A 141867-nucleotide genomic window follows, 5' to 3' on the forward strand; every position below is an offset into this window, starting at 1 on the left:
TCAGACTTGCGCACAGGCCAGATGGGGCTGTTGAAGGGTGAGTGGGTTTTGCTGACCACCCCTTGGTTCTCCAGCTCTCTGATCATCTTGTGGATGGGGATCACAGCATCTTGATTTGTCCTATACTGCCGGCGGTGCACTGTCGAGGTGGCAATTGGTACTCGCTGTTCTTCCACTTTCAGTCCTACTGCAGATGGGTTCTCTGATAGTCCAGGCAAGCTGTTCAATTGCTTAATGTCCTCTGCCTCCACAGCAGCTATTCCAAAAGCCCACCTGAGTCCCTTTGGGTCTTTGTAATAGCCATTTCGAAGGAAGTCTATGCCCAGAATACACGGGGCCTCTGGGCCAGTCACAATGGGATGTTTCTGCCACTCCTTCCCAGTCAGGCTCACCTCGGCTTCCAACAGAGTCAACTGCTGCGATCCCCCCGTCACCCCAGCAATGGAAACAGGTTCTGCCCCCACATGTCCTGAAGGGATCAAGGTGCACTGCATGCCAGTGTCAACTAAAACTTCACATTTTTGTGGCTCTGATGTGCCAGACCATTGGATCCACACCATCCAAAAGACCCGATTCTCCCATGCCTCTTCCTGCTAGAGGCAGGGCCCCTCTAGCCTTGGATATAATTCGAAACTGGAGCTACTTCCCTTCTGGTTTAACTCCCTCTCTCTGTTTGAGTTTCCCATGAGATTATAGTTTTTCAGCATCCACACACTCCAGTGCGAGCACCTCTTTCTCATGGGCTGCAGGTGAATTCTACATCCCCCCATGCCCTTCATGAATTACAGGGAAACAGTTTGTTATATTATTGTCCTCACCATGGCTTGCAGAAGAATCTCAGCGCTGATGCCCGGATCACCTCCTCCTCTCCCTCCCTTCATTTCATCGACCTCAGAGTCGCCATCTTGTTCTCCTCACGTGTCTTCACCTTCCCCTTTTCCCTGATCCGGGAGAGAATCAGTGTCTGTGGGATTGTCTGTTCTCAAGTTCTGCCAGCTGAAAAGTTCTTACAGGGTTCCGCAGTGCTGAAAGGGTGATCCCATCCGGGCTCCGCACTGGGGAATTGCTCGTCCTGCCCCTCGGCTGGGCCGCGTTGTCTCCCCACAGCCGCGCGGGCGGTGCCACCGCGACATCGGCCCCAGCCAGCGCCTCTCCTCACGCGGGGCACCGAGAAGGAGAAGCTGCTGCAGCCGCCCCTGTTCGCAGCACGGCCGGCGGAAAGCGGCCAAGCAGGCACAGCTCACTGCGAGCCCTGCTGCATGGGTGCTCGCAGCTCTGGCCCTGGCTGCAGGGTGCCGGCTGCGTGGCCACTGTGGCACCAGGATGGCCCTGGTGGCACGGTCCTGGCACGCAGGTATGGGCCCCGCCGGCCGCCTCCCCACCCCTCGGAACAAGAAGAAGAAGAACGCGAGGGTGCACGCGAAGTTTTCCCTTCTTAAATATGTTATCACAGAAGCATTATCAACTTCTGTAGCTGGGCTAGTACTATGACCATTTTCTGAGCCCTCGGGGTTTGGCTGTGCTAAACATAGGAAGCTTTGAGCATTTGTTTGTTGTTTTTTTTTTCCCTCAGAAGCTGCCTCTGCAGCTTCCCCCACCAAAAATCAGGCTGTGTTAAACTAAACACAAGGACATATTCACTTCATGCTTAATGAAAAGTTTAGAATGTTAATTAAATTTGTTATGGCTCAGAGACTGACATTTTGAGGCGAGTACCTTCCTTCCAAGTCAAGGTCAGAACTTGAGACTACTCTTTTAACACAGGAAAAGAACTACAGGCCATAGCATCTGACACCAGGCTATCATCTCACCCAAGTATGCTGTTTCCCTCTGATCATTTTCCAAGGCACAGAGTAATAAAAGAAGGCAAGGCACAGAATTACCTGGGAAAATAGAAATTCTGTTGTAAAGTGTGTTTGACATTTTGAATCTTGCTTGCACTATAAATTGCAATAAAGAAAAAAGTGTGACCTCTTTGCCCCCTCCATGACAAAAGAATTCTGAAAAAACCCCGATTTACTCTGCTATGATTTTGTTTATTTTTCATATAGATATCTATTGCTTGAAGCAAAGAGTCAAGGCAAAGTGATTTGGTCATGGAAAAGGTGCAGCACTTTCAGTACATCAAAGTAGAATGTTTCAACTGCATCAAATATAGAACAGTAAATTTTTTTTTTACCTTCTTTGCTTCTAAACTCCTGTATAAGATAACACATCACAGCATGCTCTGGTTTGGATGACTTATTCACTGGTGGAAAAATTTCTGCCAAAAGTACTTGAAATAATAATCTCATGACAGGAACTTGATATGCTTTGGATAGAGTCATCTTTACTTAATCACTGCAGAGATAAAGATGGATTCTTGGCTTTATGGACAACTTCTGTCTGCCAAAGAAGCCTTGTAATGTAGAGCTGTAAATCCTGGAGGTAAAAGCTACAGGATATTTACCTGATCATGCCTATCCACAGGAATCAGAGTCCTGCTGAGAAGGGACTTGCAATCAGTCTGGTAAGGCAAGAGCTTATCCAGAGAATAGGAAACAAGAAAAGGAATGGAGATAGAGGGACTAGGGGAGTAGAAAAGGTAGAATACAACATGTAGATGACAACAAGAAGTTGTCAGCTTACAAGATAGAACCTGTAAATGGCAGCCTACCAAGGGGCTCATTCATAAAATAGGCCGTGGCATCCATGTTCATTAAAAAAAAAAAAAAAAAAAAAAAGCCAAATGATATATTTAAAAAATATACACTCTGCATTCTTGTGTTAACATATCATTGAGACAGAACAAACAATATGTTTATTTCAGTTTTTCTGAGGGTGGGCAGCTAAAATTCGGTCTTGTGATAGCTGAAGCAAATGCTCAACTAGAAAGTTCATCTTCAAGAAATCTCAAGGGACCAGAGTTTCAGAGCTATCAGAAATGTCTGAAAAATCCTTTGGCTCAAGGGAAATACACACTTCTTAAAAAGAATATTATGATTTTTGTTTTGTTTTGTTTTTTTTCTATTTGGTTGGAGAATAAAAACGTTAAAGCCTGCTGTAAGTGGAATGGAACAACAAGAAACAAAGCAATACTTTGGAAGAGGCAAAAAATGCTTGAATTCTGAAATGTTTTGACAGTCAGAATTGACAGTTGAAGAGAAAATGAAACATACAGTAGATTTGTGTTTAGTGAACTCAACCACTGAAGGGATTGCAACTGATGTACACAAACTACCCTTAGCAAGTACCTGACTCCTCTGTCTCAGTAGCTGTGTTGATAAAAAGCTAATAATCTTGCTCCTGTGCAGGTCTTGCCAGCAGTGCACTGAACAGTGCAGCAGTTACAATGGTAAGAGCTCATAATAGGATAGGGAGGAAAAAAGAAAGGGAAAAAGAAACAAAGTGTGTTCATTTTGGGCAGCTGTTTATGTATTTTCTATAACCTTTACACTTTATTTGTGAGCTTTTTTATTAGTATAATTTTCACATGGCATTGGTTTCCGTTTAGTAGTCAAACACCATATGGAATTGAATAATCAAACATTGCCGTTTAAGATGTTGAAATGAAACATCCTGACTAATTTATTTTTTTTCTTCTGAAAACAGACCTTTCCTTCTTTTTGGAGATACAAATGCAGATTTTTTTTTCCTATGGAAAATGTCACCAAACCAAATTATTGGCTTATCCCACTTCTTACATGGATATCAATAAACACAGATTCCCAGATGTTGGCCAAGGAAGGAATTGGAGCTCCATGCACAAAACTCCTTGGAGGATATCTTTGCTCAGTTTTCTGTACTCTTCAACTGCACCAAGCAAGATCACCAAATGGATTCCTACTGTTCTGGTTCTGCAAGGAAGAACAAGACTATTCCACAATCAGGAGCAGGTATATGTCAGCTGCACAGTGCAAACAAGACTAAGAACTCGCTTTGGTCTTTGGGGAAGTTTTGGAGGTAGCCAAGGGGTAGCCTCGGCATGTGCAGCTGTTCTCTGTCCATGGTGCTGGGATAGATCCTATTCACAGGTAACAGTTTCAATCCCTCACTCTGATGAGAAAACACTGCTGTTCCTGAGATTTGTTTCTGTCCAGTAAATGTTATAAAATTGCATTACTGCCGGATACATACTCATAAATTATTATTAACCAAGTATATTGTTATATGCCATCAGAAAGAAAATGCATGTGGCACTGCTCATATCATTACCGTGGCTGCAGGAGCTGTTATTTCTCTTGTAGCAGACATCACGAATAGCAGGTAAATCACCTAACAGATCCCCATGAGTCCATCTTTCCAGCTGGGTTTCTCAGCAAATTGAGTAAAGGCTCTGCCTTCGAGGTAAAAGCCTTCTCCAGAAGCCCTTCTGAGACTATGAATAGACACAGATCTATAGACTGCATCAACCCTTTCAACTGTGTCCTTTCTTGCCTCTGTCCCTGGTCCACTTGTGGTGAGGAGTGTACTGGTGGGAACTTTCCTGACTGAATAGTCAGAGTATCACCTGGACAGGAGGTACCCAAGTCAGGCTCCCAAGTGATTAGATTTTCATCTGGAAGGTACATCCTGTGTGGAAGCTGGTTCTTGAGGCAGGGTAGAGATGTTGAAGCTGGGACTAGGAGTATCTCAGTGGAGTTTGTGATTTGATGATGATGTGCATTGTTCTCCTGAAGAGGAGGGAACTGTGAGGTAGTTGGTGCTAAGAGCTGTTTCACTGTCTCATGTGTCATGATTTTCTCTGTCAGCTGTGTAATCTGGAAAAAGTGGGTACAGTTTGGAAGCAGAACCACAGGTACATGACCCTTGGAGAGTCAGCTGGCTCTGGAAACAGACCAGCAGTTATGAACAGGTCAACAAGAAGTACAAGGATCTGTCAGGGACTTTCTGGATGTCCCCATTGTTTTGTCTAGCTTCAGAAGTCCCTGTGGATGACATCACTCTTCTCTGCACAAAAGGGAGGACACTCACTATTGCAAAGCTTGCAAGGAGCCTATTAATGGGAACAATGGCATTTCTCAGCCACCCCACTTGGCTATGCTGACCCTCAGGTGCTACAGGAGTTCCTTGATATAGCATTGTCCAGGATTGCCAAAATAACAAGAAGAAAGCTGATTTTTGGCAATTGGATGTTCTGACTATTAGCTCACACTTTTCTGATCCTTCTGCTTGAGGGTATTGTTCCTTCCCAGACTCCAGGATATAAGAGCAAAGTATGCACATGGACATTTAGTGGTTCCTTCTCTCTAAGAGCAATCATATGATGGAGAAGGAATGTGAGGTGTGATATGACAGACCAAAACTATAAACCCTGCTCAAAGTCATAAAAGCACTTGTGGAGGCAACATAGATCTGGAAATACTGTGTTAATAGCACAGATACTTGAGCACACATGTCCAGCAGGCTCCTAGGTTCATTTCTCGAGCACGGTATTCTGCTGACACATGCTTACATTATGTATAAAAAAACATCAAAAAATACTGCATCCTGCCTTTTAAATGGTAATTTCTTGGGGGTGAGTTAAGGTTTAAAACAAGAGGGTTCCCCCCCCCCCCCCCCCCATCTTGGTATTATTTTTTCCTTTCTGAAACTTATTAGTGAAAGTGCAGCACATGCTCACCCAGGTGAGTTTCTTAGACTAATGTCGGTGGCAAAAGTGTTTTTCTGGGAGCCTACAGAAAGGAAGGAAGAGTTCAGGAGAAGGGACCCAAAAAGACAATCTAGTCCAATTGTCTGATCACTTCAGGATGACAGAAAATGAAAATATGTTATAAAGGGCATTATCCAAATGCCTTTGAAACACTAGACAGGCATGGGGCATCGAGGCAGACCCAAGTGGTAGACACTGCCCTGAGTGTGGAAACATGCACTCCGGCATCTGCAGCTGGCATCTGAAATCTTTGCAGAGTGCGGGGCCCCGATGGCCGGCATCGCTGCCCCGGGAGGGATTGACTTGCCTGTCATGCCTGCTGGATCTGCATGCCTTTCCGCGCCGTGCCAGGTGCGGCCCCGGCGTCCTCCCTGACCTTCAGACGACGTCGCCCACGGACCGTGCCAGCGTCTTCCCGGGAGGCGCCGCTCCTCCCCATCCCCAGGCTCCCACTACTGCCGGCAGCATTCCAACCTAGCCCTGTCCTTCCCTTAAGACACATATAGGTTACTTTGGAGATTGCTGTCCCACCTCTCCCGTTGGCGACAAAAAGGCGGATCAGCAGGAGAACTCGTCTCCTCCCCACTCAGCTCCAAGCCGGCTGTCGGCATCCCTAAAGGTGGGCGCCAGTGCTCTGGAGTGGATACTGCTCTGCTTTGCCACGTAGCGCTCGCACCGTACACAGCTCCTTCCTTCTCACCTTCAGATGCCGTCCCGAATCCGGGCTGGACAGCGGATAGCTGCGCTCGCGTCCTTCAGCGGCAATCGCAGGGAGACGACTTTTCTCTTTTCCCCCATCCCGCCCCCACCCCCGCCCTGGCCCCCCCCACCTGGATAGCGAGAGTACAGAGACGAGCAGCCGGCGATTCTTCTCCGGCCACAGTTAATCCGAGGCGAAGCAAGGGGGAGGAGAAGAGTCTACTCCCTCCCTATCTTCTTCCTTGCCTCTCCAACTCGTTCCAGGACATAGGGAATGAGAGGGGATCTCCGGGAAGGACCTCAGAACAGAGGATGCAGAACGCTCTCCCACACCCTCCCCCTTTTGCAGGAAGCCGTGGTTGCAGAGATTTCCCCTGGCACACACAGACTCTCGAGGAGAGGCAAGGAAGCAATTGCAAAATGCCACAGCGGGCTGACAGCCACCCCTCCCTCCACGGCAAAGCACAAGGACACCTGGTTGCTGGAGACAGCCGGGGATGGGGTGGGGGACACGCATGCAGACACACGCACCCCTCCGCGGGGCTTGGGAAGCGCTGGCGCCCTGCTCGGCGGCGAGCACCGAGGGGCGAGGGCGGCGCAGGGAAGGGGCGGGGGAGCCGGAGGCAGGGGGAGGGAGAGAGTCCAGCTCCCGCAACGAGGGGAGGAGGAAGGAGGGACCGTGTCGGTGGGATGGTCCGGAAATGCTGTGATAAAAAGAGGGGCGCGGGGGAAAAGTAAGGAGAAGCTCTGGACTCATTCCTTCTCCCCCACTCCGCACCCGCAACTTCCCCGGCAACCCTCGGGCACACGGGCGCCGGCCGGAGCCCGTGGGAGAGGAGAGGAGCCGCAGCCGCCTGCCCCGGCCCGGCCCGCCCCACCCCAGCGCCTGTCGCCGAGCGAGGTATCGGCGCCGGGGCGGGCGGGCCGTGCCGAGCCGGGAAGGGCAGAGAGGAGAGGCGGGGTGCGGGCACACAGAGACGGGGACAGCTCTTGTCCCTCCAGGTGCTGGCACGGCTGTGACCCGGTGCCGAAGCCGGGCTGGGGGTGGGACGCAGCAGCCGGAGCGGCGGGGCTGCTGTGCTGCATCTGGGGCCGGCCGGTGTCAACCTTGAGCCGTCCCGGCTCACCCTGAGGAGGTGCAGCCCTCGCTGGCATTGCGCTGGGGGCTTTCCGAGGGGTTCTGGTGGGGGACTTTCCATCCCGTCACCCGGACTGCATGCGCATCCTGATCGCCCAGCATCCCCTGCTTGCTCTCCCGGGCACTTGCAGGGCGCTTCACCTTCAAATGCCCCCTCGGCGGTCCCGGGCGGAGCTGCCACCTCGGAGCAAACCCTCTGAAAACCGAGAGGCGAGAAGCAGGCGGGGAAACGAGAAAGTTCAAAGGTTTAACCCCTTCCTGCCCGTCTGTAAGAGACAAGCCATGAAAGGGCACCGCATTGCTCCTCCGCACTTGCTCCCGGGCACTTGCCCAGTCTGGGGGAGCCACCGTGTACCCCTGACTCCTCCCAGCCTCTGACCGCTCTCCAGCATGCAGCTCTGCTCCTCGGGTGCCTTGTCGTGCAAAGCAGGGTCTGGAGGGGTGGAGGGCTGGAAACTTGTCTGCACTCAGACAAAGGGAGGGAGGAAGGCTGTGGGGAGAGAGCTGAAGAAGACCAGGCATTAGCCTTTTCTTCTCCTAGAGACACTATTCCTCTTTTGATTGTGCCTCTTTGCAGACTGCCTTCCAAGGATTGCCCGTCTTTGTGCATGTGAGGTGTGAAGTGGGCAGGACCACAAACAACAAACCATGGATTTTGTTATGAAACAAGCTCTAGGAGGTAAGTGTGATTGGCACACAAAGGCCCTTGAATTCCTCCTACCCCTCCCCTTTACACCTGGAAAGAGGGATGATTGTCTACTGTGGTAGGGTCTGCACCTCTAATAGCTTATTGAGAACTTGGAAGAGCATGCCTGTCACTGATTCATGATCCCAGAGTGGAGTGTTTGAAGAATCTGAGCAGGAGAGGGCAGCAACAAGCAGAGACCAAAGCCCCATGTCAGAGAAGAGACTTCCCATACAAGATGTGCTGGCCCTGGGTCATGCCTAATTGGCACCCTACCAACTGGATGCATATCCTGCTGTGCAGTGTGCAGGTCTTGATTTGCTTCATGCCATTCCATGGAGACAGATATTATAAAGGACGAAGACAGGTTTAGGCAGAGTAAGCCCAAAGAAAGAGTGACATTTTGTCTATGTGTGTAAGCCTTCTTTCATCTTTGTCCCAAAGATTGGCCAAATCCTGAACAAAAAAAAAGGCCAGAGCAGAAATTTTTGTCCCTTATATTTTGAGTTATTTTCAGTAAGAACACTGCCACACTAAGGATGAAAATGTTAATAAAGTATTCCTAAAAGTCCAGGTAAAGTGTATACTTCACCTGGATTTGAGGCCAATCTTCTATGTGTTTCTGTATATTAGCTTATGGGTGTAAAGAATTCTTTTAACCTAATGGTGTGAAATAGAAGGAGTAGGGATTTGTGTAGGACAAATTGAAAGCACACTGAACTAATATTTGGGAATGAGGTTCCTTTTTCCCACCTCAGTTACTTTCTAGGCTGCTTGACCTGGACGTTCAGTCTGAGCAACAGTCTAAGCATCACTGAGGTGATGCTGGATGCTGTTGGGAACTGAAATATTGGCCTCAGAGGAAGGTGATCATTCTCTCTTGTACTCTTATCTCCTGTGTGCATTTTTCATTCTTTGAAGAAACTGTAGTATCATGGGGCTGTGTAAATGTTTAATGTGTGGTGATATTGATGTCATATACAACTTCAACATTTACTGCAGGACTCTAGCCCATGGCATGGGAACAATGTTTTCATCTCTGAAAGTGGTGTGTTTTTCACTAGAGGAGCAAAATTGTAGTGTTAAGAACAGTACAAGCAACCCAAGTTTTAGTTGGGGTATTTTAAACAGGGAGATCAAACTGGAGAAGAAAGGGACTAATTTGGTTGCACAAAATAGCAAGGTATGAAGACATCTTGTGAGAAGGTAACAGTTTGTGTGGTAGCAGTGCTGTTTCATTTTACTCTTCAGTGCCTGTTTTGAGGGAGAATTAGGGTTGAGATGTGCAGGCTTTGCACTGTTTGCTGTAGTGCAAGGTCGCTTGCACAGAAATGAACCAATGTACCTGAAAACTGGAGATCCAGCCACTGCAGCTGGAGATCCATGAATCCAGTACAGGGAAATAACTGCTTAGAGACTGCAGTTAAATGTGGGGGGAGGAGGGCTGCAGCAAAGGAATAACATCAACGATGCCTGCTTTTTTTCTGCAGCTTGGTGGCTTAATGTGAGTTGGAAGCAGTGTCTGCCTGTGCTTACAACATTCACCCTGGGCAGACCTTCATTCTAACATGATGTTGCATGCCAAGGTCAGGATTTGTATGATAATAGGACACTCTGAGAAGGTAAATTCAAAAAGCATCTTTTTGTGAAGTCTGAGCTCCTGATGTCTGTCAAGATGCTGTCCAGGGCACCAGCTCATCTTCCAAATGACTTAATGTGTCTGGAACTTACCCACTTACTCAGTAAAGGAGAAGTCTCTGCAGAGTGGTAAAATCCAGTAAATGCTAATTCATTAAGCAGAGTCCTATTTTTAAATTACAAGTGGTTTCAACAAGATAAAACAAGATCTCCCAGTGCAAACATAATATGGAAAATAAAGGTAGTTTTGGACACTGTTTTCTCTCTGGAGTTAAAACCCAAGCTGATGCAAATCATCCAAGCCAGGCAGACTGGCACAGGAGACCAAGGACTAAAGGTTATAGTTTGCTTCCTTAGCTTTGGGGCCAGAATTGTGTCTGTCTGCCAGTTCTGACATCCAAAGGGAGATTTACTTAAGGGTTGGACTCAATGATCCTTCTGGGTCCCTTCCAACTCAGAATAATCTGTAAATTGTATCCACAAGGATGGTCAAAGTAAGCAAAGCACCAAACCTCTAGTGACTGATAGGCTTTCTTTGGGTAGGGTATATGGTCTGATCTGCTAGTTACCATTTTTATTACCCTCACTTTCTGGGAGGTCTTTGGGTGGATTTCATGGCTCTTTGATTTTAGTTTAATATGGCTTTTCCCAGAACACCTCTGAATTAATTTTCTGTTTGATTGGATTTTTTGAATGGTGCAGAAGTTCTTATCCCATTACCATAATCTCTTATGGCACTCTTGGAAGAAAGAAAAAAAAAAAAAAATACTTCAATTTTGTCATTAAGGTCCTCTCTAATTCACACAGAATCAGACCTGCTAGAGATTCTGCTTGCAGAGCATCTACAGCTAAGGTAGCTTAACTCTTTAGCTATCTTGGATGGTGAAAATCCACAAAGGCTGAGGGCCAGTTGGGTGTCCTTGACAGACCATAATGGGTATGTCATTTTTATAATGGGTATGTCATTTTCTCTTCCCAGTATACAGCCCCAAAATGGAGCTTAGACCATCTTAACTATCTTATGATAGTTAAGAGCCTGGATTTGAAAACTGTTCACAGGTGGTTGCTTTTGACCTTTCCCTACTGGAGTTTGCAGGTCTCTGAAGCATGTGAGGAGTTTGGAACCAGGTTTTGTCATGGGGAGTGGTCAATGAAAACATCATTCTCCTACCTCCTCACTCACCTTATTGAGGAAGACAGAGTCTCACTCTCTGCTAATTAGCAGTAACACCAACCTTAGCAGAAAACTTCTGTGGGAGTTTTGCCATTGCCTTTGATGCAAACTTTGAAAATATTAGCCTTGTCTCTAGTGGCACAGAATGATCAGATTTTACTTTTCCTTGGAGTTTTGCCCATAGGGGAAGAAGGCACCGAGGTGTTCAGAAAGTTAGGTGAGCTAAGTAGCAGGTGAGCAGCCAAGGAAAGGCAGTTATGTGGTGTCAAGTTGCTTTCTTTGGAAGTCTGTGTGGCGAGGGTATTTAGGTTTTGTGAAGTCATTTTGACAGGTTATGTATTGTTGAAGTAGAATGTGTCCTTTCCCTGGCTTGTGGTTGAAGAGAATGTGCAGAAGTCTACTGTTTCTGTGCAGTGGAAGGTCATCCTCTGCTGTCCTGCCAGCACTGGGATTTTGCTGCTGTGTTGGCAGCAGAATTTCTGCCTGGAGGTTGACCAGCTTGAAATGTGTCTTTTTAAATTCCTGGTCTCTTCATGGCAAAATTCTTGACCCTTTCATTAGCAGTGGGGACTGTGGTCCAGGAAAAACAGTACAAAATAGTAGGTTTTTTGGCTGATTTCCTTCAGTAGCTTTTTGTTTGGTTGGTTGTTTTTTTGTTTTGTTTGGGTTTTTTTTGTGCTTCTCAGACCTTTCAACACCCTATATGGAAGTCACACTATTTATTGTCTGACAGCGACAGAAGCCATGGAGAAGTCATGATGCTTATTAGCTGTGTAAAACAAGAAGTAGCCAGAGGACATCTAAAGGCACAAAATTGCTGCTTCTTCTCCCACAGGAGTAACAGGAAGGGGATATTTTGTACCTCTGATCCTGCTACATCACAGACATTGACAGAGGTGTGTAGCCAGGGTGATTGGTAACTTTGCTGTTCCTGTGACTGCTCTTTAAATGAGGGCAACGTGAGTCATTTCATGGCTGTATTTTACATTAGATGTGCTCTTTGCCAAGCCAGGTCAAAGCTGGGCTACTGTTATCATGACCAATGTTATGATTTCCCAGGAGAGAGCAGGAACTGGAGGATCCAGAATGGGTCCTGAAGGAGTTTAGTTGTAATGCTTTTCACTGTGCATTGCTTATTTCTTCCTAAGTTTGCATGAAAGCAAATTGTGCATGAACACCTGACTCCCATGTAGTACTACGCTGTATCACTTCCTCTGTCACTGCTGGCTTGGACAAATAGGGAAACTGGTTTGAAATAGAAGACAGTGAAATTCATGGAGCTCTTCTGGGTGTCATTCTGTTACTAGGTGATTTGAGGGCCAAAGTCTGAGACATTTTCTTAACGAAAAAGAAAAGAGGAAACCTATGGCAAGTGAGACAAATTTACTGGAATGTTGGATTGTGATGTGTTTGAAGAGGGAGATTTCCTACTGCAGAAAGCAATATTCTGCAGACCAGAAGAATACTGTGAAATTGTGGTATGCAGAACATGGAGCAGCTCTAAATATGAAGCTGCACAGAACCCTTTTAAAGTGCTACTTTTATTGCCATGAATGGGAAAAATGGCAAGAACTGAATGGTAAACGGTTGGGATGTCTGCCTTATATATTGACCTTTTTTAAATGTCAGCCTGTGGATAAATTATGCAAATCCTTTCACATGTAACAGTGCATATGAGTGGCACTGTCTAAATTTCTTCATGGTTCCAGCACCCCTTGAATTCATACAGCAGTGTAACCCCACTAGGAGGAAGAGTACATCTGGATAGATATTCACTATGATAACTAATACAGGCATGATTTGCTGATTTATTGACAGTGGTTTAGAGTGGGGACTGCTGCTTCACATCTGCTTCAGGCTGTCAAGAATCATTGGACACTTGTTTTGGTTCAGAAGGATTCTTCAAGTGCTACAGGGACAAGACAAATGCAACCTGATTGTCATCTGGAACATGCCAGCAGGGGGGCACTTCACGTCCCTTACCAGCAACTTTGATTCAGCTGTGTGTATCACAAAACACAGTCCAGAGGGAGTCCCCTTGTTCTTGAAGGCAGACAGAGATCCAAACCCTCATGAAGATAATGGGATTTAAGTCACTGTGAGACTTAAGCTCTGAAAGAGCAGCTCCTGTGCTAAGCTTACTTTAGAGAAGATGTGAGGGTGTGTGAATGTCAGATAAGCCTGAATGAAAATCACACTAGTGTTTAACATATTAGCAGTGACCTTCTGTATATTCTGCTGCTGCATTTGCTTCACTTTAGTAGCGTGTGAAGTAAGGATTAAGTCCGTAATTTTTCCTGCAGAATTTAACAAGATTGAGTGGCAATGCAGACCTGTTCACGGTGGAACACACTGTGAAATAAACACAGGGGTTTCTGTTTTCTCCTTCTCCAACTCGCTCTCTTGTTTCTCACATTTCCAGTTCTCTGCTGAGCCTCTGTGATGCTCTGGGACCTCATGCATCAACTAGGCTGTGCTCCACTGCTTCTATTAATGTATGAAGTTCTGTAGCAGGACAGAAGCTGTTATGCAAAAGTGCAAGTCGTAATGCCAACAAATAGCACTGAAATTGACTTCTGAGGTCTCTTTTCTTTGTGATCCTTGAAACATTTAACGCATTAGGTCTTTCATTTTGCAGTCAGGTGCATCCAAGTCACAAAGACTGGAGAGTCTGGCAAGAGACGTGAGATTTCAAGCCCACTGTAGCGTGTGACAGGTGTTGGGGGGCCACTTACTTGAATTCTCAGATAACTTCCACCGTGTTGTGTGTAATTCTGGGCCCCACAAATTCAAAATGTTTTTAAGGGTGTTGAATGCATCCAGAGGAGGGCAACAAAGCTAGTGAAAGGGCTCGAAGGAATGTCTTCTGAGGGGGGGCTAAGGACTTGTTTCTTCTGTATTGGAGAAAAGGAGGGAGAGGGGTCACCTCATTGCTCCCTACAGCTTTTTGAGCAGAGGAAGTGGAGAAGGAGGTGCTGATCCCTTCTTCCTGGGATCCAGTGGCAGGAGGCAGGAACCTGGGGTAGGTGGCGTATCTGTTGCATACATTTTTCACAATGAATGATATTGAAGGCTTTTTTTTTTTTTTTTTCCTTATGTATCCTGGTGGCAAAGAGGTTTTCTTCCAGAAATTTTATTAAGTAGCAAGATGTCTTCCAAGGCAGCAAATGGTTGCTGTAGAGGTGATACCAGTGAAACAGCTATAGTGATAGTCACTTATTTAATGCATCCATGATCCAAACCAGGACATGAAAAACTGACCAGGTCCTTTTTTCCTTTGCCTTTCTTGAGAAAACTTCCATTTATATTTGCTTTCCTCTGTTTGGCTTGTTGCTGTTAGAATCATACAAAGCTCTCCCTTGTGTCTGCTGGGATCTTATTTATGTTTGTCTTACTTGCAAGCATGCACTGTGAGCAGTGTGCTTATTGGAGTATCCTTGGAGGAAATGTGCAGCCTTCAGCTGATTGTAGAGGAAGGCCACAAGGAGCTTAACTAAGATTTATGCTACAGGCAATCTGCTTGCCAAAAGCCTGCTTGGAGTGGAGTAACATGGATAAGCAGGAAGTTTTCTCTCCCAGAGAGGGAGAAATAACGAAATTTCACATATATTAAGTAGTCTGTCTAGGATTGATTCATGGCAGAAAAAAATATTCTTCTTGGTTTTTCTGTCCACTTTGAAGGAAGTGCTGCATGCTCTTGATTTTAATATCTGTTGTTGTATACCTGAATCTTTCTGACTTTTTTTTTTTTTTTTTCCCTTTCATAATTGCAGCAAAGTGGTGGTTTCTTGCCAGATGCATGGTTTTGGCACAAATAGGATTTGTCAGTGCTGAAATTTTAGACTGCATTGCATAGGAAATGCTATCTGCAGCAGTGGATTTGGAACTGGGCAGGAGCCTAATGGATGAAGTATTATAGTTATTGAGATCTTCCTGGTGAAATGGGATGCTCTAAATAATAAGCTGCTGGCTTGCCTTTGTGTTGGCTCTTAAGGAGAGGGAAGTTGAGGATGTAGTTCAACTGTTAGCTGTGGAGACCTACTCACTTGCTAGTGTTCTGGCAAAAGCACAGACATTAGAGAAGACTGATGTATATGAAGTCTGATGTATGTGGGACGGCTTTCTTCTCTGACTAGAAGGGTAAAGTTTGAATTCATAAAGGTATATGAAATCAAATCTATGAAGGCTAGCTTGGTTTAGAAGTCTTGCTGAGTTAAATCGAGACTGTATGGTATTTGTCAGCACTGCAGTAAGTATAGGGCTCCAAAAGCTCTAAGTAACCTCTGCAAATGCTTCCCACTAAGGGAAGACAGGAATCCTGCCCTTACAGGAATGGACATGTCTCTTTCATCCTGGGGCATTCCCCCAAAGGCAACAGCACAAAAATCCTGCTAGCAACAAGATGGCATCACAGGAAATTTCATGTGGCAGTTGCATGGAAATGGGAAGTCCTCCAGCAGTGTTTGAAGCCTGCTAAATTGTTGAGGAGGCCTGGGAGAAGAATGGCAGTAAGCAGGGAAGGCTGGCAGAAAGAAAGGGACAGATATGTAGTGTGTTGCTATTGGCTTGTCTCATGCCAGAGGGCTACATGCAAAAGCCATGTTCTTCTGTTTGAAGACCAAGGTCCCTTCTCTGAGCTTTGTGATATGTTCAGACAAGAGAGGGAATAGACATCTGTGACTATCTAGACATAGGTGCTGAGACTCCGCTAGTGTTACTTAGGGTGAGAATTCATAGTTTTTCAGGCCATTGGAGAGAGGATATAGTTCATGAAGTGGTAGCTGGGATGTTAGTCCCTCAAAGCTGCAGGGTTCTATGCGCACTTCCAACAACTGTAAAGACCCTCAACAGCATGCTGAGGGCTCTTCCAAATTCTCTGTCTCTCCTCTTTCAGTGGTGGGGCAGAAAGTACTCTGTCTTAGCCTTGGATGCTCTTCTTTGAGGTGAGGCTGTACCTCTGCACTGCCTTTGTATATGCATTCCATGTGCTGAAATAAGCACTTGATCAAGTCAACACAGAACGTCAAACTTCCGTTATTTTGCAATTTGCTAACTTACTGCTTTGAGCACTTTGTTGGTTGCCATCATACTTTCTCACACAGAGTCTGATTGTGAGAGCTTGGATATAGTCAGTTATGTTTCTCTCAGGTTAGTTTTTGGGTCTGGAGTACATGTCTCAGGATGTAGAACATTGCTGAGAAAGCTGAAAGTTTCAAACTATTGCTGAGCAGATGCTTATGTGGTTTGCTAAAGCGTAACAGCTGCAATTACAAACACGGCAGAGGCTACTAGTGATCTGTCACTGGTACAAATCACAGTGCATATTAGAAACAAAATAATTCAAACCAATTGTGTCTTTCTGCTATGGACAAATTGACTACCACACTGTGCTGTTTGAGAATTGTTTCTTTTCCCCCTCTCTCCTGTATTTTTAAATGAGCTGCTTTTGAGTTGGGTGGATGCTGTCACTGCAGAAGTGCATTAATACAAACAACAAATTTAATCTGCTGACTTTGTGCATCTTTTTGCAATTTGAATTTGTGATTACCTACAAGAATGAATTTGCTTAGTAGCTACTTGCATTTTTGCATCATGATTTGAGTCTCGTGGCTTATTTGCAGTGATACTGACCTTGAAGGAATGTCAAACATACAACAACATCAACATAAATTTGGGATTCAAATGGCTGTGAATTACCTTCTGTGGAAAATAAAGGAAGAAATAAAAAAACGTCATCCAAGTGGGGAATAGTGGAGTTGTTTTGATAACTTCAGTCTCCTGAGAAAATTAGAGCAATGAAGGGGAAGGCAGACAACAATTAAAGGAAAAATGATGGGAAATAAATGTGTGTCAATGCCTATGTTGACAAATAGTTGAGCTGCCATGTCTCTGTGTCCCTGGATCTATCTCATTTTTTTGTTTTTGCTGGCGAGCTCAGGCAAATTTGGCCAGCAGAAAAGAAGTCTGTACCTTCTGTTGAAGGTAACTGAATGTAAGATGGTTGTCTCAATTGCTGGCCTTGTCTGTGGGAGAATCCTGGGTATGCTTGGGAAGGTCACTTGATCTCTGTGTTAAATGGTGTCTTTCCCAGTCTCCTTGCATAGAAAGCATTACAGGACACCATCATCCCAGGACAACAACAGACTCAACTGCCCTTCCTTTCATGGGAAATGAACACCATTTTTCTGTCCTTCTATCACTCCTTCTGCTTCTTAGTGCTGGACAGAGCTGAACTACCTGACATAATGGACTTGAAAATTTGTCATTGACTTGCTATTGGCAATGAAACTTTCTTGATGTTTCTACTTCACTACCATGGTGTTAGTGCTTGTAGTGTGAAGCTTTCTGCACACCCCCTGAAGGGGCAGAAACTGTGTGGGACTGCCTGGCCTCTGTTCTAGTGTCTGTCCTAAGTGTGTCTGTCTCTTGAATTCTTTGAAAATGCATATACTAATTAAAATCTTAAATTGCAAGAGGACTTTGGGAAAGTTTTACTAAGGCTGTGTTGTTTTTTGTTTTTAACGAAAAACTTTTAAACACCTAAGTTTTTTTTTCCTCAGCAATCAAGAAAAGAAGACATATTGTGAACACGAAGGACTACATGAGATTAAGGCATCATGTCCAAACCAATGTATTTTTAATCTCTGGCAGTTATTTACTTTATGCTGAAGATAAGTTTATGCATGCTACTCTTCCTTGAGTCTGAGTTAAATGTTTTGCTCTTTCTGAATTAGATTTCTCTTTGCAGTTTCCTTCAGATTTATTTTTGCTCTAAATTAAAAAAAAACAAACCAACCCAAACATAATACAAGAGCAAAGAATACAAGTAAGTAAAAATATTGAGGAAAAGAGAAAGTGATTTCAGAGATTTTTCCAATATATGTATATAGTTCCTTCTTGACACAGGAATAAAAGTGCCTGGAAGAGTATTTAGAAAAAAGCTTGACTTCATTAGAAACAGATGAGTATTTTTTGATTTGTGTTTTTTTTTTTGTCTGTTTGTTTGTTAATTCTTAAAACACTGTTCCTGATGATTGCAACTTTCTCCTCTATGTTTTCTTTAAACATCAGAAGTTTCTGTTCCATGTCACCCGGGCTGAAAAATGACAAGATTAAGAGGTGCATGAAAGGAAATTTATAATTACATGGAACTAGATTAAAATGCTGAGGAAAAAGGTTAAGCAGGGACACAACTACTCTCTAAATACATGAAAGAGGTGAACACTGCAGTGAAGGACGAGCTACTTAAAGTGAAGTACAGTATTGGTACAAGAATGATGTGAATAAGTTGGCCATGAGCATCCTTGAGTCAGAAATTATTGTCGTTTGACTTGTGGGAGAGAAGAGAGGTGCTCTCTCTGGGGAATCCTGCTGCTGCAGCAAGCAGAAAGAAATGGAAACTGAGTCTTGGGTGCATTTGAAATAATTGTACATGCTCAGAGAGGTAGGGCCAGTGAGGCAGGAAATAATTATTTGTCCTGAGTATCTCAATAGAGAGTTCATGTCTATGAGTCTTCACTTGTCCATAATAACAGAATTTCCCTAAAGAGTGGTTTAGTTTTTGCACTAAATTTCTACCATTTTTTTTTCCAATATGGGATAACATCTTGTGGTGTCCAGAACAGACACTAAACCTAGCTTAGTGGGAGCCAACACTGTGTTCCTCTGGGTGAGTTAGTTACAGAGCTGTGGTAAATTTTCCCTTTTCTGAAAACATTTTAGCCCCTTTGTATTTGTTTGACAGAAGAGGTTTGCCAGCTTTATTATGTCAATGCCCATGCCTGATTTGATATCAACTTTTGGATTCAGATTGAAAATTATTTTATTTCAAAGGTCTTGGTGGATTTACAAGTAATTTCTAGAACAGATGGCTATACTGGGTATCTTTCCAGCTGTGGTGTTTCAGCCCAGGTGAGGATTTTTTTGAGTTTCATGTAACAAGCATAACTTGAAATTCCTTCCATGGTGACTTCTACCTGCAGTTTACAAAGAAACAGCTGTTTTCAATGAATTTGGTAATATTTTGGTTTTATGCTTTGGTTGAAATAAAAGTAATTTAAGAATTAAGTGTTTCTCTGGAACTTCTTCCTGGTTTTGAAAAAAGCAGTTGTTGGAAAATAAGGTGTTATAAGAAAATAAGATGTTTCATCTTCCTCAGTACCAATATTAACTATTTTCCTGATTTTTAGACTCAGATACACTCCATAGTTTATGCACTTGCTGTCTGCCATCTCAATATTCGGGATTCAGGCTCACATTACAGTGTGACTTAGATCATAAGTCATTCTTATCTAGACAGCGATTTCAGAAGGTGCCTTGAGCTGGCCCAGAAAAGGGTCATATAAAGCATAAAATATAAATAAAATATAAAATTAATATATATATATATAAAAATAAAAAAATATAAATAAAATATAAAGCACTTGGTGAAAGACTCGTACTTTATAGACAAGACTGAATCTTCTGGGATCAAATGTCTCTTGTAGCCTTGCGAGGTTCCTTCCCCATGGCTGATAACTTTGCAACCAAGCCTCCTTAAAGCTGCCTGACTAATTCAGGAGTGCCTACCCAAACAAAACCTTCAAGGGCACACAGGTGGGGGGTAGAACACCAGATCACTGCCATTGCAAGATGGTGGCTTCTGGAAAAGGGTGAGTGTGCCATCACTTTCTTCTGACTGTGCATCTTATTATATTGCCAATGAACACTGGGCCAAGCAGTTCACTGCAATTCACATCCCTTTGAATACCATGTCAAGGTGTTTAACAACTTCTTTGATCATGTGGTCTGAGATCCCCTGCTGAGGACACAATGACTTGCCTCATGGTGGAGGTGCTTGATGGGGACTTTTGGTTTTGGGCTTTGAATGTCATCTGGTAGAACTTTTTAGGTGGTTCTCCTTCCACCTGGTACTCAGCACCTCTCATCCAAAACAGTCACATGTGCTCCTGCTGTGCTGGCAGATGCAATAACAGTTTCATAAAATAAGTGGGTAAAATGCATCCTCTTGACCACTACCACAAACAAGTGTTCTGTTTCCACACAGGAAAGTGAAGTCAAAGTGCAGAGTTTTGACTTTGCTTCATATAGTGAATCCTCTCCCTGGGTTAAATGTAGCATGTCAGTTTCAATGCTGTTTTTATTCCAATTGACTATTGTGAACTGGCTGCCCTGAGTTAACAACACCCATTAATTTTTTCTCTCTATTACAGGCATCCTGTCTTATTGGTAGTTCATATGTAGTTGTCTACTTTTTATTTAGGGATCACTTTAGTGTACATTTTGTTTTGTACTATACAAGATCCTTCTATATTAGGTCTTTTTTATGTGCTCAAAAAATTAATTCTAACTAAAAGACAGTAGAACTAATCTAGCCCAACAGGGATGATCTCTGGCTGAAAGTGAAACTCAGCACTCGAATCTTCACAAGAAGGTCCTGAGCACACACAGGCACTTCTTTGATACAGCATAATGTAACTTAGAAATTTCAGCTGTCTTTCTTGACAGAGAGCTGTCAATCTACTGCAGCTGAAGACCAGCATTTTTTTAAATTTATTGCATATGCAAATAAAATAATCAAAGGGGTTTTCTTCCCCTTTGTAAAAACTCACAAAAATCCCCTCCAAATCTCATGGCTTGGAATAGTCCTTGTTTTCACGCAGGCTGAAAAGGATAAGTCAGATCTATCACCTTTATGTGCATGGAAGTGGTATTTATGGCATATTATTAGGGATGGTCTGGCTATCCTAGGGATGGTATTAGTTACATAAGATCTCAAACATACCTCAAGTGCAGCATGGATGCTGTGGAGTGAAGCAATTATCTATTTTGCTGTCTTCAGAACAGAGCGACCTAGATTCTCTCTTCCTTTTTTTTTTCTCTTTTTCTTTTTTTTTCCCTCCGTTTTTCCTCACAGGGTGGCCCACTTAGTTGATTAAACTGCAACTCAATTATAACTGGTTATGTTACAGTTGGGAATAAAGCAGATGTAAAGAGAGTGGAGCTGATAAAGTAATTTATTTTTTGCTTTACTGGTTAGCTGGAAATTATGATTAGGATTAAGTGATAAACATTTTGTTTAGTAGCTTTTGGGTGACAGATATTTCACAGTAGCCTTGGCTGTCAGTATGGAATGCAAAAGTGATTAATTGAAAAAGTGTGCATTTCATGGCAAGAAAAGAAAGGTAATAGTCTAGTTTATAAAAGATTTGAAATAAGCTTTAAATCCAAAAGAGGCACAAAATGCAAATGCAAGGGCAGCAAGGTTTATATTTTGTTTGAAGTGAATACATAAAACACATTGAAACTTTGCATTATTTATAACTTCTATGCAGTGCAAATTCTCTGATAAATCATTAGAGGCATTAGGAAGGCAAGTAAGTAATCCAGGTAGTAGGAGGTGACCAAGCTCCCATCTAGCAATCTTTGGTAACAAAATTACCCTTTAGGTTAATGACAGCAGGTAGCATGTGGTCTATGCTAAAAACACTGTAGTTAATAAAAACTGACATTCTCTCCCCTCACTTATGGCCCAGGGAGCAAACCAAAAGTAAGCCTGTTCAGTGCAGGACAACTGGGAAAGTAAAATTCTTCTTCTCATAAAGTTTAAAGAGTGAATGGATCCTATAAGAACTCATAAGCCCTGAAGACTTGTAGGATCTGTTACATTTCTAGGCAGGTGTCTCTGGGGAGGTATCTGCAGCAGGGATGAAGGTGTGCTTGGAACGCAGCACCAGATTTATTCCGGGACTCCCAGGTGCCAGGAGGAGTACCTTCTGTCTCTTTGGGCTGCATGCTCAGCGTGGCTTGTTACTGTGTTATGGAATCACTGTTGCCACCTGCACATTCAAGCATGATGACTTAACAGGTGAAAAAGAGCAATGGGAATTCTGCTTTACTTCTGTCTCTGACTGTGGGGAAAGATGATTCTGTAAATACATTTCTTGATGACAGGGCAGGGGAAACTAACTCGTTCCTCTTCTGAAAATCCCATTATCCATTTTCAGCTGCAGTGTCTTGCTGCTCACTTACCACTTCAGTTTTTGAAAGCTGTCTCAGAACTGGAAAGTCTGTTCTCTGCAGCATGAGGTGGCTGTTCCCCTTACCTGCCTGGATTCCCATTCGGCTTCAGCAAAACAGGAGTGTCCATCTATGCCCATCTTCCTTTCATATCTTGGACGATACTTTGTCAGGGATCAGAGAAGAGCTGATGGACAAAAGCCTTTGGAAATCCCCCTTCTTGCATTTGTGCTGAACTTCCCTATCAGGAAGGAATGGGCTGGTAAGGAAGCAGTATGCAGATATTCTGGGAGACAGTGTACAAAGCTGATGACTGAGTTCATTGGTTATGACTAGGGCCAGATCTGCTCCAAGTACAGCTCACTTAGAGCAAAAGAGAAAGATCACACTACTACATCTTCGAATGTTTTATGAGAATGAAATGCTGTTCATCTTCCTAGGAAAATTTTTTGTCTGTTGAGGATTAATCAGAGATATACACAGAATATAATACAGTAATAGAATATAATAGTCATGCAGTTTGAAGACCCTGAAGGTTCAGAAGACCTTGACTTAAAGATGACTGACATCATGGGGAAGGCCACATTTAATTTCAAATAGTCTGAAGTTTCAGATAGTTTCAAGTGTCAATTGAAATTTGAAAGTATCTGAGAAACACACATGATTTCAGATTTTTTTCTCTCCTTACTTGTTTTTTTTTTTTAATAATGATTTTAATGGTTAATTTTCTTTTAATAGCTGACAGGCACAGACATGGACCTTGGCTTGTCTTTCAGTCTCCTGTTTCTCCCTCAAGCCAAGAACCCTCATGTCAGAATGTTATCTCTCTGATTTACTTCTGTGCTAGGATAGCACTATAACCACTTAACGGGAGAGTTTAGGAACTGTCTCTTGGGATGTATCCACCAGGATTGGACTATCCTCATCTAAAATGCAGTGCCTAACAGGAGGAGGATCTAATTAGCATCACTTGTCTCAGCTACTTTGGGACTGCTGCAATGTCCTGAGAAGGCACAGTGGGGATTTGTTTAGTCATGCCCAGGATCAAAAATGCTTTACATATTCCATATAAGAAAGATGGACAAGCCTGATAATGCTTTCTTTCCAGTTTCCCTCACCACACAACCTCCAATCTAGTTTCTCTCTGAAAGCACTGGGTGATTCATGCCCACGTTATCGCCCTGCACAGGGCTGTAAATCACTCCTGTCTACCTCCATGGCACTGCTGGGCATCCCTTTCTCATGCACCCTTTAAGGTGCAGCTGGTGGATGGTAACAGCATGAATCTACTGACATTTTGCTAATGCTATTTGTTACAGCTAGAGCTGTCTGTGCTTCATGGAAATTCTAGGGATTGTTCCTACCGGTTATCTATCAGGACCATCACAATGATGGAAGGAGGGAAGTGAAACAATAATTCTTTGTAGAGGGCTCTGCTCTCCACTTATCCACCAATAAACCTGTTACCCTTTTTTGGACAGCTGCAAAATTTTTCCTGCAACCATGTGTCTAGATTCTGATGCTTGCTGCTATTTAGAGACAGGTGTTTGCTGAACCCAGCAGTGGGGACAAAGAAGGAGAAATGATAGCCATGAATTAGCAAAGCTCACCAGTCTGGATTACAGGGCTAATATGCAAATGGTGCTTCTGAAAGAACTGTTGCAACTGCCAGTGGAGCACATGTGTAGGGGTTAATGCACCATGATTATATCACTGACAGTCTCTGAGTAGTTAAATTCAGTTCAGGGCTCAAGCGGAGAGACCTAAGGTTCCCTATGTTCTGTAAAATGCTCCCTGTTCATGTTTGCTAAGCTTTTAATTAGAGAACCAAATAGAAGAAGTCATAAGAGGTAACTGTGTTGAAATGCAAAATGCTCAGCAGAGCTTTATTTTAACAAGGTGTCTATTCTCAGTCTCTTTAACTACAAAGCCCTTATAAGGGGAGTCAGCTCATGAATCAGTCTTCATTAAGACATGTATTAAAACTGGCAGTAATTGCTCTCCAAAAAATAAGAAATTAGTTGTGTTGGGCAGGATTTGTTGGGATTTTTTCTTATTTAAATCCTGTTCCATGCCCTCAAAAACAAAACAAGCAGTGCACCTGGGATAGTGAGAGAAGAGTACTGTCACAGTTTGTCTGCTCCTTGGAGAATGTCCTGACCTTGCAGCCTTGTTGTTTAAAGATAGAGAGCAAAATGCATGTAATCAGCTACTCAGAAACCTGTCTGACTTTAGCTGACTCTGGTCATGAGCACATGCCAGTATGGTAAATGAGACAGACTGTCCACCTACAGATTTTTCTCTAATTTTATGGCCCATGGGATAATTTTTTCACAGGTGATATGGGAAGTCTTGTCTGTTTTCCAGAATATTCTGGGCCTCTGAAAGATATTGGGGAACAGAAGGTGTGAGCCAAGGGCTTTATTCTCTCTGCCCACCATCACCTCAGCCCACTATCTGAAGCAGAGCTACTTCTTTAGCTCTCCTTCCTGACATGTTGTTGACCTCTGGTCTTGGATGGCAGTCAATTGTTAGACATTTTTTCTTCGCTGCCAGTGCATTGTCAGCAGGCCTCCAGGTTATGAGAAGCTCAGACTGGTTTATACCAGAGGGCAGAATGTGTGCATGAACCCAACATTACTTTCTTCTGAAATTGTGCCTATAGCAACAAATGTGTGAGAGGAAACCAGCTGGTCTGACAGTGGTGCTGTCACTACTTTTTGGGGTAAGGCCTTTAGTATTCCAGTTCAGTGTTATGGCACAGGTAGGCTGGACTTCAGCTGTCATGGTCTGTCTGAAAAAATGGTTCCACTGCTGTGTGATTATGCAGGTAAGCATAAGCACAAATACATGGCTGTGCTACAAACCAGTTAGCCACGCGGTATCAAAGGATGCAGAGACTTGGACTCATTTTGGTGATAGGATGTATTTGTCATGAAAAGCTATTTGTTATCTCAACTTCAGTTTGATTAACTTGTCTGTGTAACATTCCAGCTGAAGATCTTGATCAAGTTATTACAGAACTCAAATGGGTATTGCAAGGTAACACATACCATTTTAACTAAAGACTAGTGTTTCATTATTTAACATCTAAAAAACATGTTTCCCCAAGCAGATCTCTGAGGAACATTTACAGCTGCAGTAAGCATGTGTTCCTTCTCTGGCCCAAAAGGTGATAATGGAGTAATTAAAAGGACCTGTGATAGTTCTTTGCTAGAGAAGGATGAAATACAGCATTGGCCAGAATATTCTGGCCACTAATAAAAAGAACAGGGTAGGGGTTATAAGGTCATTTAAACATTTCCAGCAGAACACAATGGCTTGGAAGAATGGGAGGATTTTCTGCCTGATATACTCATACTATGTCAGGATGAGGAAGAGCAGTATTTTGTAGCTCTTCTCTTTAAACTCCAATATAAGCTATTTTCAAATCAAAGCTATTGCATTGATTTTCCTCTCATCATGATCTTGTAGTAATTGTAGGGGCAGAGAAAAATGTCATGTTGTCTATTCTATGCCTTAGCTGTGACAGTAATTTAGATATCTGTCCTCATCTTTTCAACAAAACTGCCAGTGAGGTCCTTGCAGGAAGTGTTCATGTACTTGTGCACTTGAATATCCAGATACAGAACTGTGGAAATGCCATTGTGCTTCAAAGCTGCTCTGTTTTTTTCCCTGGTAATGCAAAGTATTCTGTCTCCTAACAAGCCTTGCATCTATTGCTTTCTTATATCACCTTGTTTGCACTTTACAATGGGGTAAGTGTCCATGTTGTCATTCAAACCATTAATTAAAATAAAGGATAGACCTTGCAGAATATTCTACCAGGAGCACATTCTTCCAACCTGACAGCGAATCAATTGTACATCAGCTTCCATACTTGACAAAGCAATAGAAGTATTTTCCAGAAGCCTTTTTGTGCTAGCTTCTACAAACATACTGATAGCTACAGCTACCACTGTTAACTAGGAAATTTTGAGGTTCCCTCAAAGAAGCAACATTTACTGACCTTTTAAGGAACCTGTGAGAGGCGATGTTTCCCTTAAGGTAATAGGAGAGGACATCAGCAATATTTCTTTACCATACCTGCTGGTTGCCCATATTAGCTGAGATTGCTCCTATCAGGATTGTCTTCCTGGCAGAAGGTCACAACTGCCAATCCAATTTACTTTGGTGTGGAATGTTTTCAAAAAGAAGGGGAAGGTCTGTAGTTGCTTTCAAATTTGCTAAACAGCAGTCAGCTTTATGGGTTCATTGCAATGGTTTACTCTTTTTATTCCTTGGCTTGCTCCTGTGAAAGTTTGGTAGGGCAGTGGAATTGGCAGAGGTACAATGGAGCTAAGGAAGGTTTTGAGTGGAGTGAGGAAATATCCTGACAACAGAATATGGTGTCTGACAGGTCTTGTGTTATTACCTGCCTCAGAGTTGTTGATATCCTTGAATGGAGACATGCCCCTAATCTAGAATTTAGATAAAAATGCTGGCAAAGCATCTATGAGTTTGGTGATTGGCGTTACACTCTAACCAATAAACCAAGATGTTATTGGTGTTATATCTTCTAAAGTATTGGATTCTTTATAAGTGCATTATATATTGCTATATATTATTGTGCAATGTGTATTGCTTATTAGCAGTGTCCTGTTACCTCTCTCCATGTGCTCTTCAGTCTGCTTTGTGGTTTGACGGATACTGGTCTTTTTTGGAACAAACTAAAACCTTCTATGAGTATGGGAGTCCTCTTGAAGGAGTACTCTGTTCATATCAGAGCAGGAAGAATCTGAGCCTTAATTCAGTATTCAAGAGGCAATTTGCATGGTGGTATGTATATCAGGGATGTTGCTTTTTATTCTAATTGAAAGGAAGACATAACTAGCATGAGCCATTTTTATGTGTTGTGGCTCCCTTGTCAGAATCAACAAGAGGCTGGTCTTAAAACAAGGCCAATACAATGAGGATGAGAGGTGGGGATATGGGGGAAAATAGCTGAGATTGCCATGTTCCCAAGAAGAGAAGTAGGATTTACAGGAGCTGAAAAGAAGAGTACGGTAGCATGTGTTGGGAGTAGGTCCCTTGAGTAATTGCCTGAAGCTGCTGTAAATAAGATCTGCTGTCCTTCTTTCTGACTATCCGTGACAGTTGCACTTCTCTTGAACTGAGTAACTGGCATAAACTTACAAGTGACACATGAATTTTGAATATACCTACCAGTCAAACAACACTTCAAGTTTCCAACCTGAAGAGGCAAAAAGTGCTTCTTAATTCTGTCTTCCATTCTGTTAGTAAAAAAGTCTAAACCCATGGTGGTCTTCAGGTGTGCTAATTTAGGACTATGTTAGAGACTTCTAGCAGCACTGACATTTAATCATTTTTTCATGCCATCTATTAGGAGGAGGTGTGATTTCCCGGTGATTGTGGCCAATGTAGTGGCCCCTTGTGTGTAGGTTGCCTGTATGGTGGTGGGAAGACTTCTTTCTGCACTGGAAAACAGTGTACTGAATTCACAAAAAGAGATAACCTGGTCTGTTCTTTTTAAATTTTGTAACTGGAAATTCCTTGGTAGTGTTTGCGAAAGGAAGAAACAGAATGGAAGTGACTCAAGGATTAATCCAATTATTCTGTTTGCAGTTGAGGCATGACACTCAGCGAAAAAGTTTACCTCAAGAGCATACAAATGTTTCTCTATTAGTGGTTCTCTCTTTTATATTATGTTTGAAACTGGGACTTTGGTTTACGGTCTAAGCAAAAACTGTGTTTTAAAAAAGTGCTTAAAAACATATTCCCCATCTCTCCCCATCTCTTGATCTCTCTTTAAGTCACTATCTGTTAACCTTGCCAGACTTAAAAGGGGTAAAAAAATCATCAGCTTTTAACAGTTGTATTGATTTTTGCCTTAACAGTATAACATTTTACCCAATGTTAAAATATGACTTTGTCTACAGCTGAAAAATTGGGATGTGTAGCATAGGATGTAGATCAATGGGATTGCTCTGATCCCAGCTAATGATTTGTGTCTTTAATCTTGAAAAGCTATAAATGATGGTCAGTAAAGTAAAAAGCATGAGCTAATATTAAGCATATGTGTTGCTGCTTTACTAGGTTGGGACTCCTTTGTTTTCTGTACATTTTGAGGAAACTAAAACTTATTGAGCCTTTATACTTGCTCCTTTGTTGTCTTGGCCTAGACTGTGATCTCTGCATGACAGAGAGCTGAAAATGTGTGCAGAACTATTGACAGCTAGCCAGAGCATCAGTGAGAGCCATGACATGTTGAGACTTGTAGGGAGATGCAGGCTGCTGTCATCAGTTGCTAACTCTCTTTATAAGACAGTCCTTAGGCCTTGTTTCGTGCAGCCACTGGCATTTATTCTCGGCAGCAGAAAACTTTGTTCACCCCTCATTTTAAACATTTGGTGTTTGGCCCATTTGAAGAGTGTGAAGTCACACATTTTTCCAGCTACGCTTCTAGGTCATGTCCCATCTTTCTTTGCATCAGTTCTCTGTCTCCAGTATTGCTTCAGATGCAGCTGTGAGTCTGAGTTCTTTTGCATAGCAGATTTTAAATTGTGATAAGCAGCTGCTAGTTGGAATTGAGGCTTAGGGGCTCATTAGCTCACAGAGACACTTGGATTTTCATTTTCATTTTGGGGGAGCTCATGATACCCTGTAATTACAATGTCTGAAGGCTGTCTGTCCTCCTGGGGCTAAGTAGCCACTGTTTTTCTGCTCTTTTGATAAGTAGCAGCAAAATGAACCATTTCTTTGGAAAGCAGCTTTTGTTGTCAGCCATAGAGGTAGTAGCCTCCTAATTCCTCCTGCATGCACTGGAACACCTTTTTGGTATTAACAATGGATCCTGCTTCTTTAGAGCTGCTAGACAGTAAGGCATTTTCCAAAGCGTGGAAAGGTATTTACTGTTTTTCACAGAAGAGTGAATTAAAGCTTAAGGGTAAAGCTGAATCATATGTGAACCGGGTGACTTTGCCATCCTGACCAGAGTAACTCTCTTTATTAATTAAATTGGGACAGGTTAAGGTTTGAGAATTGCGGATGATATATGACTATGAAAGTATATTCAAAGTAATATACTAGTTCAAAGCAATACACTAACAAGCTCTAAACCCCTTTGAGATAATAATTCAGCAGGCACAGAGTACTTTTCTAACCCAATAGGTGGTCCTGTATGGGGAGAAGACAGGTCCAACCTATCGACAGATCCCAGAAGTCTTCCCCTCAACATTTCTGTATTTTAAACTAATTTTTATACTTCTTCTTTATGTTTAGATGGAGCTTGAGTGACTTTAGTCATACATTGTACTCAGTGAGTGGGGGTTGTACCTTGGGGGTGGGTATCTGAGATAACCTTGGGATGGGGACGCTCATTCTAGTATCTGTTTTCCTATTTGTGATGTTTGATTTTCACTGTGCCTTGATGTTCTGAGGAAGATAGCTTCGATCTGATTTGGGCCAAGGGGGGGCTTGAATCATCAGTATTGGCAATCCTTTGGCAATCCTTTGTCAAGTTGTTATGGAATGTTTTGGATTTGAAGGGAATTTCACAGGTCATCTAGTTTCAGTGTTTCTGCCTTCTTCTAGATCAAGTTGCTTCAAGCCTCTTCCAGCATGACTTTGAACACTTCTAATGATGGAACACCCACAGCTTCTCTTGGCAACCTGTTGTTTTTACAAGAGTACCAAAAGGAAGTATATGTGTATGATCACTTTTACCTTTACACTCATGTATATACCATATGAGAGGTCTTACCTGTACAACACTGACCAAATTGATCCCAGGAATGTGGCTAAGCAGTCATGGAAAAGGCTCTTTGCACAGGTGATCCACATCATGGAGTTTGGGGTCAACCAGGCATCCTCAGTGAGGGAGATGTCACATAGAGAAGCTCCCACAGAGAAACTCATCTTGGGCTGTTGTTCATTTTGGTATGGTTTTAGTGTAGTCATGCAGGTGAGCATAGGATATTGTTCCCAGCTGTGAATTTGAGAGAAGGCCCAACTCTCATGTGGAAATTTAGAGTGCTGAGGAGGAGAATGCATGCAAGCAGCATACACAGTCTAGTTGGAAAGGATTAAAAATAATAAAGCAGAGGGTATTAAAAAAGATACCAATATTTTTACTGATAACAAATGATCAGGAAGGCTATCCCAGGAAGGATGTATATTTGATCAGACACTGATTATTACAGCCTAAACCAGTCTAAAGTTTTATACAACAAGGACACATCTGAAAACAGTTTTTTTTTCCTGAGGATGAGCTACAATTTTGACTTTCACTGTGCATGTAGGTTACCCATCCTGCACTTCTCCTGACATGTACCAAAATAGATTGCAGGTCTCTAATCACCAGGGCATATTCTCCGTTGATATGACTTCACAGAGATGCAGGCTAGTTCACAAAATGTAAGAACTCAGCTTTTACATATGTCTTTCAAAAGCAGAAGCTTCTGTGTCCCCCTTACACGCACTTACTTATTGGTGATGTGAGCTGACTAATCTATGTGGGAGAAGTCTGCTGCAGTATACACATAACTGAAAATGATGAAAGGCTGCAAATGGTTTGAATCTGCACAGTACTCTAGGTTAGAACTGTAAAGACAAAATAAATTACACAGGAATAGAATTTCTGCCTTGCAGTGAGTGGGAGCAATTTTTGGTATTTGGCATAGCAGGCCTATAGGAAAGCATTTGTTATAAATAGATCCAGGATGAACACAGAGGGGATCCTGATAGGAAGTGAAAAAGTGCTGAGCAAGAAAGATACCACCTTGTGGCACTCAGTGCTGCTCAGTATGCAGCGGGATTGGGCTGGCTCGCTGGAAACAACACAGTTCCAATCATGTAAGCTGAAGTTCTTCACTTCAAATCCAGCTAGAATAAGCACTGGGCAGACAAATCTTAACAAAGAAAATTCTGTTTCTGTTCCCTAGCTCCTGCTAGTTCCTAGGAGTTGCTTTGCACTTACAATCCCTGAAACTCCCTCAAGATTTAATTCCTATTGTACTCCCTCATGCTGTAAATTTAATCTTTCCTTTTGAAAAGTGGGCACACCAGAAGAGCTGTGTGCAATCTGTTTCAATACAGTCAGTTCAAAGGCACATTAAAAGGCAGGACTGTCAGATTAAACGTAGGGACCATCCAGATCAGTGTTGCCTCCAACAGTGGATGTGTTGGAAAGGCAGCAACTGCATGAGTGTAGTGGGGATCTGCCCATAACACTGTTCAGCCTGCAATAGCTATGGTTTTCAAATCCATGCACGTTACCTCTGTACAGACCTGATAGTCATAAGTGTTCTTTGTTTGGGTGCAAGGGAGTGTTTATGTAAAAAAAAATTAATTAGATATGATATTTAAAGAAGGACAAAAATTTGATATTCATAAGTTTTCTAAGACCGGATGTCCACCCCCAAACCTGCAGCTTGTATTGAACTGTATTTGTCATTCAAAACAATGTTCTGCCATTTTATAAGCTGTCCAAAGTAAGAGGAGAGCTTAAAAGGCTGTGGAAGTCATTGTGTGCAGCACACTGTGCCTTCTGCTTCTGTAGGTCCCAATCAGACACTTTGAATGGGAAGCCTGGCTGATGTGTGATTTAGGGTGAATAAAGAATTTTGACATATATTCTCTCTTGTGATAATGATGGGTGAGAGCTATTAGCATAAAATTGTTATAAATCATGCTCATTGTAAAGATAAGGGTCTTGATTGCAGTCAGCACTGAATCTCTAGCTCATTTCCTGTAAATCACTCACTTCAAAGGTAGAATTAAAAGATCTTGTGCTAGGCAGGCTTTACTGGGGAATTTGCAACTCATTGGCTGTCCATTTGTGTAATTAGGATACATAATATTTAGAAAATCTCACCAAAAAGCTGTTGCCTACCGTCATTTAGATGCTGGCTTTGGCTGTCCTTTTCTGCAAAGAGGTAGGCAGTTTTCTGCCTACGTCCTATACCACTGAGGTTAATGTGTAGGTTTTTTAAAGTTCTGAAAAGGCTGAGCAGAGAAACACAGACCTTTATGATCCTATGTGTGGTGTGGGCAGCTCACACTGTTTGTTTCACCAGAGTCTCACATCATCTGCTTGCTGTAGGGCCTTTTCACTGTTCTGGGATCCAATACTCCAGAAGAGTGTGTAGGAGGGCAGGTCTACACTATATTAAACCAGTGGTCTGTTATATTTCAGCGTCCTGTCTCCTGTACTGGCCAAAGCAATGCTTTTTATGAAAATAGAAGTACAAGACAAAATAATAATTTCCCCTAATATTTTCCTGTCCCTCTCATTCATTCTCTACTTTTAGTCCAGTGGCTTTCTGAATATAGGTAGGTTTTCTGTATTTAATGATTCTCAGTGGAATTACCTGCTGTGAGCTTGTCCATCCTATCCTTGAACGTCCTTTGGAACATTCTAGTGTCCACAGCATTACATGCAGGTGTTCCACCAGCCTGCTGGATGTTGCCTGAAGATCCACTACTGCCTGAGGGCTTTGTATCTTGTGCGTCATCCCTTCACTTGATCTTTCAGCTGATTTTGTGGAATTTAAATTGGAATGGGGAAATGCAAAGACATCTGTTATGACTGCACACCTAAAGGAATTCTTATGAGGTGCGTGATTCCCAGGGCACATTTCAAGTATTCAAGAAGTTGTTATTGAAGATGGTTGCATAATCAAAAGTGGAAATCACATTCTCAGTGGCAAAATCCACATTGTCTCCTGGTACTCTAAGAGGACTTGTGAAAGACATAGTATACACTGCTGTGCAGTTGAAGCAGACTCACCAAGGCTCTTGAAAAGCACTTGTAGGAAATAGGACTCTTGAAAGCAATAGCTCTGATCCTGGGCAGTAATTGAATCTGATCAATCAAGAGCACAGACTCTGTATAGTTTTCTTGCTATACAACCCTTGCTTAGTCTTCATAAATGAGTGGAATTTGTCTACTTGACATAAACCTTTCTCTTTCTGCAAAGCTGTCTCTAAATATTCACTAAATCAGTTAAGGAGATGTAGAAAATGCTGTCTCACCTAAATAAATGGTTATTTTTCTGATGTAAGAAAGAAGAAGCAGGATGAGTTCTGAAAGCTCCATCACTTGCCAGTCATCTGCCTATGATCTGCTGGCAATGTGAAGAATGAACAACAGCAACCCAGGTATTAAAGAAGATAGAGGGATATTACTAAATTTGCAGCAAAATAACAATGCATTTGGAATAAGATTGTGGCTCACTTGCTTGTTCTTTCACCAGTTTACTCAGGTATGATGGCTTGATTTTATAAAAGTTGATGTGTGTGGCTAGAGATGGGAACCCAGGTCACTGCCAGGTCACACATATTTGATCTTAAAGAAGGTTCTTAAAGAAAAGCGTCAAAGAAAACAGATTTGCTTTCTCTATCGTTTTTGCTTTCAGATGAAAGGGACAGCCCCCTCTTGGTAATTCCAAAATATAATTGCTATTGTTATTATTATTGTTGTCTTTAGTTTTTAAGCTAAACTGAAAAAATAGCATTAATTTGAAAAAATGGAGAAAAATGCTCTAATGCTGACAAGAGATGGTTAAATCAAATGGTTGAAGCTGAAGTGGGAAGGTCTTTATGGAAGAGCAGAAACTGGGCAATTGAACCTTTCCTCTGTCGTTTGGTAAAATGAAACACATGACTATGTACAAATACCATGTTGATGTCCATGAAACTCCAAGAAACTTTCCAGTTGGTTAAATCATGACTTAAGCCATTAAAAATTTTCATGGGCTGGGAATTTAGATTTCCTCTATTATCAAACTCAGTATAACAGTTTTAGCACAAGGTATCTGTAAAACTGTCAGAATCAAGATAGGCCTTGGAATAAGTAAAGTCTTGGCTCTTTAGTTGCCTGAGATGGCAATAAGAATTCTTCTGACATGAAATTGAAAATTCTGTCAACAGGTATAATGCAAAAGTGCTTTTGAAACACTGCTGTGTTTCATTTTTGTTTTGTTGGGCGGGGGTGTTTGTTTCTTTGTTTTGTTTTATTTTTTTCTTTTCCCAGGGGCTGTGTATTTTGTGCAGGTTATAAGACTGGCTTGTTTCTCTTGCCTTCCTCTAGAAAAAGTAATTCTGCCTTGCAACAATTTGCCTTGCAACTGTAGCCAAGGTATATTAGACAGGGTTTACCACTATGGTAATCATTCTGATAGTGAAAACACAAATATTTCAGTGTAAATTGATTTCAAGGAGTTAGACTTGCCAGCTGATTCCATGGAATTGAATTTGCCATTTCCTTGTGTTCCTTGGAGAAGTTGCACAAAAACTTAGTTGAAGATGCTAGCATGCTTCTGTGGTGTAAGCATTGATAGTTTTTGCCTAAAACAGCCACAGTTTGTCATCCACAATTGTCATCAATCTGTTGGAGGGTCTCAGGTAAACTGTGTTGGCTGTGCCTTTCAATTTCGTATTCTCCTCGAAAGAAAATCCCATTAATGACACACTGTTCTGCAGGCCACAATGTCCTGTGTCACAGTGAAAAATTAATTTCTGTGGGGAACAAATACACATGTGGCTTCTGATTGTTTTGAAGCAGAGAAGTCCCAGATTTTTCCTTAATATTTTGTGGATATGAGTTCTAGCAGATGAAGTTACTGGCAGCGTTCTTTTACCTATTGCCCTTGTCTGAATAGTTTCAGAGGAGAATGATGAGTTTCTTTTTCTTAGCATGTGCTAACCACATTTGATAGGATGCCTTGATTGGATAAAGAGTCAGTTCAATAACCGAAGTGCAAGAGAAAAAAAACAGCATTTAGATTTGCTGCTCAGGGGGAGTGAATGGGATCATGAAGAGGATAGGAGATTTGAGGAAACATAAGTATCCACCTTTTAATGGCTTCCTTGTATACCAGTTATTCTGATTTCTGATCCACAGCTTTTTATGTGTCATCCCGAATAATATTTTGCACATGCAGAAAATTAAAATCCCTTTTTGATATTTAGACAACCATCTTGCTCATAATTCATTGTGGTGAGAGAAAAATACACTACAGGGAATATTGCTGTTGTGCTTTTTACTTTTTCATAGTAACTGATCTAAGTCCTAAAGTGTGCCTGAAGCTGGGAAAACAGCTTAAAGAATGGATACCTTGGAAGCTTTTGTTGTTATTGCGAGCACACAGCAAACGGCAAACTGTTATTTGTGATTCAACCAACAGCCCAGAATTTCCTTAGCACTCAGGAAAAAACTTTATGAATCTTTCTTTGTCCTTCAGTTGGTCTTGCCTTTTCAACTGTGAGTACAGTTGTCATCGGGCCATGTGCTGTGCTCGTTTTGTGAGGTGAGGTGTCACAGCAGTGACAGCAGAGTCCCTTGCTGCACCAAGTGGACACGGAGATGATGGTTGCATTTTAGAGCTCAGTTTTTGCTCCATATCATCACAATATCTTGCATTGAGGCAGATTCCTGAATGAGCTGTCTATAATACATAGAGACAGATCTGTTTGACAAAATTTGTCATGACTGCCAGAGAATGTGAACTAATGAGGTCTTCAAGTAGCTTCTTTCCATCCCAGAAAAGCAGGCTGGTCTGTCTTGGACCAAACCCTTACCTGACAGATAGTGCCTGCTGGTTTGGGTCCTTCCTATTCTTTTATTGAAGCACAGAATGTCAGGAACTGAAGAGACCTCTTGAGATCTTCAACTTCCCTGCTTAAGCAGGGTCAGGTTAAAATACCTACGATGGCACACAGTCAGGCTTGAAACATCTCCATATTTACTGCTGAAGGAATAAGGAAGTTCTCCATACTGATGTGGGGAGGGGAAAGGTGGACAGAATTCAGATACCTGGTAGAGAAAAATCTGTGTTCCTTCTTGGGGGTGGGCTGGGGTAGAATTTCTTCCTCTGAAGAAACAACAGTTAAAAAAAAAATAAAAATCCATCTGATAAAATGATGCAGAAACAGCTTTCTAGTCATGGTAGGAGAATTGGTTTCTTTGGGGTTTTTCCAGCCCTATTTCCCATGGTTGTTTTTTCCTGATAAAATTCTACTGAGTTATTGCTTTAATGAGGAGCAAAGATTTCTCATTTTACGTTGTGGTAAATTATTACAGTATAATTAGAACTTGCATAGCCAATTTCATTTTTTCAGAGGTTTTAAAAAAAAGTGTTAATTACTTCATTAGTAATAATTAACTTGTTCTTTGGGAACTGCCAAATTCCTTTTTTTTCCCCTGTTGTTTGTTTGTCATTGATTTTTTTTCCCTTCAGATACATTTATTTTTTCTCACTGTGCAGTTTGGATGATGCATTTTCACCTGGTCTGTTCAAGTTATGCTAAATTTCCTCCTCCTGGCCCCTTTGTTTATGATAAGATGGATTATGGGGCAAACAGAAGCATGAATCTATGATGAGATCACTGCTAAAATGAGGAATGACTTCCAAATATCTCATTAAGGGCCCTGTTAGTGGGAATTCTCTCACTCTGATTGTAGAGCTAGCCTGAGTTCTGCCATATGATGCATCTAGTATTGCATGTTTTTGCAAAACATGTTTAAGAAGTGTTTTAGGGCTTTGGGGGAGGGTGGAGGTGGTGTTTTGTTTTTTTCTCTGGTAGATAGCTATTCTTCCGGAATGATTTCAGTGTTCTGTGATTTAATTTGGCATGTCATCCCCAAGACTTTTGAGTGTCCAGTATACAGGTCCAGGGTTAATCAGTGAAGTTTGGTAAGTCATCATGATGTGAAATCAAGGACCCAGCTTGGCTCCTACCACAGCTGCTTCTGTGAGTGAAGTCAGCACCAGGTGCATGGCTAGCTGATTATGAGGAGAGTGGAAATATTTCCTGGCTCCATGGCTGGAATACTCCTACTCCTAGACAAGAAGGTAATAGCTAGCATAATTCCTTAATGTTCTTAGTAAGTACTTGCTGGTGGAAGTAAAACTGTTCAGAACAAGGCCTCTGTGGATCATAAAATTGTCAGAATTTTATGTGTCATGGTGTCATGGTAAGTTTATAAGATACTTGTTATGTAAAAAGCAGAATAGGAAAGAATAAAGAAACAATAAGGAAAGAATAAGGAAAGACTGATGAACTGAAATGAGCACCCACAGGCACAGAGGTGATGACCTTTACTATCCCAAGAGGCATTGATCAGAAGACCAGTCTGCATTTCTTTAGCCACCAACGCTGACCATACAGATGGGCGGTATAGGAAAGAACAAAGAAAATGAGGAGTGGGAACAAACAGGATATGAAAAGTAGCTGGGATACTGTTAGAAAGCTAGTGCTCATGGCCTGCTCCATTTTACCTGTGCATGACTGGAAAACAGGGCTGAAATCATCTCTACCCCTCTGTCAGTGGGAGAGCAGAAAGAAGAATGGTGTGGCATAGTTTATACCACAGGGTGATGTCATATTAGTAATCTTCCAAAGAGGCAAGCTAAGAGTCAGAGAATATCCAAACCTAGCCAAACAAATCAAAACACCAAACCGAAAGATGGAGAAGTTAATATAGTTGCAATTTTTTTCTGAGGAGATAAAAATGTCCTATCCAGCCCTGCCAAGAGAGGTCTTTCAGAGAAAGACAGTGCTCCAAACTATTCCAGATACTTTTAACTGAATATAAACTGGGATTTGACTGCTTCTCAGGATTCTCCTGGACAATAATGCTTTTGTAGTAAGTAATCACTTAAAAAGATGTAGAAAATAAGCCTGTAGATGAATAAACCATCTGGTTTATGAATATCTTGCTATGAACACTGATTGAAATATTATTATTTTTGCAGGGATTTGCTGTATTTTGGTAGTTAGGACCCTTGCTGCAGGGGTGTTCTTTGAACATCTTGATATACAGAAATCTTATTATTAGATTGCAAAGTTTTCCTTACTAGTCTTACCACTTTCTTTCTCATTTAAAGTGGAAAAAGAGAAAATCTGCTAGTTTGAATTAAGTCAGGTTTTTCCATAGTGGGAGAGACTGAAATCAAAGTAGGAGGATAATGAGAAAAGCACTTCAAGGGCTCACAGCCTAACCAGGGAATTAACTGATCTTGCTCAACTCTTCAAGCTTGGTCATTAGGTTCACTGAAACACTGCCTTCATGCCACAGAGAAATATAAGGAGTATGCCAGACTATAATTTCTTTTTTCCAAACTTGAAAGAGAAACTAGGTTTCTCTTTCAAAACTCAGGTTCCCAGCCTACGTGATCAGGGAAATAATGAATAATTTTTACCAGTTGTAAAACTTGCAGAGTTCATCTTCTCTGTGGTTGGTTAAGAGACAATTTTGACTGGCAAAATAAGCTCCCAACGCAGGACTGGATTTGTCATTGTGCCTAATGCTGTGCTCCTCTCTTCCTGGTCACTTTCAGAGGCACAGAATAGAGCTTTGGAGGGTAAATTTTTCCACTGCTACAAAATATGTTTTACTCCCAAATCCTTCAAAGATCTGGGCTGACCTTGTCAGTTGGTGGGAAAGAGAAGATCTGACTAGTAAGTACCTGTTTGCTGGTGAAGATCAACATTAACAAGCCATTAGAAAGATGGCCACTTGAGCACACTGTTGTGCTTGAGCATAGGAGACGCTGGGGAAGAGAAATGCCCCCTTTGAGAGGGTCGTGTGACCTCTGTTGCTTGGAGGCAGATAAAGTGTCACATATTTTTCCCTGATAATAAGATGGGGAGAGGACCGGCAGCCACCTGCACTTTAAAACGGTGTTGAAGTTTATTCTTGTCTGTGCTAATGAACAAATGAGTTCCTACAAAACTATTAGCCTGCCTCCCACTTGTGTTTCTTTATATATATAGAGCAGCAAGTTACTTTACAAGTCCCTATTAATCTCTTGTGCTGGGAAAACTTGCAGAAAGTGCTGATTGCAACCTCCAGTGACAGCACTGGTTCACCTCTTGGTTTCTGCAATAAGCTGTAAGAGCATAAAGTCAAATAGAGTATATGTCATACCTGGGTCACTTTATCCTGTTTTGAATGGTTTTTAGAGTGGTGGAAGTATACCTGCATTCATTTATGCTCACAGTGGTATGGGCACTGCTCTGCTCAACTCCTTGTCCAGTCTAGCTGCAATCTAGAGTCCAGATGGCCTCTGTCCATGCTGGGGGCTGAAATGAGTAACACCTCCCACCATTTTCTACCCTTTTGAAAAATACAGGGAATCTTCTTTCTGATTTTGAAAGGAGGTGTAATGAGTGAGAACAGAACCTTTATGGATCTGCTTGTTTGGCATCTGAGGGAACACCTATAATCTTGCTGCAAAACTCTAGTACATAATCAGCTCTTAACCATCTTTTCAATGAGCGCATCCCAAAGGCAGGCATTTTCTGGAAAGATTTTTTTTTCTCTGGATCAAACCTCCCATCTACTGTTGATAAACAGTAACTTCTCCATTCTGGCCTACATCTCTTTAGGATTTCAAAGCTAGGATGTAAATCCCAAGTGTTTAGAAGACTAAGTGGTGCAGGAATGGGTTAAGCCATTTTGCTGACTCCCTAAGCCTTGTACAGGCTTGAGTGATCCACTCAGCTTACTTGGTGTATAAGTGTATGAGAAACAGGCCCAGCTGGAAGACTGGATGCTGAAACTTGGACCTCAGACATTCTCATCTTTGTTTTAACCTTTGTGTTTTCTCCCTGGTTGTTGTGGGCAGAATGGGAGTTTAGGAGAAAGTTGGTTAGAGAAGCTCTCCCACACAAGGTGAGAAGTCACAAGGTGAAGAAAGGACTGTCTTGCTTTTCAAACTCCTTCTCAGGGAGGAGTCTACATGTGGCTGGATAATCTCTTAGCCACAGACTTTGTCAGTGTTTTATGTCTAAAGGATTTTATAGGTGTAATTGAATCTATACAACTTATAAAAATTGAATTTATGTATTGCACATTTAATCATGGTAAACCAGATATATTTATATAAATAGAAGTGATTTGATACTCATTAAACTAAGACATCTTAATCAGAATTACTTACTACACAGCTCAGGTAGCTATAACTACTAATATAGTATAGTGCACTATTTTTGAAACATATTGAAGCAATTATATTAAAGCAATTATATTGAAGCAAATATATTAAAGTTAGCAACATTTTCCATACACACTCCTAGAAGAGGTATAAGAAAATACTCTGCCATTAGAAAGTGGGACTGGGATGATTGACTGTCTGTCAGATGTCTCCAGGCCAGCTGTGTCAGCTCAGCATCTTCAGGTAAGTCATCAGTAGTATCCCTTGTTTGTTCCTTTATCAGGTCCTTTACCCACTCTGACACATCTTCACCTCACTATCAGGATGTTTAACTTTGGGATTGATGAGTCACACTGGCTTCAGCACTATTCAACACCAAAAGCAGCATGACACCCCCTTCTCCATTCAGAGGGGCTGAAGACTGTTCTGTCATTACTTATGTAGCAAAGTCTGCACAGCCTTCTGTCATGCCCTTGGAAGGTGCAATAAAGGAGAAATGAGAGTAGTAGAAGGAAAATACATGGACGTGAACGACTTGAGGTAGAAAACTCTTCTGCTTTGACAGAGCTCTCTCTCCATTTTGTGAGCTCTGATTGCTGGCGACCAGATTCAAGAAGACAGTTTTGCTTTGGCCACATCCCTTATCAGCAGGCCTTCTGTACTGTGAGACCTGAGGTCAACCTGTGCATGGGTTACACCTGGTTGCAAAGCAGTCTTTGCAGAGGACTGAATGCCATAAGGATGGAAGGAGTGGTTGGCCATAATCAACTCTTCCCACATCCATTGCAAGGTTTCTGGATGGCCCCTCATACAAAGCCCATATCCTTATATGGAGTTTGACTGTATCTGTGTTGGAAATTGTTTGCTTAGCTCTAGTAGCTGGGCCTTTGCAGCAGAAAGAAGACATACGTGACGGGTGGAAGGTAGGAAGGTATCTGCCTGCTACTGCCTCTCTAGAACTTCTAAAGTTTAGTCCTTTCTTAGACTCCCACCTAAGCAGTGGGAAGAAATAGCATCAATATGATGGAAGACCTGAAGTGAGTTGTAAGAGTTTCCTTCTTCATGATCAGCATGGAGCAAAGTGGGGTCGACTTTTTGTTCAGACATTCCTCTTGGAAACCACAGAAAAAAATGTAGTATTTCTACTCAGGAAAGTTCCAGGGAATGGGACTTCGGTAATGCACAAAAGCATTATTTTGTGGACCATGAAATGATGAGAACTTTTGGAAACCCACAGAGACACAGAATTTATTTTCATGAAGTAAGCCTTCAGCAAATTTCAGATAGAGACATGTATAAGAGTTGTCTGGATTTTTTAGGGTTAGTTTTTCAGTGTTTGGTATGATATTTGGTTTTGAGTTCATGCCTAATAGGTCTGTGCTATAATGGAAAAAACCCAAAAAGCAATCCCAAGCCATGGTGCTATTTGCTAAGAATTTCTTCTTTCTATTTAAACAGAATGAAGTAAAATAAATAAATTTTCTTTATCTTTCTAGTGTACAGTGAATCTTAAAATGGGAAGAAAATCTGACCCTTCTGCTAATATTTAAAAATAAAATTGAAGTCAGGTAGATTTTATTTGACTGTGTTATTTGACTAAAAGTACCTAATGCAAAGATGAAAGAAAAAGGCTGCAAAGAAACCAGGAGCCTAGAGAACATGTGAGAAGTTCTCTCGCAGGGCTGAGCCGTTTTGTCAGTTCCCAAATAAGCGCTGCCTTTGAGGCATTAAGTAGTTAAGTAGTTAACTGAATCTATGAGCCGCATGATGCAGTTCATTGTGTGCTGCTATTTATTATATTTCAGGGATGGCAGAATGTCTATGTCACCATCAAACCAGGTCTGGCAGAAATAGGAGAGAAAGCTGAAAAGAAAGACTCTCCCCTAGATCTTCTCTTTGAAGTCCTTAATTTATCTACAAAGCATAAAGTGATAAAATTACAGTGGCAGAGCTGAGGAGTGCACTGGATGATAGCAGTTTCTTGAGTATGAGAGACAGCTGTTTGTCTAGGATAAAAACAAGTAATGTCACTGAATTAGAGGGGGGAAACAAAGGGTGGGGCATGATAGTAGCAACACAAGATGTCCTGCAACAGAAGGGTGAAGACCTTTGGAAATAGACTAAGATGAAGAGTTAACCAGTCTGTTGTAATTTCAAAACAGAACTTCACTGTGCTTTTCCAAAGGGAGTCAAGGATGTGCAAGTACAAATGCACATGATTGAAAGTGGGTGGATATAAACATCTCAAGGCATTATTGAGCATCTTGCTATGATTCTATGTTTTGGTCAGGGATGTAAGGGTTGGGGATGCTGGAGAATACCAGACATCTGGATGAGGAAGAGGCTTTGTCCTCCAGTTATTTTCGGTGAGCAAGCACCCTCTGTAAGCTTTTATGTTTCTTGTGCTTTCACTTAAAAAATAATTCTAAAAGGAAAGGTTGTGGTATTCCTATGCTTGGAGATTTCCAAAACATGAGTGGGCAAGACTCTAGACAGCCTGACTTAACTTTGTAGCTAGCCTTGCTTAGAGAAGGCTTTTGTTAAAGGTCCCCAGAGATCCCTTTCATCTTGAAGTGTTCAGTGATTTAGCCATTGCCAGAGTTGTAGGAGGGTATTCTGGACTTATTACTGTGTGTTTTGCTCTAGATGCCACACTGGCAAGGCCCAGGTTTTCCCCAGGAATATCTTCCTCAATTTAAAAGAAAAAAAACCAAAAAAACTAAAAAAAAAAACCAAAAAAGAATGAATTGCTGGGACTACAGAGATTGTGAATCTACCAGAGTGCAGTAGGGCAACACCCAAAGGCATCTTGTCTCACATCGCCACTGAACAGAAATATTTAACACAGAAAAAAGAGTTCACTGTACAAACTGTACCTCTGTCCTTGGTGGAAAGCTGATCTTAGCAGGTAAGGCAGGCAGAGAAAAAGAATATAGATGTGGATTTATATTTTCAGAAACATTCATTTCTCAAAAGACAGCAGAAAGCCAAGGGACTGCAGAGGTTTATCAGTATCAAATTGAAAAATCTTGATGGTCTGATCTATCAGAGCTGGATGCTTGAACTTAGAAACTGGAGGTATCAATCACTGAGTTTTTTCCAAAAGCCCCAATGTCATTAAAAAGTTCTGGACATGATGAGATTTTCTGCTAATGTCTTCTGTACTGAGTGTGAAATCTGAGGCTCTGCCCTTGAGCTGTGAAGTAAAAAAAGTGAGCTGGGACATAAATGAGAAATAGTGCAATTAAAATCAGTTTTGCAAGCTCATCAAGACCTCATTGCAGCCTGTGTGACTCTGGCTGTGCATGCAGCATAATCTCCTCTAGAGCTCCTAAATGTTCAGCTTGATGGTCTGTACCCACAGCCAAAAGATGGTACACTAATGCCTGAAGTGCTTCAGACTTTATTCTTTCAGCTAGCGATCCAGACCTGAGTTTCCCAGCCCATCCTGTGTACAATGGGGATAAGAGTTGAAGGACAGATCAGAAATGATCAGATGGTGTGCATGGGAGGGCATTTTTGTGTATATGTTTTGTTTTCTTTTAATAAAAGCATTTCTTCTTAGAAATGGAAGTGAGATAATACGTATGCATTTCAGAGTGCCAAACTATCTACATACTGGTAGAACTGTAAAAGCAATAATTAAAAGCAAGTTCAATTAAAAGTTCAGCAAATATTTTATCTCAGGAAAGATAAAATACTTCTCTTAGTGTGAGATTCACCTTTCTTGCCTGATCACCATTCACCCTTATTTTTTAAAATGATATGTGTGTTCTTTAAGTATTGAGAAAAAACTTCCAATCAAGCAATATTTTTCCAACAATAAATTAGAGTGAATTATGTGGATATATGAGCAAAATGGAGAAAGCTAGCATAGAAAGGAAAACTCAACTCAGACACAAAGGGAGACATGAAGAATTACCAAGTAGGCAAATAGTTACACCTAGTTGCTTCAATGACATGTGAGCTTGGAGTGTTCTGCACAGGAAAGAATACATTTGGTAGGTACTTTTACTAGAATAAATGGTACAGTCATAATGCATAAGACTGGTGAAATATTTCCATTCTAAGATGGAGCTCTAAGGAGAGCTTTTGCAAGATCTCAAAATTGCTTCCCAAGGAAATCTGAAAAAGTAAGATTGTGTTTTCATGGTATGTTATTTGAATAGTATGGGAAGTCCAGAAGAAAACTGGTATTACTTCCACAGTTAAATGTTGAAAAGGAAAAAAGGATGACCCGACTTCATCTGTATGTTGGAAAGATCAAGAAAATGTCTGACACAGGGAAGGTAAGTGCATACTTCAACATGCGTGATTTAATCAATGCCAGTTAGCATGCATTTTCTTAAAATTGCGTCATGTCATACTAAACCAAGTCCATTTGGAAATGGGATGACATGCAAGAAAGAGTTGCAGTGTTGTTGCAACCTGATTACCTCAGGTTCTGGAACACAGGAAGGTAGGCACTGCATGCTATTACTGACTATATAAGGATATAAAGTGTTATTGAATACGTTAGAATATATTCTGAAGGACTAAAGCTGAATCTTTAGCAGGTCTGTCTCAGAATGTCCTTTTAAATAGAAGGCGTGAGTTTGTGTACTGTTAATTGACTGGCAAGGGAAGGGCTGGTGAGCCTGTGCTGAATAGACAAAAGTAGAGTTAAATCACCATGCTGCTGTTTGTTCAGCTGGTCTCATGAGCCTGTGAAGTGCCACAAAAATCTGCATTATTTGGATGGCACACTGGTGCCAGGTACTAAGTAATGGCTTAATGGCTTTCAGTGAGAATTAGGGCTGCTTGTACACAGATTTGCCAAGACTGCCCATATTATCTGCAATGTTCTTTCCAGGTGTGTGATGCCCAATCGCTTTTCAGCTAGTGTTTTCAATAAGTGAATTAACTGCAAGAAAGGCTTTGCAGCTTTTCTAGGATGCTGCAAGCGCAGACAGATGATTCGGGAGAGGTGCATAGTGAGGTCCGTAACAGAGGGTTTAGATTCCATGTTCTGTATTGATGTGTTCATCTTACTGTTAATGAAGAGAACTAATTGCCCAGGCTGTGAAAGAAGGGGAACCTGGGCTCTGCTTCCCAGTGGCTCCTTGGATATTTGGGACAAGCAGCAGAATGATCACTTTCTAGTGATGGGATAGGATTGCCTATGTACTCTATAATGACAGCTTAAACAGGCCTAGCATTCTTCCCAAGGGTAGAACTGTATTCTAGGGCCTGCCTGTGCTTTGTGGTGGAAACAACTGAATTCTGTATTCATATTTAAGCTGTGAAAGCATAAGCCTCATTTAAAATGAAACTGTACTTCCAGCATGGTCAGAATAGGACAGCAGATAAGCGTTCCCCATCCTCTTACCTTCTTATTCACCTCTGTACAACATTAGAATGGAAGTATGTTCTTGACCAGTATGACAGTAAATATTACCAGCTGTCTATGCTTTGGGCTAGCAGTAAGATGGGAAAGTCCATGCAAGTGTGTAAGAAGAGGTCTTCTTTCCTTGCTTGTTCTTTATCCTACATGGCAATCTACATTAGACTCAGACCAGACATTTTTCAAGGTACCTGAAGAAGTACTCAAGAAAGGCTAGAAATATTGATGGAAGCTCTGTCAAAAAAGGTGTGCTTTACTTATTGTGAGCTACAGCCCAGCTAGTGGTAGATCAGGCTGCACCAGGCTACTGCAGTTTGTTGACTGATGTCTTGAATGCTGCCTGAAACCCAGAAACAGGATTGATTGTGTTTATAGTTATTATGGCAGTTAATTTAGAGTTATAAATGTTGACAAGATCATTGCATGGATTTTTGAGGTTAATATGTAAGCTGCTGTACCAATATATTGTTTTTTAGCAATATCAGATTAATATTCAGAGTACATTTCTCTGATGGCTGCATACCAATCTTACATTACCTACGCTGTAAATAAAGATCTTGTCAAGTCTCTCTTAGACTTTGTTCATGTTTTATATTACAGACAAGAAAAATGAGAGGGAGAAAAAGCAAGCTGACATTGCATGTAGATCAGCAGAAAGCCTGATAGAGCTTGTCAGCTAAATGTAATGTTTTAGGACTGATGGATAGTTAAAGGAAAAAAAAGAAAAAACAAAACCACAACTTGGGCAAATCAGGGAAAATCCCTTCATTTCACAATTTGGATGAGAAGGAAGGGTGTGATTTTTCCTGCATTTGTTGCGAACAACTACATTTTGAGATGTGTCATTAATGACAAATGGAGTCAGTATGTTAAGCCCAGAAGATGTTCAAGGCTTTGTGTATTTTGCCAGCAGCAAATGCGATGGAAAATAAGAATAGTGCTGATCTGCTTGAGAGTAGAACTCTGCAGAGAGTTTGGGCAGTGCTGAGGCCATTTGTGTGAGGATCCTGCTCTTGGGTGACAACAACCCCAGGCAGTGGCACAGGCTGGGGGATGAAAAGGACGTGGGGGTGCTGATTGACAGCTGGCTAAACATGAGCCATCAAATGCCCAAATGGCCAAGAAGGCCAGTGGCACCTGGCCTGTATCAGCAATAGTGTGGCCAGCAGGACCAGGGCAGGGATTGTCCCCCTGTACTGGGCCACACCTCAAGTGCTGTGCCCAGTTCTGGGCCCCTCAGTTTAGGGAGGATGTTGAGGGGCTGGAGCATATGCAGAGAATGGCAAGGGAGCTGGAGAAGGGTCTGGAGCACAAGTGTGATGAGGAGTGGCTGAGGGAACTGGGAGTGTTTAGCCTGGAGAAAAGGAAGCTCAGAGGTGACCTTATCTGTCTACAATTGCCCGAGAGGAGGCTTTAGCCAGGTGGGTGTTGGTCTCTTCTCCCAGGTGACAAGGGACAGGGTGAGAGGAAATGGCCTCAAGTTGTACCAGTGGAGGTTTAGCTTGGATATCATGAAAAATTTTTCCAGCAGAAGGGTTCTCAAACATTGGAACAGACTGTAAGAATGAAGTGGTAGAGTCAGCATCTCTGGAGGCATTTGAAATATGTGTAGACATGGCACTGAGGGACATGGTTGGTTATGGACTTCACAGTGTTAGGTAGTCGTTGGAATTGATGATCTTAAAGGTCTTTTCCAACCTACATGATCCTGTGATTCTAAGAAGAAAATTATGAGTGGACTGGAGAGGGTCTGGAGAAGCACAACAAATGAGGTTCAAAGGAAAGAGGAACCCGTTACATGAGGAGCAGCTGAGAGGGCCGGGTTTGTTCATCCTTGAGGAAAGAAGGCTTAGGGTAGACATACTCCAGTATTTAAAGTGTGACTACAAAGAAGATGAAGACTCCCCTTCTACAATGAATCACATGGAAAAGATGAAGAAGGGTACGAAGTACTCCTGGTGAGATTCCAATTGGCCATAGGAGGAAAAGTTTTCACAATGAGAAAAATCAGCAACTGCAGTAATTTCCGCAGGACAGTGGTGGATACTTCAGCACTGGTGACTTCTAGGAGTCATCTGAATGGGCTGCTGGCCCATGTTTCCTAGCCTGTGTTTTTGTCGAGAAAGTTTTGGACCAAAAGATATTTGGGGATACTTTCAACTTGGTGTTCTATATTCTATGAAAAGCAAAAAGCAGAAGAGAACAGAGCATGTATGCTGTGGTAACCTAGAAACTAGTTGAAATAAATTATTTCTGTATGTTATGTGCTAGTTTGAAGGTTATCTTGTCCTCTGATGAGTAATTAATGGTCAGGGGGACCTGTGAAGGGATAATTTTTCCCAAGGCAGGAGTCACTGAGGTCTCCAAAGGATTAGAGGAGAAGTTCAGTACTGGCAATTTTTGTCTAACCGAAAAATAGTGTCAGAAGTTAGCACTTTTGTTTCCTCTCAGAATCCTATTCAGCTAATAAGACATTGTAAGCACTAGGCTTCCTGTTATTAGGAAATCTGTGGTTTTATTAGTGCTCACAGATGCAATATGTTCCACAATGTGCTGAAGTTGGTAAGTGTCTCTTCACTGTTTTTGTTACAACTTTTGCTTCAGCATGAGTCAGACTTTCTCTAGCCTGAATACTCACTCTGGCCTGAATATGTGAGCAAGCTGCACTGCTTCTTCTAAAGACTGTCCCAGTACATTACAAGAATCTTGGTCCTTCTGGTGTCTGTTTTCCCAGTTTCCATAAACAAAGGCCCTCTGTGAGAGATTGTCTCTACAAACCCTATCATTATATGGAGAGCTCTAAATGTTTTGTTTGTGGTACTTCTATTTTGGAGCATGTTACATGTTTTCTCCTTGGTTAGCCTGGCAGGGATAAGAACAAAGCTAGCTGTGAAAAATCTTTTCTTGATAGTCCTCAATGGTTTAGGTGGAGCTGGAAAAGGTACACTTCCAGGAATGGTCTGTGGTGCTACTCACACTGAGAACTGGATGCTCCATTATGGATGTGTCTTATGGAATAATCTGACATCCTTTTGTGGCTGTTGGTGGTGTTTCTGGTACCTGGGTCAGCAGGAAGTCGCTGTATCTATCAGCAGTAACTGCTTTTGAGAATAGTCACTTAATACTAAGCTAGAGTCTCTTATTATTGCAGCCTGGACTATACGATGGGTAACTCCCATTGTTAGGCAACTGTATTTTGTGTAGCCCTAGTGCTTTCGTTCTAGGCAGTGTGGTCTCAAATAAAAATTGCTAGATGAATATGAAAATATGCCAGTATATTTACCTAATTATATATTTACATAATTGTGCCGATATTATGACTACATTCAAAGACACAGTCAGGCGTTGTATCAAAGTGCCTTATACTCTTTTAACCTGATCTTTTCCTGTCCTGGAATAAATTAACAGTAGATTGGAAGCACCTTTATATTATTGTGTATTTCATAGCAAGATTCCTTGTGCAGCTGAATATATTGAAGGGTCAGAAAAGTGCCATTCATCTGCTTCATTGACACTGGAGGCCTCACAGACAATGAAATTTGCCAGTTAGGTTTCATAGTCACCCTGGATCACAGCCACATGGTTGGAATTGAAGACTTAAGGAAGATAATTCCTGGTAGGAAAAAGAAGGGACAGGAATTAATGCCTGAACATAATGAATCCTAGCAATATGTATGTGGTCTGTACACAGCAAAGAGGATTGCCTTTTGAAAAATGCTGAATTGCTATGGGACTTTTGAGGCTTTTGAAAAATGGTTTTATGTGCAAGATGTGCTTCCAAGGATGTTGGTATCCTCAATATAGCAATTTCTGTTGTCACAGGTTCCCATCCATAGAATCATAGAATGTTTTAGTTTGGAAGGGACTTTAAAGATCCTCTAGTTCCAAACCCCTGCCATGTGCAGGAACACCATTCACTAAGTCAGGTTGTTTAGGACCCCATTCAACCTGAACTGGAACATGGCCAGGGGTGGGGTATTCACATCTTCTCACTGGAACCTGTGCCAGGACCTCACATCTCTCGTAGTAAACAATTTCTTCCTAACATCCTCTTCTAAAGCTGTCCTATGTCAGTTTAAAATTTTCAGTTTAATTGCCCCTTATCTGCCCATCTAAAATGTCCCTTTTCCTACTTTTTTGCAAGCCCCCTAAAGGTACTGAAAGATTGTTATGAGGTCTCTTTGACCTCAGCCTCTTCTCCAGGCTGAACAACCTCAGCACTCTTGGTCTGTTTTCATAGGAGATGCTCCATCTCTCTGATCATCTCTGTGACCTTTCTCTGGACCCACTCCAACAGGTCCATGTCTTGTGTTGAAGAACTCAGACTAGACACAGTACTCCAGGTGGGTCTTCCTGAGGGCAAAGTAGAGGGGGAACATCACTTCCCTTGACCATCTGGCCAAACTACTTTTGATGCATCCCAGGATTCAATTGGCTTTTTGAGCTACATGGACACACTGGTGTCTTGTGCCCAGCTTTTCATGTACGAGAACCTCCAAGTCCTTCTCTGCAGAGCTGTGCTCAACGAGTGAGTTCATCTCCCAGTCTGTACATCTGGGATTGCTGACCCAGGTGCAGCACCAGGACTTGGACTTGTTGAACTTCATGAAGTTCATAGACTCAATTCTCAAGTTTGACTGGATCCATTTGGTTGGCATCCCATCCTTCTGTTGTGTCAGCTGGACTGTTCAGCTTTGTGTCATCTCCAAACCTGCTGGGGATGCACTCAGTCCCACTGTCTGTGCCATTGATGGGGATATTGAAGAGCACCAGTCCCAGCAGAGAGCCCCGACAGACATCACTTGTCACCAGCTTCCACCTGGACATGGAAACACAACTCTCTGGTTGCATCCATCCAGCCAATTCCTTATCCACTGAATATCCACCTATCAAAAATAATAATCCACCTATCAAATCCATGTCTCTCCCATCTAGGGATAAGGATGTGATACGGGATTGTACCGATGTCCTTACAGAAGTCTAGGTAGGTGACATTCATTGGTCTTGTCTTGTAGGCCATTGCCATCACTCCATAAGGTCTCTGGATTGGTTAGGCACAATTTGCCTACAGTAAAGGTATGTTGGCTGTCTCAGGTCTTTTATATGTCTTAGTATATGTGCGAGGAGGATCTACCCTGTGATCTTCCCTGGCACAAAGGTGATGCTCATCCACCAGCTCCCTGGATTTTCCTGTCTCCCCTGCTTAAAAATGGGAATGTGCTGTAAGGGAAGTTTCTTTAAAGAATTGCCAGCTCTAATCAGCTCCTCTGTCCTTAAGGAGTTTCCCAGGTGATCTGGTCCACCAACCCTTTAAACAGCTGGAGGTTCACTCTTCCAAGTTGTAGGGTCTGGAGTTTCTCTTTGCCACCTCATGTTCCTTGAGATCCTGAGCTCAACCAGGGTGTGCTCTCTATGGCCTGGCTGTTTCCAGCCAGCACCTCTTTACTGAGCCCCTCTGCACTGGTGAGCACCAGGAATGCCTCACCTCTGACTGCCTTGTATGGTACCTGGACCAGGAATTTGTTTTCTACCTATGCCAGGAGTCTCCTGGGTTTCTTGCAGCCAGCTGAGCCACTTTCCCAGCAGAGATCTAGGTGGTTGAAGTCTCCCATCAGGATGAGAGTTTGCAAGCATGATGCTTCCTGTGTCTGAAGCAAGAAGGCATTGCTCCCCTGGAATAGGTGGCCTATAGTGGATCCCAGTCTTCAGGAGAACTCTGGAAAGATCTGCACAGGGATGTTTGGGATTCTAATGTAAGGATGGAGTAAGAGGAATGAATTGGGAATTCTTCCATTTTAGTGCTTGAAGGCAAAATATCAGTATACACCAGTGCGTGTATTTTGATAAATAACATCAGAGGTTATTACCCTGGCAGGAGACTCTTTGCCTGCTTCAAGGAAAAGAAACCCAAAAAAATCAAGAAGATTTTGGGCACCAGACACTTTCATGGCAAGTTTTTCTACATCCGTATATCTCAGCTACACTGTGGAGCAGCATTTAGCACAACAGTAGGAAGGAGGCACAGTTGCAAGAGGAAGTTTATATAAAATTCATGCTCAAAAAAATCTGCAAAATTATAAATCAAGCTACCATAATTAGAGCACCCATAATTAAGCTGAATAATTCTGGAGGAGCCCGTATCCAAGAAAGAGTAAAGTCCTTAGCAAGCTATACAAACATATTTTTAAAAGAAGTTTTGTGTTTTAGTGTCATTCCCCATATCTCCCTCATCATGAGTCCTTGTTCTGGTAAAGCTGTGTATTCTCCTACCTTAACTGATTTCACATTCATAGTGAAAGATACATCCTACCTATTCATCACTGGGCCTGATGTGGTAAAGTCTGTCACCAATGAAAATGTCACTCAAAACCAGCTAGAAAGTACAAAGACACACAATACAATGTCTAGAGTTACACACATAACCTTTTAAAATGACATCAGTACTCTGCTGAACCTCTGAGGTTCTTTAATTATTTACCCCTGAACAACCGACATCCAACTCCAGTCTACAAGTGCCATAATACCCGAAACCATCCAGTTCCAAAGCTAAACACCATTATCCCAAGTAAGTCAACCAAATGGTTAGCATAGGCAAACATCACATGAAGTTAGAACCTGGAATGTAAGGAAGTGCCAAAATAAAGTACAGAATAGAAAAATCCTGAATATATATATATTTTCCTTCTTCCCTCTTCAGGGAACAGTCCACTAACTGTAAATGCTTCTTTGAAGAGAGCTGGTATTAGATAAATAGCTCCTCAAAATTTGCAATTCAAATTGGAAGTACTTGTGTCAGTGTTTGACAAAGCATGACCAGTGGGGTGCCCTGTAATTCTGTCACTGAGCAGATGGGGAGATGAGGTATTCTTGCATGCTGTATTCCATATAGACGACACACTGTACATCACAGATGAACCCTCACAGCTGAAGTTCGACAACTGCTGGTGGAAAAATACTGATGAAGTAAAATGCTTACATCATGTACATCATGGGCTTTTTTTTTTTTTTTTTTGAATAGAGCTGTTTTCAAACTTCTGAACTTGGCAGGATTAAAGAACATACGTCCATGTTCTTGCGAAAGAATGAAGTTGTAACGAATAATAAGTAACTTCCCTTTTTTCTGTTCAATTATAAAATCTATTTTTATGGATAAACAAAGTGTTTGATGATGGGCTTGGAATGATCTCCTTGTTCTGCTACAAATTCTAATGGTGTTCTTAACTTAATTTTAATTTCTGTTGTAACCTTCAGTTTTACATTGAAGTACAGGGTTTGTCTACATATTGAATTCCAAAAACCTGAAGTATTCTTGGATGTCTTGTTGATCTAGTTATTTCAAAGCTTTTTGTTTGATAGAAGCGTGTTCCACATGTAACAGAGTGTGTTAACTCTCAATGCAAAACAAAATTATGACAGAAATGGCTTTATTTGGTTTTGGGGATGCTATTTTCCAGACATGTTTCCTGAGTGACTAGGTTGCTTGTGCCACCTAAATTACTAGCAGAAATAAATGTCCAGAAGCTTAATTTAAATGTCTGTAACGAAAGAGCTGATGAGCTTGAACAGCATGCTTATCTTCTTAAACTCATTAGCTAATATGTAACATGCTCCACATGCTAAAGGATAATATTCTCTTCATTCCAGCTCTATTTTTCACCTTCACTAACAGTTATTTAACTATTACATGGTTTAGACCTAATTTATCTACGTAGTCATCCACAAATGCAGTTCATATATGAGAAGTAAAGAAAAAAAAACGTTAGAAGGTTATTCTTAATTGTCCTGAGGAGATGAGATTTTAGCTGTGTAATGTCAGGCTGTCATTACACCTTGCATTTTACATCTTTATGGTTGCATACAGTTTCTTCCTAAACAAGAAGGACAAAATAATCCTATTAGAAGTGGGTGTACTTGAAGGACAGAAAGGACTAGTTCAATCTTTAGCAAGAGACTTTTGTTGCAGCATTCAGTTCATCTGTGAAAGTCAGCATGATTTTCCTTTGACAGAGTCCATTCCTGTGGCCTGAAGGATTCATTCCCCAACTGGGAAAGAAATGGAAGCAAGCATTTTACTTACTGAGGGTCTTTCTGATACGACAGACTAGGTATGTCAAAGTGTTCTGATGGTAACAGCCATCAGTTTGAAACTGGAATGGAAGTTTGAAACTTCCAAACACCAAAAAAATTATCCATGTCATGTAGCAACATTAAATAAAATAAATAAATTAAATAAAATACTCACACAAATACCCACAGACTGCTTTCTCTTTGGAAAATAAATGGCAACTAAAAAATCATGTATTGCTGGGATACTAGGAAATATGACGTGCCTCAGCTTCCATAAAGTGTAATAGAATTTGTAACTTTTTTTAAATAATTTTTTTTTTGCTTAAGAACACTAACAAAAAGGCCATAATTCCCATTCATTCTCTCATTCCCAGCCCAGTGTCGAAACCTAATAACCTATGGATACAATTCCCAATTAATTCTAATGTAGGCTTGACATCATACATAGCTGGACCAGCAGTCCAGGAGGATCACATATCATTTGAACTCTACATGTTATTGCTGCTCATGGCTGCTTGTGGCTGCTCATAGTGAAGGCTGTAAGAATAGAGGAAGCTTAGAATAATGTTTCACAAAATATTTTCTCCATTTCCAGCCATACTGGTTCCTGTGAACTTCTTACACAGGAAGCAGCTTCTTTATATTTAGCAGCCCTCTTTTTTCTTCTGGAAGTCCTCTGTTCTCCTCTCCATGCCATGACAGTTTATTGGATTTGCAATATCCTGTGGCAAGGAGTTTCACAGGCCAGTTACTTGCTTTAAGAACAACCACATTATTCTGTTTCTTCAGAGTTTCCTCAGACTGTTTGAAACTGTTTGAAACTTGCCTTCTGTCTAAGTCCTTTGTTTAAAGAGACAGTGAGAACTCAATCCTTGTCCCAGTCATTCCCAGTTCTGAGGAGCTCCAGCAAGGTATCTGTTTCCCTGACGGGAAAGTTCCATCTATTAATAGTTTCTTGTAGCCAAGCTGTCACATTCCTATCACTCCTGATGGCCTACTTTCATGGCATCTCACTTACCTTGACAAGCTGCACAAACCTTTTGCACAGTGCAAAAGGACTCTAAATTACCTATTTATTCGAATGTGCACCTGTTCAAGACAGATGCTGTCTGCATACACACCCCACAAAATCCACTGTTCTTCTCTTAGGTTACTCCTTCAGACTGTTGCTGTTAGTGAATTCGTAAACTTTATTCCTCTACTATAAGATCTTTTCAAAGATGATCTTTGATTAGGATGCACTTTTTAATTTTATTTGAAGTATGTTCATTTCCTATAGCTGAGAATATATTACCTTTAAATATGTTTTTTATTCACTTTTCCCCCCAAGCATAGGGTGAATGACAAGCTCTTGGCTTTTCACAGGAAAAAATGGGTGGCTTTTCAGTATTGCAACCCATTTGTCTGCAAAAATGAGGTTCAATCCAATTGCAGTTGTGATTGTGGACAGACCGAAAATAACAGTTCCTCCTCCTGATTCTTCTGGAGAGCATTTATTAAAAATCTCAGTGCTGAAGTTGCCCTTCTGATATCCCTCCTTACGCCTGCAGTTGTAAGTGAGGATCCTAAATATATTTAATTTGCTATTGGAGTGACCAGTATTTGTTTCTCTGTACAAAGCTTTTAATTGTGCTTTTCCCTCCTTTCCTGTGCATGTCTGTATGTATGATTACAGCATTGCATGTCAGCTAGTACATCAGGCTACATGTTGGATTATGTTTCAAACAGCAAACAAGCTATAGCCTTGACAGGATTCTGTACACAGTCATGTCAGCCTTGCTCCAGTGACCTTTGATTCCAGAGCAAATACTAAGGGTACAAAAAAAATTAATGCTGAATGAGTCTCTTCGTCGCAAATGGTGCATTATGTTTATCAGCACTGGGTTCACTGTGGTTTTACTGCATTGTTGACAGTGGAGTTCATACCAGTCTCTCCCAGTTGAAGCATAAAGGCTTGGGATCCCTGTGTTTCACCTTTTTTTTTTTTTTTGGTAATGAAAGCTTTGTATTTGGTCCTTGTTCTACCTTGGGTCTCAGGGTTTGTGGACATGTGGAGAACAGCAAAGCAGTGTAATAGCTGTAGACCGTACAGGGATGAGGGGTCTTTATGAGATGGTAATTCCACATTCTGTCATAGTAAGTAGGTATTAAAATTCCAGGGCTTTTTTTCTCTTGGCCTGGGGTAGGGAAGGACATCACAGTGAACACTCTGGTTCTGGATGCTGATGACTGCAGATAATCACAGATGTGTTGAAATGCTCTGGTATTTCCCTGCTCTCTCTTGGAAGTCTTAGGTGGCCAGTGGGCTCCCAGCTGGCTGGGAATGACTGGGTTGAGCAGCACTGCTAAGGAGGGCTTTGAAAGGAATGTGTTAGAGGACCTACTTTGAATATGTCTCATCTGGGTTAATTTACGTACATCAGCTACTATTGTGAGTGTCTGTCTAGGGCAGACACAGGAGAAGCTCTAGAGCCACCAGAAGTACTGTCCTGACATTTGACGACAGTGTTCTCTTCTCTTACCAACTGCTAATACTGCAGTGCTCAGAATCACAGCAAGGAGAGGTCAGTGTAACCAATGCTTGTACGTGTGGATTATTCCTGAGTCAACAGCACAGCTGACAAAAACATCAAACAGGACCAAACTTGGATCCACAGAATTTTCTGTTCAGGGTAAGCTATTGCCAGAGTCTCCTGTTATCTTCCAGTTAGCCCATTCTTAAGTCTAAATTTCACTATTTCTGGTTCCATTTTGGCAGTAATGACAAAATGAAGTAATATTTACATTCAGTATAGTCCATAGAGGATATACTGTGAAAAAACTGGAAAAAGATAATTTTTAGTCATCTTTCCTCTAGGTTAGAGACCCTGCTATGATGCTTCTGTGACATGATTAAGCTACTTGACAAACCACCAAATACAATTTGTAAAACAATTGGTTTGGTAGTAATTCAGATGTGAATCTGTGAATACAAAGGACCAGTGTTCTTGAGTAGAATATCTATTTGCCACAGAAAAAAAACGGCAGCTTCTTAGCATGGTATGGGAAGCAGTCATTTTATACACCAGATTAATATGGTTGTCCTTTCTTCATGGCTCTGAAGGATTCCGCTGCCCCTACCTTAAAATGCTTAAAGAACAGCAGGATGTAATTCTCCTTGATTGTGCTGGATTTGATGTTTGGGTATTTAGAACTATGTATGGTGCTTCCTGCCCTACCTATACCGGAGTGTACTATCAAGTTTTTGGGTGTGTCTGTTCCCTCAGAGGGTATTTCAAACCATGATTTTCTGTTGCTAAGATAAAGCAACAGATGTGGCTGTGGCCTGTAGAGAGAGTCTTGTGGAGGATTTCTTTTTATGCTCCTTCTGTACCTTCCATTCAGGAAACAAGAGGGACAGAGTATTCTGGAGAACTGGCTTAGTAGACTTACAACAATAGACAACATTTCCCAAAGGAAAAATAAGTGCTTTCTTGATCTGTAGTTATCTGAGCAGCTGACCACCATTTACAATACTTCCTTTGGAGCAAAGGAGAGCGTGATATTCATATAAGTAAAGAATGCAGGGTGAATGAAGCTGTGTTGCTTACGCAGTAAGCTTTCTCCATGTAAATCTAGATGAATTCAAGGAGTGAGAGCAACAGTCTTACACAACTCTTCCCTTGTCCTTTTCACTAGATAGGCATACATAAAAATATTTTTTTGCTTTAGTACTGTATTGTTACCTTTTCATTTATGTATTATTTCTCTGAGTTGAGGTTAATATAGAGTTGTGAGCTCTTGAAATCTTGTTTTTGTCATCTTTTATCCCTAAATGAGGATGCAAAATCTCAAATTAGGCAACAGTTTAAAGTCTTTCATAGAAAGTTTTCAAAAACCATTTTCTTCTGGTTCAAAAGTGTTTCATGCCCTTCAATTTTCTTTTGACTCTCCTAAAGTAAAAAGTACAGAAATTACATCAATTATTTTTCTTACTCAATTATCTCCTGATCCCTTGAGCTTTTCTGAGTAATTCTATAGACTGAGGTAACTCCATCCTATGCTGAAAAGTACATGGATGAATAGCAGTCATGGCCTATATATTAAAAAGGGTGAAAGAAAGAGCTACTGATGGAAGACTGAAAATAGAACAAGCACATCTTGTTCAAGGCTACAAGGTGACTTACAAGAGGTCTTTGCTCCCTGAGTGTTCATCAACACTGTGGGGCTTTTGTCTCGTGAAGCAAATGACTGTAAAATTCTGCAAGAAAACTTACCTACCTTCCTTTAAGAACATTTGTTCAGATATCTGAATATTCAAAATGGGTTGTGCAGTTCCCACTGTGATGGAGGCTGAACAAGACAGGATATGGAAGAGGCACCAAGAGCAAAGCTGAGGCACAGATCTCAGTAATGTTCATTCAGTAATGTTACATAGTTGGAGTGGCCTTAGACTTGTCAACAAATAAAGCCTGACTGGGGAACTGTCTCACAAATCTGTTTCTGTCCATGTAAAAAGAAAGAGCAGCCTTTGTTTTGAGGGTGGGACCTATAGGATCTTCAGGACCCAGAATCACAAATATTGGAGTGAAAGAAAAGGCTTATCAATAAAAAACCTAACGTACCTATTTGGGAATAGGTGTTTCTTTCTCTTTCCAGATATTTTAAGGAAATGGACATTCTTAGTCCTGAGAGATGTTTTTTTCTGGATGTCAGATCAGATTTACTGCTCACAGCCTAAGAGGCGGGTTTTTTTTTAGGTGTTCAAAGGCCTGAGTTGCAAACTGCATAATGAGGTCCTTGAAAAGCATTTGCAGGCAGTGAAAAAAGTGTGAAGTCACCTTCATAGAGGGGAAGATAATGATGTGGAGTTCAGAGTTGTGTTAATCAATGCTAAAGGCTAAACTAGAGTGTGTACATGAAAAGAGACACAATAGCCACAGGGCAAATACAGGAGCTGTATTTCCTGAATCCAGAGGCATAGGGATTCACATTCTGACACTCTTTAGCTACATGCTTGTGAAGGCAACTTATTTGTGGAAGTTTATGCAGAGCAAAGGTTTCATACTGAATCTGCATCTTGCCAGGACAATGATTTTCAGGTTTGCAGGTGAGAGACAACCACCACAGAATAACCAAATGACAGCTTTGAAAACCTCACACTTCTTACCTAATTATCATACTTGAAGCATGAAAAACAGTTCAGCAGATCTTTCCTATAAGTTATTCCTCTTGTTTTGTTTTTTTTATCCCCTATTTTTAAAAATGTATTTTCAACTTTGCATTTGCATCTCTAGTCTGTTAGACTATGAAATAATTTAATACGTTAATGACCACCTTGCCATTGATTTTTCTTACTACTTTGTTTCAAATAAACCCCTACGTCTTAGACTGAAAGTGACTTCAGTTACTTTCTTCTCATGTCAGTTTTGGCATCTCAGATCTCTTGAAAGCTTTGAACTTACAAGGGACCAAGTACTCTAGCAGTGCTTCTTCTCCTGTTTTTGGGTACTTTTTTCATTTTTGCAGCTTTCTGAAAATAGTCCACTAAATGGCATTGACAAAGAATCCTCAATGATGTTATGTGATGTTAGATGTGTTAATAAACCTGTGGTGGTTACAACAGAAGTGACTTGAGAAATCACCTCTCTGAAGTGATTTTTTTTTTTTTTTTAATTAAGGAAAGGTAATGGATTTTTGATAGTTTCTGTTCTTGAAGTCCTGGAGGCACACTTAGACATTTTGTCTCAATTTTTTTCTTCCAGATAGATTGGTCTGTTCCATCAGTGCTGCATCCTAGATGGAACTCCTACATAGAACTGAAATAACCCTAGCTGCAGAGAGAGGAGAGAGAGCTGCTCTGGCTAGCAGATACAATGCTTGTGTGTATGTGAGTGTGTATGTTATGTTACTGTCTGTGGGTGTATGAAGAAACCACTGAGAACAACCCAAATTTAAAGAGTTCTTCCTGGGCACGATGTGTCTGCAGTCACTGGTATTGCTTCACTATGGAAGTTCCACACCTTCTTATGACAGCCCTGTCTCCACTCACAGCCTGCCTACTGGCCCTCAGGCTTGAGAAAACATGACATATCACTGACAGAAATTATGTTAGCATTTCTTCAAAGAAAACTTGATTATATTCAATAAGATGAGACTTACAAGTGCCTAACTAGAGTAAAAGTGCATTCCAAAGAATGCTTTTCTCTGGTACAGTATCATCCCACTGAAATCACTGTAGCTACCAAGAAGCACCACAGCACCAGGGTATTGCTATGCTGCTGTTACCAAGGATCCACATTGCTTGAAGTATATTAAGAAAATAAGTGAAGGTGAAGTAATTATTTCTAAGGAGTTCCTACCTTTCCTGTTATATCTTTACCAGCTTTGCTCTATTAGAGCTGTTTAAACTTCTCTTGCTGCTATGTAGAAGTTCCTAATGACATCGTAAGAACTCAACTGCATGGGAGAAGCTTATAAAAAATCTAAAAGATTTGACTGATTCTCTTTAGAACTTTCCTGTATGAGAATGGTTTCAGTTATGGTTTATCTTATGGCTCTTCCCAGCACCCTTATGCAGTGTAATTTCTTCCTGCCAATGCATTAGTCTACTTCAAGGAGACATGCCTTCTTAGAAAATCTGCAAGAGGCTGGGGCAACAGTTTGCAATCTCCTTCCTAAGTCCCTGAGGAAGCAACTGAGGCAGCCATAATATCTTGCTAACATGTCTGGTCTTCTGGTTCACTTTGTATTATTCAGTTAGTTAGGTTTTTTTTTGTGTTTCTGGTTTGTTTTTTGGTTTTTTTTTGTTTTGATTTGGGTTTTTTTTGTTTTTTGGGTTTTTTTTTGTTTTCAATTTTTATTTTTTAAAAAAAATGTTTTCTTGCTCTTAGTACTACTTAACAAATTCAGCTGGCTTTGGTGCTAACATATTATTTTAAGGAATCTGGTAAGAAATCACAGAATAATTTGTTGGAAGGGACCTCTAAAAAGTCATCTAGTCCACATCTTCCTCCACCCCTGCCCCAGCTATAACATGAGTAATCTGGAACTTGGAAGTCTTTATAGGAGCAGCATTTAATGCCCCTCTCTGGCAGCAAAGATAGGTGACTTGCTTCCCACTGGAGAGAGGTCTTGTTCTTCTGGCTTCCTCTGTCTCAGCTGTCTTTACATAGGTTTGTGCTAGCTGCCAGTGGAGAAATATTCTACGTATATGTACTAAATGTGTCACAAAATCTACTGTTCTATGGTGTTGCTCCAGTCTCTGTTAGCCTTTCTTTAGAGCAACAGGAAGACCAGTCAGCAGGATTATCTTACAGACTGACATTTCTGGGCTTTCTGAAGAGACTCATCAACCTTGTCAGTCAGAAACCGTGGAGAAGACCATCATTTTCCAAGGCAACAGAGAAGATCTGGAATCTGTCACCAGGATGAATTTAGGAAATCTGTTAGAGCAGCAGAGATTTACACAGTTAGCAATTTATTTATTTTATTTTTTTTTATTCAGCTGTTCTTTTTGTGCCAAAGTGAATAATTTCTCTGAGGCAGGAAAGCAGGACTGGAACAATCATAAATTAAAGGCAAATAAATATTGTGGCAAGCAGATCTGCTTTCAAGTTCTGTTTTTTTTTCTGCTAGAACTACAAGCTGCATGTGACTAATGCCAGAATGCTGCAGTGCAGGTGGGCTCCTGTGAGCAAGATGCCTATGTTCATTTCTTCATCAGTAGATAATCAGGCAAGCCTGATATCCAGAGGAAGATTCTCCTCCTAAAGTAGGTGCTTCCACTTGGCCTGAAGAATCTCATCCCAAGATCCCTGACCAGCTGGAGTAGACCTCCATGGACTAGGAAGGGAACCTGTTCAGAGATTATTTACAGCTAAATCCTAGCTGGGTCACAGTGGTCAGGAGGACAAGACAAGCACTTGCCAGGGATTATTGATCAAAACCAGAACAGAAGCCTCTGCATTTATGTGATACAGGAAGCTGTTCCTGCTTTATGGTTGTAGGGTTATATGGAATATTCCCCTGAAAAAGGGACTGCACCTTTTCAGGTGTAGATCTGGCTCAAAATTGCCTGCATCCAGAGGCTTTACAATGCAATAATGAAGATCAACACAGTTCCTGAGAAGGAGAAATGGGAGTACTTCCCAAAGGTTCATGCAGCAGCTCTGGAACAGAAACTTATATTATCTTGATTTATGTAAATCTTTTTAATCTTAAAATGTCTCTTAATCCCTTGCCAAGTAATAAAAGACATCACTTTGCCTTTTAGGGAAGAGATTTGTGTAGTGGTTCAAAAGAACAGTGTGTGGATTTCTGTTTTCATGTAGTACATGTGGAAATGTATTTATACAGTATGCCTGAAAGCAAGGCAGAGTGCATTTTAACTAGGGTTGCACAGAGTTTACAGCATAAGTAGAAGACTGTGGCCCTCCGGGTATCTTGGAGTAGTAATGATCCCTCCAAAAGAAGAGATAGATTTGGACTCTTCAGCTGGCAGCTCAGTCTGGTACCCCAGAATTATGTCTGCCATTATGTCTGCATCATTTTAATTTCTCTTCCTGTGCAAGCTGCCTGTAGCCAGTGGGGGCACAGTGGCTGAATATTCTCCTAGTGCTGGGTGCTGGAGACTGATGATTGCTTTTGTTTCCAGCTTTTTGCTTTTTCCTCTTGCTGCCTTGTAGCAGAATTTAACTGGTAGGAGGAAGGTAGAAGGGATATTAGGAGCAAAGATATCTCCTCTAGGCCCCTCTTTGTGCAGCTGCAGGATCTTGAAGACTCACAACCTAGTGCTCTTCTGCAGTGGACACAGGCATCAGTGCGGAATGGGGGAGGGAGAGTGCTCCTTCACGGTATCTGTTGGTTGAATTATCTGTGTGAAGCATGTGTGAGCGAAAGCCCAAGTTCTGTCTGTGGAGAGATCTGAGCCAGCAACGTGATGAGCTGCATTTGTCTGATGGTGTGCCCCCAGCCCAAGGCAAATGACCCAAATTTTTGGGTCAGGCTGACCCAGACACATTGACACTGCTAACGTTGACCTTTGCATGTGCATAATCAGGTGTTTCCTTGTATGACAAGTTTGTAGTTATGGGTGTGCTACTTAAACACATATCCACACCAAAGTAAAACCTTGTATAACAAAACTGGAATATAAATTATGTTTTAAAATTCTATTCTTTGATCCAGTTGTCTGTTTTCATCTTCAACAGGACTTGCTTATGTGAACTCACTACATTTCCAAACAATCTGTTTCCAATCAATGCAATTATTACTTTCATGAGTGACTGAAGCAGTAGCTTATCCTAACAGACTGTGTTAGTGGCAGAAGTGCTTCACCATGGTTTCAGTTGCAGAATGATGTAGTCAGATGAAAATGAAATCCATGCAGAATGTGAAATGGGTTTACATATGGAACTGAAAGTAGGTTTCTTTCTCCTGCAAAGCCTTACCCTGCCCAGGACAGAGGTACCTGATAATCTTCCCACAGCTTCTGTCTTCGCACATTTGTGTTGTATGTTTGTGTCAATCATCTCATCATGTACCACCATCTTGTAGTTCTCAGCATGAAATGGTGTCATCTTAATATTTGTATTTATAGTTATTTGGCATACACTCGTGTTTCAGAAAATAATTGTTCATGCTTCCTTGTAAGCTTCATGAAAGGTCACAGAGCAGAAAGAGAATGAATGAGTCCATCAGACAATATTAGGAGAATATATTTCAACTAGAAAGTGTGCATTTTTAATTTTTTTAGTTTTTTGTTTTATTTGCAGCAGGAGAGTTTTGCAAGCTAATGAATGAACTGAAGTGAATATCTCACTCCTCAGAGATATCAACTAAACTAAATCAAAAGTGCATGGCACAGTATGAGATAGGAAGAACGTTAACTGTGATGCATACAAATCAGATATAACTGATAGGCCATCAAGAGTGTTTGACATCTTTCAGAAACCGATTATAAAATGCAGCATCCACTTCATCCTGGAAAAACACACCTATAGGATCATTTTCAATAACAGATACATATTAGGCCAGTGGTGGTTTCTAGTTTGTCATACAGTGGAAATTGTGGTTGGCAAATTTAAAAACCTCAAAAACAAATGACGAGCAAAGTGCTAGGTCCTGCTATTGGGTCACAACAACCCCATGCAGTGCTACAGACCAGGGCAGAATGTCTGGAAAGCTGCCCAGCAAAGAAGGACCTGGATTCACATTCTGACACTCTTTAGCTACATGCTTGTGAAGGCAACGTATTTATGGAAGTTTATGCAGAGCAAAGGTTTCATACTGAATCTGCATCTTGCCAGGACAATGATTTTCAGGTTTGCAGGTGAGAGACAACCACCACAGAATAACCAAACAACAATAACCAAATGACAATAACCAAACTGGGGCTGCTGATTGATAGCAGCTGAACATGAGTCAGGAGTGTGCCCAGGTGGCCAAGAAGGCCAGTGGCACCTGGCCTGTATCAGCAATAGTGTGGCCAGCAGGACCAGGGCAGGGATTGTCCCCCTGTACTGGGCCACACCTCGAGTGCTGTGCCCAGTTCTGGGCCCCTCAGTTTAGGGAGGATGTTGAGGGGCTGGAGCACATGCAGAGAATGGCAAGGGAGCTGGAGAAGGGTCTGGAGCACAAGTGTGATGAGGAGTGGCTGAGGGAACTGGGAGTGTTTAGCCTGGAGAAAAGGAAGCTCAGAGGTGACCTTACCTGTCTACAATTGCCCGAGAGGAGGCTTTAGCCAGGTGGGTGTTGGTCTCTTCTCCCAGGTGACAAGGGACAGGGTGAGAGGAAATGGCCTCAAGTTGTACCAGTGGAGGTTTAGCTTGGATATCATGGAAAATTTTTCCAGCAGAAGGGTTCTCAAACATTGGAACAGACTGTAAGAATGAAGTGGTAGAGTCAGCATCTCTGGAGGCATTTGAAATATGTGTAGACATGGCACTGAGGGACATGGTTGGTTATGGACTTCACAGTGTTAGGTAGTTGTTGGAATTGGTGATCTTAAAGGTCTTTTCCAACCTACATGATCCTGTGATTTAATGAAAAATAAGAGAGCTCCAAAGGTTCAGGATATTGGACTGCAGGTCTAATATAGATCAAATGAATGTTACCAAAAAATTATGTCTCCACATAAATTTCATAGGGAACTTTATTGTTTTAGTTAAATTGTATTAAAAGGAATGACGCCTGTGCAAAGCAATGAATAATATACTAAGTGAAGAATTCACTTGCAAACATGAGTTGCTAGTTGTAACCTAGAAAGAGACAATAGGAAAGAGATTAATCCACTTGTTACAGAAATGTGCAGGTACTAGAAGATTGATGTTTGTTTGTGTGCAAGTACTGTACTGTCCTCTGTAGCTAGAGAGGAACTGTCAATGTATAGAGATGGAGACTTTGTGAAGATAAAAACATGGAGACTAAGATTTTAGCTAAAAAATTATTTTAATGAGGCTGACAGTGTCCTGCAGTACAAACATATTTTCCATTATCCACCAAAGAAGATTATTCATCCTCTTGTAAGAAAAACATTTTTCTGTTAAAGTGACTATCTCATTCACTTTTTGGCTTCAAGACCCATCTGCAGAGTGAAACATAGATCTTGCACATGTTACAACCTATTACTACCTCAAATAATGTGTGAAAAATAATTTCTAGAAATTTCAGAGTGCCTCCATTTGCCTTTGTACCAAGCTGGCAAAAAGCCCTTCAACATCAGCCTTTAAAGTCTACCTTGATGTGTGCAGGGGAAATGACACATTACCATAGTGGTGATGTTTCAAAATAGTTGGTGTTCTAAATGCCTCCAAATATCCTTAAATATTTAATGTACCTTTAGAGAGGATTTGCTCAGCTTACCAGTTTGTTTCTCTGCAAGAAAAACCATTTTGTTTGTCAATACAGTTTGTCTGGGTTGGACACAGAGAGGCAGAGAAAGACTGAAGTAAAATGCAAGAGACAGAGAGAGTTGAGTCTGGGGAAGGGGAATGGCTGAAGCAAAGGTCTCCAGTAGCAGACCATTCTTCAGTAGTGTTAATTTATAAACAAGGTGAACTGAAGCTTTGGGTGCTCCTTTTCTACTCCTTCCTCTTACCTGTTTGTGTTCTGCCACTACATAACTTGCACAGGACTCAGAACCCATGGTTCATCATTTGTTAGGTCTAAATGAAGCTCATAGAATCCTTCCAGTATCTTTTCCTTGGTACCACAGGAAAGTTAATGCCGAAGAAGATAAACTTTTCACTGACCTTGAAATAAGCATCAACTCACAGATTGTCCCAGGAAGCACAAATGCATACAAATGCATCTTGTCTCACTTTGTGATGAGTGGATCAGGAAAAGTAAGCAGAGAGAGATATTAATGTCTATTCTGAGCTTTGAATTTCATTGAAAATTTCTTCATTTGATAAAATGTTAATGATCCTTATCAAAGATCTCCACATCACCAAAAAGACCAGAAAATAGCATTCTCCAAGATACTCTGATTTCTCAAATGAGCTCCTCAACTGATCTTGGCATCAGTTCTTTGTTTCCAAAAGGAATCACTAATCCTTTTCAGTAGGTGTATTAGTTTTCATTAATTGATAAATTGTGAGGGTTCTTTTAGAGCTATTCAGTTCTAATATATAAATAGGGTTTTTTTTGTTCATGGAAGTACCACTTTTGAATGTTACACAATACCTTCCTGAAGGGCTGTTTCACTTTTATTGAAACTGTAGCAGGAGGAAGTCAGATGTTTTGGTTGTTTTTTCAGACATACGCTTTATATCATAACCTTGATGGTCTTCACTGATAGCAATAAAATGTACTTAGTTCTGGTTTTGAAGTGATTCTGCAAAAATGAGTGACCCATTCTTGCTCCAGAACAGTACTCTGTGATTAGCTCCTTATGTTTGTGTGATGTGATAGAGACATGCTGTGATTTAGAGACTTTGAGGAATCTGTTGTCCTGTCTGTTCAATCTAAATGTGGCTCAGCCACAAATAGTACTTCCAAGAAAAAAAAAAAAAAAATCCCAGTAAAATTCCCTCAGCGCATGCCTGTTTCAGGTAAACCTCTTGCTGTTTTCTCTGAAACCTATGGTTGAGAGGGAGAACATCTGCACCATTTCTGATCTAAGCATGCACACATGCACTCATTTTGAAAGACAGTTTTGGTTATTACTTGTCTACAATATGAAATGAGAATTGAGCAATTTGATTTCGTGCAATTATCTTACTGAAACAATGGTGTGTGCAAATTTCCATCATTCTTTAATTAATTAAGAAGGCCTACGGAGTTGATATTTCTCTGTAAATCATCCTTAGCAATCTTAATCCTGTAGCTTTCCCTGCCATATTTAGGACTTTTTTTTTTATCAAGCAGCAAATTCAACAGCACTCTTGTAAGTTGATTTGTGAGTTAATGTTTTGTGTGTGAAAGCTGGATTGATGTCAGTCAGCTATTGAGGGGTTAGCTCATGGTTGGTGGTGCTTCTGTAACAGAGGTCTGACAGTTAAGAATTTATTTTTCTTCAGATACAGGATATGTTTGGGCATGCATGTACTGTTCACTATTTTCCTTGCAAAATTAACTTCGGTCACTTTCAGATGTAATTCAAAACACTTACTTGTGAGGTCTCACAGAGTCACACAATACCTGAAGTTGTTGCTCATCTACAAGAGTTGTCTAGTCCAACCTTACTCTCAGACAGGGTTACTTACAGCAGGTTGCTCAAGGCTGTGGCTTACTAATTTTTTAATATCTTCACAGATGGAGACTCCACAGTGACTTTCTGCAACTCATTTTTTTTTTTTTTCTAATTTTTAAATTGTGTTCCCTGTACTTGGGTTTGTACACATTCTCTCACTGACTGTCCATCTGACTCCCTCATATTCATTCTGTTTCGTTGGGTGTTTACACATACTGCTGGAACCCTTTAAACCTTCTCCTTTCCAGGCTAAGCAGTCCCTGCTCTCTCAAGCTCTTTTTGTATCAAAGATTCTTGAGTATCATAAATGTCTTCATGGCTGTCTCACTTCTTTGCTGTCTCACTCCAGTAGCTCCATCTCTCTTTTGTATCTTGAAGCCCAGTACTGGGCACATCACTCCAAATTTGATCAAAACAGGGCTGAGTAGATAGAAAGGATCCTTCAACCTCTTTACAAAAGTGCTCCTAATGCATCCCAGAAGACTGTTAACCTTCTCTGCTGCAAGGACACATCGTGAGCTCGTGGTCAGCTTGTTGTCCACCACAAAACCTTTACTATAAAACTGCATTCCAGACAGGTGACCTGCTTTTCTGCTCTTTCACTGGGGAATGTCTCCCACATGTACCTAAACAACCATGTTACTCTTTTTCAGATGCATCATGACAATTTAACCCAGCAAAACTCACAGGAATGCAAATGTCACGTTTTAACTCCAGCCAGCAACCAAGCACCATGGAACTGCTCCCTCAACCCTAGAAACAGCTAGAAAACTTGTGGGTTTGAGATAAAGGCAGTTAACAAGGAAAGCAAAAGACATACATGCAAGCAATGCAAAACAAGGAATTAATTCACTGGTCCCCGTGGGCAGGCAGGTGTTATGCATTTCTGGGACAGCAGGGCCCCTCATGCCTCACAGTTATTTGGGAAGACAAATGATATCACTCAGATGTTTCCTCCTTCTTGCAGCCAGCTTTAAATACTGTTCTGGAATATCCCTTTGGGCAGTTTGGGTCACCTGTCCTGGCCATGTCCCCTCCCAATTTTTCTTTCACCCCCAGCTTCCTCACTAGTGTGAGGAAGAAAGCAGAAAAGGCCTTGTCTCTGTGTAAGCCCTGCTTGGTGGTATCAAAAATGTATCTATCCTCACTGTATTCAGCACAAATCCAAAATACAACCCATAAGTAGTTATCTGTGAAGAAAATTAAGTCTACCTTGGCCAAAACCAGCACATCATATCTGAATGCAACCATAGTATTTGGCTTTACACTGATTGTTTAACTATTCAGACTATATGGATTGAGGGAATTACTATTACTTTAAAATAACTGCCATGCCACTTGTTTTCACACAACTTCTGGGATTGTTTTCCATATGGAAGTTTTTTTTAATCCTGTGAGGGCAGGGCTGCTTGTAGCCAGAAAGGTGACAGTTGGTACGTGTTGTCCTGGAGCTTTAGCCATTTCTGTTTCCTTTCTGTAGCCTTGTCTAAAGATGTTAAAAATAATGTTGATTTGAAATCCTTACTGATTAGTGAACAGCATGGAAGTCTCTGACTTCTCTTTGTGTCAAGATATATGTCATAATTGGGGTGTGAAAGACAAAAAGACAAAATAAAGACAAAAACCCACTGGGTTTATCATTTGAACAAATTCAGTAAGTGTGTCCTTCCTCTGTTTCCTTAGAAGGTTCAAAAGTGGGCTTAAAGCTTAAGGTGCTCTTTCCTTCTGCTGGTGCCCATAACTGAGGCACCTCAGTTGCATGTAGATAAATTCTTTGGAATCTCTGCTGATGAACTGCTAAAACCGAAGCTGTTGTCCAGGGAATGTTAACAACAAAGTCTACAATTTAGAATGAAGAACAAAGGAGATAGGGAAAAAAAGCTTTTCTAAAAGAGATGCAAGATCCCTCAGTTAAAATGTAGTGCAAAATGTTGGTTCTCATAATACATTTCCTTCAATTAGTTAACATTTTGAACACTTAGAAGGTGGCTTTGAAATCAGAGGTGAATTAAGAGAATCAATGAAGATCCTGAAACTACATTATTGTTGTTCTAAGTGTCCTGTATGCTGAATGGCTGCAGAAAAAAATGCCTTACATATTTAAAAGCTTGGTCTTGTCTAAGAAATAAAAGAAAGTTATGCAATTTCACTTCTTACGTGACGAGCTGAGCTGACATTATAGTTTAATGATAGCCTAGAAGTAGTGCTTAGGGGGAAAAAAAAAAATCTCTTTCTGCTGCTGAATTCTGTTTCCTAAGTAACTAGAGTATTATGCTGTCTGGGTAGCTCTAACTGGAGAGAAGCTAAAAAGGGATAAACTCAGTAGATTATTGAACCCAAATGAGTTTGATCATCAGTGGAGAAATCTTTTGAGGGGAGACCCAGAAATTAAAGGTGCTAGTAAGATTTGCGATCAATGACATTTGCACAATAAAGCTGCCTAGAGAGGTTCCTACAGTAGGGATGTGTGACACAACTAGGCTGTATTTCATTTTTGCTTGCCATGAAATTTTAGCTTACTTGCAATTTCAGTTAGCCTTCCTTGCACTACAGGAGAGAAATCACCAGATGGTCTGGGTAAATTTTCCATCAATATGCAAGAGTTTCTCTACTACCCTGATCCTGCAATGAAGGATGCAAAATGGTTGTAGAGGAATGCTGACAGTAGATAGGGACCATAAATATTCCAAGTGGGGTTCGTCTGGGGTGCCCTAGGTGTCTTTTTCTTTCAAGCCACAGATTTCCTAACAATGGAAGTGTCAAGAGGTTTGTGGTTAGGCAGCTGAATAGAGACAGTCATGTTTACTGTTGTTATTTCCCACCTGGCAAAAAAAAAATTCCTGTGTATTACAACCAGATCTTGTAAAGCTTAAAATTACCAGTGTCTCCTTGCTTCTCTGTGTGAGATGTAAAGGGGGCATTTCTCTGTCACATTTTAGGGAATTGGAGGGTTGTTTCGATTCGGGGTTGCTTTCAGCTTAGGGTTCTGGGAAAATTAACCTGGAAAAGAAATGTGGGGAGAAAAGGGATCTGCTTTCCCCTTTACAAATTCCTTGGTGGTTATTGGAGGCAATAGTTGATCTGTTAAGTGCCACCACTATGGCAGTTCAGGAGGAATCATTCTGACAGGTTGCAGATGTTTCTTCCCTTTAGGATCAAGGTTTCACAATCTAGTACTATCCCAGGAACGGATGTGGAAAGCAAGAGCAGTCACAGTCCTCCAACTGTGTTGACACACTGAAGAGTAATTTATAAGATAATTTATAAGGAGCTGTGAGAAGCTTTTTCTTTCACTTAGCCTTTGATAATGCCAACAAACAATTACTTGGCAGGTCTTTGATAGTGTCTCCTTCTAGCCCAAGCCTTTGTACAGGCCAGAAATATTTGCTTTATGCAAAATGAGAGATGTTGAATATGTATACTTGTGACTATGTGTAAGAACAAAGCTGTCTCAGATAAATTCAGTTGAATCTCAGCTAGCAACGAGCCAATGTGGAGGTGTCCTGACTCAGCATTTAAAGACCTTCGGTGTTTTTTCAGGATGAAGGAACCTCTTTCAGTAAAAGATGTGGAGTGTTTTCCTGCTGCAGGCAGGGGCCAAAACTGCTCCCAAAGGGTACGTGTCTTTATCCATGCAACCAGGCTTGATCCTGCTGCTGCCCTCCAGTGCCCTGATGATGCTGTATCACAGTACATGCTCTTCCCCTTTCCTCAGCAACCATTTTTCTCCCTGGCTGGATGATTAACAGTCATTTACTGATAAAAATGTCTCTGAAATAAAGGATAAATGGATTTACGCAGCACTTAGGGGATAAAGGGGCATGCAGGAAACCTCCTCATTTGCATGGTTGTGCAAGGGCTTTGCACAACAAAAAACTGCCTCAGGAAGATACAGGGACTGAATATGTATGGAGCAGTGGAACAAGACAAAGGCATGATCTCACTTAGGTACTAAGCATTACAGGTGGTGATGTCAAAGAACTTCTAAGAGACATGCAGAAATGCTGCTTCTTTCTGATCCATGGTAGGAGCCTAGAATTCATCAACTCCAACTGTTTGCTAATGCCACGAGGTCCTACCTGTCATGGGATGTGTAATTTCTGACAACAATTAAGACTGTGATTACTCATCCCTGCAAAATTTCAAATTCCTTTCCCAGCCCAGGTGTCATTTTGTTCTGGATGTGTTACCTGCCTATTACATTAAATATCCTTCAAAATCAACCTTCAGTCACTTGGCTGAGCTGATGAAGTGAAAACATGGTATGGATGGCAGCTTGTCCTTTTCAGGACTGCAAACAAACTGTGCTGCTGTCATACAAGTATAGTCTCTTCCTTTTGCTGCTGTGCTTGTCCTGCCAGTGCTGGGTAACCTATCTGTTCAGGTTAAGTGCCTTTCCCACCTCCTGCCTGAGGGGAGAGTGTTCTGCCTCCTCAGTGAAAGGAGAAACCTTTCCAGGTGCAGCGGGAATGACAGATGTCCCTGAGCGTGGGGAAGGAGAGAGCTGTCATCCTGGGGGTTTTCACCACATTCTTACAGGGCTGACTTTCTCTTGTGCTTTCTCTAGGGGCTACCAAAGACATGGGAAAGATGCTGGGTGGGGATGAGGAGAAAGACCCAGATGCCGCTAAGAAGGAAGAGGAACGACAGGAAGCCCTTCGGCAACAAGAGGAAGAGAGGAAAGCCAAATATGCCAAGATGGAGGCTGAAAGAGAAGTTATGAGACAAGGGATTCGAGACAAGGTAGGTAATTTGCTTTCAGCACACACTGGTCAACTTGTAATGCCCAGTGAAGAACACCTCTTTTCTGCTGATTTGTGACTTGTTCCCTAGGCACCTGGATAGAACCAGGTAGCTACTCTGCCACACAGAACTTTCTAATTTTGTGCACTCTTCCTCAAGCCCTGTTCCTGTTTAAACACACCTCCCACAGAGCAAAGCCCTACAAAGTTGAAATAGAGCGAAGGTGAGGGAAGAAATCCATCTGTATTTCTTATCATGTATTAAGCACTCGCATATTAAGTGTTAGAAGCTTCCTTTTCCCTTTGAGGATGCTTTCCAAGGTTGCATTTGTGGTTTGTGAGAAGAGTCATAATTCAGTGAATTTCTGAGAGATATGTTGCAGCTTTCTTCTTACTGATTACAAAGTTTTATTGTGTTGACCAGTGATGTGGGACAAATCTACTCTACTGCTAGCACTTCTACCACTCACATGGGATTAATCTGAAAGAAAGTTTTTATACATTAACTACTAGGGATTGATGTATGGAGGGAGAAGACAGTTTGGATGCCTCACCATCAAGATCAGGTCAAAACTGTCTCTTTTGAATAACTTACATTTATCAAATGTCCTGGTGTTTAGATATCTTGGAAAGAAACGTGAGTTGTGATGAAGGGCTGTCAGGTGACTTACATCACAAACCAAACATACTTGTAGGTAAAACAGAAGAATCTTGTTCAGTATAAGAGGTGTTCCCCTGTGCAGTTCCTACCCCTGTGCTTTAAGAACATGTCTTGGAAACAGATATTAAAAAAACCTATATCTGCATTGGGCCAAACTTCTGACCCAGTTCTTATGATTCATGATAGAAACATGAAGAAGGGTAAATTTCTCTGGTGGCACAGTGCACCAGTTACTGAGAACTGTTCTGCAAATAAAGAAATCTGGGATTATGCTTCTAAGAAAATAAATTGCTTAGAGGGAACTGTCTACCTTTGACACTGCCAGAGAAGGGTATTGATATGATCATTTAAAAGTGGTCACTGGTTGACACAAATGCAGAACCTCTACTTGATCAAGTATTGTTGTTTTATAATTGTAGAATCATAGAATTGTCAAATAGTTTGTGTTGGAAGGATCTTGAAGGTCATCTACTTCCAATCCCTCTACCATAGGCAGGGACATTTTTTACCAGATCATCTCCCCTTCCCCTCTCCTTTCCCCTTCCCCTTCCTATTCCTCTTCCCCTTCCCATTCTCTTCTTCTCTTCCTCTTCTTGTGATGATTGGTGGTTGGAAATATGAAACAAATGTTGAAATAATTTTTAAAAAATAGCTGGATAATTTCCTTCATTATTTGATTATTTAGAAGTTACCTTTATTTCTTCTCTAACTCCAGTAAAAGCAAAAATGTAGGAAAACTGAAACAGATGTTCTGTCTGGTATGTGTGCAAGTGCAAGTAACTGTTAGCAGGTATGAGTAAAATCAAAGACATTTTAAGTTTTAGAAAGCTCCATTATGATATTTGCTTATTTCTCATATGAGAAAGTGAAAATGAGCAATTAGTTCAAGTGACTGAATAGGAACAGATTTTTTATGCAGAATAAGTGTTTGAAAGTGTGTGTCCTAGGTTATGAACCCACAGTCACAATTATTCCTCAGTGTGGCTGCAGGATATTAGGAAAGCAATCCAGGGAATCACAGCTTCACCAGTGAGTTCATATGACTCCAGGCGAGGCTGACAGAAAGGATGTTCTTGTTCTTCAAACATGATCTTGTTGTGCTGGACTTTTTGCCTTGGCTTTCCAACAAGTGTTACGAATGCACTCTCTTATTTAGGGCTTCAGGAAATGTGGGAGCTATGGCAGGGCTTAGCAGGAATGATGACAGATACCACAGATACATTCCAGCCTGTGTTAACTTTTAAATACTATCTGTTAAATTGAGATATGTATGCCCTCAGCCCAGCATGGCAGCTGGGTATAGAAATTAGGGAGAGGGTAGTATGAATTACACAGAAATGAGTTGTGGGTTTCTGTTGTTGTTGTGTTTGTTTGTTTGTTTGTTTTTGGTTTTTTGTGGCTTTTTTGTTTGGTTGGTTTTTTGTTTTTTGCTTCCCCCATTAAAAATATGCTGTATTTTCATTTGGAAATTAATTTTTAGAATAACGTTTGAACAGGACATTTTAAAATAACTGGACCACCAGTTGTCTGACCTACTACTCAATATCAAAGCTCAGCATCTGGTAGTGAAAATGTATTGAAAGAATGTAAAGAGCATAACTGGAGTACACTCCAGCTTCCTCCTACCTCAGGAAGTGTGCATGCAGCTAGTATTCTGATCTGATCTGGTTTTGGTCTTGACACTAATGCCTCAAAGATGTTCTGGGCCCTGTCCCTGGGCTGAGCTGCCACACCTGACCAACACAAGCAGGATTATTGAGAGACCTGCAGTGCCCTTTGTCTGGCAGGTGAGGCTGTGGATGGATAATACCCCTGTTACCTTGCCAGTACTATCAGCTTGCCATGCTGCAGAAGCTTTCTTGTTTTCAGTGCTCTTGTGTGGAGTACTGCCTTCTATAAACAAATTATTTGTGTATGTGCATATGTGCACACCTCAGCAGCGAAAGAGAATTACTTTCTTTGTGTACTAATCCATAATTAGTTATTTATGTAATAAATTATTTCCAGCACTGTGGTAGAGCCCAGTCCTGAGGAGCCCCTAGTCCATGCTCGGTAGTTAACACTCTGCTTGTCCTAGTGAGACAATGTCCACAGTTTGGCTTCCTGAAAGTCTCACACGTTTTGGGCAGTCAGCATTGCTGAACCCCTGTTGTAAAGTAGCAGAAGAGATAGCCATACAATATTGGGTTTAAACCACAGAGGGTGGAAGCATGGTCCAAATGGCTTGACTTCAAGACAGAATTCAGATTTAAATTCGTACTTGAGATGGAGCATGAGCTGCTTCAGTAGTTTTTTATATACTCAGCTCTCTGAGTAAAAGGGTAAAGTGTCTCTGACCCAGCTTGTCTTTAACCAGCCTTAAGGGCTGGTCATATGCTATATAGCATATGGCTTATAGCACATGGATTATGTGCTGTAAAGTAGGAAATCAGTTACATTAATAAGGATTCCTGTGCTTACATTATTAAGGATTCATGTCCTACACAGCACATGGTTTATGTCCAATAAAGCAGAAGTTTAATTATATTAATAAGGATTTCTCCCCTTCCAATGGACCATGAAATCTGCATGAAAAATATGGAAAAGTGTCAAATGGAAAATTCTAATCTGGAAGAATTAAAGTTGTCTCTACAATTGTAATTGTCCTTGTTGGATGCTGTGTAAAGGTATGACGCAGTGCATGATCATTTATTATATTTCTGAGAACCTCAACTCTCCCATTGCATAAGACAAAGTTAATTGTTTCCTTAATAAACAGATGTTCAGCTTTTCATCTCTGACGTGTCTTACAATGTATGTTTTCAAACTCATTTACTATGAAATATCAAAGTTCTGATAGCAATAAAATGAATTTCCTCATCTGAGGGTTTAATTCTCTATTACTATTATTATTATGCTTTCACTAACGTAGCTGAGTTCATCTTAAGCACGGTTTCTTCTGGTATTTATCAAGGTAGGGGACAAAGTTTTGTTCAGTTTTTTCTGTTTGTGAGGTATGAAAGCAGAAGGGTCATTATGTGATTAAAGCTTTGGTGGCAGAAGAATGTTAACAACTTGTTCCATCAGTGAGCCTCAATGGCACAACAAGAAATGCTCAGAACTGCTTGTGCCATACAGGAATGGCAAAATCTGGGTTTGAGGTTTGTTCCTGCAGGCACCATTATCACACAGCACGAGAATGTGCAGTCTTTGCTCTGTTTGAATCCCTTCTGTCCCTGGGTGTGAAGTGTGCCACTAATTCTTCCCACATTTCTTATTGGGCCATTTAATGCTCTGAGTGGTTAGGCAGTAAGATTCTCTGAAGCATTTGGAATTATCCAAAGAATCATAAAAGGGTTTGAGTTGGAAGGCACTTGAAAGATCATCAAGTTCCTGCCCCTCCCTGTTGTGGTCAGGGGCACCTGACACTAGACCAGGTTGCTCAAAGCCCCATCTAACCTGACATTGAACACTTCCAGGGATGGGGCATCCACAACTTCTCTGGATAACCTATGTCAGTGCCTCATCACCCTCACAGTACAGAATTTCTACCTGTTCTGTAATATAAACCTGCCCTCTTTCCATTTAAAGCCATTCCCCCCTGTCCTACCATTCCAAGGCTTTGTCTATATCCCTTTCCAGCCTTCTTGTAGCCCCCTTTCAGCACTGGAAGGATGCTCAAAGTGTCCCTGAAGCCTTCTTTTGTCCAGTCTGAAGAACCTCAGCCATCCCAGCCTGTCTTCACAGGAGAGGTTCTTTAGCCCTTGTTTCTCCTTTTTGTGACTCACCTCTGGACTCACTTCAGCAGGTCCGTGTCCTTCTCATGCTGGAGGCCCCAGAGCTGGACACAGCACTCTGTGTCACCGGAAAACCGTGACAGCAATTCAGTTCCTTGTGGATATTTAAGACATGTAATTCATGGTCTTCCATGGGTCAAGGTGGATGATATTGGAATTTACTTTTTTAAGAATGTAGGAACATTTGGGTTGCTGGCAAGAGGAACAGCCCTAAGTTAATGTCATTAGTTTTTCCGGTGGGAATGTGTTCTCATGATGAACCCTCTCTTTTTTTCTCTTTTCTTTTTTATTTTTTTATTTTTTTTTTTAATCCAATTGTTGAACTTACTTTTAGCACTAAATCACTCAGACAAAAAGGCAATCAGGATTTATAACTGCAGTCCTAGATTTTTATGTGAGATAATCAAGATGCAACATCATATAATTATTTAATTTTAATATTTCATTAGCATATTTCCTTATGTAACTGGTGCATAGCTCCTAAAATCCTGTTTTAGGACAAGAAAAATAGCAGAATGTGAATTGGGTTTGTTCTTCAGCAATATCAGGGCTTTGAAACTAAATTCCCAGCTCAGGAGTGCAAACTTAAATTTGATAAAACTTTGTTGATATAAAATAGTATCATGCTGTTAGCTAAACTCTTTGACGTAATGCCGCGTTTCATTCTTGTATAACTTCAGATGCAGATATTGCCAAGGGGTTTAAAAATCCCTGTACAAAGGGTTGAAATTTCACTCTCTGAAAATGTAATTTTGATAGTGCAGTTTTGCCTTGTGAGCAAGAAATATATAGTACACCTGTCATTGGAGACTATTGACAACTGAAAAAAGTGTAGATGTTGTATTAATTGCATGCCAAAATATGAAAGATCTTAAAGAAAATATTTTCTTCAGCAATAAATCACATTTCTTCATTCCAAAGATAAAAATACAACTATGAACAAAAGATTCTGAATAGAGAATCAGGTTTAGAAAAGATTCAGAACAAAGATTGTTTGATCTCTTCCCTTTTAAATAATTTATATTAAACCAGTGATGTAAATTTTTATCCAGTCCTTGTGATGTAATGAAGATGAGTCAACTGTTCAGTATTGGGGCCTTAAAATAGATTTTCAGAGATCTAAATGTATTGTGTAGATGGAGAGTTATCATTAACTGGACTTTTCTGCTTCTATAGTGGATTTGTATAATTCAGTATAAAAAACAAAATTAAAAATATCCTGCTTAGTTTAGTTCAGTGCAGATACTCTTTGTGATATAGAGAGAAGTGTTTACAACTGGGTCACAGGTCCTCTGGCTATGAGGAAGCAAAAGACTTGGCTATGACAGTGCTGGTGTGATACTTTGGAAGGCAGGGATTGTACTGTGCCTTCCGTGAAGTGAAACAGATGAGTGGGATGAGTGGGAACAGTCGTAACAGTGCTAACGGTGAAAACTGGTAACAATTGCACTCTTTGCAGCATTAAGTCACATGCTGTCCTGGAAGAAGAACATTGCAAGGACAACATCCTCTGGTGTTCTGCCCAGATTTGATACACTGGTTATTCAGGACAGGCTGTACGAAGTCCAGGCAGATTTGGAAGAAAGAAACACATTTGCATTGTGATTCAAGAACATTATAACCCTGCAGATCATTTTCATGTTTCCAAGGGGATACAGTGATGTGACCTGCACTAGACTTCTGACTTTCTGCCAGAACTTTTACACTCAACCAATTGTATGCAAGGAAGTACTGACTGGCCTGTGTTGCCTCTGAGTCAGATTCTGGAGTTCCTGTTACCAGTTTTTTCCATAGTTTTGCACACAGATTTTTACCATCAAACTTGTTTCCAAACTGCAGCCCTTTGCAATTTAACTAAACCACCCATTTCTCTAGCACTTTTTACCTTTGGAAATACCAGACAAAATTTAATTTTCTGGTTTGTATCTCCAAAAGCATCCTCTTGTCTGTAAGCCAGTGACTGTTTTTTGTGCAAGGGTGAACCAACTGGCCTACTTCAGTAAGAGGAAATACAATCGCAAATTAAAAAAAATGGATATAGTTATGAGGGTATACCCAAGTTTAACAGTGTTTCTTGCAAATTGAGAGAGAAGTGATGCCTTCCCAGATGTGCTTTTCAGCACAGAACAGGGATTGGTGTTCCTTCCAAGGACCTCCAAGTCCATTAATAAACAAAGTCATCTTCAGGGGGATTTAGAGAGTCTGTTCCTACCTAAACTGAGAAGTTTCATCTTTCTGTTTCTTTAGAAGTCCCAGGATATGCACCATGTCTTGGTCTGACTGAATCCAACCAGGCAGATCTACAGAATTCCATAGGTGATCTGAAGGAAAACGTGTGTTCCAGGATTTATCTCTTAGCATTAAAATAACAGAACTTCCCTTCCAGGAAATACTGCATGCATTCCTTCCTATGCTGTAGCTGTAGGCCATTTTTTAAAGTTCATAATGGGAAGGCATCTTTAGCAAACCATTGGAGCTCAGAAGAAAATTGCAGTTTTAATCTGCTTCCATATCAGTTAGAGGTTCAGTAATCCAGCAGAACCCAGCAGGTGCTGACTACCCTACAAGTACATTTGGGGCTCAGTGCGCTTCCTTGTGCAGCTCTGCCTTGCTCTAACCTGATTTCTGTGTTTTGCGCTAGTCCAAATCTGCACCAGTAGATGTCACTTTGGATACTTGCTAACAAAATCCCACTGGGTGATGCTTCTGAAGTTACTGAGCTGTCTCTTGAAATGCAGCCTATTTTACTGTTACTCACTGACTAGGGTGCCCTGTACAGTGATTCAGCCGAAATCCTCATTTAAACAACTTTTGTCTTGTTGGCTGACAAAACCTGTGCACATTGCTGACGTGGAACTGAGAAGTTCAGTCACTCATGACTGGGTGCAAAATAAACCCAAACATATGACATACAGTTATAAGTGCTGTGATTTAACTAGGAAGGGTATCTGAATGGTGTCTCAGACCGTCCTGGGTGTGACTCATTGAAACTCCAGGCATTTGGCTGGTGTATTTGGAAAGTCACGAAATATGTACCTCAACAAATGGTCACTTGCAAGCTCTTTTCCAGTACCAGTGCAAGTCTGTATTCACCTCAGAAATACCATTTAGCTCCGTTTCTGGCTTTTTAATGCCTCTTTGTGGTTGTAAATGTGGCTGAACCTTACTCACATCAGCTGGTAACGGAGCACAGAGGAAAGGCTTTTCTCCCAAGAGATCTCCAAAATCTAATTTTTAAATGACTATTAGTTAGTTTAATTATTTCTATTTTATATATGTAAATTATATAGATTATATCATGTATAATACAATGCAGATCGTATTAAATAGTAATTATTAATTTAATTAATAATGTATTAATATTAATTTTTACTTATTATTATTGTGTGTGATTTACAGATGGAGAAATTGGGCAGTTTGCCCAAAATCATGCCATGGTTGAGTATGAAATCACATTTTTGTGTTGAAGGCCTAGGGAGATAGTCTAACCCATGTGCAAATAGGGTTTCTTGTCCTCCTGAAAACATGGACACCTCCACAGGGAGCAAACAGAGCAACTTAAAAATGAAGGCCATCCCAGAGTCTGTATGACCCATGTTCTTATTGCCACTTGTCTCTAGAATTGGTTGCCATGCCCACTCTTGTCCACTTGGAATTCCTTTAGCCAGTAGAGCTAAGACTACATGGAATCATTTCTTGGTTAAAACCCAACAAGGAAAAACATCAAAAAGCAGAGGAGCTTATTTGCTGCTCCACTGCTTTGGAGAATAAAATATTGTTTCCTTGATGGAAAAAAACCCACTTAGTCAGGATGGTATAAAATTTGACTAAGTGGCTGCAGGAGCTCTGAGTTTTTTCAAACACAGCCACTTAAAATCTTCCATTCATCTTATCTTTAAAAGTAGACAGCTCTGTCCTTTGAATCCTTCTGGATCATACTACGTGTGTCAGGCTCAAAATGCAGACAATTACAAGAGAATAATTTGATTAGTTGCCTCTAAAAAGTACAGCTGCACCATTTTTTCATGTAATTTTTTTTTTTTTCCTAGCTTACAAATCAGATGGAAGGGGAAAGGCTTGTACATTTGTTGATTCTTTTTTATGACAAGCTAATTCAAGGACTGCAAAGGTCACCAAACAAGATTAAAAGGTCTGTTCCATTTTTGCTGCAGCCAAAGAGCTCCCATTAGTGCTTCAAATCAGGCAATAGCCACATTATGTCTCTTCTTTTGGCAGTTTGTTATCTGAGTCCTGAATGATCAGATAACTCACCAGGAATTAATGAGACCAGTGGAGTTATGCCTGCTTGAGAATGCAGCCTGGCACCTTCATGGCTCAGCTAATGGGTGCATCATTCTGTTTGACTTTTGATGAAAGTCATCAGAGCCAGGCTCAGCTTTTGAAATGCTGGTGCTTCTTTAGAGCAAGATACAACTTTGTCCTGGCACCAGCATGAAGTTCTGCATATGTCCTGGCAGTGCTCTCAGTTACATCATCTTGGGATTTAAGACTGTTAGAGGGGATTAGTGAGCCCATGCCTGAAAAAGAAAGGCCTAATCCAAGGCAAGGTCTGAGTTTGTGCATGGGACAGGGTGATAAAGTCTGAACCATGCTTTTCTTGTCATAGTTGTGTAGCCTTGCCTGCTGTGTGTCTTCATTCCCCGTAGATGCTTGTTGCTTATGGTTAAGCTGGGAAAGGAAAGAGCAGTTTGGATGCCCCATTCATAGTGGCTGGCAATTCATATGGCCTTCCCGAGGGTCTCAAGAGTTCTCTCCCTCACTGGCCAGTTTTGAGGCAGTCATGAATAGAACCAGCTTAATCTTACCAGACTCCAGTGCAAAATGCCCTCTCTGGGGCTCCAGGCCAGTATAATCCTCTTGCTGATGCTGAAGGAGGGCTGTGATCTTCCTCTGACTATGTGAGAGTTTGGAGAAGACGGACTGGCTGCTGCTGGGAGAGAAGCAGGGAATTTTGAGGAAACATTTGATTTTTTCATCATTTCTACTGTCTGTGGTTTTCTAGGGTTGTCTCCTTTCCCTTTCAGTACAGCCTTGAACTTTGTCTCTATGTCTGCTCCTGTTGGGAAGCACAGACTAAGGTTGTTCATTTGAGAGAAAAGCTTCATGGAGGAATTTCTTTTCCTGGTTAGGATGGAGGGAGAAAGAATGCAGCCTTTCAGCTCCAGGCCACTATGTTCAATTTTCCCATAATTTTCTGAAACTGTTGGCATGGTCTTCACAAGAGTATCAGCCTAAACCAAGGTGTATAGAATATGTACAGTGCTTTTACGCTCTTGGTCCCAAGCCAGACCTCCCAGCAGCCCCTTAGGAATTTAGGGTCATAACATGGCAGAGCTTACTTTTGGAACTGGCACCATATAGTATTGTAGGATCTCACTATTAATTTTACAGCTGCTGGATTATTTCTGTCATGCTTTTTCATTTTTCATGCATCTCATTTACAGGGAGGTAAATTCTGTCTCCTCGTTTAACAGGTTGACTGTAATTTAGAGGAAGGATCCTTCCTTCCAGAAATAGAAATAGTCCAAGGCCTGATGTGAGAAAAGCAGCTGATAAATTGCCCCTTGGATAATACAGAAAGCACAGTGGGGTTTCTAGGTGGTTTTTAATCAGGACTTGCATGCCTGATTGAAAGTTTATTCCAGCTGCTGCCAAGTTGTTCTGGGGATAGAGGCATTACAGTGTATCTTTCTTGAAAATCCTTCAACTGTTCTCTCATATTCTGAGGTTTCTGATGAACCCCTGGATGTTGACTAGTGGATGGTTCTGAAAGCATTTCTTTCTTCTATTCTATGAGTGACTAAGATGTTTTAGGCAGAACCTACCAATTTAAACTATAAACCTGTCCTGCAAAGGTAAAAGTGGAGAAGCAGTGTTGCAGAGAAGCAGAGAATCAGCTCCAAGCTGTCTGTGTGCTTTATACAGCTGCATATCTGGCTAGAAAATTCTTGCTTCCTACCTTCTGGTGTTGTAATCACAGTTTTCCATACACTGTAGTTTACAGGGATGATTAGGGTTGCTTAGAAGGGAAGGATCTAGTAAGCTGCCTGCAATGAAGTAAGGGCAGCACCTCCAATTTCTGCAGACAATGTCTGTTTGAATGACAAGGAAGACATTTCTGCCCCTATCCACTTTGAGTTATTTTCCAATAACATGGGGCTTTAGGGCTCAAGTTGGGAATTCAAATTTGTGGCTTAAATTTAGCTGATTTTTAATCCAGAACTGAGGCTGTGAGTTTTAGGAGACCAGGTCTTCTGAGACAGTCTCTATCCATACCTCATTGCTAATACTGCAGCTCTTCTCTGCAGTGTTTTTTCTTCTGGTCAGCTACAATATGAGAGATGAATGGAAAGTTATAAAGAGCAAACAGAGGAAGATCTTTTTGAGGCATGCTTGAATCTCAACAAAGCCTTGGAGATGACGCAGAGCCTTCTGGAAATATGAACAGCTCCCTGAATTCACACAGGGTCTGTCTGATGCTGTTTAACAAAAGCATTTTAGTTAATTCCTGAAAGTTTGATGGTGCTTTTCATATTGGGAAGTACATCACCACTGCCTCCTGTCCATGTGCCAGCTGGTCTTCCAGCCTTTCCAAATCTGTCCTGTTACCGAGAGTCAGTTTTCATCCTAACCTTCAATAAAAATGACAATAACTTTTATGTGGTCCTGGAAAAGTCTCTCAGTCTTGATGTGTGCTTTTGCTCTTCATTTGCCTTTGTCCCTTGCCTTAAGAAAGAAGATGGATTTTGGACTGGGAATTGAGGACCACAGATTGAGCTGAGAGCTGCAAAGGGGCTTTATGTTAAGCTCTTGCTAGAGTGATCTGGACAGTGAGAATACTGTACTTCTCTGTATATACATTTGAAAGGTAATCATACCATCCCAAAACAATGGTTTTAAATATGGGGTTAGCATAAAAATATATTTTTTGCAAGTTGTTGCAAAGCAATGTGCTGTTGTCGAATTTCAGTGCATGGTGACAGTATTCTTTCCTCTTCCAAGTTGTTTGCTAGGGAAGGGTGATCTGCAAACAGAAACAAGTGGAAAAACACTGGATCCACCTTTGGATGAATATCCACTCTTCTGTAATTCAGACTGGGTGTCTGGCAAGTCGTTTAAGGCAACTTTGTGGCGCCATATGCTTTAGGTGTAGATTTGGAGGTGGAGAGAGGTAGGGGGTGCTTCAGGGCTTCCCTTTGAAGCTAGCGTGGAGAATGTCAAAGAGGCTGGGAGGCTATGCCCAGAGATAAGGATACCAGTGTTCCTACAGGGCATTTGACACTATGAGGGAAGGAACAGGAATCTAACTGGTTCAGGACTACTCTGAAGGCTCTTTCCCCTGATGAGTGTGTGCAGTCCCTTGTTTCAGCTTCAATTTTCTCAGAGATTTAGCACCTGACCTTGTTTGACAGGCTCAGTCAGTGTCAAGGAGAAAGGCCTGTCATGCTAGTTATAATCTCCCTCTGATTCTGACATGTCCCACTAGAGCCATGTAAAAGTCATTTTCTATCTTCTGGGCCCTTCCAGAAGCTGGACTCACAGGTCTGATCATCAATATTTTTACAAGAATCTGTGAGTGAATTTGGTTGGCAGAAGCCATCACAGTGATAGGGTAAAAGAAATCACAGATTATGAGAGAACTCAACAGACCAACATTTGTATTGATTTTTCTCTTCTCCCTTCTGGCCGTTCACTTGTACAGTTCAAATAAAACAGTCAGTTCATGTTTCCAGCTCTGCTTCTGATCTCTTCTTGGCTCACTAATGCAAAATCAGATTTCAAAACAAACAAGATTGTGTTCCTTTCCTTCTACTGGCTTGTTCTGGGTTTCCAACAGGCAGCTTCTCTCTGCAAAATACCGCTATTTCTCAAGGAAAAACCTGGGACTTTTGAGTACTGAGAGCACTTCCAGGGACATCAGGAAAGGCAGACCTTAGATTCTGCACTCCCACACTGTGTAACTGGGAACTGACCTAAGTTTTGTTCAGTTTAATGATCCATACATGAATGCATGTATGTTAGAGGTGCCACATAACAGGTAACAACAGCAAGTATCTGACAGTAACATGGAGTTTGAACTCACTAAAATAAATTAAACCTGCTTGAGACAATTATGGAAACATACCTTTGATAAAACATTTTTGGTGAAAGGTTTTAAGCTCAGTGACATTATGTTTTTTAAGAAGTCTTGCCATTTGGGCAGTTTTGAGACAACTTGTTTTCCAGTCCCAGTGCTTTGGGCACCTGTTGTGTTTTTCCTATATTATTGAGACAGACAAAACCAATATTTGAAGTCCTGGTAGGAGATGATAGTGTGAAGCACCTCCTTGTCTAATTCTACAACCTGTATCTTGGCAAGTGTCTTAACCGCAGACCAGTGCAAATAAGAGCACAGGCATAACCACAGTAGCTCTATGAAAAACTGTCTTTGATTTGTCATCTGCTTTTAGTAAGGATATCCAGAAAAGAAAAACTTATACCTCAAGTTTAGTGAAGTTATTTATTTGGCTGACATGGACTGTTTAACTCTAGCTGTGGAAAGTAGTTCAGAAATAAATTTGAATTTTTGGTTCAAAATCTAAATGCAAAAGTTCTTCAATTCCACCAAAATCTGATGTGATATGGAGTTGAGGAATCAGCTATTGGTTTTCAGAGGGTGAAGGCAGTTGAGATGCAGAGAAACCACTGCAGGTGCTTTGTCTGTCCTGATAGCACCAGACAGCATGAAATCCATTCTGTTACCTCACCCATACACATTGCAAGCTTTTAGCAAAAAAAATGTAACTCTAGTTTTTTTAGGAGAATTTCTTGACATTTGCTCAGTGATGACTCAGAACTCTGCACTATTGTGCACATGTAACTTAGCACACAGTTCTGACAAATAAATCCAAAATAAAAAGTTCAAAGCTTAACTCTAGGTAACTACAGCTTTGGAGGAGTTTGGTAATAGCCCCGTAGGACAAAACTATGGCTCTTTCTACTGCAGTTATCTTAAAACAGCATTGCACAGTGCCTATTTGCTGAGTCTTCTGTAATCAGAGCATCATGATTGTGCAGTAAGGAAGTTGCTTAAAAGATACTAAAAATGTCACAGCTCCTCTAATTAAAATCAAACCTGAAAGCTCTGAAGTGTTGGCTAAGTGGAATAAAAGTTATTAAAGCACCTGGGTCTCGCTAGGAGATGCCAGGTCGCCCTGGCTTTACTGTTCTCAAGGGCACAGTGAACAACATCACAATATGAATGAAAAATCAGCCTGGAAGCTGCACAGCATGATGCCTGTGAAATAGATTAATTTCTAAATTGGTGCAGAACTAAAGAAAGGCTATGTTGGACTTCTTTATCGTGGTTTTGATAACAGAAGACAAAACTATTATCACAAGTCAAATTAAAAGTGTAATCTATGCACTTTCTAGCAATTATGCTATTTCATGCAGTTCAGCTCCTTTAAAAATCACTGGTCTTGCATGCAATATGATCCTAGTCACAGTGGCTAAAACTTCTGATGGTTTCTAGTTTACAAAAACAGAAACTTAACAGCAAGATCCTAATTTGTAGTTATGGGTAGTGCTTATGTAAAAATTCAGGAATTGCAGCAGCTGTATAATCTGGGAATTGCAGTAAATTTTATCCCAGTAAGCAGCCTCAGGCTTTCCAAACAGAAGTTATGGTGGCTGTGACAGGGTGAAACATGAAGCAACATTTATGTCACATTCACCTCCAACATAGCTTGGAGAAGAGGATCCCTGGAAGTGTTAAACAAATGTGTGGATGTGGCATCCCACAGACATCCCACGTCTGGGGACGTGGTTTAGAGGTGAACACTGTGTGTAGGTGTTCACTTTATGTAGTGGTGCTACGTAAAAGCTTGGACTGTTGATCTGGAAGGTCTTTTTCTTAATGACTCCATGATTCTATGATCTCAGACTGGCTTCTCTTTCCATCTCATGTCTGAGATAAAGCTATAAGATGGTTGATGTGGTCTGCACAGTCCTTCAGGAGAAGGGCAGCATATGTTTTGTGTCAAGGTTCCTGCTGTCTTGTGGGCACTGCTAGAGAGCTGGGAAAAGTGACAGGAACAGCAGATGCAGAGATGGGCTGTGGTGTGGTCTAGGTACATGACAGGCCTTTTGCTAGAAATCAGTGATTTCTTCCATCCTGCTTGAACCACTGGTTTATGATGCTGCAGTTCCTTCTCTGGCTCCTTTATTCAACTGGTTGCCTTGAGCTGAGGGGCAGAACATATTAGGAAGATGATACCACAGCTAAGAGAAGAATACAGTGATAGAGAAGTGTTATTAATCATTCTACTACAGAGTGTTATCCTAATAATGACAGCAGAACCTAAATCTGTCACGCTTCCTATCCCTCGTGCTACACCACTCATTTAAGAAGACATCCCACTGTGGAGACCATCACATAGCATAACGAGAACAGGTACAAGCTTGTTTTGAGTCTATGACCCTTATCACATTTAGATTCCACACCACCCCCAGAGCATGGAAAAAAAAAAAAAAGAATGCCAATTAATTCAAAGTCACAGTAGGTTGCTGATTATAAGCTTAAACAGGATAATAAATGCATGGATATTTTTCCACTCAGAAAAACCAGCCTGAAATATTATCTACAATTCAAAGTAGCAATCAGTTTTATTTATAATTTTATTTAGAAACTGCAGAGAAATATCCTACAGTATTTAACTTGTTTAAAGGAAAATTTATAGAACAATACATGAACATTTGTACTGTTATGCTGATCTAAATATTTTTTTGTCTTTTCCACTTGAAGGCTGTTCTTTCCTGTCTGTTGAATCTTTAAGAACTTCTTGTGCTCTGATTCTTTGTTCTGAACCAGAGCATTCTTTGGGAAAAAGGGCAGGGTTGTTTTGCCATTTACATTGCATGCTGTGCAAAGGAGGAAGCTTTGCAGTGCTTTCTGTGTGGAGGGTTAAATATGTTTGTTGGTGTGCGTGTTCATGGGATAGCTTTTTATGTTTTATCTGACACAAGGTATCAGTCTTTCTGCCCTGTGATTGCTTTCCACACAACCTGAAGGTGATTTTGCTTTCCTGAAACAATAAATGTCAACTGATAATAAAATGTCATAACTGGATGTTATATGTAATATCTTCTTACAAGATTGCAGATGTTCTCTATATATTAAAAAGAGTATATTTTAAAAAGTGTTTTCTCTGTCCTTCAGCTCTTTAAGTCCTGATGAATTTTGCTTTACTTCTGTCAGTAACTAATGCAAGAAACTTCAATGTGTGTGCAAATGGTAGTAGATCTCTGTGACTTGTTCCAGAAGCCAGTTGGGCAGCTGCCAGTCACAGGGAAATTCTTGAAGCCTCATCTTGACAGAAAAGTATGAATCTATCTGAATACTTAAGGGTGGCTTAATCTCAGATTCAACTGATTATTGCCTGAATATGTTTGCAAGGCTAAGCTTAAATATTCTGGTGGGTGGGTTTAGAAAGTTCAAAACAATAATGGGCTAAATGAGCTAGAACATCATATTTAACTAGGAAAACATAATTAATAATTTGAAACTGTAATTTGAGACTGTTGAAGAAATTTTTTCATGTGCATGCCCACATTATACAAAAATCCTGGCAGTCTTGGAGAGAGAAAAAGTCAGTATTAAAAATAGAAAAGACACTGGAATGAAGAAAAAATGAAAGAATAATACCATCAAGATTATTATTAGAATGTACCAGAATTTGTAATGGAAGAATAAAAGCAGAAGCAGAACTCTGGAACTGGTAGAATTAAAGACAATAAGATGTTTATTTAAAAAAACAACACCTAGTCCCCCCAAAAAAATAGTTCCAGTAATATTAATTGTCTATTAAATAAATTTTGCACAACTATTTATAATGCTGGACATTTCTTTCCAGGTACAGAAGACACAAACAATGCATGTGAGATGAAAATTTAAAAAGTCATTCACAGCCAAAGATGATGCACGATAACAGCACTGAAGTGAAAAGAGGAAACTTGGATGACTAAGACTGTAGATACTAGATGTCAGGCTGGTGGGGTGGGTACATCAGGAACAGAATTAAAAATACATAGAGCCAGTAAGCCTGCATTTGATGATATGAGGTTGGAAGAATTGATTCTTGTGTGAGGTTAGAGGTTTGGTTCACTCTGTAGTAGGACATTCTTAGGTTTCTCTTCCGAATTGTTAGCCTGAAATACATACTCAAGGAATAAAGGTTTTGCCAACAGAATCCTTGTCAAATAGGTAGCTTTTAAGTCTGTTGATGATTAGTCCTTGGCCCTAGACCTAATGAATGTTTTTATTATGGAGACAGACAGTTGTGTATAGAAAGAACAGAAAATCTGTTTTCTCTTCTGCAGAACAGATTAAGAGCTATTACGTCCCATGAAAAATTCATCTGAATCATCGTGTGACTTAACAATGGCTGTGAATTTCATTTCAGCCATTGAGCCTGTGGTTCAGTGATGGAAATAAAGGCAGATCTAATTCTTTCAAAAGTTACAGCTTTACTGAGAACCGTTATTGAATCTCATTAAAATTATATATTATTTTTAAAAGAAAGAAAAAGGGGAAAAAGGCATTTAATGACAAAAGTGTTTCCTACAGTTGGAAATTGCTTTGCATTCTCTCAGAAAAATAAAGGAAAGAATGAAACACTTAATTATGTTTTGGATGATGTTGGGATAGGAGACCAGCTGTGCTTACTAATGACTTCACTTAGCTACCCCTAAGCCATTGATGCTTTCAACCAGAATTGAATCACCAACCTTTCTGAAATATGAATTGGTTTCAGGTTGCTCTTCCCCTTTCCTGGTATGAGTACTTGCAGCCTCATTGGACTAAACTCTTTGCCTCTCCCAGAGGAGCAGAGAGGTGCAGGATGAATTTTAGACAAATTTAAACTGACTGACTAAAGCATATCTCCACTCTGGCCAAAGGAGCATTAGAGACCTAAAGCAAAATCACTGTTCAGCAGAAAGAATGTATGCAGTGGGTAGCTCTGAAAGTTCCATCAACCCCTTGCCAGAGAAGGAAACGTTGCTGAAAACACTGTTGAAGACCCTTGAAGAAAATACATCAGTTTGAAAGAGATTTGATCTAGCAAGAGAAGAACCAAATGCTTGTGGCCTGATGACGCATCCCCGTCTCAGGAAACAGTTTTCTGTAGCACTGAAGTAGATCTTCAAATAAGGACTTGTTGACAGCAAGTAAAAAGATCAGTGTAAGTGGAATGTCTTGATTTTACTAGAATAGATCAACTCAGGCTCTGAGGAAGAAAAGAAATCAAACATGGGAAATTGTTTTTGAAAACAGCAGAAGTTTGAGGATTTTTTAAAGCCAAAGGTAAAGCAAGAGTACCATTGACTTCTGTGGTGTTAGGGAATGTCAAAAAAATTGTTCATAAGGAGCTCAGGATAGCTAAGAAAAGACAAAAAACATGGAGGCAAAATGAGTTAAGTGATATCATCAGGATAATGCAGCAATTTAGTGGCAAAGCTGGAAAAACTCCATATTCCTTGAACACCTATGCCTGCTAAACTGTGTGGCTTTACAGCATGAGTCCGTAATCCCACTGATTTCCAATACTGCAAGAAAAGAAGGAATCTGATTGAGCCACTATTCATGTGGTGTGGGGAAAGGCGAAGCGCTCATGTACATTAGATCTTGGCAGACTAGGCAAAACAGACTGCCTTGTGCAAGTGCTCTGAAGAGATTAGCAGAGTAATACTTGTAAAAATTATTCAACTGAACAGAGATGAGAAGAAGGAGTAGGAGAGTCCCAAGACTGATCCCTGCTCAGAGAAATCACTGAGAGACTTTAATTAATGTTAATTGGAATGAATTGATCTTTTTTGAGCATTAAGTTAGTTTGAAATCACAGTTGAAAATGCAGTCATATATTAAGAAACACATTAAGGAATTAAAGTTTGTGTGAAGATGAGAGGACACAAAGTAATAAATAAAATATGGCCCCAGTGTCTTTAATATTTATAAAATGTAAATTGGTAAAGGATATGGATGGGGTTACCTCAGAAAATACTAAGAATAGCAATTAGAAATAACTACATCTGGAAAATAGGAAAGTAATTTCTGACCTATGTCTATGCCTACAGACTAGTATTAAGTAAGTTCAGTGAAGTCTTACTATGACAACACTTAACTCAATTTTAAAGAGCAGCATGACAAATGTATAGGATAGATTTTATGATTATTTGGTATGCATTTAGTGAAATGTCAGAAGCTTTTTTTTTTTTTTCCTTTCTAATTATACACTTCCAAAACACAGCAAAGAGCTGATGTGTTTCTGAGCTTTTTTTACCAAATTACCAGTATTCGTGACATGCACACACTGAAAGCTATTTCAGTTTTGCCTAGAGGAGACAGAGAAGACAAATGAGGAATTGTAAAGAACTGATTTCACTAAATATTTAAAAGTCCCTTGATTTTTTAAAAACTTTCACAGATTCAAAATGCACAGAATGGGGAGATTGTGCACCAAAATATTTCTCTAAGCATATGTCCCAGCTCTGCACTAAAGCTTTGAGTGAGAAAAATGAGTTAGAAGGCATGTCCTCCAGGACTCAATCTTTGCCAGAACTCAGATTTCCATGTGGAATTCTGTAGAGTTAGCCCTATGCATATACCTTTGAATAAATATAGTGAACTATTAACAGGCTATCTGAATGTGCTACATTTGGTTGAATAATAACCTTTTTAGTGAACAAGTGCTCTTTCAGATTGAAGAGTGCTTACATCCACCCACAACACTCACTTTCCTGCTCTCTGAAATTTAATCTTAATGCAGTAGTTCTGTCTCTAGCTGTTGTTGAAAGAGCACCTGAGGGATGATGCTGCAAAATGAAAGCTAAGAAGAATGTATGACAATTGCACCTATCTCAGCCAATTCTTAGAGATGCCCAGTAAGAGTAGGATTTGGCAAGTTACCCTAGCAGCTCATTAGAGGAGGAGGGATGTAAGACTGCAGATCTTGTGAAATCCTTGTCACAGTTTCAGGTGTGTTGCAGTGGTTCTGTGTGAAGGTTGCATCTGTTTTCAAGCATTATTTCTGAATTCTTTAAATAGAATGGAAAATGAGAAATATAACAGGATTTAAACAAAAAAAACAACAAAAAAAACCACATCCATTAATGGGGAAGAGATAAATATGACAACACAAATGCAAGCTTGGTTTCATGATGACCCTAAACTTCTGATGGCTGAAAGTTGCTGCCAGAGGCAGAATCATTTAGTATTACCCTAATTCTTGCAATCCTCCTCAGAGCAGCAACTTCTGACTAACTGGACTCTTGTTGTAACATAGTATTTAGTTTTCCTGTGCTGCTGCATTTCTGCTACACATTTTCAGCTGTGGTGGGGTTTTTTCTCCTTTCTTTTCCTTCTAAATCCAGACAGTGATTTATCTCTACTGTATATACAGAAGCAAGTAAGTCTGGGCTGTTAACATTGGTGACTCCCTTCCCTCCACTTTTGGTGGGCATGGAAATCACTCTACCACAAATCCTACCACAAAGTATTTTCTACTTCAAATTTTCTTCTTATTCATCCTGAATCTAAGGAATATATCTCAGTCTTGTGTCCTACTGTAAGGTAGAAAGGACAGAACCTGAATGGGGTCCATTGTTCAAACCACAGGACAACTGCTCTGCTGAAAGCTCAGAAGAAGACCATGCTATGATTTTAATCTTCTGCAGTGAAGGAAACAGATGCTAGGGGAGTTCCAGGACTGGAAAGAACTTGGGATGCTAAAAGAGGGCTATATAGTTTTAATGTAATGGCTGGAAGACAAAGTCAGTCTTTGAGATAGTACATACAGAAAAATACTAAGGGGATAATATTTTTACATAGCATTATGCTTTATCTTTCTGAACTTGACTCTGACGGCTATGGATCTTCACATACTCTGGCCAAGATTCCTTTCTCTTTCAGTCTTATCCCCACCCTGCTACAAGAAACATACATTGGATTATCCCAACACACAGCTACTGGCATAATTTCCCCATATTGTCATTAAGGGGCACCTGATGAAATCTCATTAATATCTTAATTCTCACCAGAAAGAGAAAATTTTCTCCAAAAGCCTGACTAACCAATGAAATTTAAATACCCTGCAGCCATGCAAAGCTTAAGATCCACTAGCTCCTTTAAAGGAGAGTCTGCAGGGGCCTCAGGGTGCTGGAGAGCAGTGATGGCGGGCCAGAACCCAAAGAGAAGAGCTGCTGGAAGATGACTCTTACTGCACTGTGGCACTGTGGCTCAGGATGTGCAGAGAAAAACATTCCAGGCTTGTTTCTTGACCTTTTCCTGGGAGGAATTATCCAGCTTAGCAGCATCACTGAAAAAGGTCCACAAATTACAGGGGGAAACAGGGATAGTTAGTGAGGTGGGACATCAAGCTTTGACATTGCTAGAGCTCATCTACTCCTGCCTGCTGAAATTATCATTTTGGGCAGGTAGTGAATATTATCATCCTGACTGGATGATAAAACCATTAACTCTGTGGGAGGTCTTTTGTATTAGTCATCAGAGCTAGTGACACTGATCTTTGGTCTGCTCAAAGTGATAGGCACTTCAAAAAGAGCTTGGTGTCTGGTATGCAACAAAAAGGTCTTGTAGGGAAATGAGAATTGCAGGAGGTCTATCCCACTGCTATTGCCAGTTTTCATTAGCTGAGCCCAAATTTATTGCTGCTTCCATTTCTGTTGAAGGAATGGATTATGGATTATACCTCTAAGAGGAGTTAGTGGGGAGAGAGAGAGGGAGGGAGGGAGAAAATGGAAGATGAATCTCAATTCTTTCTAGTTTTAGTGAATCAGACAGAATGAGAATGAGTGATTAAGTAAGGTTAATTAGGTAATTAATTACTTAATTACCTAATTAAGTAAGTTTATAAAAAAATTAAAGGACTTCTAAATGGGCACCTACAGAGATCAGAGTGAGAAAGAGATGAATTCAAGTGAGGAGAAAGGTTTGGGAATATTTGAGATCATTATAGGGGTAACCAGGTCCACCAATGAGTTTGCCTTACCAACCTTTAGCAATCATTCATTGTTTCAATCGTTCATTGTTTCCACCTGAGCTGGCAGTCATTTCTTCCTTGGTACCCACTAGGGAGAAATGAATACCCAAGAACATGGTGTCCCAGGTGCACACCTTAGAATGGAGGGTGCTGCTGCTTGCAGTGTATGCCTCTCCCCACTGATTAGAAGGGCTTAGAACAGATGCTTAACTTGTAGCTATCAAACTATTGAGCAAGTGGTCACTCCTTGTCTTCTATTGCCAGGTTCATTGCAAAGCCCTTGTGCAGAGGGGTGCCCAAAATGGGAGAACATCATGCTAAATAGGCAGCTTAGTTAATCTTAGTCATGGCCTTAAAACAGTTTACAGTCTGTTTCTGTCTCTGGAGCTGGAGATGTCTGGCAAAGGGCAGCCCATGAGTTCTTGTCACAGAGGCCACCCCTGTAAGACCCCTGCTGTCAGCACCTGGACGTATGAACCCAATGCTGTGCAGCTTCCCAGGCTTTGTCTCTTCTGCTGCAGAACTGCTCTGCATTTCTAAGGTAAGGTTTAGAAGGTAATTGTTCTAGTGTCTGGAGCTTTGTTTTTTGTTTTAAATATACTTTTCAGATTATATCAAAGCAGGAAAATATCTGTTAAGAAAAAATCGTTAATGTCTCCTAATTAAATTCATTGAAGCAAATTATCTTTCTGCTTTCTACGTTCTCCATTGTCTACTGTGTTTCTGTATCTCCTGCAGCATGAACTGGCACCTTCTCCTGGGAGCCACACACTTGCTCTGATAAAGGCTGATAAAGTTAGTGCCCCAGAAAAGTAATTTTCCAAACAAAAGGCTGAATAACCAGATAAATAATATTTTCACACAGCATTACTGAATAACAACACAGAGTCCTTAGAATTGCAGTGGCTGCACTGGGAAGTGGGTGAGAGGTGGAATATTGATGGGCAGTCTAGAAAGCAAGGAGGTTCTTTTAGAGCCAGCTATGATCATGCTATGTCACTGAGCTGTGCTTGTTTTCAGACAATCAGAGGCTGTGTATCTCTAAGACTTACACTTTTTTTCTCTTGACACTTAAGTGGGAGGGGCTAGTTTCTTGAGTGAGAATGAAGTCAAACAAGAGCAGGAACTGGGGCTGAGGAACCTGCCACATTGGGAAAGTGACAGGCAAGCTGTTACCAGCAAGGATGCCAAGAATGCATGAATATATAAATAAAAGGAAGATTTTCTATCAGCAAAGAGATGCACACCATGTTTCCCACTCTTCTTGAAAGTACTCCAGAATTAGAAGCTTGTGCCCAACTTAAAAATCTGCACACTAGATTTTTGCCAATGTGCAAACTTCCTACCCTCCCACACTCTACAAATCTCTTTGACAAAAATCCTGCAGATGACGGATTTCCACCCTTGAAGCACATAAGGTCAAGAACAATAAGTACCTGAACTAACACACTTCAGCATCTGCTAAGCAAGATCTGAAAGGTAATCACAGGGTATGAACTTGACCTGTTGTCATGGTGCCAGGACCTGTCCGTCAGTGGGCATGAAACAACATCTCTTTTCACTCCTGCAGCCCAGCCAGCTCAGACCCAGAGAAGTGTTTCTACTTTTTTATTTGTTCTGCCCAGGCTGTAGTCTGGGCTGAGCTTATTGATAACTTCTGTGTTCTTGCACATAGAGCCCTTCCTTTCAGGGGCTTCTCGAAGGCCACAGTGTTCCTTCTCTCAGTGTAAGTGTTCCTAGGTTTGTCACTGTGTTTGTGCTAGTTTCTTCTGTGTGTACTTGCATGGTAGTAACTTTTAAAGAACTCTACTCTTAGTACAAGGTATGCTTCTGCTAACACAGAACTTCTCTTGTGGCAGCAAACACTGAGATTTGAAAGGACTTTTCTCCCAGCTTCTCAACAAAAACTGTTACATGAAAAGATTCCAGGTGTTAACAGCAATTTGGATAACTAGGGGCATTACCAGAAAAACTGAGGCTTTGGCCAAAACCCCCAACCAGCTGATCCAAAAAAGCTCATGTGTTCCCAAAAAAAGCTAGTCAAGTGTATTCTTACTTGATCTTTTTAATTACTCCTTTTTTTACATCTGAAGAATAGTTGTTCATTAACGGCCTGCAGCAATGTGATTTTCTTAAGTAACAGGCTGCTCATGGCTTTGCTAGGCATGTACAGATATTTTATGATGGGAAGGTACTAAATAGTGGTTGGGACACAGAACAGAATAATCAGCTGAGCATGTTGGTGATAGGCATTTATGTGCAGGCTGAGTTACTAAGTTCTTGTGTTCTCTTCCAACACTCCTTTGCCCTTTGAGGTCATTCAAGGTGTGATTTAAGGTCCCTCTTCCCTCTTCTCCTGCCTCCCACATCCCACACTCAGCTACTAAAAGTTTCATTAATGACATCAAAGTACTCAGACAATATGAAAATAAAATAGAGAGCCAGCTTCCCTTTGCCTAGCTTGAGGAGAATAAGACAAGCATGGCTGGGTGTCAATTACCCCATAAGTAAGTTCTTTGAACTACAGCTTTTTGACATGGGCACAACAAGAATTCGACATGCTGCATGCATCCCACTCACTACTGTGACAGAAAATCCCTACCCAACTAGATCAAGAAAGAGAAAGAAAATGGCCCTGTTACTCTTTTCTTGACTCACTGTCAATGCATGTCTTCCATGCACTAAGAAGTTTACACTTCAGCTGTTCCATACCCTTCTGTCTGAATTGTTATGAGCTCCTGCATATATGGAGAGGGCAAGAAAAACTGGAGACCCCAATCAAGACCTCAAGAACTTTTGCAGTTTATAAAAATTATTAAAGAGCCTTTGAAAAGACTCCTTTTGGTACTTCAGTGAATGGATGCTGGTAGGACAAAGACAACCTTTGTCTTGTTGCCATAGAAAAAAGGTGTGTCTGAAGAAAATGTGCAGTAGAGCATGCTCCCCTGCATAGCATTCATCTCCCGCTTCTGCTGTGCAGATCTTAGCTCGATGTGGGCTGTGAGCTCCATCTGCTCCTGCTCACATATCCCTGACAATACAAAACATTTGTTCTCTGACCATGGCCAGCTGAGAGAAAGGACAAAGCTCAACAGCTGATTCCACACAGAGGAAATAAGAAATGTGCACCTCATCTCCAGAATGGGTTTTGAGCTATCAGCCCAAGCTAGTTGTTTGCTGTTGCAATGGTCTGAGATTTTTTTATGCCTTGGCTGTTCACAGTTCAAAACAGTTCTTCAGGTTTGTCATAGCAACCCAACCTTGCAACACTATACAGACTGAGTGGGTCTCACTTCAACACCATTATTGCTGTTTGGTTGAATTGTTAAGACGAAGCAGATATTTTCCCTTACCAGCTTTCACTACAAACATGTCATCTCTAGTCTCTTGGAAAGCAAGAAGACTACCTCCAATTATGCAAGGAAGAGGCACTGGTGTGCCAGTTAAAAAAGGGCTAGAGAAAAAGAAGTGACTTGCCCTTCATTTTTTCATGCCCTTCTGAAAAGCTGCAGCATATGAATTAACACTCATAATTTCCTACTCTCTCTTTTGTATGTCAAAAGTTTTCTTCCTATTTTTAAAGCATTTTGGTGTTAGAATTCTCACTTGCCAGTTAATGGGATTGAGAAACACTCTTAGTACTTCAGAGGGGAGAGTGTGTCAAAGGTTTGAAACTAATTGACTTACTACCTCTGATTTTACTGAGTCTTGGCTCAGAGTTTGTGACAATTCCTTGGTCTCCACAAATGTACCAGCAGTGTGGTTGTGCTAATTAGATCCTAGCTGCAATGGCAGGATTTATTCCACACAGTAGAATCCCCAAGGAATTGATGACAACAATTAAATAGTCTCAAAGCAAGGACTAAAGATAATCACCTAACTAATCTTTCCTTATCTCATACTATTGCTGAATTACATTATCTTCTTGTGCTGTCAACAAAGTCAGCATTTACAGCTTTGGTGTAGGTTACTTGAAAAAAAAAATTATTACTGAAAATTTGAGGCAGTTTATTGTCAAATTCATCTCAACCTAGGGGAGTTGCTAAGGACAGTATAATATAAATGGCACAGAAACAACTTCTATTTCAGTATGCATTGTTGTAAGCAACGACTGTGTTTCAGAGAAGATTCATTGTAGCCCCTTTAGAAGGGTAAATCTTACTTAAATTCTCTGTTCACTAAGAAGAAATTAATTGTCTCCCATATGGTCACACAGAAAGCTGAAAAAAAATGCAGATGCATACCTAAATGTTGGTCTAAGGGCCTCTTTTGCTCCCAGGTTAGTTCCTGGAATTCTCAGCAGTAGTGATATGTGTGCTACTTTTATACCTGGGCCTCTAATTTCTTTTCTTCTTCTTCTGGTTTTGGTTTGTTGTTTTTTGGTTTTTTTTGGTGTAATAGTCTATGTTTATAATCCATTGAATTTTTTTAGATAGAAAATTCTTTTTCACTTCCCTTGAACCTGCTGTCTAGTAGAAGAGTACAGCTGAATGAAACTGTCCCTCACAGTGCTGGACTACACTAGGGAACACAAATTTAACTGGAGCATGCTTTCACATAGAGTCACATACAGGGGTGCTGCTTCCAGAATCTAAGTTCCTTCTTGCTCTACTGTGATGAGCTCTGATAACCTATTATTCTACTGATAACACCATCCTACATGTTCATGAGCACTTTTTAATGTACTACAAGATGCCAAGGAGTACCTAAAGTTTCATAGTAGCTATAGCTGATATGTGCACAGAGAAATGTTCTAGCAATATGCTAGAAACAAAACTGACAATAAGAAACTGTTTTTTAAAAAATCTGTCTTTTGTGGCTTCCCAAGTATTTGCAGAGATGAGACACAGAGAGCTCACAGTTTACCAACTGAAAGCTGAACTTAAAATGAATCAGCCATTTAGGGCTCAACCTCTGAATTTTCAGCTGGCTTCAAGCTCCAATCTGCCAAAGTGTTTGTGATCAATAAGGCAATGAAATGCTGAACCCCACCAAGAACAAACCTTGTAAGGCAGGATAATAACAAATTTTTAAGCCTCATGAGCTAACAATGAGTTCCCCATTGCCCTGGAGAGCACAAACATATTTCTTTTGGCAGTTATCTGGACCTTCATCATGCTTTTTGCACTCCAAGAAAAAATATTACTCCTCATCCTGTGGTGAACCACTCCTTATCCTCTGGAGTGCTTGTATTAGGTTCTTGTAAAAACACACTGACTGGACTAGAGCTTTCAAAATGAGATTTAGTAATGTAAAAATGAAAGCAAAACAGAAAAACCTAAACCAAACAAGAACCAAAACAAAAAAGAGCTGTCACATGTGTCAAACACAGGCTATGGAAAATAAATTGTTGTGTCTAATCTAAATTGTTTCAGTATCCTGGGGAAATAATTTTACCAGCCTTTACTAAAAAAAAGGCTTTCATTTGGCAAAGGAAATAAATGCAGGAGGCAGGAAGAAGGATGAGCAGCTTATACCCCATGTGGCACAAGCATAAAGAAAGATATATCCTGTGGATTTATTTGTGCTATCAGATACATAGCTATAACATAAATTCTTCTAAACTCATACAAGCAACTGCATTTATCCATTTCCAGGACTCTGTCATTGTTTCTGGGAAGTTTTTCTAGTGGAAAACTAAATGTAGACTTGGAAACACAAGAAATCAGTACTTGCTTTGGTTAGGTGTGCACCTGCTCTGCATCACTGGAAAATGCCTCTGTTCTCATGGGAACCTTCTGCAGCTTGACCCCATCTTGGTGATCATGGAGCAAATCTAAACTTTCACTGGAACTTATGAGCAATTTAACTGCAGTTGTTACTGTGGAATATGTAAATTTTCTTTCTTCTTTTCCTGCTTAACTGCTTTGAAGAATTGAATTGACCCAGATTTTCTTAACTGAAGCTGCAAGTTGGATTCTGGGGGAGAGATATTTCCACAGGGCCCAGCAGGTTTATGATTACAGTATGTACTGTACTCATCTTGAGCTCTGTGGTCATGAGTCAGTGCACTGATTTCAGTCCACCCTCCAGGTACCTAAAATTGGTATTTTGGAGCCTCTGATCATATGCTCTTCTTCATGAGTCAGATATTCTCTGCTTAACTCTGCAGATTTCATATCTGATTACAAGATGGAAGAACTTTGCTAGTCAGCAGTAATTTGATTATCTCCATTCCTGAAGCTTTCAAGACCTCATTCCCTCTCACTGAGGCTGACCATATTGCAGAAGGGCATTGTTTTTATATGGATGCTACACACACAAAAGGAAGAAAATAAACATATTTGCAAGCACAGAGAAAATGAAAACATATTTTCTGCTGAGTATTCTGAAAAATCCGTGGTATGTAATATCTATGTCTGTTGTTTCTTCTCAGAGGGTTAGTTTCCAAAGAGTAGTAAATTTGTTCACAAATTGTAGTTCATACTGCCTGTATGTAGTAATGGGAAAAAAGGGCATTTGAGTGGGAAAACTTAGCATAGTCCAGTGACTTGGGCACTGAGCAGAATGTCCAGTTTGCTTCGGCAGAGTCAGCACACACAGTAAATTAATCCAAAATGTGTTTCCCATCTGCCTCTCTGCAAACACACCCAGCATGGGGACAAAACAAGAGGAGTTAGAGAGGCACAGATTTGATGGCTGGACCACTTGGTGGTTAAGGAATTGGTTGGATGGGCACGAAGGTCTCTGCTGTAACGTCCTATCCTTAAGGGGAAGGGAGCATGCAAAATTAAAAAATGCTTGTAGTCAAAAGTGACAACAAAAGTAAGAGGGTCCACAAAAACTGACAGTGTTTTATTAGTAAATTATACACTTGGCATGGAAATTGGTATTAGTTAGCCCCTGACCTACCATATAAGCACATGGCAGTGGATTTTGGGTAAAGGGTTGAGATGAAAAGGAAGAGAGAAGGGAAGAGATGAATTAGAGAGTGAGGAAGGGAGGTAGGGAAGGGGAAGGAGAAGGGGGAAGGGGAAGGAATCACCAGGGACAGGTTCCAGTGTCAGGGATCTTGGGTGTTCTTGTTTCCCTCTTACAGTCCATACTCACTTCTTTACCTCTTTCCTGTGCTTGTGTTGTGCTGTGTGTGGCTTATTTTACAGGAGTCAGAACAAGGATTCTTGTTCTGGAAAAGTTCTGCACTTTACCTCTACATGGCCCCCATCTCCAGCCATGTCTTGTTCTTTCCCATGGCATGTTATTACCAACAATTCTTGTTTGTTATTACCAACGTGGTTGGCTCCACAGCTATTGGGCTATCAGTGTTTGAGACACAAAAATTTAGCCTCCTTGTCTTCTAGTATTCTACATGTGGTTAAAGGCTCAGTGTCCAAGCAGACACCAGAGATGAGTGCTGTTCTCAGTGTTTGGCGTTGAACTGACACTGTTCAACTCCTCTGTCAGTGACATGGACAGTGGGATCAAGGGCACCCTCAGCATGTTTGCCACCAACACCAAGCTGTGTGGGACAGCCAACACGCTGGAGGGAAGGGATGCCATCCAGAGGGGCCTGGACAGGCTGGAGAGGTGGAGCTGTGCAAACCCCATGAAGTTCAACAAGGTCAGGTGCAAGGTCCTGTACCTGGGTTGTGGCAATCCCAAGCACAGATACAGTCTGGGCAGTGGATGTATCGAGAGCAGCCGTGAGGAGAAGCACTTGAGGGTGGATGAGAACTTTGACTTGGCATTGCAATGTGCACTTGCAGTCCAGAAAATCACCCTATCCTGGGCTGCATTAGAAACAGCTTGGCCAGCAGATCTAGTGAAGTAATTCTATCCTTCTATTGCACTTTCTTGAGACATACCTGGAACACTGGGTCCAGCTCTGGGATCCTGAACATAAGAAGGACATGGACCTATTGGAGCAAGTCCAACAGGAGTGTCACAAAGATGATTCTTCTCTCTCCCATGGCTGGATGGGACTCTAAGCAAATTAGTCTAGTGAAAGGTGTTCCTGCCTATAGGAGGTTTGGGGTGATTTGGAGATATTTGCAAGGTCTCTTCCTTTATTTTAACTATGTTTGTCTGAGCTGGTCTCCACCGAAACCAATAAAATGATTCTGCTTGATCTGACTTTGCAGAAAATTCAGAGATGGCTTTTGCAATCAGGAACCTGATGCAGTTCTGTTTTTCACTCAAATAGCAACAGTGGACAGATACGATGTTGTTTACAATCAAAGTAAACAAACAAAGCTTGTTGAGTACAGATCTGATCTCCTCCAGAGAGCAGTGCTTTATCTTGCACTCCATCTGTTGCAGAGCCGCAGAAAAGCAAATTTCATATCTATTGTTTAAGGTAGCACTACCCTTGGATTCTTGGGGCACTGGATATTCCTATCAGATTGTTCTGCAGGTCCACAGATAATTGGAATGGAAACCAGGGATGTGGTTCTCAGGCAGCAATATTGCCGTAGGGGAGAAGGAAAGACTGCTAGATTGACCCAGTGTCACCAGAAGATGCTGATGGGAGGCAGATGAAGATCAGATGAGCCCTTTGAAATCTGCACTTGCATCTGATCTGTGTTTGTGGTGCAAGAGAAAACCTGTAGGCCTCTGTGTTTGCTGTGGGAGCCCCCTGAGAGAAACAGGGGGATAAGACTGAACAGCTGAAACAAGACAGGTCATGCAAGAAGAATTGCTGTGATTTTGGCAGAGATGAAAGACTGAGCTAGCACAGAGTAGCAAGGTATGTGTAGCTACAGGGAACATATGGAGAGATGGAACCTTGGATGAGGTAAAGGATTCAAAGGACATGAGCCAGGTTTACAAATAACTGCTGCTGGAAAACTGCCTGAAAAATTCTGACAACCCCAAGAAGATGGTTTCAGAACATCTTGTGCAGGAGAGATGAGGTCCTGCCTTTGTATCTCAAGTGTCCCCTACCTGAAGTTTAATTGTCCTCCTTTCTTTCTCTCTGACACCTCTCTCCTGAGCTGTGCTCCTGTTTGGCTCACATGCAATTGAACAATGTAGTTTAGGACTGCGGTTGCCAAGACTTCGCCTTGTTCTTTTCCATTATTAATCAGCTCTCTTCCACTAAGACATTGACAGGGTCAGCAGAGGTGTGCAGCATCATGTAGAGACAGGAAAATGCCCACACCTACGCTCACTCCACACAGCCCCCACCCACGCTCCCCACACACCCTGCTGAGACACCCATCATTCTCTCTTATACCTTTCATTCCTTGCCACGGCTTGAAATTTGCATGATTGCCCATGTGGCAGGTTGTGGTTCTTTGTTCATTACTCCTCAGGAAACACAGATTATGTAGGGTCAGTGTGTCTGAGCTGCCTGAAATGGTTCTGTGTAATTCTAACACTTCATGGCAGACCTTGAACTTAAATGGGTTACCTGAGAGAGTGTCCTCCCTTCATATATGTTAAAAGGCTCCCCCAGAAGCTTCCTGGGGACTAAACCTCTCTCTAATATATATATATATAAATAAAATATATATATATTATTATACATATATATATGTGTGTATATATATATATATAAAATATATATATATTTATCTCTCAGGATAAATGAACTGATTAGAAAGACAAGTAGACCAACAAAAACAAACAAGCAAAAAGAGCCAAATTTAACACAAAATGGAATCAGCAGATTTGAGGTGAAAGAAAAGCCAGGGCACATTTTTTGGCAGATCTGCATCAAAGTAGGCTCTGTGCTTTAAACAGTGGTGAGAACAGTATCCTTGGGGCTTTGGGTTTCAGCACCCTCACCTCCTGTATTTGAAAGCCTGTTCACTCACAGAGAGACCAAAGAAATCATGTAGAAAGACTTCCAAGTTTGTACAAAGCAAATAAAAGAGGAGTCTTTTTCTGTACCCTAGATTCTCACAGTTGTGGAACTAAAGGTCAGTGCTGAACTCTACCAACTGCTCTCGATTTGTTTAAGTCCTGCATATATTCCTGGCAGAAAAATTCCATGCATTAAGATCTGAATTGGGCTGATGTTCTCTTTGGTAATGGAAGAGAAAAATAAGGATTTTGTACAATTGATAAATAATATCCAAAAGGACAGATGAAAGACAAATATTTTTGCAGTAGCTGCATATTTTCCAGATTTTTTTTTTTAAGGTATTTCATGACAAATCACATTAGACATGAAGAGAAATATTTTAATTGCAAAGGGTAGTTAAGTTCCAGAACACGTGAGAGGTTTTCAACGGTTGAAGTCTCAGAGAAAAAGACTTACTCAGGTCAAGTTAACTCTTGAGATAAAATGATGTGCATGTTGTTCCAGTGTCTTTTCTAACCATATGCTTTCAAGTCTGGCTGAATGTTTTTTTTTTCTTTTTTTGTACTGATGTTCAGAATATGAATGAAATTTAACAGACAGAGCTGTTAGTATAGACACCCATAACTTTTATAGGAAGCAAGATAAGGAATAAGCATTTAAATCTCTTAGTAGCTTTTCAGTAGCTATTTACTTAACTAGTAAATAAAATAGTCATTCTAAAGATGGCTGTATCTGCTGCAGCTGTTAGACAGTTTCAGTACTACCTGCAGCTATGCAAAACCTCTGTGAAGTAAAATTACCTGAAGAGAAATGTAACCACTATAATTCACATGCCAACCTTTTCCCAGAAGATAAAGCTCAGCATTATGTGATACACAGTATTATTTCATGCAGTATTACTTCATATGAAGCAATATTTGGACTGAGCTCAAGCTCTCAGAGCACCTTGGAAGGAAGAGCTTTTTCCTGACTTCTCTGATCCCAACATATAGTCTTTGAGTTGTCTTTGTATCCCCCCACAAACCTCATTTTCTTGTTCTTTAGCTTTTTCAGATAAATCACTTGTTTCTAAGCAGGCAGTTCCAAATCTGATTCAAGGAAAGCTGCTCACTTACACGTTGATTGCAGCTGTTTACCTGCAGAGTCAGTTCCACTCCTGACCCAAAGATACACCATTACTTCTGCAAGTGTCTTAACTATGATATTACTGTTTATTCATTCCATGGCCTAGATATTTGCTTGATAAACGTGTTCATTTTTAGTAGCAACTGTTGGCTTGTCTTAAGAAATTGTAACTACATTTATGGTAGGTTCACATTTTAGGCTGCAGATCCCGTTGTCTCAACAGTCCTCTTCTCCCTGACACTCTCACTGTTGTTAGATCAAATTTCCAGAATGTTTCTAGCTCTAGAAAGGCACCTACTTTGCCTTGTGAAAAACCGGAGGAATAGGGAAGAAAAGAGATGGGGAGGAAGTTGATGTTGTATGTTAGTATGTTAGTCTGGTCTTTTTCCTGACAGTCCGTGGGTGTGGGTTAAGCCAAGGGCCCAGGTATTTTTTCCCTACTTTTCCCACCTGATGACTGAGGACTCCAGGCTGACAATACTTCTCTAACATGATAACATGACCCAGTGACAACAATTCCCATGTGGCCACAGAGTAATAACTCTAGGAGTGGCAAGAGGTTACACATACTAAAAATGTTTCAGTATCTTCCTGGGTTAGGTCCATAATTCTGTGCATAGTAGAAGACATGAATATGTGACTGAAGGCCAAGCTAGTAATGATACAGCTTCAGATATTAAATTTTGTGGAGTTGAACCTTGAATAAAAATGAAACTATTCTCATCCTTCAAATATTATGGAAGTAATGAAGTATTTCCTGCCCTCAGAAAAACCAGAGCACCAAGAAGATTATTTTTAGTCATGTTTTTAAAAATTATCTGTTAACTTCACCAGAATGATTTCATGTGTAGACTATTTTAAAATTTTTGTTAGAATAAGACTTTCCTTTCTATAATTTTATTTCCTCTGAAACAATTTCAAAGCTAAAGTATGACATTTTATTCACCTATGAATCTTCACAGCTTACATTTTTGTTAATGCAAAGCATTACAAAATGCCACCAAATTTAAAAGATAATACTGAATTCTCATAACTGTTTGGTTTTGGTCCACTCTTTCCTGTGAGCTGGATGTTTATTCATCCAGCTAGATGATCATCACATCTTGAGCTGATACTTGCTTTGAGATGGAGGATTTGCAAGCATGCAGGGTACCTGTGTGTTACTCTGATTTATGTTGTCTCCGCTACTTACTGTTCTCCTCTAGCTGCCAAAGGAAGGCACAAGCTGCATACAAATTACACTGGGAATCACCTAGAGACATCTGCCTGTGGCCTGAGAGCGAGAGTGGAGTCAGCACAGCCGTGCAGACTGACTACAATCTAACATTGTATGTCACTCCATCTGCGTGGTAGCTGGTCCTGTCTTGAATCTCCTTTGTGGTGTACAGCCCTGTAACTACAAGCTGGTCAAATTCTTTCCTTGTCTCACATGTGGATGGAGATACCACTTGTCTTTAATATCTTTCCCATGAAATCAGGTGTGACCAGTAGGTATAGGTTATACCCAGTAGGTATAAAAATCTCAAGACAAACGTCCTTAATGAACATTTTGGCATGGGAGAAATTATTGAGAGAACTAGAGTGTTTTGAAACCACTGCTTTCAACTTTGCCAGCTGTCATCTTAGATATAAATGATGGTGGAGAAAGGAATCAAAAATAATGCCTTTGCTCAGAAATGTTTAGGAGGAAAAGTCACGCCCTCTGAAATCAGGAAGTCATGAGAGCAGCAGTGCAGTTTTGGTTTTACTGGTTAACAATTTGATCTAATCTTAGAAGTGGAAAAAATGAAAAGAAAAAATAATAAAAATAGCATCTAATTAATGTCTATTCAGCAGTAAGGTTTTATTGGTTTTTGAAAATACTGAGTACATGGTACCAACTTAATCTTCAATGTTTTTTAAGTCATATTTAGTTTTTGTTCAATTTTACTTTCAAGCATATTCATGCAAAATGAATTGTATGCAATTGTGCAGGTGCTTGTGAGGTGGCTGAGGAGCTGATAGTGAGCAGCCATGAAGGTGGCTTTTCAAAAACTAAAAAGGATAAGCAGAAGAATGTTGCTGCCAGACAGGGAGTTGTGAGCCTGGGAACCACAAGCACCCTTGAAAGCAGTGAGAAATGGGACATTTCCTGAGTTTGCATCACGATCACAGTACCAAGAAAGTTTAGCCTCCATTTGCCATCAAAAAAAAAGTGGAAGCAGTCTGGGAAATTTGAATTGATCTGAATAAACAGAGCAGGTCTCTGAACAACCTGACCTGACCTAGCTGAAAATGTTCCTACTCACTGCTTGTGCCAGATGGCCTTGAAATGCACCTTCCAGCCAACCCATCCTATGATTTGACAATACAGAGGATAGCTTGCTGGTATACTTCTTACTCTAGGTTTGCATGTGACAATTTGAGTTGATTTATTTTTTTTATTGTGTATACCTTAATCTGAAGCACTGCAAACTTATGGGAAGAGCAGCATATGCATATGTTTAGTCCTGTATTAAATCTAGCCTTTTGAATGTAATATCATTAAATAAGATTCTGGTTACTCATGTAATGTCTTAGTGGCATGAATTAGCAAATTTCAAGTACCCATTCTACTCACAGAGTTCAGAATGTTTCTCTTCAAACAGTATGAGTCAGCTTATTTTCTCATGATGGTTTATTTTCACAGAGGTCCTTCTGTCCCACTTATACAAAGAGAACATGGATGGATGATATAGGATATGTTCCACATGAGAATATCTAAAACTATTGTCTTCACTGTCTGTCCTGACCTGTTTGCTTTCTTTTATTGATAACTAATTTTTCCCTGAAGTCTTGCCACATCTATAAACTATAAAATGCTGCAGATGGACTTTCAAAATCATTGCGGATGATGGACCATCAGACTTGTTAAGAGGAAACAGGAGGATCGACATCAGTAAAATGCCACCCTAACACTTTACTGACACAGAGCTTATATTCCCTTTACTAGAGACCCCCTGGGTCTGCACAGTCCCAGTTTCTCCCCTGTGCTTACTTCTGAGTGATCTCAGCATCTTGTCTTGTGAAGGCTATCCATCCACTGGGCTATACTTAGGGGAGGGCTGTTACTGTGGATATTTTTAGTGTCTGTGTAAAAGAGCAAAATGAGACTATGTGATGTTCTTAATGCAGAATATGAGGCACCACATGCAATGGCTGGCTTCATCAGCCTTCCTGTCTCAGCAGATGTGTTATTTCTCATATTATGATTCAGACAATGTGTTATCTCTCCCCTGCAGTATGGGATAAAGAAGAAGGAAGAAAAGGAAGCAGAGGCCCAGGCTGCACTGGAAGCTAACGCCGAAGGGAGTCTGACACGCCCAAAGAAGGCGATCCCTCCTGGCTGTGGGGATGAGGAGGAGGAAGAAGAAGAGAGCATCCTAGACACAGTCATCAAATACTTACCAGGGCCCCTGCAGGACATGTTCAAGAAGTAATAGCTGCAGACTGTTAGATGGGCATAAACAGTACTGCAAAGGATTTCTCTTTTGCCCAATGGGGATTTACAATCTTGCCATTCATCCTGCAGTCCTCCCCACCTCTGCCCTCTACTGCTCACTAGGAGTCCCTTTGCTTCCCATTCCCTTCCAATTGTCTCTTTCCCTTTCCTCCACCCCAAGACTCATCCATTCCTTAATTTTGTACATAGTCACATCCAGTAGATGCCTCTGAATGGATGTAAAGATTAAAAAGCTGCAGACTACACAACTTTTATTATAAGCCATAGTACTATGTATGTTAAATAAGGCAACTGCGCATCAAGCATAGGAAAGGAACAATCTCATTTCCATCCAATGCAAGAAGGAGTGTTCACTAAATATGAACAGTGGCCTCTTTAATTTTTTAAATTATCTTATTTTTATTATTGATAATAATTAATAATTATTATAATGTTCCTATTGATTGGGTCACATCAGCCATTTTTTGTTGAGCACATCTGCTCTCAGAAGGGATATCTCAGTTTTGCCATGAAAGCAGAGCTTTTCTGTTTTAATTCTATCCGTGACATAAATAAAAGATCATTTGGAAAGTAAATCATGCATGACTTACACAGCTGACATCACTCAGAATTGTAGAAGAAGTGAGTCATCTGCCCTCAGATGCTGTAGAAGTTAAATGCCTCAGAATCTAAGCAAGAGTCATGTTACTTTGGGAATTAGCCATACATTTACCTTGAATGAGCAAATTGGTCAGGCACTTGCCTGAGAGAGCTGAAACCATAGAAGCGTGTACAGTGCACTGGTAGAGGACCTCCCCAACCCCTCTGAAGCCAATGACAAGGGTATTTGCTGCTGTGTTTAACCAATCTTTCTCTTTCTGCCGTATTCAACCATCCAGTGCTTGCAGGTTGGACATTTGGGTTCCAGCATATTGTCGTGGCTCTGTCCCTTTCCTGCAGTGTGTGGGAGTGTGTTGTGGCTTGAATGTTAGTCATGGCAGATCCATAAATATCCATGATGTTTATTGTGCTAAATTACTGCATTGCCTTGGGAGGTCACTTATTTTCTGCCCCACTGAGATTCTGCAACTGTAAAATGTTGGTTTCAGTCTCTACCTACTCTAAAGACATACAGTGAGGATGCTTCTCTAGTGCTGTGCAGGAGCTAATTAATATTACAGAAGTGTGTGGTATCCCTTGATGCTAGCAGGTGGGAGAAGATTTTTTTCTCACAATTATCTTTGTGGCCTTTTGCAGACACATATACAGAAGTCTCCTCAATGAAACACTGTACATATCACATAATTGCATAAGAAAATTCAAATTCTAATGGACATGTTGACTTTCAATACCTACACATATTCAATACATAGATAGACCTACTTTGAACACAGGTTCTCATGACCAGATATCTGGCGTTTCATCTGAAGAGCTAATCCTGAATTTTTGCATCTGGCTAGGTCTCTGTAGTCAATGCTGTGAGAGTATCATGCCATCTCAGTCCCACAATTTTGTCAGGAGAATCAGGGTGTGTCTGGCAGAACTAGCATTGCTTGTCCCTGTCCTGGGAACAGCAAAAATTTCCCAAGTACATGAATGAGATTTCAAAGCAAATACATTATTTTTGCTCACAATGGAAAGGGGGATACTATCAGACAATTCATTATGCAGCTAAATTTAATGTTTTACTTAAATGGATCTTCTTTGCACTGGTTCGGTGTAACTGAGTTTAGGCAAACATCTCAGTATTTTCCTGAATAAGATATTTTAGAAGACATTTATCACCTTTTCAGGCAAGCAGAAGAAATCTGTACCATGGTTAAGAAATTGAGCATGAGAGCTCTGTACCTTCCAGTAGCATCTATTGTAATAGGAAAAGAGTATTTTGAAAGAGAATAAATATAATATGCCCTTCTGGCACAATTTTTATTCAGGTGTTATAGTCCTCGCTTCTTCTCAAATAATTTCAAACATAACCTTCCATTGAATCCAAGGTGGAGGCTGAAGAGGTTTGACTGATATGCAAGTCAGAACAAGTTGATAGAGATGCAGCTTGTTTCAGGCTGGATCTAGGAACAAGCCTTGTTTGTTCAAGTACAAGCTGCCAAGGTCTATCCAGAGGAAGGAGAAGTCAGGTTTTACTCATTGGATAATGTCAATGGGACGTTTTTCCCCCTAACTTTCAATTAAAACAAGATGACTGCTTCCCTCCTGAGATTTTTAATGACCCAGAGCACTCTGTGAATCAGTGAATCAGTGCTCGGGTACAGCATGGTAATGTGGAAATTTACTATTTTCTAGGAAATGTCCTACTCACCCCATGAAAATTCAGCAAGTAGTAACTTGAGGCTGTTTAAGTAAATCTCACCGAATTGAAAACTCTCTTTCTGTCACAAGGGCAGCAGCTCATTTTGATTCTCTGCCAGAGTATCCAACATCCCTGAAAGCTTAAAGGCAGAGCCTGGCTCTTTGCTTCAGCCACTCATTGGTTGCTAGATCTCCTTAGCGGGATCACTGAGATACAGACATCAATGCTTTTGAAATGCCTTGATTAATCTCTGTGGCATTCATCCTCTATTACATAAGAGCAGAAATGTGCCTGCTCTAAAATGAGCATGTCCATTCATATATTTCCCTGGCCTTGTGCTGGAGAACTCTGCAAATAAACAAACAAATGAGAAGTTAAGCTTATTCCACTTTACTTTGGCTTTCCTCTAGCACTTGCTTTCTCACCTTTCCCTAGCCCCTGTTACTGATTCCCTTCCTCATCCAACCAAATGCTGTTCCCGATGTAAGATCAGAATTTTCTGCCTATCATTCTCCTTTCAGAATGTTAATGCTGCTTGTTTTCACAGTCTCTCTGGCAGCTTGATGTGCATGTTTGTGCACACATCTGTGGAAGGTGGGGAAATCAGAGAAGACTGGGAGAAGAGAAAGTATGTTTAGTACTTTTTTAGATAATTATGCCTCAGTAGCTGTGGCATTGAATGACCAGCCTAAGTCAGGATCTTGTGTAGACTGTACTCAAATTTCTTAAGCAGGTAGTGCTATCCCTGGGCTCAGAACACTTAAAAATACTGTCCTTGTGAGCTGAGCTCCTGAGCTGAGTGAACACCTGGATTGAACCCCTGAAGAGGGCCATAGGATCACTATACTGAGTCTGGTAGGCCTCATTCCAGGCTCACCAAGCAGGAGGGAAGGGGAAGGTGGTTTGTTAAATAGTGTCTACCAAGTCTTTTTTATTGTGGGATCTTCCCAGCTTAGCAATTTCATCACTTCTGTTATCTCAGCTGGCCACACCTGCAGCAGCCCTTCCTCCATTGACAGCAGAGAGTTCATCCAAGTGTGAGCTGGCAGTTCTCATTTTCCTTTTCTTGCCGTAAGAAACATGACAGAAGATCCACCATAGGTACTGGATAGATTTGCTTGGTTTTGCCTCACATAACTTTTGGCCAGTTGCGTGAAGGTGGACCTTTCCTCAAGTCATTCCACGGTCCCAAAGTGCCTAAGCCATGCTGAACAGACTCGAGAGCAAGGCACTCTCCCTTCTCTTCTGCCCATCTATTTCCCTTACTCAGAACTGGTAACAAGGGACACAGACACCTTTGACTCATGTCTGGAGGTCAGAAGCGCTGTCTCACACACTTTTCCCCTTGGCACTTACGGCAGGTGATGAAGCACTTAAACAAGAGACCAAAGAGAAGCATGGTTCATTGTTTGGATTCTGAATATCTTTTTGTCTTTCATGACATTGTTTTATTTGCATCACTGGTCTGTTCAATCTCAGGTAAATGAGGAATTTTAGTTTTATAACTAGTTTTTATTTACACAGAAAGGTTGTTGGCTAGACACTGCAGTCATTTTCCCTCACAGCTCCAAGACCTTACAGGTTAGTAAAAAAATAGTCAAAGGGCCTTCACATTTGGAGGGTAAATGATTTAGTTTGCCATTGACCTTGTGAACTCACCTTTGTATGTAGAGAAAGCCATATGAAATCAGACTGCAATATTAATTATCAATGCTACTATTATGTTTAAAATTAATAAAACAAAATATAAGATCATGTGCTTAATCACTTTGGAGCTCCTCTGTCTATATTTCTAGTATCATACATTGGCTTAGATCCCTCCCAACCTCTCTCCTTCATCAAGACCATGCCAGTGCTGCTGAATACATCTTTTTGCCAAGCTTTTTGTGCTAGAACAAGCATTGTTAGAAATTAGCTGTTGTGATCTAAATGTAACGTCTTCTGTATTTGAAAGTTGTCTGTATTTGTTCTGAATATATGTTATTGAGATAACTGTTTCTTCATGCACTGAGTTAGTAAAATGTTTTAGTACTGTCATTAAAAAAATTGCCTGTTTTCTCTCTTTCTCATTCACACACACAGAGCAAAATTTAACTTAGTCATGCATTTTCTAGTAGAAATGCTCCCCAGCTTTCTTTCAGATGCATGCAGTACTTGAGGATGATTTAAAGTAGAGACATTGTGAATGTGATTTTAATTTGTTATTTTCCTGGTATTTTTTCCTGCATGATGTGGGTAAATGGTATGATGTTCTTTTGAAATGGAATCACAGCCAATAAAAAAACCCAGTGATTTCATAAATTGTTTGCAATGCTTTCCTGTGAAATTCCTACCAGGCTACATTTGGAAATCAAAGCATGGTTGCTCATATACAAACAGAATGGTAACAAAATTGAGGAGCAACATGGATGTTATTTGAATAAATATGCTCATTTTTTCATTTGTCAAAAACACTGATGACATTTGATGTGTACAGGTCATTATCAAATTTTAAATAAGTTTTGCTACTAGGAATTAGCTTTCCTTAGGAAGAGCAGAACAACACTCCTTTGAAAGAAACACAGACATTTAGCTACGGTTTAGTGACAATGTGTTTGGATCTTAAGATAAAAAATGTAAAACACTGATTTGCAATGACACTAAATGTATCTCAGGATCCAGAATTTGTGATATATATACAAAACTCTTTGAATGGCAAGTTCCATACAGCTAACCCTCATTTTTCTTGCCCAGGCACAAATCATTAGTTGTTATATTCAGCATGAGAACGTTGCATCACTTTAGAAAAAAATATTACCACACATCTCATAGGAAAACCTGATTTTTACCCTTTTTACCTACCCTTCCTTAGGACCACTGTTTGATCATTTCACTTTTTGGGGGTGTTTTACTTACAGAAGCAGCCACAGGACTGTCATGAAGAATCGACACATATTTACATGCCAGGACACCTACTCGGAATCTGAGCCCACTAAAATTGCTAAACTAACTAAACTAAAGCACTGCTAAAACTAACACACAATAATGCTGCTGCTGCAGACTGTGACTTCAAGGGCAGAGTCTCCATGTACTTCAGGCTCCAGGCAAGGTCTGGGTTTGAGGAAGGTAACAGGGCAAGAAAACACTTCTCACCAGTTTCCCTAAGAAACAGAGAGTTTATGGGAACCAGAGCAATCATATCAGACAAGTGCTGGGGACAAGAACTAGATATGGAAGAAGGAAAACAAGTGATTTTGACAGGCTTCATTTTGTAATGGAGGTAAATGATTATTTTTAAACAGCTGCTGCTTTCTTACTAAAAAAAAAAAAAAAAAAAAAAAGCAAAACCAAACAACAACAAAAAAACCCGGATAAATTCCAGTGGTTAGGCTGGTGCAATCTACCTTTTCCCATTTTAGAAGTACACTTTGTAAGGTAAAATCTTCTCTAGAGGAGAAAAAAATAATAAGAAAAATACCATGAGGGCCTCTGGAATGAAAAATTACTCCAGTTATGAAGATGCATTTGTGATTTATTTCTCAAACACTGATCCTGGGATGAAATTATTAGCCCTACTGGAAGCTCCCTCTCTTTACTGACAGCAGTGGTGGCATGGACTACATAGCTGGGGCAAATAATAAACTTCCTAATGAAAATCTAAGTACGAAGATACTCATCGTGGTCCATTTTGATGTCTTAATTTAATTTTCTTCCTGAAGTGCCATGGATGATCTAGGGTCCATAAAGCTCTCTCTGAAAATGTGATTTGAATTAAGGCTACTGAACAATGCTGGTATGATGCTGTTCTGTATATTGACATCCCAGGAGGTTTGTGGCAACCATAAACATCCCCAGTTAAAAAATCCCAACTGAGATTTTTATATCTTCTGTAAATTACCCTCCCCTTTTCAGTAAAAAAACAAAAAATCAACACCACCACCAGCAGCAAAAAACCTACCAAAACCCTCACATCAAGAATGTAACTGCATTGGGGTATTCCTTGTTGAAGATAACTCTGCTACAGCCTGTCACCTGTTATTTTACAGACAGTTTGAGATAGGTGGTAAAAATATATCTGAAAAAGACAAATGGCTGGAACTTGTGATGTCAAACACCCATGCTTTCCTGAGCCTTTGGTACTGAGAAGTTGAATTCTGATAGTGCTGTGAGATGGAAACAATTTTTTCATTTGAGATTTGCTTTTCTCAGAAAATCTATTTTTGTATAAGAGGGTCAGGTATAACATTGTATTTGGGAACCTTGAGCTGCAGCAGCTGAGCATATTCTGAATTTAAAAAGAATTTATTTAAAACCTATGTGGTAAACATTTCAGCTGGGCTATGAGAGGTTTGGATCATTACAAACAACAACTGTATGACTGAAGTCATAGTTCATTTCTATTACATTTTTAATGAAAAAAATATATTTTTATAGAAAAATAGAACATATTTTTCCAATTTGTCAGCTGATGGTCAAAAAAGTCAGACTGAAAAAGGGCCAGTCTGTACAGAAAGGGAGAATGTGTACTGAAATGTAATTAAGGTATTAATACTTCATATTCTGTTTCAATTTTCACTTTACTTTTGCTGAAAATAGCCAAATTATGTGTACAATCACTTCAAATTTGTTTATCTGTGTTATCAACCTGAAGCCAGTGCATAGATATGGGACTATAAGTTTCATAGCTGGATAAGATGTGAATTTCCTACACATACAAACCCAATATCTAAAAGCTTGCTTTTAAATTATTGAAATTGAGACAAATTTTCAGGGTAATCAGTTATCAGGACCTGAGCAGATACTCATTAGATATTCACCCCTCAGCCACAAAGAAACCTCTTTTTTTTTTTTTTTTTTTTTGTGAAGACTGAGCATGGCAATTCATAGAATCATAGAAGGAAAAGACTTTTAAGGTCATCAAGCCCAGCCATAAATGTAGATCCACCACTATGTTTACCATTGAACAGTGTCCTCAAGGGCCATATTCAGGCGTTTTTAGAACACTTCCAGGAATGGTCACTCCAGACACTACTTCCCTGTTCCAGTCTGTTCCAGTGTTCTTCAATTCCTTCTGGAAACATATAAATAAATAAATAAATAAATAAATAGTCAAATAAATAAATAGCTATTCCATTATCTAGTTTAGACCTTCCTTTGGGCAACCAGGGACTATTTCCTCTCACCCTGTCACTTGCTAGCTGGGGGAGAGACCCACCCCTACCTGGGTGCACCCTCCTTTCAGGCAGCTATGGATTCATAAGTTTCCCACTGAGCCTCCTTTCCTCCAGGATGAACACCCCCAGCTCCCTCAGCTGATCCTCACAGGAAAAACGCTCCAGACCCTTCACCAGTTCCACTGCCCTTCTCTGGACCTGCTCACCCAGGTATCAGTGAAGAGGACCAGCCCCAAAACTGAGCCCTGAGGAGCCGTGCCTGTGAGCGGTGCCTGGCTGGATGTAACTCCATCCACCGCCACTCTCTGGGCCTGGCCATCCTGGCGGGTTTTCACCTGTGAACAGTGCACCATGGAAACATGGTTTCACCAGGAGAATGCTGCGGGAATCTCAGACTAAATCTGAACATTTTAAAGTGAATGCACTCAGAAATAAATAGATTAATAGAGATTGATTCTCTGAAAAATTATCTTGCTACTGACAAAAATATCCATCTGGGACACTCAGGGACAAAAGCCATTATTATCTGTTTCAAAGTAATATTTAAAGAAATTCCAACACATGCATTGCCAACTGACAATCAAGTTACAGATTGAAAGCCCTTCATATTTAGATGATTAAATAAAGAATTTGGTTTCACAGTGCTAAATGGAAATGAGATGCAAGACATTTGGAAATTTTTCACATTTTGTTATAGTATACTGTTAGGAAACTCCTAATGATCTCATATTTTTACCTAAAAAATAAGATAATTTCTTTTTTTGTGGTACTGCAGTCTTTTTTAGTGTGGACATGAGCCAGACTAGCTTAATAGGCTATGACAAAGAGAGGAAAAATAAAATGCCCACAAAACATTTAAAATAATGGGCAAGCAGATGGTAATTGCTCATGGATTTGGGATTTTTGTTTTTTTGGTCAACTCAACAGAGCTTTGCACTCACACATTTGGAGGAGAAAAATGAGAGTAGAATATTCTAGTGGAAATTTCCTATATATATATAGAGACTTTGCAAGTTCTCTTATCTACTGTGGTTATGAAGGATGGCTCAGCATGAACACTAAAGTCATGCACAAAAACAGGTTGTGAAGATCTACCTTTGTGCACAGCAAAAAGAACACTGCCCATTGTCTAGTTCACTTGCCTGAGTAGGGGAGGCTAGAGCAACAGAGGTAATCGTTTTCAGCTGCTGGTGAAGTGAGAATTGTGATACTGAGCTATCTTTGAGCTGTTCCACCACGACTCATGCTCTTTACATAAACAGGCTTCTCTGAGGACTCTTGAAACAGATGTCAATAATATCAAAGGAATCTATGTCAGAAAGACTCCTGGAAACAATGAGATGAAACAGATTAAAAAGATATCACTTACCAAACGTTGCTGCAGGTTACAACACCAAGAATATTAATTAGAGCAACCTAGATGAAAGTCACATATTTAAATACATGTATTTTTAGATGGAAATTTATTTACCTGCTGCAGATTCTACTCCATACTTAAGTAGTAGAGCACATGGAGTGCTCCCTTAGAGAAGCTTAGCAAACAGGGGAGACACAGTCAGTTCAATACAATTAAATGTTCATTAATGGTAAAACCTGTTGGTGACTTTTTTCTCCTCTGCATGAGCCGATCTAAGCCTCTTTAAAGGTGACCAGAGAATGACCATCTTTCACCTAGGAGTTTTTTATTTCTCGGGGATTATAAGTGTTTTCCACTCAAAAAATAAGTCTCAGCAGAAATAGAATGTCAAGTACCTCTACATGAGTTCTTCTTCCAAGTCAGGGCCAAGGATCTTCCAGGAAGAGCATAAAGACAAATTTTTTTATTTTTTTTTAAAAATAAAAATTTGTCAAAGCTGATAAAGAATAAAACTCTAAATGGTTTACATATTAATACATAATGTAAGAGATAACCAAGAGCAAAACTTTTGCAAGACCCGCTTCCTGACTCTTTCTCATTAGTAGCTCTGAGTGAGGGTCCAAGAGAGGCTGTAGTCAGCATGGAAAGCAATGCTAGGTACAGGACAAAAGCCAAGTTCATTATGAGTGATGTTCCACAGTCCTGTGACTGGTCATGGTCACTGTTACAGGTGATGGAAGTCTCCAGTGAAGAACAGCTTCCCATGGAAGCAGGCTGGGCTGCATCCAAGGTTTCAGATATCAAGTACCAGCTGCAGTTGGGATAGAGGCACAGGCCTGCCAGGAGCCCACTGCCCAGCAGATCTCCTGTGTCAGAAGATGATTGTCTGGTCAAGAGAGCAGAAATGAGTGTGAGAGAGAGAGCACTGCATTGAGAATGTGGCTTACTGTGCTAAGACACATTTCTCCACTGATGACCATAAAAGACCTCTTAAGCCCTGACTGCCCTAGCTTGTAAATTCCTGTCTTGCTTCTCTCCAGGATACACAGATATTATGACTAAATAAAAGCAAAAGATGTGAGGAAGGGCACAAACGTGTTAATAGTGATGTGGCATGTTATGGAACAGGGAATGGCTGCTCAGCAAAGCTGAGGGACTCTTGAAATGTTCTGGAGAGACAAGACTAGGGTACATACCTCTCCTTTCTGCAGTTTGTGAGTCTCTGCACAGTCACTCTTGGCAGTGCTCCTGTTTGCTGAGAATGAAGGACTTGCTGTTGCCAGGGGAAAGGTTTCATAAACCGGGGAAGCTCAGGGCTTGGATATGGAAATATTGGAAGAGCTTCCTGTTGCAGCATTGTCTGCTGATCTCTCATGTCAACTAACCTCTGACAGAAAACATATTTGCCTTCCTTGCCTAGCAAAGAAAGCTGTTTCCTGCTCTGCCTAGTGATCACAAAGAAACACATGGCCTATTCCAAATCCCAGACCTACATATCAAACCACTGGCTTTCCAAACCTCTCCTTTTTACCTGGAAAGAGAAAGAATGAGGAATTTCCAGGTGAAAACACTTTTGGCCAGCTCCGCCCTTGCATTAAATGACTCATATCTCCATTGCCGTGTTTGCAGGATTCATTCCTTCTGTGTCTATTGATATGAAGCTGGGACTTCCACCCTCACTACCTCCAAATCACAGGATTAGTAACTTTTTTTTTCCCTTTTCACTTTATGCCAACCATGTCAAGCATGCTAGAAGCTTTTTCCAGGGAGAAAAGAAGGTGGTGAGGATTAAGTTTCAGGCAGTGGAGCAGACCGTACAGCCTGGCCTTCATTGGCAGCTTGGCAAGCTGATGTCCACATTTGTTCTGAGACCATCCCCAGAAACTGCACACTGTGCCAGCAGGTTCCCCAGCTGTCACTGGAACACAGAAGGTCAGTGACAGCATACAGAATCTTCACACTTTGCTTTCTTCTTCTGTACTTTTTTCCTTCTCCCCAATGCCATCCTGATTATTTGGTTATCAATATGTCTGTTGAGAACCTGGGGTCTTCTCCAACTTCTTGGTATTAGTGGTCGAAAAAGGGAAATTTAAAAGAGATCCTTTCCCTTAAATAGGACACTTCAATCTCATGGAGCTTCCTTGCATTTGAGGTAAAATTCAGTTCCTTTTGCCTAGGAGCCTAGGATTTGTTTATTGTGAGTGGTAGGCTTAAGAAGTATATTTCTCTGCCAGCCTTGCTCCATTTCTTCACCAAGAGTGAGGGCTTCACCCAGACTCATGCAACATTTTTAAGTGCAGTCACCCTGGTATGTTTAAATAAGAAAAATAACAGCCACATCTGTAAGCTCATATTTGGAGGTAACGCACATCCACTTTTCCCTAGTGTGTTGCTGTTTGGCAGAGAATGTCTGGCTCTTGTCCACCCTAGGTCTCTGCAGGCACTTAACAGTGCTCTGGTTCATTAATTGGTGGAGACTTAAGCTTACATCTTTCACAGACTGCCTTGCTATTGCCAATAGACTTTGGCAGTTGACAGTGAAGAAACTCTATTTATGCTTCTCCAAGGAAGACCTTCATGTTCAAGGGAGAGGAAAAAAAGCAACAACTCTCATCTTCAAGAGGATTAACTATACTAAGATTTCCATGCTCTTGGGATGGTATTAAAGTGATGAAAAATGACAGATTAACAAGAAATTTACCCATATTAATAAGCCCAAAAATGGCTTGGCTGTGGGGAAATTAATTTTAATTGATTCATCAAACAATGCACACTTCTTACCATTTCCCAGTGGGATCAGAGATACTTATCTGACAAAACCCTCCAATGCCTAAAACTTTGATTTGTCTTAACAAAAAATTCCCTGCATCCAAAGCCAGGTCTTTAGGTTCAAGGTGATTCTGAGTGGCACTGAGGTCGAGTGAGCAAGCATCATCTCAACATGACTGTGTTACTCTCTCACCCTCTGCAATGAGACTTTCTAGAGAAACACACTCCTGCAGCCATGGGTGCCGTGTGACTGTAGCATACCCTCGTGCCAAAATAGAAGCTGTAACATTAATCACTGCAAGGCAGCAGTGTGGGAAGAATGTGGTACAAATAATGTTGAGATTAATGGAAGGGAGAGCCAGACAGCACTGGGAAACTACCAGCCTTTGCAGTCTAAGTGCTATAAATTGCTTTCCAAGGACATGTTGCAAGTGAACATATTCCAACTCTGTCATGAGATCTTGTGAAAGGTTAAAGCAGAGGATGCATGGCTGTGGTACACCACCAAGACTTGACTCCACAGAGTAGGGGTTTCCTCCATAGCTCCTTCCTTCTCCCCTTGTGGTCAGGCTTGCTGTGGAAATGTCTTTGTAAGAAGATAATACAATATTGTATCTCTGTGAGTCACCAGATACAGCTTGGCTCTTCTTTGACAAGAAGACCTTGAGAAAACAGAGAAACCAAATGTCCTTATGTGAAGTAGCAGATGTCTTCCAAAAGAATATCAGATGGCATGGAGCACAGGACAAGAAAATGAAAAATAACAAGGTTACACCTTTCTGATGTCCTGCACATTTTCTGTGAACTCATGCTCTAAAGCTAAGTGACAAGCTGAAGCCCCAGCTAACAATGTTTCCCCTGTCATTTCCACAGAACCACATCAATTTACTTGGCAATTACTCACCAGTTTTCTCTTAAATTCAAGATCAGACATAAAACATAGGACGATTTCTTATAACATTGCATGTAAAATGGTAAAAATTAAATGAATATATTTTTCCTATTAGCCTCTGCCTTACACCTTTTCCACATACAAAACATGCTGTAAAAGGCAGTGCTTGTTTACAGTGAGATTGTTGGGTAAAACACAATAACCAAACTGTATCCACCTTACATTAAAATAACTTCTAAATGCAGCAGTCACTACCAAGCACTGATATTTTAGTAGCAATCACTGCAGTAAAGAGTCCAGTGGGATCACAGTATTCAAGCTAGGCATTACTTTGAACTGTAGCATTACAGCTTACCAGTATTTTAAAAGAACCTCAGTTACTTTTGCAGCTGGACAAAAGTTAAACTGTTCAAGACAATGGTTGGGGGGGGAGAGGGGGTGGAAAGGCAGAGCAGACCAACAAATGAGATCTGGATTTAATTGCAGTCGCAGTTTTGAGGATGAAAACCTGTAGGCAAGTGTAGATTTGTCACTGTCAAGGAACTGCATAAAAATAACAATTGCAACTGATGGGAGTAGTGGAGAAACTAATCCCACAGAAATAAACACAGCCTTGAAAACCTCCCTCCCATACTAAGGACAAGAACTGAATAAACACTGCAGATCTAATAGGAAATGGCATATGAAAGCATGTCTCAGAGCTGACTATGAGTGAGTCTGACCTATTCAAATCACCCAGAAGTCCACAAGCCATGTGAAGCTCCTAGGAGAAAAGGCTGCTATAGAACGTGCAATCAGTCAAACACACTCAGATACACATATATGCCAGACAAAATATCCCAGCCCACCAGAAAACCTGGTAAAGTTATGCCACAAACACAGAGCTCTTGCTAGCAAAATTCTCCTTTCTCATTGACAAACATGACACAAATGCTTATTTTTCCTTGAATGTTTTTCTCAGCTTTGGGACCTGGCTAGCAAAAGGTATCACTAAAATAAGATGAAGATTCAGTGTTTGGTGTCTCATCCTGCTCTGAGGATTCTCTGTGGCTGAGACAAAATCAAACTGAATGAGAACAGGGTGACAGAGGAGCAATGCTCTCCTCTTCATGCCCTGGGGTAAAACTGCCTTGTTACAGTGGTGGTGCATTGCATCCCAGAGGAAGAATGGTGGATTGTCACTATCTTGGAGAAAAATAAATGGAGTAGGTGCAAGGTCACAAGACCAGGCTTGGATGGCTTTCCTCTGCCTCTTCTTTTTGTTTACTTTCACCTTGAATCTAGAAATTTTGCACTGGTGTTTTCCAGGTGCTGTGTGCCACCGTGGCTTCAGGTGTCTGGGACTGTGAGATGCTCCTGGAATATGAATCATGATAAAGATATTTATTTACATTGAAGAAGAAAACTGCTAAGGCAGAGCTGAACCTGCTTTAAAAATAAGAGAAATTGAAATCCATAGAATGTGGGTGTTTATATCCTGTGGCATGGGTTAATTATTTGATTCCTTTTGCAAGGAGAAAGCAACATCTGAGACTCCAAGGAGATTTCCTTCTGCAGAAACTACCAGAAAGAGGCTGTTTCAGACTGAAATCTGCATGAATTATAAATGCAAAATATATGACGGTATCAAATTTTTAAAGCTATCAAAATGCTCAAGGGGATGCTTCTACATGTAGAGAAATGTTCTCTCATCTTTATGTTACATGCTGGAAGATAGGACTTGTACAAAAGAATAAGCATAAAATTTAGATCTATAATCATCAAGACTTTTTAGAAAAAGAGAGAGCCACAGACAGTAAAAACTTTTTCTGACAAAACTTGGGCAATACTGGATTTTTACCATGTGCTCATTGTGCATTTCAGTGTGCTGCATGTTAAGAAATGACAGTGCTATTTTAAATTGATGAGAATACCAGAGTAGAGTCACACAGCTTAACTGCAGCAGAGCAATGAGAGGATCTTTAGTTAATGAGCTATAGAATATGGGGTGAGAAAATGGAAATAGAAAACCTCTTGCACTTCTAATGATGCAGAGAGGCAGTAACTTACTGAAATTTTCCTCTTACTAATCAATTTGTATTTAATTTTTGTGTCAAATATTATTTTTGGGGGGTGATGTAATTCATAAACTTATGCATATGGTAATGACATAAAACTGAAATCATCTCTAAACCTTGTAAACCTTGAATAAATTTACTTCTATGGCTTTTCTAAGTGTTGCTTATGATGTTAACAGATTCCATGGAGGAATTTAGTAGAAGAGTAGTTTTCCACGTCTTTGTGCATTAACTGAATTAAAAGCGTGAACAAGTTTACAGGGGTTAAGAATACTATTAATCCCAGTTGCTGCTAAGTGCTTCCTCTAATCTTCTAATCAATTAATTGTTCATTGCTTTTCAGATCTTCCTCTCTGCAGAACAAAATTGGTGGAGGATTGATACTGATCTTAACATCCCTCACCTTGTCTGTACAGCTCTGAACTCCTGCTTCAACAGCTGCTATCTTCAAGTCTGCTATGTGCTCTTTCTGAATCCCTTTTCATTCCTTCTTCCTCATGGATAAAGCCTGATGCCTACTAAAAATCCGGTTTCTGTCATTTTCTGTTTTCTCCCTCCTCCAGTCCTGGTTTGCAGGGTGTTTAAACTTGCCTTGTGCTCATGCTAGGCTGAATAGTGGGGACTGTGCCAATTCAGTCTCACACATTACCTGTGCTCAGTTCTCATGCCACAACACAGGGAAGAGGAAGTTCTTGTAAAGCAAACTAGGATGGCATGTTGTCAAATTCGGACCAGCATCGTTCCCAAGCTAGTCTCACCTATCTGACAGAACTTGCTGAGGATACAAAGAATCACTACACTCCTAGCATGTGAAAAGTAATTCCAGCTGAGCAATTATTTACCTTCTAGAATGAAAGGGCTTCATCAGCTGCAGTCCCAAAAAGATGCAGGTACTCTAAGAAGAATATTTTTAAATTAGAGTTTAAAGGGTGTTGATGTGAACATTTTTTACACATTCTCAGCTATCTTAGGAGGTGCCTTTTTTCTAACTGTATTTCTCAAGAAAATGGTTAGCAAAAGCTGACATCACTTAATTGGCTGAAAGTAACTTTGTATCATTTAGGAAAGACATTGGTTTTATCTGACTTTTTTTCTTTCTTAATTAAATTTGTCACAGTGATATATTTGCACTATTAAATCCTCTTGAATTTGCAAGAGGATTTAAAAAACAATGTATTTTTAGAATGACTCGTTTTCAATCAATCATCTGAATGGGCCTGCCAGGAGAAAGCCGGCTATGGAAGGCACAGCAGGGACAGTGTTCTCCCAGAAGAGGATATATATAGTTTTATGAAATGCGCACCGTGTTAATCCTCCAATTCAGCCATAGTAAGACAAAAGTTAAAGCTAAAAAGTAACTTAAAGTGTCTTAAGACCATCAAAGGGAAGGATATTTTCATTGTCTGATAAAGGGGATTTTTTTAAACCTACATAATTCTTTGCTTTCCAGGTCTTTAATCCAAAATGTGAAAGATAACCCAGTATGGGTTTTTTATGTCATTCTGTAGTCAGAACTGAGTGGGCTGTCCAATAACTCTGAAAAACTGTTCCCTGTCATTAGTCACTTGTCTTGTGGAAATTGGAGACCAGTGCATACTGTTCTTCTATTAACTTGTTTTCCATGGACTTCATGTAAAAAACTGGTCTAGCTATTGCTTTGTGAAAAAGATTCTTTTACCTTCTTTTTCTTCTGCTTTCTTCCCTCAACCAAAAGAAATTTGTATTTGTTCTCTCGCACTCTCACTAACACTGTTACTTCTTCCTTATAGATGTGGAAAAAAGTGAAAATTTTACAGTAGTGTTTAGCTTAATTTCTGTCTTGTTTCACACTTTTTCTCTGAGTGGTATCACTGAGAGTTTGAAGGAAAGCTTAACATATTTTTCAGATAAGGTAATCAAGAAAAAGCTTCAGCATTTCTTGGATAGCTTTGAAAATTTTAGGCCTGAAATGCTATTCAGGATGGGCTTTACTGCCTCCAGGTATTTTTATAGATGGTAGCATGAGGTTGCTGTTTCACATTAGTGCTTTCTTTATAATATGCATTTGTCTGTGGCCTTTATAGGTAAAGTGAAACAATGAATAATATGTTTCCATCAAAATGAATGCATTTTCCATGAAGACATGAAATATTCAAAAGACCATTGAGGAGAGAAGAAAATCCAGCTTAAAGCTTTTTGCTGTTCTGCTAAATTAAAACTTCAGTTGTAGAATTCCTTGATTCTTTCCCTTTTTGACTCCTTCTCAATAGTTCCTTTTGTTCCTTTTAGACAGCCATCATGATGACCACAGTATATTTTTGTGTTGGCTATGAATTGCTTATCTTCCTGCTAACGTGGATGCTTGCGTTCCCGTAAGACTGTGAGTTTCTTAGGAGAGACTGGGAGTTTTTGACCCATCAGCATCTTAAATAAAACTACAAATAGGCAGGCTATAAGAAGGTTGTAACCAAAATTTGGCTGCATTGCACAGCAGATGAAGGTGAACTCTCGTCCTGGGTTTCTTCTCGTAGCAGCCCCAGAGATCAGAGAAAAAACACTCGCATAATCCCCAGGCCAGCATTCTGGGCAGAATATTATCTATGTGGATGGTAAAATAAAAATACTTGTGTTTATGTTATGAAGATCAAGACAAAGAGAAGGGGTCTTGTGATGAGCCGTGAAGATCATGGTATTTCTTGTGATTTGTATGAGCTTTGCCCAGTTCCTTCTTACAACAGTTTCAAAGTATGTGTTCTTATAGTGCAGCGGCTAACCAAGGATTATCTTGTATTCAGGCCACACAGAATAATCCTGTGAACTGGATTACAGAGCATGGACCCTCCTACCTGGCAGATGTGGAAAAATCCTTAGCCTTGCTCTAGCACAGACTACTAACCAGGCCCGCTTCTTCAGGCAGATGATGTTACTTCCTGGCCCTTCTGTTGCCATTCTTTATTCCCATTCATTAATTTGGTATCCTTTCGACTAAGAAGAATGAATAACAGCAAAACCAAAACCTGATGCAAGAGTGAAGGTTTTGAACATGGTTTTAATGGTGATACAGAGCTGGCAGACTCATCACTACGTAGGAGATAAAATTGCAAAAATAATTTTAAGATACCAACTTTTATAAAAATTGCTTAGTTCATTTTGCACAGAACACAGCATTCTTTGAACCTTACAGCATTACATGCAGAGGCAGTGAAGTGGAAGTCTATACTAAGTAGTGAGGTCATTTGCTGACATTACTATCCTTGTGGCTTGCTCTGATCTTTCTGTACTGGGAAGCACAGCAGCAGCAGAAGGCTGATCCCTTCCTTGAGCAAATATTAATTGCTTTGCTCCCTAGAAACCATAAGTTGGAGTCCCTGATAAAAGGAGTTTTTACAGTTTTTACAGGCTTCAGGGCCTTAATAATTTCCATGTCAGTTTGGGAAATCTGTTTCTGTTTGTAATACTGTTGTTTCCAAGGATATGTACACGTCAGTCCGTTACCTCCCACTAAGGTTGTGACAATAATCTAAAGGGTTTTTTGCTCAAATCCAAGTACTTTCTTCAGTTTTATCTCCTGAACTGGAGTAGCTCAGGTAAGAGACTTTTGAGAGTAGTCATCAGGATCCATGTATTTATTACAATTAATATAAAAAAACCCAATCTGTTACATCAAAGTAATACTGAACACAAACAGACGTTTTGGGAGCACAGCTGAAGAATCTGCTGCTGCCACCTGTTCCTGCTAGGTTCCTTAATGACTTACCATCACAGAATTTCACAGGAAAAAGTTCTCAAAGATGCTGGTCTCAGAGGGCCTGTGCCAAGCTTTATAGGGAACCAAATTAATTAATCGCATTAGCTCACACTAAAAGACTCCATCAGATATTTATCCTTGTAAATCCCAGTTGTACTGGATAATAAATTAACTTAGGGGTGCTGCTATGCTCAACAGGGCCATTGCAGCCCAAGTGGGACATCTACTCCCCAGTTCAAGGTTATGATACATCTCACATTGTTTCAGTTCATGCTTATTGCTAACAGTAACTTCTGCTTAAAGCAGATCTCTGGGCAAGGGGAGGTGGTTTGAAGAAAGAAACCTTTCATTCTTGGGTAGCCTGTTTTCATTTTCCAGTTCCATAGTGGAAGAAGATGGGCTTGGTGAGCCTATGTTGAGTGACATTACTCTAGGCACTCATTATCATGCAGGCAAGAAGAAGCAGTGGGCCATTATCCCCTGATTCCTGCATGGGATACCACTGGACCTTACAAACCTGAAACATCAAAGGCATCTGGATAGCCTACCTCCCAGATTCCAGTAAAAGGGCATGTACTACGTGCAATTCTGAGTGCAAGAAAGAAGGAGCTGGAGGTTCCTCTCAAGACATGAAGCATGGTAGAGTACCTTCCAAAGTGAAGCTTGAACTTGGGGAAAAGACAAGTAGTAAAGGCATACTGATCTAAGTACCTTTCAGGTCCCCTTCAGCTGGTGTCTATGAGGATGGAGCAAGTCAAAGAGCTAACATGAGGAGCTGCAGGTTCCCAGAGGTTATTTTCTGAGCTCTTCTGTGGCGTTTTTTCAGCAGAACTCATTCTGCTGAAATAAACTGGGACCTTCACTCTTCCAAAAATTCAGATGAAAGACTGTTGAGCACATGCTCAGTCTTGTTTGGTTCAGCACCATAGGTAATTCGGTTAACTCAATAAAGTAAACCCCAGAGAAGGTCCTTTCACTTTGGCAGATTTATCGCAGAGACATCGATGTCTTTGGAGTGTTCTGAACTCATTAAAAATGTTCACTTTAATATGAAAGAATCTTCTGGATTTTAGAGTAAGGAGAAGGAATCTTATCAGAGGCAATGAGAATTCTTCCACAATACTTCTTATTCTCTTCTGAGTTTTCAGACAAGATGAAAGAACATGAAAAGGGAATGTGCTTGTTGCATTTTTTCAGTAGCAGCATCAAACACTTTCTTGTTCTTTTGGTTAATATTTCAGCTTTATTTTGGTAAATATTTCATGCCATTTGAGGTTTTACTATGTCCTCTTTAGTGAGGAAACTTGCCAGTCAAAAGTTTCTTTTTCCCATAAATTCAAGCAAAATGAAATTCCCATCTAGAAACTGACAGTGAAAAAAAATGCTAATTTCATCAAGACATTATGTAAAAAAAAACCCAAAGAACCTAATACTTAATTATTTACTGTTGAGAAGAAAATAGTTTTCTTCCAGGCAGCTCTATTAACAGGGAAAGCTAAGACCAAACACCAGAATCAAACCAGAAATGACTATCAGAACATCTGTTAATTGTACAGAGGCCAGGACCTGCCTTCCAGCCTTTGAGAGAAATAGAGAAATGAGACAAAGGAAAATAAAATCTAGTTTTTCTGAGGTCTGTTTCACACAATACAACTGGTAGTGTTCTCCAGCACACCTGGCAGACACACTTGACTAGCCTTCTCCATGTTCATTTGCATTTACCCACTTCTAGGAAATAAGATAATACTTGCACAGACATGATCAATTATTTCCTGCTGTTTCCACCAACATCTAACCTCAAATGGGTGTCTTATGGCTGTCTAATTGGCACAATTGTTTGCAGTTTTTATCACAATCAGATAACAAGTCTCAAATGCACAGTCATTATACCCCAGCCTCTTTATATAGCTTGCACTCTGAACCTTTCCTGGATAAAAGGTATGTGAACTCTTCTCTCTCTTAAACCAGTTCTTTTTGACAGAAAGCAGGCTTGTTTTCTATGTCTCAGTGTGATTATACTTAACACAATGTCTGGTTGACTTCTCATTTTCACTATTCTGTAACTTCAAAAGACATGGAAATCCTGGTGATCTATGCTGTTAGCAGAAGCACAGTGTTCAAAAGACACAGTTACATGAATAGCATTTTGTTTTAATAGTGTGGAAGAGAAGAACAAATCAATCTCACTACTTTTTAGCTACTCCTGGTCAGAATTTTTTTTTTTATTGCATGTTTCTTCCCCTAGCAAAGGTGTAAAAAAATGTCTGAAGTTGTTAACAGAAAATATTTTCTATAAATACAAACCTGGTTTTCATTCAGAAGCAATTTTCACTAGGAAATATAACCACTTCTGCTGAAAATCTTAATTCCTAAAATATTTGAAGTTTTCATACTCTTACATCTCAAAAATGTTTATGTTTCATCCCATTTCACAAAGCTGTGATGCCATATTTTTCTACATGTTAGTCAAAGTACAGCATTAAGTTTTAGTTACCTTCTTTTTCATACCTTCCTAAGGATTTTCCTAAACTTTCTTTTAACTTCTTATGTTTATGAATGCATTCCATTAGTGCTAAAAAACAAACAGCTGTAAAATTAATGAAGTTTTCATAAGCAGGTCAACACATTCTGTAGCAAATACTGATTCTTCTACCTTGTCCTCTTGAGAATTTGGTATTTTTAATCATTCCTCAGCTCTTTATCCCCGTGAATTCCTTAATCTCTGTCCAAAGCTGTCCCTAGGGTCCTGCTACTTTGCCTTCTTTCTTTTTGCCTTCTCTGCTTAATGTGCATTATTAGCACTGCCTACCACACAAGTGCTCTGATGTGCCTTCCCAGTGCTAAGCATAAATAGCCCAGTATAATCTGCACTTTGTCCCAAACTGTGTAAACCTGTTTCTTGTCAAAGGCCATGCACAACAGGGAGTGCTGGACATCTGCACATGTTGTTACAATGCTCTCAGCCAGAGAAGTGCAAACCTCCCTTCATACACAAACGCTGGGCCCACGTTCAGTTGCAGAAGCAAACAGTGTAGAACGGCAGGACTATTTTCCTCCCCCTTAATTCTTCTACCTTTTATGACCAAAGGTGTCTGGGTTTTTGATGTGTTGAGCCTGACAAACAAATACATGACTTTAATACTCTCTTTGATTGTGCAATCTTTTGATATTAAAGTCAAACTTCAAAGAAACCTCATAGCTTAAAAATAATGTTTCAAATCTTATATGTACCCTTTCCCTTGACTTTTTTTTTTTTTCTTTTCTAAAAAATGGTATTTGTCAATTAAGCATGAAGATGTTTTTATTCCTTGGAAACTGAACTTTTTTTACAATAAGTCTTTTTGTTCACCATTAATAAAGAGAGCACCTCACATCCAGTTTTATGCTAAAGATAGTCTGATAGTCTCACATGGATCTAATCTGCAAGGCAGGACTCTCTGTAACTCCAAAATTTACTTCTCAATTTCCTACCTTCCTGTTGAAGCATACTTGGTAAATATGTCCTCAGGGAACCTGGAATGAAGCTTGTCTCCACAGATGTTATGAAGAAATATGATAAAGGGGAACATTTCCAGAATAACCTCTTTTTTCTTCTGTTATGATATTGTCATCAAGAACTGTTTTTCCTTCTTGACAAATTCCCATCCAGTTGCTCTGGTGTGAATGGGACTGAATGCATAAATTCTTGGCAATAAATCAAGGGCTTGATGGAAGAAAAGGAGGAGAACCGGAATAAAAAGAAAGGAGAAGAAAGGGAAAGACATTAAGCCTTCAGTCTGGAGGAAGGGGAGAGTATGCATGAAAGAGAAGAGCAAGCATGAAAAAATTTTTCCTTAGTCTTGCCTCTTCTGTCTTTGGTCTCACCCTGCAAAACTTCAGAAAAATTAAGACTTCCTGAAGACAAAGTCAGGACCAGAGACTCAGGTTCCTTTTTGGGTTTTTTTCTGACAGAAGACAGAAAAGGAAGTGCCTACTGGTTGAGCAGGAAGAGCCAGAATTTACAGGTTATAATTTTTCATTGTACTCTCCAGACTAAAACCAAATAATCTGGAACTTGGTGAAAGCAGAGGCACCAGCCATCAGTGGTGAGATGTGCTGAAGGAAGTAAAGAGAAGTCCCAGGACTGCAGACTGCCTATTCCAATGGAGAGAAATTCTAGGAAAGGAGACTTGAAGCTTTGTGCAGAAAACTGAGACAAAGCTGAATAGGTTAGATTCATAGAATCATAGAATGTTAGGAGTTGGAAAGGACCTTAAAGATAATTTAGTCCCAACCCCTGATGCTTTGGGAAGAGACATCTCCCACTCTATCAGGTTGCTCAAACCCCTGTCCAACCTGGGCTTCAACACTGACAGGGTTGGGAACTCCACAACCTCCCTGGGCAATTTGTCCCAGTGTCTCACCATCATCAGAGTAAAGAACTTCCCAATATATAACCTAAACTTCCCCTTTTTAATTTTGTACCCACTACACCTTGTCCTGTCACAGCAGTTGCTGATGCAGAGGTCCCTCTCCAGCTTCTCTGTAGAACCCTTCAGATACTGCAGGGTTGCTAGGAGGTCTGCATGCAGCCTTGTCTTCTCCAGGCTGAACAGACCCAACTTCCTCAGTCTGTCTTTATAAAAAAGGTGCTCCAGCCCTCTTGGTATATTTGTGTCCCTTCTCTGGTCTTGCTCCAACAGTTCCATGTCCTTCTTGTGCTGTGGGCACCAGAGCTGGATGCAGTGTTCTGGGTGGGGTCTCACAAGAGCCAAGCAGAGGGACAGAATCCCCTCCCTCCTGTAGCTGTGCTTGGGATTGCCACAACCCAGGTACAGGACCTTGCACTTGGCCTTGTTGAACTTCATGGGGTTTGCACAGCTCCAGCTCCACCTCTCCAGCCTGTCCAGGCCCCTCTGGATGGCATCCCTTCCCTCCAGCGTGTTGGCTGCCCCACACAGCTTGGTGTTGGTGGCAAACTTGCTGAGGGTGCCCTTGATCCCACTGTCCATGTCACTGACAGAGGGGTTGAACAGTGTCAGCCCCAGCACTGACCCCGGAGGGACACCGCCTGTCACTGGTATCCACATAGAAAATGAGCTGTTGATCACAAACCTTTGTGTGCAGCCATCCAGCCAGTTCCTTATCCACCAACTTATCCATCCTTCAAATCCCTGTCTCTCCTATTTGGAGACAAGTGTTTTGTGTGGGACAGTGTCAAACACTTTGCATCTTATCTCTAACTTCCTGAGTGCACTATCCGGGTCTCATTAAACAAGTACCAATTGGCTTCATATTCAACACAACGCTGGAAAGTGGGGACAGGGCTCTTTTAATTCAGACTAGAGAGTATTTTTTCCAAGCAGGAATGCTGTATATGACTAACCATTTTCTATGATGGAAAAAGGCATCCTATACATAACACTATTTCGCTGAAAGTAGTATTGTAGAAGAATGATCTCTGTCATAATGTAGATCAGTTACACTTACATGTAAGCATTTATTGAGTGTCAGTTATGGCTCATTTCTTGTCTTGCCTACAAAAAATTAATTCTACACAGAAATAACTTCCAAATTAAAAACACATATCTCCAAACTTACTTAAACCAAATAGGCCATACAACGCCAGTCAGCTAAGTATACACACATATCTGCTGCCTATTGCCTACTCAGCACACATCTGATGACCAATATCTTAATAAGAATCGTCAAGGAGGCCATCTGGATGAATCCCCATATTTATTCCAAAGAAATTAAAAGGCCAGCTTACCAGCTCTTTAGACAAGAAGATGTGACCCTGCAGAGTATGACCACATTGTCTCTGTATTTTTGTTCACATGAGCAGAAGCTGACCTGATTGAAGAAGTTTTCTCACATGCAGTCATTCCTGATCATCACTGTGGTATATGCTGATCAGAGCTCTTAGGTCAGAATTCCTAAATAGGGAAGCACATGGCACAAGAAGCTGTGACACTCACCCTCACTAAGAAAAAAAATAATTTTCTGGTGTTTCATGAACCTGTGGCATCTTCAGACATGACGGCAAACAGGGAATGAGCATTGTAGTGGTCAGGTACTGTCACCCATACCTCTACCCATTAGGTACCGAGCCAGTGGAAATACATTTCATATCCAGTTTGATACGTAATGACTAGTCTTGTGACAAGAAAGCCCTATTAAACAGTAGGAATCTGAAACTGTTCTCCAGCTTAGGTTTGCATTTAATGCCAATTCTCTCATACAAGCTTTGCAAGCCATATGTGCTGTCACTTTGTGGGCGTTTACTTTTTAAGATTGGGCCAACAGCAAGATTGGTCTTTAATTTTCTTACATTAGTCTGAAAAACTGCAAATATTACTTCTCCATCAATGTCATAGTCCTAAACTGCTTCCAGTTACTCTGATTAACAATTTACACTTGAAGTTCAACAGTCTGCAATATGCATTAGCTTGAAACTTCACATTGAGAAAGACATACAAAACTGTTATGCCACCAAGCCATTTAAGATATTCAGCTGTCCTTAGAGCTGTCTTCACACAATCTACGTGTGATTATTCCTAGTGAACTGACTGGAGCTGAGTCTGTGGCCTAGAAACATGACACGAAAAAAGCAAAAAAAGTCAGAAAAAATAAGTGTACTGTCCAAATTCTCTGGGTTCTCTTATTTTCTGATCTATTTCTTGGTCGTATCAGCCCACATCTAAACACCAGGAAAGTAGGTAATAAAGCAACACAAAGGGAATGCAAAATCATGAGGGTATGTTCTTGTCTTACCTCTCACAGATATGCTCTACTGATCTGTTATGACCTTACCAACCACACTCAATATTTGCCCCTTCAGCTCTGCACATTTTGCGTTTTTATAGCATCACATTTTCATTTTTATTGGTAATCTCATCTTCAGGAGAATTTCCTTTCCACTGATGGAAGTCTTCAGAGCTGTTACTACAAATGTTACCCTAGAGGCTCAAAAGCTACAGTACCATTATATAAACAGGGAGGAATATGTATGAGACGTGTGAGAAAGCAATAAAATAACTCTTCTTTAAGAACAACAGAATATTTGAAAGCAAAGTATAGATCTGTTACTACATGAGGAAAAAAAGCAAACAATGGGTGATATGAACAAATATTGGACCTCTTTCTCTCTCTCACTAATCTTCACAAAACTGTTGTTAGACAACATTATAGCACAAAAAACCACTGGCTACAGTAAGGAAAAGGACAGCATAAAAATACTGTGAAACCTGACCAAGTTTGGAGAATAGTGAAGGAAATAGCCACAGTAATCATAAAGATTACTGTTTTTGGGAAGTAGTAGAGGAAATGTGAAGCCCTGTGAAAGTACAGGGCAAACATACGTCCGCTTTTGCAAAAGGGAAATCTCATCCTTTGAGAACTCTGAGGTAACCACTCTAACTTCAGCTGCAGAAACCACAGAATTTGGGACTAAGTAGAGCCCACTGTAGAGGAAAGGAAGACAAAGACAGGAAGAAGACATTTGTCAAGTATGGAGTAGCTGGCTGCACTTGCAAGGGTACACCCAGTGTGTGTAATACTATCAGTTTCAGTAAACCTGCACATCACTTCCTCATTAGTACACAATGAACCTGTGGTTCTAGGGAGCTATCTAGGGAACTGAGACCTGGCTAGGTGGTGGTCTGCTTGTTTCTTAGAAGGCAGTCAGAATAGTTACTGAAGAATCACTTTAATTTGTGGGATGAGATGCAAATTGGTCCCCATGGGACCCTGTGTGAGCCTTGTGTTATTCAATTGTTTCATTAATGACTAGGAAGATGAAGGGTAAGTGCATTTACAGTATTTGCAGATGACACAAACTGAAAGGTGCACACAGGAGGACTGGAACAGAATTCAAAATGATCTCTACAAATTGGACAGATGACCTGGGGTCAACAAGATGAAATGTCACAGAGACAAGTGATATATTTTGAGGGTCAAAACTCAAATGCCACATATGAGAGAGAAAGACAGCCAGGTGGCTAGTATAATGTTAGGGATTTGAGGGTGAAACTAACTCACAAAGAACAGCAAGATTCTGCTGCACCTCTTTAGGGATGTGTTAATAGGAGTTTTGAATCAACATTCCAGAGGGGGGGGGAAGGTTTCTTCTGCATTACTGTGTCCAGAATGGACCACATATATTTTGAGAAAAATGACTGATTGGATTAGTCCTTGTCTGTAAATGTGACTTTAAGAGATCTTAGAAGACATTGCCAGTCCCCACGTGGCCTCCAGCTGAGGTCATATAGCAATCCACAGGTATAAGACTTGGCAAAATACAAGATTTCTGCTTCCCTCAATTGTACCTCTTTGGACATGATTTTAATACCATTGATCATTTTAGTCTTGCAGCTGGCATAAGGATGTCTTCAAGCTTCAGTATACATGATATTTCTCTGAAACCTGGAAGGTCCCTGCCTTCTGCACCCCTCCCTTTCTCCCTCCCTCTGAGTCTTGCCTTGTCCTGTAAAGAAGTCTGCAAAACACTACTCTTTGTTTGCCACATGATCAGCAACATGCATTTTGTGTCTGCCTAACACAAGTACACTTCACGTAGAGTTCAAGTGGCTTAGCCTTTCTTCCCTCCATGTGTGCTTTTTATTACTTTATTTTTTTTCAAACAATTCTACTGCCTCACTTTCATTTCACTTCCAATAGAGTATTTTGTTTTTCGTAGAAGCAAGAACTTCAGTGGTATTTCAAAGACACTCAACCTGTTGGTCAGGGACATTGCCTTCTTTTATTTGTGTTAGACAATCTTTCTGGGATTTGTTTTCCTTTTAATAACACATCATAATTTTGGTTTTTTGTTATTTTCCTGGAGTTGAGCATGATCACAAAGCTTCCCCTGGAAGAAGAGCTGGATGCTCAGAAAGTCCCTATGTTTTTTTGGTTGCTCAGTTTTTGTTTGTTTGGGGTTTTGTGTGGGTTTATTTTGTTGGTTTTTTTAAAAATTCTTTCCCCAACCTATCACTAGTAATGAAAAACAACAATTTTGTATTTCCATCATGAACTGTGAGGCTTTTGAACAACTTTGAAGGCTTTGCCAGAGCAAAAAAGAGGACTTTTGTACCAAGACCAGTTGCCAGTTGCCCTTCATACAGAGTTCAGTATTTGTGCATCTGTTTTATTCTATCATTTATTATCAGAAATCTAATTAATCAACAACATCACACAGAATATATGCAGCTACAGTGAATGGTAAAAACTCATTGAAGTGCCAGATGTAACCAATCTTTTCTAATGTTAAGAACAAGTATGGGAAATGACTCCCAGTGGCTGAATCTTAGTTTGGTTTTTCAAAAGTGTAGGAATTACTGATAATGTGGCACCTTCCTACTCAGAAGTTATTAGAGTAAGCCTATAAATTTTCACATCCCTTAAATCCTTCTCGCTGTTTAACACAGAATACTTTAGTTTTGTGGAGCTTTTTTCTGACTGAAACAAAGTTCATCCTGTCTATTCATAGACATACTTCTATACATTCTACTTGAGTCTTGATGACTTGGCAAAAAGTCCAGGAAAGTCTGGAATTCAGAGGCATGTGCGTTGTAATTTCTTGCTACTATCATTTCTAGTTAAGTCTTCATAAGATTCATAGTAAACACTTGGCATGTTAGCCTTAGTGTGGTTCTTATATGTCTTATGCTGCATGAAGTCATAGTGTAGGTATTGGTATTGTGGCATCTTTCACAGACATACAGCTCCAACTGAAATGTAACATTTGGATAAAGCGAGTAAAATAGAATGTTTTGTTGCACAGAAAATAAAAATAGCACAGTGGCAAATTTTACCTGCTCTGAACTGCTAAAGTATTTCAGGACTTGCCATAATAGTATCACCTCTTCTTCAAGAAGGTTTATCATTCACCCATCCTTGGAGAAAAATGGTACTGACATTAGTATGTAGTATGAAACTTAACCTGGTCCATGGTGTTCCACTGAGCAATGAATGTGCCTGTTTATTCCTGCTCCAAATTCTTTGGGGTAGTTTTGTACAGAGGAGTAATGCCACCACAGGAAGGGCGACAAAAGCCTCATTCATAACCAACAACATGGAAGATAGATATGCCTCTCAACTCTCAGGACAGGTGATGTCCACAACCTGTGGTAAATATTTCAGTCAATGGTCTTCAGTGTCTCAATCACAACAATCACCATTTCAAACACATGTGTATTGGAATAATGTTCCCAAGTTCTTTTAATTAATTTATGTTCCTGGCTGACATGAAATTGTGACACATCCTGGTACAGCTCTTCTTAATAATCTTTCACAACTCTGAGCAATCTTAAAAAAATATGTGCTCCTTTTAAAGATAATTAGAAAACAGCATGGGAAAACCTTTCAAACACCTTGGGACCACACATTACTCCTATCTCATTTGCCTGGAGTGAAGCAATTATGTCTCAGAGATGGATCTGAAGATCCTGCGTCATGTTGTTGTCATCATGATGGGGTTTTTTGTATCCTCCCTTGAGAAGTGATCCCTGACTGGAGTCTCCCCAGCAGCTCTACTCTTTCTCTTAGCCCTTGGGAGGTTTGTGCATTACCCATTTCATTTAACTATACTTTCTATCCTCTATAGAGAACTCGAGATCTGTCTGGATCTTTACTATATGTAGGAAGGGAAGCACTCAGTTCTATCCAGCAGTGGTCCAAGAATGTCTCTCACTCCCAGCTACTGCAAATGTATGAAAAACCAAGGGCAAAAGCATACTGCATAGGGTAGACGTTGGAAATGCATATGATTCATGAATATTTTGGGAATCTGCATGCATCAGCAGATACCACAGTCTATAGAGGAGAGAATGTAACTAGAACTTGGCAAAGCATAAGGAATGAACAGAGAATGCATTTATATTTAAAGGACAAAAAGAAAGTAATTTCAACAAATACTTCTGTCAAAAACTTTTTTTTTTTTTTATAAAGGTATCATAGGCTCACAGAATGGGTAAGATTGGAAGAGATCACACTGGGCCATCTGGTATCTGGTGCAATTTCGCTACTCAAGTTTCAAGCAGGGTCATCCTAGAGCACATTGCACAGGATTTCATCCAGACTGTTCTTGAATATCTCAAGAGTGAGGGGGACTCCAAAACCTCTCTGGGCAACCAGTTCTAGTGCATGGACACCTGCACAGTAAAGAAATTCTTCCTCATGTTCAAGTGGAACTTCCTACGCGTCAGTTTCTGTCCACTGCCACTTGTTCAGCACCTCTGAGAAGAGCCTGGCTCCCTCCTCTGACACCCTCCCTTCAGATACTGATAGTCATTGATGGGGTCCCCTCTAAGTTGTCTCCTCAGCTGCACAAGCCCATCTCTGAAACATCTTCATAGCCCTCTTCTGGACTCATGCCAGGAGCTCCATGTCTCTCCTGCCCTGAGGAGCCCAGAATTGGACACAGCTCTCCAGAGGTGCTCACTAAGGCTCAGTATAGGGGCAGGATCATCTGTTATGTTTTCTAAGCTAACCTTTGTTTCCAGTGAATAAAAATGTTTTTCTGTAATTTTTTTGTAAGTAAAAACCATTCCTTTATTTACATGTGGCACTTTTTACCTATCTTCAATTAACAGGAGAAATAATGCTTTTTAGAAAGGCTTACATAATTCAAATTCCTATGAAACATCAGAAAACTGTGCAAGACAGGCTGAAGTCATGAGGATCTGCGTTCCCATTTAGGCAATAAAACACTTGGTTCTGATAGATTCTCTGGATTTTTCCTCCATTTAATTGAATCAGCCACAGAATCATAATCTTTGAGACAAAAATGCTAAAAAGTATCCCAAAGCGGTATAAAAAAGTTTTATCTCATTAGGGAGAAATTAAACAATAAAAGCCAAATGAAAAAAGTTTGTCATTTGCATAAAGAAAACCTGTAAGGACACTTGAAATGCTCACAAGTAGAGGGCACAATGACACCAGCTCCTGTTATTTTCATTAATCCATTAAAATATAAGTCAGAACAATTGCATGCCTAGAAAATAAATAAGTTGTAAAAAGAAATTAAGAAACTAAGTATTATTAAAAAGGAAGAAATAGAACATGAAAGTATGTTCTGCACAAACTGACAAAATCCTTTCTGGAAACACCAGAACCAGACAGATACTACACATGGCTTCAAGTAGGCATGATTGGGGAATCTAAATACATTTCCCTGTATCCATGTATTTTAATAAAATCAGTTGTAAAGCTGACTGGATTGGCCTAGTGCCTGCAAACTACTGGAAATCATAATGATGTCCCACGATATACATACAATGATGGAATTCTGCAGGTCAATGACTGGAGGCAAAAAAGCTGATGGATTTGGACGGTACAAAACTTGATTTGTATCCCACAGAAATAAATCCCACAGAAATAAAGACAGTGCTGCGTGTAAATGGGAGGGACAAAGAACAATAACGGGGACCACCTGAAGTGTCAGACATGCAGAGGATCAGATACACGGTGTTCCATATAAAGATTCCCATCTATCTCTCAGTGCTCCTGGACTGAAAGCCCTATGCAAAATACAAACAATTTTTTTCAGTGAAACCCTTCAGATACTTCAATAAGATTTTGATTTGGAGCTTTGAAAAACAGGGGCATTTTCATTTTACAGGAGTTATCTAGCTGTTTTCTTACAGTTTTCGTCTTGCTACTGCCAAGAGAAAGAAGGAAAAAAAAAGAAGTGGGAGGGAGGGAGGGAGGGAGGGAGGGAGGGAGGGAGGGAGGGAGGGAGGAAGGAAGGAAGGAAGGAAGGAAGGAAGGAAGGAAGGAAGGAAGGAAGGAAGGAAGGAAGGAAGGAAGGAAGGAAGGAAGGAAGGAAGGAAGGAAGGAAGGAAGGAAGGAAGGAAGGAAGGAAGGAAGGAAGGAAGGAAGGAAGGAAGGAAGGAAGGAAGGAAGGAAGGAAGGAAGGAAGGAAGGAAGGAAGGAAGGAAGGAAGGAAGGAAGGAAGGAAGGAAGGAAGGAAGGAAGGAAGGAAGGAAGGAAGGAAGGAAGGAAGGAAGGAAGGAAGGAAGGAAGGAAGGAAGGAAGGAAGGAAGGAAGTGGCGGAAGGAAGGAAGGAAGTGGCGGAAGTGGCGGAAGTGGCGGAAGTGGCGGAAGTGGCGGAAGGAAGGAAGGAAGGAAGGAAGGAAGGAAGGAAGGAAGGAAGGAAGGAAGGAAGGAAGGAAGGAAGGAAGGAAGGAAGGAAGGAAGGAAGGAAGGAAGGAAGGAAGGAAGGAAGGAAGGAAGGAAGGAAGGAAGGAAGTGGCGGAAGGAAGGAAGTGGCGGAAGGAAGGAAGTGGCGGAAGGAAGGAAGTGGCGGAAGGAAGGAAGTGGCGGAAGGAAGGAAGTGGCGGAAGGAAGGAAGGAAGGAAGGAAGGAAGGAAGGAAGGAAGGAAGGAAGGAAGGAAGGAAGGAAGGAAGGAAGGAAGGAAGGAAGGAAGGAAGGAAGGAAGGAAGGAAGGAAGGAAGGAAGGAAGGAAGGAAGGAAGGAAGGAAGGAAGGAAGGAAGGAAGGAAGGAAGGAAGGAAGGAAGGAAGGAAGGAAGGAAGGAAGGAAGTGGCGGAAGGAAGGAAGGAAGGAAGTGGCGGAAGGAAGGAAGGAAGTGGCGGAAGGAAGTGGCGGAAGGAAGTGGCGGAAGGAAGTGGCGGAAGGAAGTGGCGGAAGGAAGGAAGGAAGTGGCGGAAGGAAGGAAGGAAGGAAGTGGCGGAAGGAAGGAAGGAAGGAAGTGGCGGAAGGAAGGAAGGAAGGAAGTGGCGGAAGGAAGGAAGGAAGGAAGGAAGGAAGGAAGGAAGGAAGGAAGGAAGGAAGGAAGGAAGGAAGGAAGGAAGGAAGGAAGGAAGGAAGGAAGGAAGGAAGGAAGGAAGGAAGGAAGGAAGGAAGGAAGGAAGGAAGGAAGGAAGGAAGGAAGGAAGGAAGGAAGGAAGGAAGGAAGGAAGGAAGGAAGGAAGTGGCGGAAGGAAGGAAGGAAGGAAGTGGCGGAAGGAAGGAAGTGGCGGAAGGAAGTGGCGGAAGGAAGTGGCGGAAGGAAGGAAGTGGCGGAAGGAAGGAAGTGGCGGAAGGAAGGAAGTGGCGGAAGGAAGTGGCGGAAGGAAGGAAGTGGCGGAAGGAAGGAAGTGGCGGAAGGAAGGAAGTGGCGGAAGGAAGGAAGTGGCGGAAGGAAGGAAGTGGCGGAAGGAAGTGGCGGAAGGAAGTGGCGGAAGGAAGTGGCGGAAGGAAGGAAGGAAGGAAGGAAGGAAGGAAGTGGCGGAAGGAAGGAAGGAAGGAAGGAAGGAAGGAAGGAAGGAAGGAAGGAAGGAAGGAAGGAAGGAAGGAAGGAAGGAAGGAAGGAAGGAAGGAAGGAAGGAAGGAAGGAAGGAAGGAAGGAAGGAAGGAAGGAAGGAAGGAAGGAAGGAAGGAAGGAAGGAAGGAAGGAAGGAAGGAAGGAAGGAAGGAAGGAAGGAAGGAAGGAAGGAAGGAAGGAAGGAAGGAAGGAAGGAAGGAAGGAAGGAAGGAAGGAAGGAAGGAAGGAAGGAAGGAAGGAAGGAAGGAAGGAAGGAAGGAAGGAAGGAAGGAAGGAAGGAAGGAAGGAAGGAAGGAAGGAGAAGGAAGGAAGGAAGGAAGGAAGGAAGGAAGGAAGGAAGGAAGGAAGGAAGGAAGGAAGGAAGGAAGATTTTTTCTATACTGGTCATTGTAGTTATGCTTAAAGAAGGCAAATCATGATAAAAGGATCTTTCAAAATACAAATGTCTTGTACTGAAGAAAAGGCTCTGCTGACATTTCAAAAATCTGTGTTTCGCACAAAATGTTTACTGAACTGTGAGGGTTAGGAGGAAGCAGTTTTACTCTACTAGTTCCTGAATATCTAGAAGCTGCTTCTGCCCTAAGGCCTTGTTTGATTCAAAGTGTTTGGATGCAGACCTCTTGCAATTTCCCAAACCAAAGCCTTGTAATTTGAGTCCACATTATATGCTGAGCAACTGGCTCAGTGAATGACTACATCTTTACCTTTGCTCAGAGGAGAAGCCAGGTCCTCTATTTGCATCTCTGTTTGCAGAGGTGGGATTGGCAGAGGGGTAACATGAGGCCCTCTAAATACTGTCACAAGACACCATGAACACATGCTGTGTAGGGAGCCAGCTGCAATCTTCAAATCTTAATTCGAGCTGGGTATCCCTGTCAGTCTAGTTTTGCAGAAGCTGGTAGTCAAAGGCAAGGGTGCCCTTAGAGCCCATCAGAGTTCCTTTGGAAATGATCAACCATACAGAAATTAGAAATGCTGTTACTGACAGAAGCTGTCCAGTGGGGGTCTCCCAATAAAACCTGTATAAATATTGCAGTTACATATTAAGAGAAGGCTGCTGAGGCTGGAAAAAGGAAAATTATGTATTGACTTGCCATTAATTAACCAAATTCCATGCAAGTTATGAGGCACCCACAACAAAGAAGTGGTCTTTGCCCCAGAGCTACTGTGGTATTACAGTATGCTGAATTCATAAAGAGCTTTTTGTGAAGACAAAGATTAATATGTGTACTAGAAGGCCCCTGGCAATTTCTTCTGCTAAGAAGATCATTCCCACTATTCACAATGAGTTTCTGATCATTACCCTGACAGGTACTAAAGAATACAGAAGGGATAGTTATTTTTCTGTGCTTAATATTTCACTGCATTAGAAATGTCACGATGCCTAGCAATTAAGTATTTTTCATCTAATTCAGATCAATTTATTAAGATGCTTAGTTAGAACCCTAATTCTTCCCTCAGCCATCAATCTACCAAGGGTGACAATACACAGATAGTTTCCTCTCCTTGACTGATGTTTTCCTGAATATTTTTCATTTGCATATTTTCAGTGAGATTACACAGAAAACTCTAGAGATTTCTGATGGCTGAGAGATTTTGTCTGTGATAAAAATGCATACAGTACAATTCCTCAGTATGTGACTATATATACTGCAGTTAGCACTTTTCCAAGTTCCTGTGATGGAGACCAAGACCAAGAGAAGGCTAGAAAATGAACTTTTCAATTCTGTGG

The 141867-nt window shown here is 40.7% G+C and overlaps 1 protein-coding gene across 1 annotated transcript; it reads left to right on the top strand.

Moving 5' to 3' along the window:
- Positions 1 to 7042: 7042 nt before the first annotated feature.
- Positions 7043 to 112233, top strand: CPLX1 (complexin 1). The gene is made up of 4 exons (XM_005532413.3): positions 7043 to 7232; positions 8047 to 8148; positions 71620 to 71795; positions 107425 to 112233. Exons 2-4 carry the CDS (start codon positions 8118 to 8120, stop codon positions 107620 to 107622), a joined length of 405 nt encoding a protein of 134 aa, XP_005532470.1. The 5' UTR covers positions 7043 to 7232; positions 8047 to 8117; the 3' UTR covers positions 107623 to 112233.
- Positions 112234 to 141867: the final 29634 nt, after the last annotated feature.

Source organism: Pseudopodoces humilis, chromosome 4, assembly GCF_049639895.1.
Source record: "Pseudopodoces humilis isolate 2021_Gansu_Grassland_sample_001 chromosome 4, ASM4963989v1, whole genome shotgun sequence".
Classification (NCBI taxonomy): domain Eukaryota; kingdom Metazoa; phylum Chordata; class Aves; order Passeriformes; family Paridae; genus Pseudopodoces; species Pseudopodoces humilis.

What these genes read in the sequence shown, in the direction of transcription:
- CPLX1 (XM_005532413.3), top strand. Translation starts at nt 8,118, where the DNA reads ATGGATTTTGTTATGAAACAAGCTCTAGGAG. An exon ending in TATGAAACAAGCTCTAGGAG is followed by an intron (nt 8,149 to 71,619) that starts GTAAGTGTGATT and finishes TGCTTTCTCTAG; the next exon opens with GGGCTACCAAAGACATGGGA. An exon ending in GACAAGGGATTCGAGACAAG is followed by an intron (nt 71,796 to 107,424) that starts GTAGGTAATTTG and finishes TCTCCCCTGCAG; the next exon opens with TATGGGATAAAGAAGAAGGA.